The sequence below is a fragment of the Lissotriton helveticus genome, chromosome 7, assembly GCF_964261635.1.
Source record: "Lissotriton helveticus chromosome 7, aLisHel1.1, whole genome shotgun sequence".
Lineage (NCBI taxonomy): Eukaryota > Metazoa > Chordata > Amphibia > Caudata > Salamandridae > Lissotriton > Lissotriton helveticus.
The window spans coordinates 562,268,738-562,412,796 of record NC_136068.1 but is presented as its reverse complement, the minus strand read 5'-3'; the positions used below and the strand labels follow the sequence as shown (position 1 = coordinate 562,412,796).

The 144,059-nt window shown below is 44.5% G+C and overlaps 1 protein-coding gene across 1 annotated transcript; it reads right to left on the bottom strand.

The window, feature by feature from the left end:
• Nucleotides 1-26,397: 26,397 nt before the first annotated feature.
• LOC144768744 (butyrophilin subfamily 1 member A1-like) lies at nt 26,398-143,825 on the bottom strand. The gene is made up of 10 exons (XM_078652630.1): nt 143,600-143,825; nt 109,624-109,704; nt 109,029-109,388; nt 93,958-93,990; nt 93,271-93,291; nt 92,839-92,859; nt 92,152-92,172; nt 87,962-87,982; nt 75,309-75,335; nt 26,398-29,831 (listed from the first exon to the last, which is right to left on the bottom strand). Exons 2-10 carry the CDS (start codon nt 109,694-109,696, stop codon nt 29,341-29,343), a joined length of 1,068 nt encoding a protein of 355 aa, XP_078508756.1. The 5' UTR covers nt 109,697-109,704; nt 143,600-143,825; the 3' UTR covers nt 26,398-29,340.
• Nucleotides 143,826-144,059: the final 234 nt, after the last annotated feature.

Genomic DNA, 144,059 nt, shown 5'->3' with positions numbered 1-144,059 from the left:
TTTCCATACTTTTGTTACGAATTTTGTCAATGCAGAGTTAATGAGAACATCATCTGAACAAAGACATTGAATCAAAGCCTGCCTACATGTCCTTATCCCTCTTTCATTAAATAGTCTTTTTAGTATTGTTAGTCTTTCATTTTTAGGTCTCGCCTGCCGATGCTCTTGCGCATTCGAGCTGGCGAGAGATATAGGGGCTTATCCGGAGTTTAGCCAAAGTGGCGATTTGATGCTCCGGCGGCAGGTTAGCCCAGCACCATGTGACTCTGGGCAATAGCTCGCTTAATCTTCCCGACGGCCCCCCAGCGCCTAGAGACCCTTACGGGTGATTGTGCGCTTTACAAATGTGGACTTTACTTTACTTTACTTTATGCAGTGCACGTGCGCTTTTAGGTCAATGCGCAAGCGCAATGAGTTAAAATGCGCGTGCACAGCATCAAATCGCCAGCCATCTGTTCCCCAGCTTGGTGCCGCCAGCAGCTCTTCCCGCTCCGCCCCCTGCTGCGGCCGTGTCGCATTTCTCCTCCACCCTCCCAACAGCAATGCCCTCCGTCTCAAGCTTGTTTTAACTACATCAAAGGGTTCGGCTCCCCGCCCCCTGTTTCTGTGTGTAATCCGCCGTTTTAGTGGTTGACCACAACCAACACAACCTCTACGTAATCTCTACACATTGTGTTTATTTTCTGTAATTTTTCTCCATCTTAAAGGGAGCATCTCTTCCACTTAATAATTTTGCCCTGACAGGCGTGCGAAAGAATCCGTCAAAAAGAATCCTTCCTTCTCACCAAACCGTAGGCGCTACTTCCTGTTTTGCTTTAAATGCCTCGATCACATGGCTGCAGCTTGCGCCAGAACAAATGCCAACTAGTGCATCGCTTTCAGAGCTGCATCACTTCCTGTGAGCACATGGCTCTGGAGAAATAACCTGCAGCATTCAAGTTGCCAAAGCGGTTCAAGGTAGAGTGCGCAGGCTCAAATACACTCGCACAACAAGCAGTGGGAAATGTGCCGTATTTACACGAGTATGTCCAGCTCGCACCACTCCAGTCCCCGCCATTACTGTCCAACCCCCCCCCCCCTGCCATTTCTCCAAGCGCACGGGGGGGCGCCCCCTGGATTCGATTCAATCTTCTGCTATGTAGCCACAGCGTAGCTACCTGCGTGCAGAGACAAAACCGACCCCTGCTTGGGACATTTGACTGCTAATTGGACAGTCCCTGCTACGTGTAACACATAAACACTTTAATCATGCATGACTAGACCAGTAATAAATTAAAACGGGCAGTGGTCGTGATTTCGTTTCTACTGGGAGTTTAAAAGGGATTAAAACGAAGAAATATCATTAATTAAAATAGCACCTATGTACTTTAGTTTTTCTCTATCTATTCCAAAAGATGTTATCCTAATATAGGTTTCAAGTGTATCCAGAGCCTCAAAAATTACATTTTAAACGATTTCAGATTTGTAATAATAATAGACTACAGTGTTTGGGCAAGAGACATTTAAAATAATACTGTCACGGACAACAATTTAGTACAGAGACAGTCACGTTTGGATTGATTGGTGAACTGCTTGTTGAAAATTACACAGCGCGTCAATGGGCGCGCCGAGGCCTGAATCTCCGGGGACTGCAGTCTCCTTTGCTCTCAACAGGCAAACACAGCACGCTTCCTAAAACCGGAAGAGAAGAAAAGCATGCCCTGCTTTGAGCTGGTGGCAAGCTGCTTTTCGATCTCGTCTGCTTCACAAATATGAGGGCGATTTATTCCTATGTTTCGCTTGCTTGTTCAGTTACAGGCCAGCGATATGATTTCTGAAAAAGCCCCAGTTTGTAATTATGCGTCCATACGATATTTATTCAAAGATTCGGGTTTGGAGTTAGTTTGCGGGTTTTAAGGTCTCGTAATTTTCCTATTTAACTTACATTTCTCTTCTGAAAAAATGGTCGATCTGTGCTTGTAGATGTTGCTTGTGCTGTCGTGAATTGTCGGATTGTGGTCACACGTATGGTATTTGATACGCCCTGTTCCAAGCGTTCCAAGGAGCAGCGCACCGTCTTACTGGGCACATTTTTATTGTAGCTGGGACATCCCCAACACGAGTCGCTGTATGCGTAACGATGTGTGGTGTCCGGTTGAGACTAGGTTGCAGATACCAAGGGGTGTGCCGTGAACTGGCTCGCCAGAACGCGCAGGCACATTTTGTTGTCTATACTTGCATTAGACACCTTTGAAACACAAGGAATTACAGACATTTTATACTTTTTTTGCCTGCTGGGGATGGGACACTGGCGGATCAGGAGCTATACCCGTATGCTTGTCTGCTCCCCCGGCTGCCTGCCTCAGCCACGGCACTGTATAGACAGCTTCTCGCTGCTCCGGTACCTTAAAGGTGCACCAACAACACCGCCTAGAGCATCTCCGGAACTATTGTCAGCCACAGAGTACCTGAATTTCTAAGCAAGGTACAACATTTTTCTTCTGTGCACTGAAATGCAATGTTTGTGGGCACACGTTTATTGCAGTGTGCACAGCAGCACGCTGAAATAAGCGAGGGAGCAAGGTATAATTTCGAAGTGAATATTACAAGGAACAATAGTCTACAAACTTTTATTTTATGAATTGTAACATTCAGGCATATTTTCAAACTTTATTGCCTAAAAAGACACGCTTTTTAGTGTGCCCCATCATTCTACACCCTTCTGGACACGCACTCCAAAGCTGAACTTTTCACTTTCAAATCATTGATTTCATGGGTGTGTAATTAGTTCAGTGGAAGTAAAACAAGACTATAACAGGAAAACAAGCATTTGCAATGCCATAGGTTTACCACCCCCAGCGCCCCCTCCCTTCTTGGCGTTTTTAGGTCTCGCCTGCCGATGCGCTTGCGCATTCGAGCTGGCGAGAGATATAGGGGCTTATCCGGAGGTTAACCAAAGTGGCGATTTGATGCAGTGCACGTGCGCTTTTAGGTCAATGCGCTAGCGCAATGAGTTAAAATGCGCGTGCACAGCATCAAATCGCCAGCCATCTGTTCCCCAGCTTGGGGCCGCCAGCAGCTCTTCCCGCTCCGCCCCCTGCTGCATCAAAGCCTTTCATTCCCCCCAGCGTGCGCTCTGACTCAGCCATTTCTCCTCCCCTAATTATTCACGGCCGCCAGGCCGTGTCTCCTTTTGATTTGAACTTTTTTTTTTTTTTTTTAGTTACCGCTGGTTCTATCCATTCCACTTCTCTCCCTTTCCTTTCTTCGGCGCAACTGGAAGCTTGGCTGATGATAAATTAATAGTTTCACGGCCGCCAGGCCGTGTCTCCTTTTATTTTAACTTTAAAAAAAAAAAAAACATTTTTTAGTTACCGCTGGTTCTATCCATTCCACCTCTCTCCCTTTCCTTTCTTCGGCGCAACTGAAAGCTTGGCTGATGATAAATTAATCAGTACATTTACGTAATATACCCAATTTTCACTGCCCATTTCGGTATTGTAAGAAAAACCTGCTGACTTTGCCAATGCTTGTCCTACTTTTCTTTCTCTGGTGGAGAGTCTGTCGTCGAAAAGCACTAAACCCACTAGCAGTGGAACCCTCCAATGCAGCCGCTGGGTTCCGCGAGACCCCTCCGCCCGCAACGGACACTTCCTGATATAATAATCTTTTCTAAGGATGCCACGCGCAGAGGAGCGCGCGCATTTGATTAATGTATTCGTGCCATTTACACGTTAAATTCGACATCCCATGCACAGGCACAACCTGTCTACATGACCTTCTGCCTCCTTTAACTTCGTTAATTCCATCAGCAATGATGTGTCATCCGCTGTGTTCTTTGTATAATTAACGTATCCTTTCACCACGCGATGCACCGACCTGCAGCGGGCTGGACAGAGAGACGCACAACACGGACACCTCCAGAACGCCGCTCTCACTAATAGCCTCACTTTGCTGCCACCTGCAGCCCTCGTTTCCCGGAAGCACTCACGAGTTACATCAGCACAGGGGAATTATTCCTTTGTAATAGGGCCATTATCAAATGTTACACGCACGCCTCTTCCTTTAACAAGTTCAGAGTCACAGTTCATCTTTTTCTGCAAATCCAGTAAGAGTAGAGTAGTATAAACTTTGACTTAATTATTATAGTAGTGTTTCATGTTTTATAGCGCTGAGAGCCCCCCACAAGTGAGGTTCTGACCTAGGGTGGAGAAGAAACATGTAATAACAGCTAAACAGACAAATGCTTGAAGCAGTCTGAAACAGTGCCCCTTGGCATGTATATTTTTTAATTTATGAGTTGTTTTGATTGAATGAAGCTGTGGAAACCTCAACAAGGGGTTTCTGCACCAGACCTACAACAAGAAAATGTTCAGTAACCTTCGAGCATTCTGGGTGGAAAACTGCACACATACCCCATGACTCACTTCTTTCATGTATTACAATGATAGCCATGAATATAATTAATATAATGAATTAAAAAAGGAACAAAAGTGTTATTTTTGCCTCTCCTTGCTTAATTGAGCTCAGCTCCTCTACCCCTACGGGATGGATTGATCACGTCCTTGTTGACTAAAGAGATTCGTATTAATTTCTCTTGAATCAAAAACAATAGTTATGTGTACGTTGCGGCTAGTTTGTTTATGACCCCTCTTTTTTTAAAATTATTTAAGTATTATTTAAAAAAATTAAAATCCATTGTTATTTGGAATATCAATACATCTAAGTCACGTAAATACAAAACATGTTGCATTACAAATGCTACAGGTGTCACATTTGCGAAAAGTTATAACTATTGGCATTGTAAATGACAAAGCTATTAATTGAGCTATTTTCAAAAACAACACATAAATAAAAAAAAATCATTTATAAGACCAATAGCTCAAACTTTCCTAATGCGAGACCTATTGCATTTCCAATGCTTGTTTAGTTCTGGACAGAGACACAAGAGATGGATAATATTTTCTTCTCCAGAGTTATACAATATGTTGTTTTCAAGTTTTTTCTATGGTGGTGCATGGGATTCACCCGGCCATACTTCAAATCGTGCTTTAATGAAAATTTGTTTACTTTTCAATGACCATGCCGTGATCAAATATTGCTGTACCCTCTTTCTTGTGTAACCATTTATTACGGACCATGCATCTTTCCTTTTGACTAGAGTAGCCTTGTCGCTTATCAATGATAGATAGTCTGTTGTTTTATTAACAACTTTTTAAAAAGATTCTTGGGTTATGGAGGAGGCCCAGATCTCTCTGACCTCAAATTCGTCAAGAGCCCCGTCCAAATATCTCCAGGCTGAAGATTTATTATTTCCTTCAATTTCTTTCCACAGTAGTTGCGACATCAGATTCTCCTTATCATTTTTCACTCTATTCCATACTTTGATTACATGACCCTTTCGTGCATACTCAGCCTAATTTGGGCTTGTGACACATTTTTTGGAAGGTAGAATAAAGATCTAAAAGTTTTTAAGATAGCGTTATTAATGATACCTGCATCTATTCCATTTAAGGCCTCACTGCCATAAGTTAGAGAGGGTAGTACTTTGGCAGATATTGCCTTAAGTAATGGTTGATAAGTTAGGTTACTTGTTGATTTTTGTACAATCCTAAATGCTGCTGTTAAAGCATTTGCTTTCCTGTTGATATCAAGTTTCTGTGGGGTAAAATTACCATTGTCGTTGAATATGACTCCCAGATTATATGTTTCAACTTGTTCCAAGTTCTCCTTTCCCAGAAACCATTTGAAATTATGTTTCGGTCTTGAGTTTTTTGTGATGACCATAACTTTAGATTTGGTTTCATTTATAACCATCCTATTTTCTGTGGCATACTCCAATGTGCGTGATATTAGACGTTGCAAGCCCACCTTTGTATTGCTTAAAAGAATCACATCATCTGCATAGAGTAAATTTGATATGTGTTTATCGGGTAGCTTCGGTGGGTGAGCATTTATGTCGTTCAAGGCCTCTGTCAAATCAGCTAAAAACAGATTAAATAATAAAGGAGCCAATACACACCCTTGCTTTAATCTGCCTGGTGTTTGTATTTCGTTGGTAAGTGACCGACCATTCCCAATACGTACTCTGACCCAAGTGTGTATATGCAGAAGACAGATCAGGTGTAATAACCAAGGTGGAATTCCTTGTTTACGTAGTTTTTCCCCACAATCGTTCTCTATCGACACAATCAAATGCTGATTTGAAGTCAACAAAGCATAAATACAAAGGTTGTTTTTTTTAAATTGCCTTGTCGATTAGGACAGATAGAGCTAAGATGTTAGTAGCTGTTCCTAGGCCTTTAACAAAACCGGTTTGGTTAGGCGGGAGAATGTAAGTATCCTTTACCCAATCTGATAGGAATGTTAACAAAATTCATGCAAATAGTTTTGCATCAGTGTCCTATGGGGTTATTAAACGATAGTTCTCAGGCAGGGCCCAATCTCCTTTTTTGAAGATGGGAGATTTTATCGACCCTCTCCACGTTTCAGGTATCGCCCCTATCCGGACTACTTCTTTGAAAACCTTGGTGAGGTGTTCTGCCCATATACCTGGATACTCCTTATACAGGGCAAACGGAATACCGTTCGGGCCTGGTGCTCCATCTTTTTGTTTTTTTATTAACTTGGCAACATGTTCTTTAGTGATTTCAAGTTCAGTTTCTTGCTTCCATATATAGTTACCTTCATTTTCAATTTTCCTGCTTTCCGAGTTTAAATGGAGCGCCAGAAATTTCACCCATTCCGTCTCAGTCAATACTGAAGAAACTACAGCTTCCTTGTCATTGATTATCATTTCCATGTAAAGCCATCGTAATCCATGTTTCATTTTTCCCATTTACCTTCTCTGTCTTTTTGTCGCTAGTTGGATTTGCGACACCACTATCTAGTTTTTGTATCGGATTTTTTAGTACAGAGAAGGTTGGTGACCCCTTTTTTACTTTTTCAGTTGTTAACATATTTTCTGTTTTTATCAATGGTGTGGGATATTCTTTCGGTACAACTTTATTAATCAATATTCCCCAACTACGAAAAATTTCTTTTTCCTTCATAATTTGTTCTACTACAGATGGAGATGTTACCGTTATTACTGTTAACGGCAGTGATCCCTCTGGATTTTGTAAAAAGCAGACACATTTGATAACTTTTGTTGACACATTAGCTAGTGATGGAACTGCTTTAAATAGCCATAAGAGATTACCCCTATTTAGTGTATCTTGTTTCCCTCTTGACTCATATACTGGTTTGAAAATTAGTTGTTCTGTCCTTTGGGTTACTGGTTCCCTTTCACTGCTAACGTTTAGTTCTTCTTGAACTATATTGATACATCGTTTGTTATTACCATTTCTTACTATTACTAGATGATCCCGTACTAAAGGTATGGGAACTGTGATGCTGTACCTAAAAAAAATATATATATATTCTGTTGTTTTATTCTTTCACTTTCAGGGAGCGACATATAACATAACTTGCAGCTTTAAGTAAAATGTAATCAAATAAGTTAAGGCAGTCAGCGGGAATTGTACTATAGTACATTATGAAACTAACAGCTAGGGCTGTCGACCTCAAATCTGGGAAAACGGGTTTGAGTCTCTGCAACAACGCTCAACATCCTGTGATTCTGGGCAGATCACTAAAACCTCCCCATGCCTAACAAAAATGAATGAGTTTGTAACGGAACTGGTGCTACTGTAAAGCGCTCTGATACCCGGTACCTTCGGGTCAAGTTTGCGCTATATAAAACTCTGAAAAAGAAAAAAAACTGCAGAGGTCTGTGTGTAATTAGATAACCACAGAATTAAATCTGGGTTGGTGCACTGGAGAATAGCGGCTTGTGTAATGTTTTTGCTACAAGGTCCCAGCCTGTGATAGAAAACACTATAAATATGTAAGTCATTATTTTAAAGTTGTGTTATACACAGTATAAGATAGACTGCTACAAAATGGGAAAAAGGTTTAAGATAAAATGTTTCCAAGATTTTAGTAATGCCGAGACCATACGTAAATATATTTCTTTTATATAACTGTCCCTTAAAAGCAGGCACTTCACAGCTTAGCTGGTAACTCCCTTGACTAGGACTCGAAAAAAAGACATCTTTGTTATCACAAAACTCCGACTGATTCCATCAAATAAAACCAGTACTGGCTCCCAAGCACTCTTTACATTTGCCTATTAACCAGCTGCGCACATTTGCATTTCTTTCAGACAAGCAAACAGTCTGGCAGGAAGGCTAGTTTCTCTATGTGCCCGTCTTTGATATCACTGCAGAGGAGAATCCCTAAATAACACTTCAGCTGAATGTTGTACAGTGCTTTGCTCCTTCCTTGGGCTAACATTCTAGATCTCCCCTTGTATTCTGTATTCTGGAGCGCTCCTTCGCCTGGTTGGCAGTTGGAGCTCTGGTTGGACGAGGAGCTGACCTACTATCTCTGTGCTGCAATAAAGCTTATCTAAAGCTTACCTGTACCTGTGGTCTTCTATTCATTTACATCATTTGGCGACTTGAGTTGGCGAGAAGTCCGACCACTGTTTCCTGTGTATGCTGCAGCCTGAAGTTGTTTTCCAGAGAAGTAGCGTCTCAGCCCTCTCAAGAATCCTCGCGTGAGACACAGCGTGAATGCGGAGTATCGTCTCCGTCTTCTCAGTGACAGCGACTTGATCAATTTTCTGACAATTACGCCGATTTTCTGTTCGTGGTGCAGCGTTGACGTCATCTCAATCAACGTCTACTCCCCTGCAACGCGTCTCTTAGCAACTCGATCATCACAAGCAGCAACGTCACCTGAGTCAACTTTCTTTGTCGGTGAGTTACTTGGCAACGCTACGTCACTGAGCGCGTCTTTGAAAGCCGTACAAATTCACGTTGTGGATGAAGACTCGGAACGTCTGACGCCTGACGTTTACGCACGACGTCACGACGTTGTCGGCCATTTTGACGCCATTACTGTTACCCTGGCTACACGCCGGAGAACAGAAGACATTCGCGCTCACGCTTAGAAACACGAAATCTTCACACAAGTGTAAGTGTTACCGGAGTGCGTATAAACGCACACAACGTTTATAAAACTTGTTTTGGTACAGTTCCTCACTTTGGGCATTGTTAGGAACGTGTGTGATGAAGCATTATCGGAAACGAGTGTGATAGAGCAGTAAGCACTAGAAACGACTGTGATGAAGCAGTAAGCATCAGCCATTCTTCACAGATCATCAACTGCAATAACAGTAAGCGTTTACCTTCTACTCTTTTTACTCTACTGTTTGGTGTACTTAGTTCTCTTTACCTGCTAACAACCTTTAAAGGTCATGACTCAATCAATCAATGTTGCTCTCCCTCCTCAATTTTTGTCAGAGCCAGGCAATCCCCCTATAGCATGGGAAGACTGGATAGTTATGTTTCATAACTATATTGAGGCTCTGGATGGAGAAGATTATTCGCCTAAACGGAAAAAAGCACTGCTAATGACCACGTTAGGTAAAGAGGGGCAGCGTTTGTTCAGATACTTACCTCAAGTACTACCTGCAGGATCACAAGCCGATTTTGACGAGTTTAAAGAGGCTGTCACAAGATTAGAAACTCGCTTTAGTAAAGAAGAGAATCTCATCCTTCAGAGATTTAAGTTTTACAAAAATAAACAACTGGCTGAAGAGAGTATTGACGAGTTTGTAGCAAGACTACGCGAATTATCAATTAAATGTAACTTTGGCCAGATGGCGGATGAGTTAATCAGAGACCAATTAGTTGTTCAAGCCAACAATAGGAAAGTGCAAGAACGCTTGTGGGCGGCTAAGAACCCAACATTGAAGGATGCCATAGAGCTGGACAAAGTCGTAGAAGAAAGTGAAAAATGCATGAGAGAAATGCAAAAAAGTGGCTTAGAATCCAAAGTGGCTGAAATCTCTCATAAGAGTACCTTTAGTGAAAATAGTGACGAAGAATCTGCCGCCATTGCAATTGTCAGGAAGAAAGGCTACATTCTTCAGAAAAAGAATGTACAACCAACATCTCTTAACAGGAATAATCAGAAAATGTGTTTGAGATGTGGTAGCTTTTCTCATCCTTCAGATGGGAAATTTTGTTTTGCAAACAACAAAGAGTGTCTACGGTGTGGTAAAACGGGACACTTTGCTAAGATGTGTAGGAATAAGAATAACTCAAAAGTTACAGTTGTTGATGAATGCGATGTTTTGAGACGTGATGTTAACAAAATTCTAGTCCTGACTGACACAGTGTGTGCATGTGATAACCAGAGGGGTAATCCTTTCAAAGATGATTTTGTAATTGATGGGAAAACTGTTACACTCATGGTTGATACCGGTTCAAAGTGGACCATAATTCCCACTTCCTTGATGGAAAATGTTTGGGGGAAAAGAGCATTGAGAACGTGCGACATTTTCCCGTCTGGTTACCAGGGTGAGAGAATTGACATGCTGGGTTTCTTTGAAGCGGAAATTGCTTTCAAGGGCAGATCTGCCTATGGGAAAATATACATTTCAGCTGATGGACCAGCAATCCTAGGCCGTCACCACCAATACGACCTCCACATTATAGTTGATCCCAGGTCTGATAACCCGGTTTCCATAATTGAGACCTCGTCTGTGGAGAATATTTTGGCCAGATTTAAAAATGTGTTTAGGGACCAATTGGGTGAACTTATCGGATACTCTCATCGCATAATCCTTAAGGAAGGCAGTTCGCCTGTACAACACAAAGTAAGAAGGGTGCCCTTTGCTTTACGGGATGAAGTTAAGGCTACTCTTGAGGAAATGCTCCAAGGGGGTATCATCGAGCCCATTGAAGCGTCTCCTTGGATTTCGCCTGTCGTGATCTCGCAGAAACCGGACAACAAGATCAGGTTCTGTGTGGATCTTCGTTCTCTTAATAAGTGTGTGGTAGCTGACGTGTTTCCCCTCCCCAACATTGGCGAATTGGTATCAACCCTTAGAGGAGCAAGATTCTTTAGTAAGTTAGACCTCAAACACGCCTACCACCAAATTTGTCTTGATGATAACTCAAAGCACTTAACTGCATTTATCACCAGTGAAGGCACATTCCAATTCACTAGACTACCTTTTGGGCTAGTCTCAGCTGCTAGTGTATTCCAGAGACTTGTCTCTGAAGTTTTTAAGGGTCTTGATAAGGTGCTATTTTTTCAAGACGATATCTTAATTTATGGTAGTTCATTACAGGAACACAACAAAATTTTACATGATGTGTTACGTAGAGTAGATGAGTCTGGGTTAACCTTGCGAAAAGAGAAGTGTGCCTTCCTATTGAAAGAGATAGAATACTTAGGTTTTTGTTTGTCAGAGGATGGCATTAAACCCAAAAAGAATTTAATTGAAGCTATTGAGCTAGCACCCTCCCCAGTTGATAAGGATCAACTTCGGTCCTTTATGGGCTTAGTCGAGTTTTACTTGAAATTCGTAAGAGATTTTGCTTCCAAGACAGCTTCTCTTCGATCCTTACTTAAAAAGGGTGTCAAGTTTAGTTGGACTACTGAACACGAATCATGTTTTAATTTGATAAAAAGGGAGCTCAAATCTGCTAACGTCCTCACCCCTTTTGACACTACCCGGTCCTCCATCTTGATGGTGGACGCAAGTGCCATAGGTCTGGGCGCTGTCCTTTTACAGAAACATGGTGGCGTTGAAAAAACAATTGCATTCGCATCTAGACCTTTGTCCTCTTCTGAGTCTAACTATTCGGTAATAGAGCGCGAAGCTCTTGCCGCGGTCTGGGGTACAAGTTACTTTCGAACCTACTTGTGGGGTTACAAGTTTGTTTTACGTACCGACCACAAACCCCTTGTCAACGTCCTAGCTCCTGGTGGAGCTGGTAAGGGTTCTCCCAGGTTGGCGAGACTAGCTTCTCGTTTGCAAGACTTTCAGTGCGAGATTGAGTTTATTCATGGGTGGAAAAACATCCAAGCAGATTGTCTGTCTAGGCTGCCTATGCCTTCCACTGTTTGTAGTTCTGAAGTCAAGTCTGATGACCTTGCAGTTGCTGTTATGGAGGATGTCTTGTCAGTAGGTGGTGGCACATTTACCCGTGATGAGTGGTCAAGGGGAATGGAGGAGGATCTGACTTTGAAGGCCGTTATCAGTCTCATTTCTAATGGTGCTAGGAGAGAAAGCACTGTTAGTCCTTCCGTCAGACCCTTTCTAAAAATTTTGGATGAACTTTCTTTAGAAGGAAAAGATGTTCTAATGCGAGGCGATCGCTTCGTTCCCCCTGTTCTGTTAAGAAAGAGAATTCTGGACTTGGCCCATGAGGGACACTTGGGTCAAAGCCTCACGCAACGTCGTGTCAAACTGAACTTTTGGTGGCCCTCTATTGATAATGACGCAGTGGATTGCGTGTTGAGGTGAAGTTTTGTAAGGAGGGTGAGAAGCGCCTCAAAGTTTTAGGCTCCCACTCCACGCACAAGATTACCTTTGAGAATTCTCCCTGGCATAGTGTATGCATAGATTTTATAGGCCCCATGTGTGAGCTTCCTACTGATCACCGGTTTGCAATCGTTCTTATTGACTGTTTTTCAAAATGGCTGTGTGTTCAGTTTGTAAAGGAAATCACTACAGATGCTACCATTAAGTTTTTGAGGGGCATTTTTAACAATGAAGGATACCCTTCTGTTCTTATTTCAGATAATGGGACTCAACTCACGTCCTCAAAAATGACTTCTTTTGTTAATGGTTGTGGTATCAGGCATCAGAAGACGAGTCTTTACAACCCACAGGGTAACGGCCTTTGTGAAAGGGTGAATCGCCTCATTAAGGGTGTGATTCAGATGTTTGTGGAGTCTGGCTGTTTTTCTGATGAGCGTGTCCAAGAACTGGTCTGGGCGTATCGCTCCACACCCCATAGGTCTGGTGAAAAGTCTCCTTTTGAGCTAATGCGTGGTCGCACACCCGTGAGCAAATTAACCCCTTCTTGGCTGAGTTCTAGCAATGAAATTCCCTTAATCCATGACAGTGCCTCCTTGCCCATTTCCGTGGGTGATTTGGTCAAGGTTAAGCCGGGCAGACTTAGCAAGGGTCTTAGCAAGTTTAGAGGCCCCTACAAAGTCAGGAAAGTTTTTCCCAACTTCATTGTACTAGCCAATGGTGAGAGTTGGAATTACCGAAGGGTAGCTCTCTACCAGAAACGTAAAGATTCTTCTTCTGATGACCTGTTTCCTGCCAAAGTGGATGGCTGTAATGGTTACTTATTGTCCTCTGGTAGTCCTTCTTCCCCCATTCCCTTGTCTGCTGGTCGGGGGGAGGTGGGTGGTGGTGATGCCTCCACTTCCTTGTGTACTTATCACAATAGTTCTGTGCTTGATTTCGATTCTGCTTCTCTTGTTTCTCCTTCTTTACCTCGTACTCCTGCTCCTCCTTCCTCTTCCTTAGCTGATGTCTGCCTGAGGAGCCCTCGCTCCCGCCGTCCACCAATGTATTTGAATGACTATGTGCATTAGTGTTTCTTTTCCCTTTTTGTTCCTGTGTTTCTTTTCATTGCAAGGAGGGGAGATATGTTGTACAGTGCTTTGCTCCTTCCTTGGGCTAACATTCTAGATCTCCCCTTGTGTTCTGTATTCTGGAGCGCTCCTTCGCCTGGTTGGCAGTTGGAGCTCTGGTTGGACGAGGAGCTGACCTACTATCTCTGTGCTGCAATAAAGCTTATCTAAAGCTTACCTGTACCTGTGGTCTTCTATTCATTTACATCACTGAAACATTTAAAATATCGGAATGAACTGTCCTGTGACAGTTGCCTTTTCACAAAACGTAGGGGAACGGCGTCTCATAATTTAAAAAGTTATGGGCACGTCGTGAACTTCTGATCCTGCCCACTTCGACCTCTGGCTGCAGCAGTACTGAAAGGTGCAGGTACTCAACCCTACCAGACAGTACATGCCCATTTTAAGCACTGCTCGTGACCAGCGCAATGATAAGGAGGGATAGAGGTGTACTTCTGTGGGTGTTTCTCCTCCTGCAATCGCAGGTCGTAACTGAGACATTCTACTGTATAGATTACGCTGAAAAGCATGGCAGACACATCTGAGCAGGCTTCAAATACTGTAAGTAACCCACTCTGTAAAGTTGCGCATCAAACACCTTGCATTATCGAAATCTACCAAGCACAAAAGGTTTTAGATTGGTAGAACGTCTCTGCTACTAACAGGCCAAATCTGCAATGCACATTTTTCTCAGAAAATCTTACATTTCATTGTACCTTGGAGATTTTGAATATTTGAAATGGTTTTTGAATTTCCTATTGAATTATACCTTAATTTTGAGTCGGACTTGATGAAGCAGATAAACTGCTGATCCCTACTTGACCCTTCAAAATCAATACTTGACTCTTTTTAACAGAAAACGACAAATGTGCACAATTCGTGCTGATTTTACGTTGAAGAGTCTTGAGAAATAGATCACTTAGAACTTACTTACTACATCGTAAAAGCATGTAGAAAAGAGTAGACAAGATGGAAATTGCTCTTTTTTGAATAACATAGATTTGTGCTTAGTAAAATTTCATTACATTCTTTTAACCCTTTCGCTGCTCGGCCTTTTTTAGGTCCCGCCTACAAAGCGCGCATGCGCTGCATAGGAGACCTTTAGCCATCGTACAGCTCTTTTTCCAAGCACCTACTCGTGCTTGTGGCGGCATACAGCTTGCGGGAGTGCGCAGCGGTGCGCCACAAGCACGAGTATGTGCTTTGAAAAAGAGCTCTCCCCAGCGCGCGCGCACCACTTGTGGGTGCACTGCCTCTCTCTCCCGCTGCAGCCTGCACGCCTTTTTAAAAAAAAAAACTTTCAGCGCGAGGTGCGCGCGCTTGTTTCTTCTTGCTTGCATCCTCTCTTTCCTTCCTTCTTCCAATTCCTTTAATTGCTGCAGTATCACCTTGGTTCCTTCTCTTCTCTGGTGCTTCTTTCCTTTCCTCCTTTTTATTTTTCGGTCCCTTGTTCCTTCCACCCTTCCTCCTTTTCTTGGCCCTCCTACATTCCTCATTTCCTGGCCTTATTGCCTTTGGTTCTCCAATCCTTTCCCTCTCGTCACTGATTTCTGTTCCCCCCTCCTTTCGATCTCTCACTTTTCTCGGTTTCTTTCTTCCTTTTCTCATCTCCTTTCTTCTTTCTCTTCTTCCTTTCTTTACGAGCATTTAAGTTACTATTAGGCTGTAGCTCTGGATGGATTTCATTGGTTAGATGTAGCTCTTAGTGGATCTCCTATGCATCTTAAGATCCTTGTAGAGCACTGCGGAGGCCGAGGAATATTCTAGTGTGCTACACATTGCCAAATACATCAGCGATGAAGCAGATGACCCCGGCCTTTCCTCGCTCACAGCATCCAGACCGTCCTATAGTACCCTCCCTCCATTTGAGACCAGGGTGTGCTAATTCTCAGTTCAACAAGTAAGCCCCATCTGTGCACCACAGCACACCCGGAACACTGTCTGGAATGTTTTGTAATGACAGTTTGTCTCCTGGAGCTGTGCTTCAATGTGTATATTGTGTGGTGTCCCCTCTGTGAACAGGACAGGAATATGATACGAGTGCCATTTTAGTATTGTGTTGTTATAAAAATCTCAATAAAGAGCAATTTAAACAAAAGTCGCTCTCTGTGGTAGCTGCTCAAATGGTACAATCTTATGTTAGCATTATCTGATGCAACAGAGACGTCATTATATGTGATGAGTTGCGTGGACAGTTGCTGAAGGAAGGCTAGAGTGAGGAAGCGAGCAGTTGATGGCTGACGAAATATACTATGCTACCTGAATAAAGACACACTCATTATCTACAGATGGCTGATCCATGTTTACTGCACTGGTAGCGAGCTGAAGGACAAGGACCTGGTGTGTTCCTGGCTTACGGGTCCCTTATCATCTCATAATTCTCAACCTCTCTATCAACCTCTTTCTCTACCTCACCTACATCTTGCTCTATCATCCATTTCCCTGTCTTGCTAACCCTTCTTTACCTCTCTACTTTCTGTCTGCCTCCCATTAACTTACTCTTAGCTCCTGTTTGTTTTGCTTCTCTACCTCCCACCTCTACTCACATCTCCCTCCTTCATCTCTCCCTCTTCCTCTTGGTGTAAGTTAACTCTCTTTACCTGACCAGAGACTACATCCTTGCCCTTCTCTCTAACTTACTTCTCTACATACCACACTCTGTGACTAGCTGCCACTTCTCTATACCACCCAATACATTACTTTCTCTGTCGCACCTTTCTGTCCCATGTCTCATTCCTTTACCTAAACACTCCTTTTTTACCTGTCTATTTATTCATGGCTACGTACCTACTACACTATTGCTCTACCTTTAAACTCTCTCTGTACGTCACACCTCTCTTTCAGTAAACCTCAGTGCCCCACAGCACGTACCTCAACTTGCCACCTCTCTCCGATCCTACCTCTAGATCTTTAGCTCTCTGCCCCTCTTCTCCTCAAGTGCCTCTCTCCCTCTCTTCTTTCTCTTCTTTCTGCATCTTGCTGCTCTGTTTGCATCTCATCCCCCATCATTTCTCCTCCATTTATTCATCTCCCTCTTAATTTCATCTCTCTTTATCTTACCCTTTCTATCATTTATGCCATCTATACTCTACCTTTCTCTTCCACTCGCATGCCTCTTTCTACCCCACCATTCTCTTTCATTTCTCTCTCTGCCTCACAACTCACTGCCTCATCTCTCTCTTCCCCTACACTATCTAGCCTCTCAATTTACCTCACCTATTGGCCTTCTATGTCTCTCTTTTTATTGATGTCCTCTTTCCCTCACCTTTCCCATTATTTTATTCCTTTCTCTCTACAATGCTCTCTCTACCTCTTCCACTCTATTCATCACTCCCTTTGCTTTCATCTCTTTCTATCTCTTTCACTGTTTCCGTTCACTCTCTCTGCTTCCAGTGTCTCGCTCGTTTAATAAATGTCTGACCTCTGTCTCTCTCTCTCTCCTTATTTCACCATTCTCTACTCCTCCCTCGCCCTTCCTCTGCATTAGCCTCATCTCTCTACCTCATCTGCACCTCTTTTCTCTCTACTTCTTATATCTTTCTATTTTTCATCCCACCGGCTCTACCTGCCTCTCTGCCTCGCTACTTTGTTTACCTGACCTGTCATTCTGTGCTTCACCTTTCTATTTGTGCTATCTCATTATAACTCACCTCTCTTCCTATCTGATTTCTCTCTAGACCTTGCCCCTCGGGTTGGCACCTTTCTTACCAGCCTGTTATGTTATGTTATGTTACTTAGGTTTATATAGCGCCAACTCACCAACAGGTCTCGAGGCGCTCTAGACCAAAGAAAACACACAATATTCTTACTAACAGAAGAGGTAAGATGGTGTACAGGTTAGTTTGTGGGTCCGAAAGCCTCCCTAAACAGAATAGTCTTCAACTGCTTTCTGAAGCGAAGAAGATTGGGCTCCTTGCGCAAGGAAACTGGCAACTTATTCCATAATAATGGAGTAAGTATGGAGAAGGACCTTCCACCTTTTGTAGCCATTTTAAAACGAGGGCACGTCAACAACTGGGCATCAGACGATCTTAAGGCTCGTTTCGGATTGTAAGGCATTAAACGTTCCTTGATGTAAACAGGAGCTTGCCCATGAATTGCCTTGTGTGCAATGCACAGACTCTTAAATTCTACTCTCTGATTCACAGGGAGCCAATGAAGCTTAAACAGTAGAGGAGAAGCAATTAAATCAAAGCAATTAAAGCAATTAAAACTGCATGCCAGGCCTCTAAAAACAAGCATTGGCATAGCCAATAGGTCACGCCTTTGGGACCTTATAAGTTATTAGCCATGCAACAGTTGATGTTATTGCACCACGGATATTGTGCTGCATAACTAAATTCGTATAAGGTCCCAAAAGCGAGACCTATTGGCTATGCCAATGCTTGTTTGGCTATTTCGGGTAGTTCGCGCTTAGGCCCCTGTAGATTTTTGTCCACATAAGGTATCCATGCCAAATTTGTATCCTTTTCTTCCAACATCATGGGGATTTTAAAGGTACCCAGGGTTTCAGGTGGGGACCCAGAAATTAGCCAAAATACAGCTACATTTTGGAGTTTTTGGGGAAAATAGGGAGAAAGTGCTGCAGTAGAATGCGTCATTTTCTCCCTGCAAATGGCATCAACAAAGGTTTTGTGGTGCTGAAATTACCATATTACCATCTTCCCAGCTTTCAGGGAAAGGCATACTTTTGTCAGAAAACCAAACATTTCTACACAGTTTTGGCATTTTACTGGGACCTAGCTTAGTCTTCCTATTTTTTGTCCTTTCAAACTCCTTACAGTTAGTGGTAGAAATGGGTGTGAAAGCAATGATGAATCCTGGAAAGCTATACATTTCTGAAAAGTAGACACAATTCTGAATTCAGCAATGGGTCATTTGTGTAGATCCTTCAAGGTTATCTTTTATAGAAACAGTTGAAAATAAGAAAAATTGATAATGAGTTGAAGAAAAATACCCATTTGTGCCAACTGTTTCACCTGTAACTACTAAGTATGACAGATGCTTGAAAGCAATGTACTTTTACATCCGATGGACCCTTCTGGATATATACGAGTTGTAGGTTCACCAAGAACCCGGGTAACCCAGAGCGAATATCTGAGCTGTGTCTTGCAATGGTTTTTCATTGTGTACCAGGTATATAGCAATTCATTTGCCAAACTATAAAGAGTGAAAAATGGGTATCGAAGACACCTATGTATTTCCGAAATGGGAACAAAATATAGAGTTTAGAAGTAGTAGCTATTTGCACATCTCCAAAATTATGGGTACTCATACTAGCATGTGAATTATAGAACATTTTTCAAAGGTACTTTTTTAACACATTTTTTTACATTTGGAAGGCAGAAATGCATAGAAAATCAATGGGTAATAAAAGTTGCGCTACAATTCTGTGTTCCCCTAAGTCTTCCAATAAAATTGGTACCTCACTTGTGTGGGTAGGCCTAGCGCCAGCAACAGGAGACGACCGAAACGCAACGTGGACACACCACATTTTAACAGTGAAAACAGACTCTTTTTTTTTGTTGCAAAGAGCCTAGCTGTGGGTTTTAACCGGAAAACCTAGCAAACCTATACATTTTTGAAAACTAGACACCCAGGGGAATCCAAGATGGGGTGACTTGTGTGGCTTTTGCCAGGTTCTATTATCCAGAATTCCTTGCAAACCTCAAACTTTGTTAAAAAATAAAACCATTCTCACATTTTTGTGATGGAAAGTACTGGAATGTGCATGGCTCTTCTAAATTTCACCCACCCCGCATTCCCCAAAGTCTACCGATAAAAATGGTACCTCACTTGTGTGGGTAGGCCTAGTTCCCGCAACAGGAAATGGGCCAAAATGAAACCTGGAAACACCACATTTTTACAGTGAAAATGTACCCTTTTTTCCCAAAGTGCCTAGCTGTGGATTTTGTACCCTAACTCTGCCGGCACCTTGGGAAACCTAGTAAACCTATACATTTTTGAAAACTAGACACCCAAGGGAATCCAGGAGGGTGAGACTTATGTGGCTCTTACCAGGTTCTATTAACCAGAATCCCTTGCAAACCTCAAACTTGGTAAAAGAAAAACACATCCTCCTCACATTTCTGTGATGGAATGTTCTGGAATCTACGTGGATCCACAAACTTCCACCCACCCCGCATTCCCCAAAGTCTTCCAATAAAAATGATACCTCACTTGTGTTGGTAGGCCTAGTGCCCACAACAGGAAACGGGCCAAAACGCAACATGGACACACCACATTCTTACAGTGAAAACTGACCCTTTTTTTTGCAAACTGCCTAGCTGTGGATTTAGAACCCTAGCTCTGCCAGCACCTAGGGAAACCTAGCAAACCTATGCATTTTTTAAAACTAGACAACCAGCCAGGGGAATACAGGAGAGGGTGACTTGTGTGGGTCTCACCAGGTTCTGTTGCCCAGAATCCCTTGCAAACCTCAAACTTTGTAAAAGAAAATACACATTTTCCTCACATTTCTGTGATGGAAAGTTCTGAAATCTGTGTTGATCCACAAACTTCCATCCACCCCGCATTCCCCAAAGTCTCCTGATAAAAATGGTACCTCACTCGTGTGGTCAGGCCTAGTGCTGGTGATGGGAAAAGGGCCAAAACGCAACGTGGACACACCACATTTTTACAGTGGAAACTGACCCTTTATTGCAAAGTACCTAGATGTGGATTTTGAACCCTTGCTCTGGCACCACCTAGGGATATCTAGCAAACCTATATATTTTTGAAGAGTAGACACCAGGGGAAATCCAGGATGGGGTGACTTTTGTGGCTCTTACCAGGTGCTGTTACCCAGAATCCGCTGCAAATCTCAAACTTTGGAAAAAGACAAAAAAAAAATCCTCACATTTCTGTGATGGAAAGTTCTGGAATTTACGTGTATCCACAAACTTTTACCCATCATGCATTCTCCAAAGTCTCCCGATAAAAGTGGTACCTCACTCGTGTGGGTGGGCCAAGTACCCGCGACAGGCATGGGCCCAAAATGTATTGTGGAGACATCAACATTACCTATCACAAAATACCTCTTTTTGTAAGGGGGGCACCTGGGTTTTGGCCCCGGGCTCGGCAGCTATCTAGGGAAACGTACCAAACCAACACATTTCTGAAAACTAGACACACAGGGGAGTCCAGGGATGTGTTGCTTGCATGGACACCCTAACGTTTTCCTAGCCAGAATCCCTTGTAGATGTCAAATTTAGATGAAAAAAATAAACATTTTCTCAAATTTCTGTGTGGGAAAGTTGTGGATCATAAGGCTGAAACACATTTTCTACCACCTAGCGTTCCCTTTAGGTCTCCCGATAAAAATGATACGTCACTCGCGTGGGTAGGCATAGTGCCCATGACAGGCAAGGCCTAAAACGTATTGTGAAGACCTCAAAATTACCTATCACAAAACCACCTGGTTTTGTAAGGGGGGACCATCTGGGTTTTTGGCTCCGGGTTTGGCAGCCATCTAGGGAAACCTACCAAACTCACACATTTCTGAAAACTAGATACCCGGGAGTCCAGGGAGGTAAGGCTTGTTACTCTCAGGCAGACCCCACTCATAAATTCAATATTAAAAAGAACCCCTGGCATCTAGTGGGCTTTTTGCTCGGGGGGGGGGGCAGATCAGGGGAGCTTGTTGGTGCTGCAAGTAAATACTAATTCCAATTTCACTGAAACTTTCAGAGAATAATCTTTATAATTGTAGTATTGAGAATCACTAGAAATGATTTAGTTATCTTATATTTTGAAGTGCTTCTATATGTTGGTACCTTTGAAATGTAGTAATGTGCCATAGTTACATTTGCAAATTACAATGGACTTAAAATGCTTTATAAATTACAAAGACCTCAAAAAGAATATAGAGATTCAGAAACTTTAGAATGAAACATTTATTCCTATGAATTTATATTGTTTATTTCACGGAAGCCAAACTTCATATCGAAAATAGAGAAACACAAAAGGAAAGTGGTGATTTTATCAAGCGAAGAGAAGAACCTGTTCCGATAACACAAAAGCAGATCTTGCACACAATCAAACATTTGAGACCTTCTAGACGTAGAGGCAAAGATCTACGCAACAAAAGTACTGGCAGACCTGGAGACATGGGTAAGCAGTAAAAGTCTGATTCCGAAAACGTAGACTAGGTTCCAGGCCGGCAAGGGGACTTTAACAAATATTTCGGCACTCATCCTCCTAGCAAAGAAAGCAATTGTCAATTCAAACATCCTCGACACATGCTTTGTAGATCTCAAAGCAGCCTTTAAGTGCCAAGAGCCAAGCTATGGGTCAGAATGAAAGAATGGGGAATCCCCCCGCAAATCACTAGAAGCAATCATCAACCTATACACACAAACTTGGGGTCAGATAAAAAAGGGGATGGCCAGAGACTAAACAAGAAATTTCCTACAAAAAACAGGCTAAAGCAAGGATGCGTTCTGGCGCCCTGCCTTTTCAACATCTACACCGCTGATTTAGAAAGCAATCTTAGTCTCATCCAGGGAGACCCTCCCAAATTTGGAAAGACATCAGTTGCAAGTTTGCAATATACGGACGATATTGTGTTACTCTCCCAAACTCCACTTGGTTTACAGCGCCTGATCTCATAACTAGCATTATACATTGCGAAAGAACAATTGATAATTAATCTAAAAAAAATCTAACGTATGCTTTTCCAGCGCTCATAAAAAACACCCCAAATTCATCTGGAGGATAAATTCAAACATCTTATCGCAGGTGGAAGTATACAAATACCTGGGGGTTCTCTTAGATTGCCATTTACGTTTTAAACAACACCCAGAACATGCTCAAACAAAAACCAAACCATTATTATTTGCTTTTAAAACTTTACAGAAAAGTCTAAGTGGCAGCTCAACAAACCATCTCCGAAAGGTAGCGGCTGCAAAAAGTTTGCCAGAGATAACATACGGCTTCGGAAATGTTGAACTCCAAGGACTCCCAAATGCTAAATGTAGTCCAGTCCACATTATTTAAAACACTGTTTTTAATACCGCGGCACATCTCTCAGGCGCAGATACGCCTGGAATATGGACTAACGAACTAGATACAGGCCAGATAAGGAGCCCTGGCCAAATATTACTGGTGAATGAGGACAGCTGAAGACAAAACACTAGCTCACCACTGCTGGTTGGAGGTTGAAATACAATCAAGGCACAAAAACTCTATATGCCAAATTTTAAAACAAGCACCTCTATCACTAAACCTGGGGGAAGTCTGGCAAACGCCTATGTCATACACCGTTTTCAAAAAAATTACAAATCTACTAAAAATGTATAGTTACAAACCGATAAAGCCTCACTTGCCGGTAAAAGTCATGCATATGGTAGGTGATGCCAACTTACAAGCAAACGAAACCTCAACCCTACCTGCAAGAAAGCTTCAGAGACCACTACAAACAGAAACAGACTCTACTGAGACTGGGTTCTTTTTCGAATAAAGATCCTACTCCAAAATGGCTACAGACTTGGCCATCCCTGGACTGCCTCCTCTACAGTAACGGAGCAGAGTCACTATTACATCTATTATGCATCAGCCAGGTATTACACAATTTAAGGACGTCACTCTTAAGGCCAATCTTAAGAGAAACCGAATTCCGGACTTGCAGAGGGGCCGTCATAAAATGCCTCAGTGGTTCCTCAGTCCAATTGTCTTGCAAGACTGTTAAATTCTTGTCGCTTGCAGCACAAGAACTGGAAAATAAAGAAACGGCACAAAAACTTGGAAAGAAAGGAATAACAATATAGGAATTTGGAAGAAGGTTATAAAGCAGCGGGCCTAAGTCTTTTTAGATCTTTTTTGTACTCCCTTTCTTTCAAAGCTTCTTTCTATGACAAGTCTTACTCTTTAAAAAGGAGGCATAAACACGTTCATACCAGTAAATGTTCTGGGATAGAAAGCCACAGTGACCTAAGAAACTGGAAAGGTTATTTGTGGCAGTTTTGCACTTTTCTCCTTCCCCATTTTGTGTTGGCATTAGTACTTTGTTTACAATAGAAAGCACAGACATTTTTACATTGCTGCTACAATAACCTGTTGTACCTTGGTACCATATCACTTTAGGGTCACGACTACTAAAAATGTTTTACTGCAATTTTTATTCTGTATCTGAATTATGTTGTTTTCATCATGGTGGTAAGTTCCACTCTTTTTATGATTTTAACAAATCAAATCAAAGTATTATTATCATGAACTAAAATTCACTTAAGGCTTGCATTTACTTTCTTTTGCTCAATTCTCTTCACATGAGGAGGCCTCATACATTTGCAGTGTAGGATGAAACTACTATGTTTCCGGAGGCAAGTTCCCATGCACATACCAGGACTACTTGCGACTAAATTGATACAATGGGAACATCTGCCGTGAGAAATTGTCCTTTTCAACTTACTCGTGGTTCCTTACTGAAAGTTGATTGTTCGTAATTCTACATTTTGAATACTTCAACAGCTTACGTAATGATCTTCACCTTTTTGTCATAAAAATGTGTCTTGTTTATGCTACATGGCAGCCATCCCAAACGAACTAAATAATGGACTAAGTGGTCTGATCTGATGCAGTGACCCAAGAGGTGTCACTCCAGAACTGGGAAATTATATTATCTGTTGGATTGATGATCAGACATTCATTCATTCACATTCTTTTTGCCACCTTTCCAATGAGATTGATTCCTATCGGACTGACAGACAGCTTTTGGACTTGCAGACTCTCCTGGATGGTGCATACTGTGTGTGCACTATTTCCGAAATTCTTTTCCCGATGGGAGAGAATCTTTGAGCTAACATGATCCATGTCCTTTTCCGAACTCTCCTTCTAGAACTTTGGTAATTGATGTCCGAAAGAGATGCATTTGATTATTCTGTGCTCTTGACTTTTAAACCATACAGTGCTATAGATTAAAACAGTGTAAGAAGTGTTTTAGTCCAAGGTATCCTTTATACAGGGAGTGTTACAAGTGGATGGTGAACAACCACCTGATATTGAATTCTCCAAAACCGAGGAAGAATGGATGAACTACCAGCACACACCCATTTCGTTCAAGGAACTAGATCTCTCACCATCTGCTTCAAATGAAGTAAGACATTTCAGTTTTCATGGACTCTTTTTTTTCCTGGCCTCTCATGAAGATCAAGTTACAAGAAGCATCTTCTGCACAATGGAAACATTCTGATGGCTCTTTCCTGACCCAGGCTTTTCGTAGAAGCATCATCCTCGTTACGCCTTAAGTAGAGTTTGCAAATGGTCTTTATCTTGGGTCCTCTTTCTACTCTGAAAATTGCAAAGGATCCAAAATGGAGAAGCAAGAAAGCTCCTACATTTGTGTCAACAGGAATGTATCACATCAATGCTGGAAGTTATTCATTCGCTCCATATAGCCAGTTGCTCATCCTTTATGACTGTCTACATCATCCATATGATTATCCAACTAAAAGACTAATTGTTTATCCAATCAATGTTCCAGATATACAGAACACTTCATTGTAGGCTAGAGACTCACCTGATCACTTCTCCCCAGAGGACGAGATGTGTTAGTAAATTCTCCTTCTTTGGTACACAATTATGGGACTCCCAGCAAAGACAACAAGCTTTTTAGGATCACCTAAAATTCAGAAAGGTAGTAAACACCAGGCTCTTTGTCAACTAAGAATGCTGAATCACATTGACTAAAGACAAAATGGCAGCTTTAGAGTTTGGCAGATGGAGTTTACTGACAAGATGGCATAGGACATTACCTCCGGCATGCCAGGGGGACCGTTTTTGCCAGATTAAGAGATGTCTGCCAGCCTCACAAATATCGGTCTACATTGTAGGAAACGTTTGACAGATTTTACCAGCAACAATGACGACCAGCTGTCAATCTTTTAACCCCTTCCAGGCTGATGACGAGCTCAGCTCGTCATCAGCGTTACCTGCCTTGCGCTCCATGACGTGCTGAGCTTGTCATGAACCGCTGGTTAAAAAGTTTTGTTTTTCAAAAACGCTAATAACCACCTCATCCTTTGAGTTTTCTCTCAGGGTGTGGAGTTTTTTTCCCTGTCCCTCACTACTGGATTTTTCCTGGCTGTAATGGACAGCAGAAAAAAGGCATTACGCCTCACACCCTAAAATGGGCTGACGGTGTAAGTATTCTGTCAGGGGAGCTGTCAATGGAATACCTATGTTCTGCCTGCATCTAAGTGAGGCAGACAGACCGAAGGTTTGACAGGCAGGGTACTCTGTCGCATTTGCAATAGAGTACACAAAACTCTAAATCGGACCCAAAATAGCAATCTACCACAAGGAAAACACAACAATCGGATGACTTGGGGCAAATCTCACCGAAGGCACAGAAAGTTTCTTCAGGAAGGACGAGAGGCTGATATGAGGAAGAGGTGTGGCGCCGCGGCCAGGGCGACTGACGCTGGAATCTGGGGACCACGGTTCGATCCCCGGCTCCGGCGGCAGGTTAGCCCAGCACCATGTGACTCTGGGCAATAGCTCGCTTAATCTTCCCGACGGCCCCCAGCGCCTAGAGACCCTTACGGGTGATTGTGCGCTTTACAAATGTGGACTTTACTTTATATGCATTCTCCCATTCTAGTTCATTCCACCCCAGGTATAAGCGCAGCTACATGACTACAGAAGCATAACAAGTGCATTTACAAAACCCAAAATACTTCCCATATGGGATACACTTCAATTCAACCCTCTTCCAGTCAAGGTCTCCCCCCACAGTTTAAGTATACAACCCGTCTGCTTATGCGCTTCAACACCTCATCATCGCTATGAAGTGCCATATTAATGGGATAGTGATATCAGTACAATGAAGCAAAAGAAAAACAAAAGCATATAACTTTAAGAAAACATACTTCTGTTGTTAAAATAAATGTGTATCATTTGACAAATTAAAGTTTACACACTCCGTATCCTTACAGATGTTCTTTTATTGATATGTCGGATTTTTGCAATACATTTAGTTACTTTTGCTATTGTCCTCGTCTGCATTTGTATAGTTGAGGCAGTTGAAACGGTATTACATGTTGATCTATCCATATTTCCAATAAAACACATTTCTACCACTTTTCTCTCTCTTCTACGACAAGCCAATTACAGTTTACAGTTTCAGAGATGTATTGTGTCCTATACAATTGCTCACAGTGGCAGGCATATCTATTCGCACTTTGGTAATGTATTGCTATACCGAATATTTGAATTCAAACTACTTTTCAGCAATATTAGCATAAGCATTAGCAATATTCAGTGGTCACTGGTTACTTTAAAATATGGTCATCAGAGCACCAAACCATGTTCATACACTTTTTGTAATGTAACCAAAGTACCCAGCGATTCCCTCTGTAAGGACCAACATTAAGCAAAGCTCTTTCCATACATTGCTTGCCAAGTTAACATGGAGAAAAAAAAAAGGAAATGATTTGGCATATCGTTGATTGCAAATAGGTTAACATGCTTGTATTTAATCAGCTCGAAAGGTGTGAATAAGGAAGGAAAGGCAGTAATGAAATGCAGCAGGTAAATTTCACTGGGAACGGCTGTCACTGTTTACTTGTGAGCAGGCGTGGATATGTAAAAAGTTGGAAAATATCTTGTATGTTGAGTGTGTGGCTGGTGCTGTAGTTGCCCCTGTGGGGGCCACCGCTATCCTAGGGGTGGACCTAGAAGTTGTTTTCTAATTCTGTGCAAAATTTCACACTCAAGGATTACTACCCAGGTACCTGTCGCAACTTGGAAATTAGGTAAGGTGATAGTAGGGACACACTGTGTAATTGTGTGCTCTATTTTCTATTACGCACTGGGCACTTGGCATTTAATAAATTGTCTTGACAGGATTATGTTCAGCTCTTGCTGACCAACAGGCCAGTGCACTTGGCTGATTAGAATGACTAAAGGGTCCTTGGGTCTTTCTTTCTCTTCTTGCATGTCTTTGTTTTGGTGGTCCCAGTGATAGCAGCGCTGAGGAGGCACTTTTATTTGTTGATGGCACATATGGGAGGTTCTCACCCTAACCAACTCAATCACCAAACCTGCACTACACCACTGATGTAGGCCAGTGGGTTAGGTGGTGGTCACGGTGGTTCCCTTAGACTAACTCTACACTGAAAACATCAACAAATGAAGGATTTTGCTGGGTATCTCATTGTAGGAAGCGTTTGAAAATGTGCACACCAGCATGCATTCCCTGTACTTAAGCTGAGGGTTTCTTTGAAACCTCTGCAACACTGGGGAGGAAGCATCAGTCTATACAGGCCTTATCGTATCTCTGAGGAACTGGGAGGCCCACCGAACAAGGGCGGACTTGCCGGTCCTGGGATATGGATCTTAGGGCCTTGCAAGAACAGTGGAGGCAGCACTCTTGGGTCCTTGGGGGTGCTGCAGTACCCTCAACTTCACAACACATGATCTTTGTGATTGCTGGTTTATACTGTCTAAAATCGTGATCTCAGTGCGTCTTCTCTAGTAGCCTCGCACCACTGTGAAAGAGCAGAAAGGCCTAAGAATCCCATGGAAATCTTATTGTTCGCTGGGATGTGAGACCCCTACCAGATTCTTCCCAGCCAACAAGTACTGCTCTGGCCCCTGGTCCTACTGCTTCAACATAGAATCCTGCCCTTGCTTTCTTTTTGTGGCTTTTGACCCTAGTAGACGTTTTCAGTGTTTTGTACCCTTGACTATGGTTGGGTGAAAGCATTGTGTGACAGAGGCAAAATCAATTCCCACCTTTAAAAAAAATGCATGCGTTTTTAATTTTCATCCTCCTGTTCTTAGCAAGTAACAGTCAACACGCGCACGGCGGTGGAGTGATGTTAACGTGTGCCCTGTAACCTTGCCCTGTCTCAACCGAAGAAGGGAAGAGAGCTGGGAAGCTTCTCAGGTTTGTGGTCATGGAATATGGTTACTAAGTTAATGATCCACAAGAGAGAGGACCTGACAGGAGCAACTTGACATTGATGCTATATTCTTCTTTTTTAACGATTACTTTTTATTTATTTGAAATACTCAAAGAAAGTAACAATCCAAGTAGAAGTAAGAGATTCCATATAACCTGTTTTTGTAACATATGTGATTTACATATTAAACAACCAACACATATAAAGCATGTCCAGCTAAGGGGCTCTCATTCTTAATATACAGGCCCCAGGTTAAATGATTATTTGCTTTAAATAGTGCACTGTGTTCGCCCACACCTCACTGATTTCATTTCCAGCTACCAAGATTTCCAGTCTGTAGACACCTGTTTGTTATGATTCGACACCTCCGCTGCCAAGTTAAACAAATAAAAGCTTCCTAAGCAAATTGATTGTGTTTAATATTTTAAGACTGTCATTGGACTATGTTTGCGCACAAGTAAATAAAGAAATATGGCAACTGTGTGAAATGTGGGAAGGATCATGTTTGTGAACACTGAGAGAAAAATGCCTTTCGATTGTGTGCACAAAATCAGAGGTGTGTGTGTGTGTACTACCAAAAGGAGGTGATTGATTGTAAAATGTAGCCATTTTATTAACACTGTCACTGGTTTGATGTAAGAGCCTGCAATAGATATGGACATTGGGATCTAGGCAGAACTATAGGGTTTAAAGGCACAGCCCCTGGATATAGTAAAAGAGAACAGAAAGTGATAAGCGAAGTCTAAGAGCCTTGACCTGCTGAGGCGAGTGTGATATCACATGCAGCAACCAAAGCTGCTGTCCACCCAGGGCAAATCTATGGCACTTTTAAAAATAGAGCAAAATTAACCAAATACGCATTGACAACATTCTCAATTTCTACACAAACAGCAGAAAAAGCAAAGGGGTTAGGGGAAATGCAAAAGCATGTGTTCAATCTTTAGATTGCTGCATAACCCCCTCAATCATCGGTAGGGGTCCACAGTTTTATTTCTGCTCCAGAAAAAATACAAAATAAAGGGAATATTTTCTCATCAGTGACAAAGAAAGACCAGATACGGTCCATTGTCTCAGCATTGTAAATGTGTAGCTGTTTTGACAGGCTGTCGAGAAACAGGCCAATCCTTCTGGGCCGGGGGGTCATGGAGGGATCAGGGTTTTCCACCATGTAGATGGCCCAGAATTTCCTTTGTGGGTCCATCATGCGGTCCCACTTTGGATCCACTGACTCTGGAACGGCTCCCACCGACCACTCACCTACATCCCCCATATCAACCTCCCAAGCAAAATTGCGCCCCTCAAATCCTTCTGATCCCAGAACGCATGGGTGGTTGGAGAACCTCTTGGGATTGTCGGTCACGTTCTGTGGAGTTTCTGAAAATCTCACACTTTTCTGATCTTCGGAGACAATGAGCTGAGGATGGGCTGTATCAGGATCCAGCGTCACGCTTGCTGAAGAGTGGACAGAGGGAAACCCGAGCAAGAGAACATAGATTCATATTAATAAGCAATTTACAAATCAATAATCATAGACATGACCCTCCTTTAGGATATACATTACTTAAGAAATATTCAGCAAAAGTAACAGTGCGGTGTTTAAAAAATGTGTTTAGGACACAGTAGAAATAAACATTCCACATCTTGAGCCACCAAACTCCCTTCATATCTGCATACAGTATAAATAGGGATCACCAAAGAGATTCACAAATCAGGTATAGGTTTGCACAAAATATCTTTTTAAAGCTGTCCCTCCATAGATCAAGCAACACTGCACTGCTGAAGGAAGCTAACTCCTCTCATAGAAATGCACTCCCTCTACCGCAGCCCAATCCACTACTTCCATCACACATCCCAGCCAGGTAGGAAAGGCTGAATGCATATTTATATATTTGTGTATTTCTTGAGCATGACATTTTTCCTGAAACATCTTAGCACTTTATATTATTCAATAATCTGGTGGACGCTAGAGCATATAACCATAGTGTTTGTCGTATCAGGGGCCATTATGAAAAAAGATAAAAGGATGTGTTTTTTCAACTCAGATTTTAAACTGATGTGTTTAAGGGCCCATCTTATAGAAGTCACTGCATGGGATAGTCTTAAATTATCCGCTCGAGAGTTCAATAACCTGTGAGCATGTCAGGAGCAGTACTTAATTTGTGCTGGTGGCTGTAGGTGGTAGACCCCAGCGCTCACATTTTAGGAGCAGGGGCTTATTCGACTGGAGCAAAAGATTGAAAGTCAGTAAAGGGAGAAAGAAGAGAGAGCAAGATTCAGGGGAGAGGATGTAACCTTACGGCTAGTGCGGTTGACCTCGAAGCCGGGGAACCTGGTTCGACTCTCGGCAGGGATGCTCAACATCTTGTGATTCTGGGCAAACCACTTAATATCCCTGCGCCTAACAAATATTATTGTGTCCATCTGTAACAAAACTGGTGCTTATTTAAAGTGCTCTGATACCTGAGATCTTCGGGTTGAGTTTGCACTATATAAAACTTTCATTTAAAGAAAAAAAAATTAATTGGAAGACAGTGTCATGGGGAGAAAGCAGGGATGAAAATAACCTACAAGAGTGAGATAAAGAAAGAAGAAAGGAAGGGTGGTGAAAGGAAAATTCACAAAGTGCTACCAAGAACAGGCTGCCTTGATTTTTGGCAGCCTTGGCATTCAGCAGCATCAGCGAAAGGGTTCCTATGAATCTGTAAATTAAGGACTAAGGGACTGATATACAGATTAGCAGAGGATGTGAATCACCATAAATTCGTGTTTCACCCACCCAGCCAATCTCACATTCCTATGTTTTATTTAAAGTCTCCACTGGCCAAGTCTCAACTGGCGGCACTGGTGGAAACCCTTGACCTGGCGACCCCGTGCCACAGAGACATCAGGCCATAGTAACAGTCGGTCCACCCTGTAATGTAAGCATCCAGTTGAACTGATCCAGACATCTCCATTCCCTGACATGAATAGTGAATAAAATGCACCTTAAGCAGGAAGCCCACCAGGAGCTCAAGGTATCCACAACCTGACACATGAACACTTGGGTGACATACTGCCATTTCAAAATAGCGGGGATCCGCTTCCTGTGGAACCTGGTTTCCCACGGTGATTGGTAAACTTGTTTGGACCTGAAAATGCACTTTTTAGTTCTGTTCCAACTGGAGCGCCAAAGGTTCCTGTTGGAAAGTGATACCTGGAAGTTCACTGGCCTCCCTTTCAGCCTTCCTTTCATTTTATTATATTTATAAAGTGCTCATGACTAAAGCCCAATGCTTCCTTAAGATGCTAAAGCTGGCCATAGGGTTTCTGATCCATGCATCATACATGTAATTGCCTGTTTGTACTGTATTTTATTATGGCAGAGGATTAGGACTTTCTGTTACCTCACATTCAAGAGAGTTTACATGTTATCAATTAGTAGAAGTTGGTAGCAATCCAGAGTTCAGAATTTCCGGGTTTCTACATGCTAGATATACCTTTTCTTGAAACCTCTCTTGTGCGAAGAACATTTCTACTAGGAAGGAGGATGCTGGCATTCTCCTTGCATCCATATTTCTCCTCTGTTCTCTTGCTATGGTCATTAACCTTTCATCTGCCACTCACTAAAGCCATGTATTCTTGCCCACTCCACTACCGGGCCCTTAAGCACCTTAAGGCACATGAGCTTCTGTGTGACCGTAGCTATCTCAGTGAGAATGGCATTTCCTGGATGTCAAGATAGAGAGGCGCTGGTGGATCAACATATTTTAGGCTAGGAATAAAAAGTAGATATTGGGCCCAGCTCCAGACTTTGTAATAGATTGAGATATGAGAGCGCCCTGTTGGGCTGCCCGCCCCATCAAGTTCAATTCGCATAAACTATCTATGGTTAAATCAGTTTATTGCAAACCATACCGAACAGAGATGTGTGCTAAGCTCAGGCAACCCATCTGCCTGCAGGATCCCATAATCGTTATAAAATATACTGTCTGCATAGAAAATGAAGGGCTTGGACACATATCGTTTTAGCTGGGCAGTCCCTCGACAAAATATCACAATCTTCACACTGGCTCACTAAGGAGGCAAGTGTGAAAAGAGGGCAGAGGAGATACAAAAGAATAACAACATATATTATTGAATTATTTATTAGGACGTTTTATAAAGCACCACGTTCTACTACTTCAGATGGCTTGCAAAGTGATGAAAGATATGCAGCAGAGAGGAGAGCAAAGTGAGACATTGGAACAATCATGCCCAAAATTCTTCAATCAAAAACCATCTTCTTAGGGGGGACCAGATCAGACCTGCCCTCAAAGCACTCCACTGGCTCACATGAATTCCAGGATTAAATTCCAGGTCTTGTGCTCCAGCCATAAAGTAAGCAGGGACATAGGCCCCCCAAGCTGCAGAAACTAGCACCACTTCCTAAATTAAGTTTACTGACTCTAGTCCGTTTGGTTTTGAAAGAGTTCCTGAAATACACATAGTTGGGTTCAGAGCTTAGGATCAGCCCGAGGTCATGGCAGAGTCTAGGACGTTGGACACCCAGTACATTGCTAGCATGATGATCTGATATTGAGAGAACGTCTCTGGGGTTTATTAAGGTGCCAGTTTCTGCTACTTGGCAGGGCTTATGTCCCTGTATATTTTATGGATGTTAAAACACAACCGGGCTGTAACCGGGTTGTAACGTATTTAGAGCGTAGTAATATTTTTTTGATGAGGCCAGATTAGATAATAATATCTTATTCAAGGCATGCTAAAAGGATTGCTCTCTTCCTCTCAATTCTGTGGTCAGATTGGAGCAGAGGGATGATTTTTCAAATGAGGAAGAGCTGCATATTCATGCCACCAGCCACTGCACTGACCTGTGGTTCCTTAATTTTAGAGAGGCGCAGGGTGAGTTCTAAGGTTTAAGGGCTAGCCAAAGGGTAGGGAAGCGTGGGAGCTCTCATTCATCGAGAGCCAAAATCAGTCCTGAAATGAGATGATGTTTGTTGGCTTTTCTGGGATCCTTAGCTGATGGGAGTGGATTTGTGTCATCATTGTATATTCTGAAGATCGCCGGGTACTGGTGAGTGATTTAGGCATGAGCCATATATAGGTATTGCACAGAAGGAATGAGAGACACCCCCGCGCCTAGGGGAGGGGGGCCTTTAGTGAGAATTCCGGGCCTGGAGGAGAGGTTTCGTTTCCCCAGGTCTAGTCATGGGGAGGGTCGCAAGTAATGTGAGACACCAGGGAGGGCGTCTGCGATCCCTCCCTCGAAAGTGATAAAATGTGGCTCCCGAGGGAGTAGCCCTCTTTGTCTCTCGCCTCTGGGGGTTGCCGGAAAGGACCAGCCGGAGCAACAGATGGATAGGCCCGGCAGTGCCGGCGATTCGCAAGGTGAGAGGCCGCGTAGCGTTGCGGGGAGGGCAAGAGTGCGAACAGTTTACTAGGGGTTAATAGCGGGAAGTGAGCGGGGCAGCCCGCGGGACATGCTGGCTTTGTCAGAGCAATTTTGAAAGAGGGCACTGTGATAGGGGGTGCGTTGCCTTCGTGGTGGGCACCGGCAGTCATACGTGAGGGGAGAGGAGTACCGCTGGGGGAAGCGATGATGAGGGACGCGGGGTGGGGGGGGGGCGAGAAGATAATTTTCATGTGGCCGCACAACAAGGAGAGTGCTCCGGGAGGCAGGAGGGCGTTGCCTTCGTGGTGGGGAGCGTTAATGCCGAACACAAAGAAGGCATGGTTGGGGCATACAGCGGTGAGAGAGGATGAACGTGCGCAGAGAGGCCGCGCTATTTAGGCTGCTGTGCCTACGGAGGCACTTAAGAGAATAGAGGCAGTCTGGACGCGCTGCGTCGCATGGAAAGGCTGGGGCAGTTATGAATTCTCGGGAACACGCGAGGATGCTAGCGGCACGGGCACCGGCGGATATAGCATGGGGGCGTGTTACCGCGCGTTCCAGCAGGGGGTAAGGGCGGTTTTGATGATCGGGTGATAATGGGAGCAGATGAGGAGTAAATGCTCTAAGGAAGTGAGGAGCACTGGCGAGGGGGCGTGAATGGATAGGGTTATGTAAGAAAGTTGCGGCGATGGGGGCTAACACGCTGAAGTTGGAAGGAGGGGCACGGCATGTTTAGTCATTGGCGTGGGGGGGATACCCCCGGGGTACTCAGCCTGTAGGTATGCTGAGCATCCCGTGGAGAGGCACCAAAAAAAAAAGTTTTCAAGCGCAGGTGCATGCATGTGGCATGGTGACGTTATTAATGGCGGGTGCATGCAGGTGCCATGGTGTGGAGTAGTGTCGCATGAGACAATATGAGACCCTAGGGCACTGGGGCAGTAAGTATCTCTAGTGCCTGAGCCAAAGGTGCGGGGCCAGTGTATAGAAAAGGATGCACGCCGGTGCAAGACCTGTCAAAGGGGCATAAAGGTATGGGTCAGTCAGTAATTTGCCTTCTTTTTCTTAGTAGACAGGATGCCGCCCAAACGGACACGGGGGGGCAAGGAGGCCCCAGCGTGAGCAGAGGACTTTCGTTCGTTGGCGGCATTATGGGAGGTCGCAAAGAAAGGAGGTATTGATTGGGCGCTGAAGACGCTGTCTCAGGATGCAAGAACAAGCTTACAGCAGGAGCCTCCCTTGCCAAAACACACACGGCGGACGCCGATTCGATTTAAGGACACGCATCAGGAGAAGACCAAGCGGGTCCCAGAACCGCGGGCGAACCTACCAGGTGAGGCGATGGCAGTGGGCCAGCCCCTGGTGGTCACAGACAATATGCAGGTGGCTAGTGTTGGCGCGCACACAGGCCCAGCTAAAAGCGGGTCGTCCCTGAGGGGGGCCAACGCAGAGTGCGGTAACACCCACGGTGCCAGCAGGTGGGGCTGGTAGTCAGGCAAATACGGCTGTGCAGGGGGAGGGGGGGGCTGCGTCAGGTGCGGCAGCGCGGGTCCCGGTGGAAACCATACAGGCCCCGGTGGTGGCGACACAAGGTGGTGGGGTGGCTCGGGTGTGGGTCCAGTCCGGGGGAGTGCTGCAATCACCTATGGTGGTGGCTACCACGGCTCAGGGCCCGGTGAGTACCGCAGGGGCTGCTTACAGTCACACCATCGGCCCCCCAGCGACAGTGGCGTCGGCTCACGCCCCTCTTTTGCACAGCCCTGTGTTGTACGGTTCCGCATCATCGGCAGTGTCACCGTCAGCAAGTATAACTTGGCACGTGCCAGCAGATACAAGGGAGAAAATCTTTAAGGGGGAGTACGTGGACGTTTTTGATTTGATTAATGCGGGGGTGGTCCCGGGAAACACCAGAGCGGGTAAGGATGGGGAACTGAAAACAGAAGAAGGTTTGGGTGGAATGGTCGTTAAAGAACTGGGTGACTGGGTTTTCTATTTATGCAGCAATTATGGTTGAGCGGTTCCCTACATTGGCGGCTCAGTTGATAAGCTACATGTCATTGATTCATGGGGCAGCCTCGGAATTTCAGGGGATGGCCTTGTTGCAATATGACACAAAATTCAGGCAAATGAAAGCAGTGAGGCCGGAAGTAGCGTGGGACCAGCGGGAGATTAATATTTGGCATGGGAAGTTTTATTCGGCTGTGCCAGTTAGCAAACCCACGCAGTCCTTTCGGGGAGACAGGGGAGCAGGGGAAAAGAAGCAAGCATGTTGGCCATTCAACAAAAAATAATGTAATAGAGGAACAGCATGTAAGTTCAAGCACATTTGCTCCTTCTGTGGGGTGCTCGGGCACCCAGAGATTAAGTGTTTCAAGAAAGGAGGTAAGCCCAAGGAGCACCGCCCCTCTGATGTTGCGCAACCAAAAGTCCGCCCTACCCAATAATGCTATGAACTTACCTACCCCTATACGCCTGCATGTATTAGCCCACCTGCTCGCCAGATATGAGAGGGGGGCGGAAGCTCAATTTTTGTATTAAGGTTTTAAATCTGGTTTTCACATCCCGTCTACCGCAGGGCCAACTGCAGTTCCCCCGCGCAATCAGCTATCAGTACTAAAAAACCCAGAGGTGACTTGGGAAAAAATTGAAAAAGAGATAGCATTGGGGAGGTTGGCGGGGCCATTCCAACAATTGCCAAGGCAGGACCTGGTCTGTTCACCATTGGGTCTGGTACCAAAGAAGGAAGTGGGAAAATACCGTCTCATACACAACTTGTCGAGTCCGCCAGGCATGTCAGTCAATGAAGGTTTAGATCCAGATTTGTGTACAGTGCGCTACACCACTTTTGACTCGGCGATTAAAAAACTGCAGAAGCTAGGTGGTGGGGCGCTGATGGCTAAGGCAGATATTGAGTCAGCTTTTCGCCTGTTGCTAGTGCACCCGGATTACACTAGGTTGATCGGCTTTCACTTTTGAGGGCAATTTCTTTGTGGACCTATGTATGCCTATGGGTTGTTCCATTGCATGTGCAATATTCGAAACATTTAGTCGTTTTTTGGAATGGACAGTGCGGGATGTGGTGGGCATGCAAGAGGTCGTGCATTACTTGGATGATTTTCTCTTTATGGGGCCACCAGGCTCGGCAGATTGTCAAGAAGCATTGGTGGGTTTCCAGCGGATGGCGGAGGCATTGGGAGTGCCGGTGGCAGCGGAAAAGACAGAGGATCCAACAACCCAATTAACTTTCTTGGGTAATGAGATAGACACGGTGGAAGGCGTGTGCAGACTACCACAGGACAAAATTAAAGCTTTGCAGATGTCTCTGAAGGAGTGCTTAAGGGCACACAAGGTCACACTGCATCAGTTGCAAGTGTTGGTGGGGCAGCTTAATTTTTCACTACGGGTAATACCTATGGGCAGGGTCTTTTCAAAGAATATAGCCAGGGCAATGTCAGGTTTGAGTGCGAAACACCACCACACCAGGCTATCAGCGGAGGTGAAGGATGATTTGGTACATGGAGTGATTTCTTGGAGCAGTACAATGGATCGTTGATATGGCAACAACCGGCACTTGCCAATAGAGAGTTAGAGCTTTACACTGATGCAGCGGGCAGTGTCGGTTTCGGAGCGGTGCTAGGAGCAAGGTGGTGTATGCAGCATTGGCCGACGGATTGGTTCAGGAAGGGGTTGGTCCGCAATATCACTTTCCTGGAGTTATTTCCCATAATAGTGGCACTTCAGATATGGGGCGCATTGTTGGAAAACAAACGAATTGTGTTTTGGTCAGATAGTATGTCGGTGGTCCTGGCGGTGAACAACCAAAGGGCAAAATGTCCGTGGGTACTCCATCTGCTGAAAGTTCTGGTGCGGGAGTGCCTCAGGCGTAATGTGCATTTTACTGCCAAGCATGTGCCAGGTGTGGTAAACACATTAGCTGACTCCCTGTCTCGTTTTAAGTTGACAGAATTCAGAGCGCGATGGCCACAAGCAGACGGTCAGATGACGGCCTTCCCGGAAAGCCTGTGGAAGCTTGGTGCCCCATTGCTTCCGACCTCATAGCGGCTTTTGTGGCACCCAAGACTAAGAGTAGGTATGAAAAGGCATTGCAGGTATACACAGCAGTGCTGCAGAGCGAAGGGGTTGCAGGGGAATTTACACCGCAGGAGGTTCTGAGGTTCATAGTTAGCCAGAGAGAGGATGGAAGGTCTTTTTCTGGTTCGCAGGCAATTGTCCGCAATAGCCTTCTTTGCAGGAATAAAAGAGGTAGCAGATCCCACTAAAGACCTCAGAGTTAGAAGGGCCATGAAAGGTTGGGAACGACTGGCTCCGAGGCAAAAAGATAGCAGGAGACCGATAGACTCCAATAGGTTGGTAAATATCTTGGGGGTGTTACCACAGGTGTGTTGGTCGTCTTATGAGGAGCAATTGCTGAGATTAGCTTATTCTTTAGCATTTTTCGGGGCATTCTGGATATCAGAGCTAGTGCCAAGCTCCAAGGTGGACAGACAAGGGGGAATGACTGTGGGGGATGTAGTGGTGGCCGCTGGATTACTGCAGGTAAGAGTGAGGAGGTCCAAAACAGACCCGCTAGAGAAAGGTGTCTGGGTGCAATTAAGAGCGGTTCAAGGGACTTGTTACTGCCCAATCATGTTGATGGAGAAGTTCCTGCAGATCAGACCGGGGTATGGTGACAATAGGCTTCTGGTACACGCAGATGGTACACCTTTGACAAGATTTCAGTTCACACTATTATGTAAACGGGCGCTGGAACTGTTGGGTGAGGAAACAGCTCGGTTCACATCACATTCGTTCCGTATTGGGGCGGCCACTACAGCAGTGGAATTGGGTCTGTCATCGAGCGCAATTAAGAAGATGGGCAGGTGGAGTTCATAGAGTTTTGAGCGCTATGTTCGGCCGCAGCTGGTGTAGGTAGGGTTGGTATTTGCGGCAGATTGCTATTTATGCACCTCTTTCTCTCTCTATTTTCTTTTTGGTCTCGCATGCAGTGGTGGCAAGTCAGAGGACGCAAGTATGGTGGTGTGGAGATTCGGTCATACTCAGAGCAGGGCAATGGTTCGGAGAGTCCGGGGGGGACAAGACGCAAGGGGCTATGGGAGTCGTTCATAATTGGATAGGGATTGAGGGGCAAAGGACGGAGGATGTCTCGGCCCATTTGCGGAGTGCCCTCAACAAAGGTTTGCCTAGGCCAGATGTGCTGGTGATTCACTCGGGGGCGGAAAGCATGATCCCGGGGGGCAGAAGGGGAGTGAAGGAGGCTTTATTCTCTCTACTTACATGGATCAGGAGGGTATTACCTGACGCTACTTTAATTTGGTCGGAGGTGCTCACTCGGAGAGTCTGCGGTGGTGACATTCCATCAGCCGCAGTGAACACGTCAGTAAAAAAGATGAATAGGGAGGTAGAGAAATTGTTGAGGGGGTCGCAGATACGTGTTATCAGACATAGCCTGCTGCAGGCATTGAATTCGGATGAGTACCGGGCAGAGGGGATGCATCTGTCCAGGGTAGGGTTGGAAGTGTTTGTGCAAACCATTCTGGGGGCCATTGCTGTACACCTGGGAAGAGTAGCAGGGCCTTAGCGAGGAAGCAGTTATTGGAAGGGGGAGGGCAAGAGCGCGAGTGGGGCTTCATGCCCTGTGGCGGGGTCCCGGATAACAGAAAAGGCTGGGGGACTCCTTTTGGGTGAAAAATGGATGACTCTGCAGCAGGGAGGCAGTTATGGCGGCTCTGGGCTGGCGGGAGAGGGGGCCGTACTGCTGGTGGTCCTGGACTCTCTGGCCCTACCCTAGTAGCCGGTGCGTGGAAAAGGGGGTGGTGTTGTGAAAAGGGGGTGGTGCTGCTGGTACAACACGCCTCCAGAGATGCTGAATTGTAGATACATGTTAACCTGTGGCGCATATGTATGCAGCGCATCATTTATGTGTGAATTAAATAAAATGGTCAATGTTGGAAGTTTTAACAACAGTAAAAATGGTGTTTTGGTCAAATAATAAAGCTACGCAGTGGACACCATTCATTTGTAAGTGTCTCTCTGGAGGAGGGGTGATCAAAGGGTGAAAGGGAATGGCACGCGATATCCCCACTATGAAAGGGGCGATCCGTAATCATTTTGCTGTGATTGATGAGGGATGAGAAATGATTAGACCCATTGCAGCACAGGTTTGGAGCGTCCTGCCTAATGTTCAAGCCTTTCCAGCAGGATTGTGTGGTCTGCAGTATCATAGGCAACCTTGAGATCAAGGAGTATAAGGGTGGTTTCAATGTCCTTGTCTTGGGAGAGAAGCTGTTTCTTCATGGTTCCCATGGTATTTGTGTTGCCCATTGAAGGGTGGAATCCAGACTGTTGGTCATGGAAGAGTTTGTTGAGTCCAATGTACTCTTGAAGTTGTCCTGTCCCCTCCCTCGTCATGAATTTGTCAAGGATGGTGATTTTGGAGATATGTTGGTAAAAGACAACAACTTTTAGGTCTCAAAAACTTTTTCAGAAGGGGGTGAAGATGACATATTTTAGAGGTCCTGTAACTGTGCAAGAGAGAAGAAAGGCATTGATCGAATTACTTGTGCATACAGCAAGAGGAAAGACCATTGTTTAAAGCCCTTGTTCAAACCATGGACCATAGGGGATCTTGATACTTTTTATCTGTCGGTGTGAAAATAGAGTAAAATGATTTTACCTGGAGAGAATATAGAGGGTGGTAAAACTGCAAATCCCAAGGGTTGACAATGGCATTATGGATTCTAGTAATGGTCTCCCACCCAAGAATCCATGAAGGTTTTCATAAAATTATAGCAATATGTACTGGGGGCTGTTTTTGACATCATGGTCGGACAGTTCCTGATAGATTTGGAGCCTCCTGTATGTGTTTCTCTAAGTATGCCAATTTGACTGTCGTGATAGCTTTGTGGTTGCCTCTACTGTGTCTTATTTAACAGATTCTATTCCCTTCAGTCTGTACCTTGCATCATTGCATTTTCCGTGTTTAGGCTGGCATGTTTCAACTCAGCAAGTTCAAATTGTTTGTGAATTTGAGGCTCGCCTTGAGTTTGTGGGAAAGATGAGACTAGAACATCTAGGGCATACATTATGTTATGGCAGAGAATGTTGAGCAGTGCTTCTGGGTCAGATGATTCACAGGTGGTGATTTTGGCAGCACCGTATGTTGACTCAAATAGCTCTGTGCTTACGTCCCAGAAGTGTCTAATGTGGAAAGTGAGTGGTTTTGTTTAAAGGAGGTGATTTTGTAGACTAGATGTGACAAATTGCTGGAGACAAAGAAGTGATCTGATGTATTTTATTGTAAAACTCAATAAAAAATTTAAACACACGAAAACTAGGTCAGAGGTTTCAAGGTTGTATGTGGCCATATGGTCCGGCCTATAGCAATATGTGTATGTTGGACCATTCATTGCGTGACTGAATCCGAGTGCCTGCTTGCAATTGAGGGGGTAGATAGCAGGTTTGGCATTTGCCCTGTCTACCCACAAATTTAAGTCTCCCATAATCAAAATGTTGTCTACTTGGGCAACTGCCAAAGTACCTAGCAAACGTCTTGCTCTCCACCTTGAGGCAGCATCCCCTCAAACTGTATCATTGATAGCACAGTCCTTCTGCTAACTATGTAAGGATGTCCTGCGCCAGACTCCGAATCACCCTTCACACATAATCATCCTGTGTCTTGTCCCAAACTCTCCAAGAAGGCCTAAACTGGGTCAACCTGCTCAAACACAATTTTTCCCTTTATACTTAAACCGAAATGTTTCAGGGAAACCCACCACTTCATGTGTAATTCTTCTCAAAGCCCTCTTCTTGTCAAAAGTACATCTACTCATGGATAGAAAAACAGCAAATGAATCGCCATCTTCACACTTTTCTTCTGTGGAGCTGTATGGCAGGTTTAATTCCTCCAGTCTGCAGATTGGCCCACCAGCAGAACCTCCCCACTATTCTGCTCCATAGGCTTTCTAGCTTTTTGGGAAAATCTAGAGACGTTTCCTATCGGACCCAATCCTGCATCCTGCTGAAAACGAATGGCAACTGAGGCAGCTCATCTCAGGTTCTATCAGGAAGAGAGTGTGACTGAGTCCCTGCTCAAATTCCCAGCACCCTGATATGGGTGCCTCTCTTCAAGCTGCGAAGAGTCCTACAGCTGTCTTCCAGTTAAGCAATCTGGACCCTTCCTCGCCCAGAGCATGAGCCATAAGAGCCTAACCTCTGAGAGAGGCCACTTCTGCTTAATGGCCCTCCAGGAGGAATGCATCATGTGATATTGTAAACCGACATGAACGTCACCACTGCTGCATCTGCATCCCACTAGCTCTACTATCATGGAGATAGTGCATATGTTATGGTTCCATTGCTACCAAGGCCTAAACTCTTGGTCTGTTAATGTGTCCTGTTTGTCAATTACAGCTGGTCATCAACTTCTCACTGGCTTGCTTCTGGGGTAAAACCCTTGTGTTTGTAGGCTAATAGGACACATTCACCTCCTTTAGATCTATCAACCTACATACTCTTTTCTCTGGTATGTGAACCATGTTCCATATCTCTTCCACTCGTGCTCCACTAATCCAGATTTATCCTTTGAGATGCTTGCAGGCAAACTCACTATTTATTTATTTTACCATTTCTGTAGCGCAGACCAACCCCATAAGGTATCAGAGCACTTTGAAAGGAGAGAAAAATAGGTAAAAATAAAACCAAAAAGTGTTTGAGAAAGGAGCATAAAAATAGAACTGTCTATCTGGACTCACAGTGCTTATAAACTAGAGGCCCTATTTGCAAGCCCCTTGCACCGCCGATGCATCACTTTATATCACAAATATAAAGGCGCTTGTAAATAAGCCCCTTGGATTGACAACCAGGGAGGATAATTGAAGGTTAGGAATTGAATGTAATATGCAGGGATGGGCATGGGAGTCTCGAGAGATGAGGGCACACCAGAGAATATGGATTCTATCTTTCATCTGTTTAGTAAGGACAACGTAACATTGTGATTAACCAAGGATGAGATGTCCTTCAAACAGTGGGTTTTTAAATTTCAAGTTTAGTAGCAAGTAATTATCCTTTTCTCTGGTGTGCTTGCGTTCCAAATCATGGGGACATTTCTTGCAAAGACCTGTTTCATTGATTTGGATTTATTACATTTTGGAATTATGAGGAGTGGCGGAGCTTCATAGGCGTTTCTTACCACCTGAGATTTTGAGCTTACCTGGAAGATATATTGGAGTGCCATCATGGCCTGCCCTGTGTGTGATGAAAGCACGTTTGAAGAAGTTTCTCTCCTCAGACGAAAGGCAATTAGTGAAATTTGGATTGCAGAAATAAGGTCTGTTATTCTGGATCCAGAGACCAGACTATCCGCTGCATGAAACTTTGCTTTGATTGGAGCAAGATGTATTTTGTGAATGCTGGCGGTAGTCCATTTTAGGAAGTACTAATGCCTGGACCACCCCATAGAAGTTTTCCTCTGGAATGAATTGTTTATTCCTCTCAGAAGTCTGAGTTGTAAATGAGGTCCTTTTGCAATGTTATTGACATGTGGCTGTAGATTGAGGTGTTTATCCAGGATAGAGACAAGAGATTTTTTAAGAATAGGGGTTCCCTTCAGGCACGCTCCTCTTTAGATGGTGCTATTGGAGGGTGTCATGAGACAAAATTCAGTTTTATTGGGATGATCTTTAGAGGGAGAGCTGTGGTCCATGAAGATATTTGGTTAAGGATTTTGAAGAGATTCTCCTGATACTTGGAAGACAATATTTTTAAACAGTTACATGTAATTTGCTTAGAAATAGTGGTTGAACTTTGAGTGACTGAGGTTATTGGCTAAGATATTGAATAAGGTGGTTGATAAGATTGAGCAATGGGGGGCATCTTTATGCAGGTCTTTTGGAGAAGAGAAAAAGTCATGTAGCTTATTTAGTTGCCTTCAGTTTTCCAGGAATAATGTGAACCATTTAAGGATCATACCACCTAAGCCCATCTTTTATTCTAGGATCCTCAACAGGAGGTTGGGATTCACTGTGCCGAAGGCTGCTGACAGCTTTAAGACGACCAGCAGCCAGGAATCGCCTTAATCCAGGATTAGTAGGATATCACAGATATTTTGTAGGATGGCCATTTCTGTGATGTGGTGTGCTCTGAAACTTGAATGGAGGTTCTCTAAAAGATTACTTTATTTACTGAGGGGCTTGAAGTACGTTTTGACACAATTTTCCAGTATTTGTGCTAGGAAGGGGAGATTAGCTACTGGGCAGAAGTTGTTTGGATCCATTCTTTGTTTCTGCAGGACTGGGGTAACCTGACCTACTTTTAGGGAATCTGGAGTGATTTCTTGTGCCAGTGACACATTTATGATATTCATCTGTACGGGAGCCAGATATCCTTTCATTTCTCCTAGAACTGAAGTCAGAATTGGCTCCTAGTGGAGAAAAGATGATTCGTTTTTAAAATGAAGTCCATCAGGCTGGATAAATTGATTACAGTAAAGGTGTTCCAGTCATTCAATGGTTTTCTGGGAAGCTTCTTGTGGTTAAGATTGTTTCATGATTGTCCCAAGGAGAGTTCTATCTTTCTAATCTGCTGTGCAAAGAAGGTGGAGAACTCTCCGCAATTAACTTTCGAGGCGAGTGGGACCTGAGTGGCAGTTGGTCTTAAAGTATTCTATATCATGTCAAATATTTTTGGGTATGACTTTTAGCAAGCTCTAGTTCTTTACTGATAAATTGTGATTTTGCTTTAAAGATGTGGTGTTTGTAGTTTTTCCTGGGTAATCTAAGTAAGGATAGGGTTCTTGTTGATGGGTTTTGCCACCCATGTGTTTCAATGTTTCTGAGGCTTCTCCTTTCTTTATTCAGTTCCTTTAAGAACCAAGTGCCTGAATATTTTATTTTTTGTCTCTCCAATCTTTTAGAATCTCGGGTCTCAGCATTTCTAGTCATCAATTCAGTGTAGTGATTGATGAGATAAATGATCTCGGAGGAACTAGTAGCTGGAAAATTCTAGTTTCATCTTGTCCATGAGATGGTAATTGGCTAAGTATTGCATGTCTCTAACCCAGACTTTTGGTCTTTTCGTTTGCCCGTTTATTGCTGATTTAGTCAATATCATTGAGAATAGAATCAATAAGCAATTAGACAAATCAATTCGGATGATGGGGAAGTCTTAGCTTTTTCTTATTATGCTATTATGAGATCAAAGGTGGCTTCCTTTGAGTAAGTTGGTTCGTAGTAGAATTGTTTGAGAATATTGTTGTCTAGGTAAGAGGAAAGAAGGGATGGTAAAGTGTCATTCTGATTGCCCCATTGGAGATTGAAGTCTTCTAGAATTATTTAATTACTGAATTGATCTCGTTGGTGGTGAGGAATTCAAGCTACTGATCAACAAAGAATAGATTATTTCGTTTGGTGTCTTATATAAAGTGCAGTTTTACACAATTATGCTTTTCTGTCTTGTCTTCTTCTGTGTTTCATCTCTGTTTATAAACAATCCCATGTTGGTGTGTTGCAATGCCTTCAGATTTATGAAGTTAAAATTTAAAGGTTAAAAAAGAAAATAGGGGCTCATTAGGGCACTATGTTCAGCACATTAGTGCTCTCTTATGTGTTAGTTGCCTCCCTATCACCGAGCTATTTTTACAATGATATGTAAGTATGTCTAAGAGGCAGCCACAATCATACAATTGCTACTAATCACCATTGCTGTCATTATTAGTCAGAAGAAGTTAAGAATAGAATAACAAATTGAATAGATTTACCATAGCGTGAAGGACAGATCTTAACCTTGTTCATACTACAGGTCAGCATTGAAAAAGAAACATTTGATGATTGTGTTTACATCTAATATATATCTTGCATATGTACCAAATAGACTGATTTAATGTATTTAATACCAACTACTGTTGAAGTTGTTCAGATAATCCTTGAAGTGTTTTAACATTTGATATCTAAGTTACACATATATCAATATAGATTGTTTCAATGTATTCAATACAATTATGTGCATGTGAATTTGGTTACAATAAATTAAGATTGATTTGAAAGAAACTGCATTTTGAATAATAATGTTTTGGTGTCTCTTATACATTCTTACAGATCCTTGTCTCAGGGGCAACTATCGTCTCAACACGGCAGGAACCATTCATTACAATCAGGCCCCCCGTTTGCCTTTATATAAACAATGAGGCAGGCACCCCCCCCCCCGTTTGCCTCCTGTCCACAATATATTTATGGTTAATGTCCCTAAACTTGGCACTAGGCAAGGGTACGAGGGGGAAGATTCCTTGATCAACAAAGCGATCCACTGGATCTGCCACGTTCGGGGCTGTCGTTCAGTGATTTGAGATGACATCATTAGGGCGCACAGATGCACATTACTAGGCTAACCATTCAAGTGCATGAAGCTGAAAGTAAAAGGGCCAGATTTGGCCGAAAATCTTTTCGCCCTAGAATACCGAACCTGTTCCCCTGACTTTTCTTCTATCCAGTTCAAGCTTTTTATACCCCTCATGCCAACTCCTTCTTCACCTTCGGATGGAAGACTCAGTGGTTCCACTTTCGAACTTAATGACTGACTCCTGAAGGAAGATCACCAGCCCCCTAGATTATGCTCCACTCCTTTTTCCCATGAAGATACCCACCCTAGTGACAAGGCCCGACAGAAGGCGCCCCATTCAAAGGAGGATTGTCCCCTACTAGAAGCAGGTGCAAGTAGTGCCTCTAATAACGGGTCTGAGGGTGCGCTCTGCTGCACGGATTATAATATCCACATACACAAAGTACTGCCAAACGGACCAACACCCATAGCTATAGTCTCCTGGAATGTCGCAGGTCTAAGACAAAAACTTGAGGATCCGGATTGTCACAGCTACATAGATAAATTTGATCTCTGCTTCTTCCAGGAGACATGGCTATTGACCCCCAATTTAAATTGGGATATAAAACATACTACAATGTCCCATCGCAGAGAGGAATAACCCTGGGAATGCGAACAAATGCCTATACTTTAGACTCATCCAATCTATTGGCAGTATACCTAGACACAAACACTTATAACAATGAAACATTTTACCTTTTTAATGTCTACAACAGACCAACCAGGCAAAATCCCAACATTGAGATTATTGATTTATTAGATAGTTCCCTGGACCACGTAGACCCCAGTGATACTGTGATTGTATGTGGGGACTTTAACTGTGCCTACAAACCACTAAACGGACTAGAAAGTTTAACAGAGGAAGAGGACATGGCCCGGGGGTTGCCCAGCTAAAGGCTGGAGTGCCAAAACCGTGCACCAACGCTGCAATACAGACAATGCAGCTTACCATGGAACACCACTTAAGGGCATTTAAACATGGTAGCTCGCAATCAAGAATAGATTACATTATGCACAGTATGCATAGCTGGAGCAAGATTGCGAGCTTTAGAATAGATGCAAGAGAGGATAGTGACCATTGGCAACTTTGTTTAGAAGTAACAGGTTACATAGAAAGGGACGACCCACCAGGCACTTGCCTGCAAAACATACAGCCTCTAATAGGGAATAACCGTAAAGCTAGTAAATGGCCTCGGATCACGGGAAACGTAGAGCAAATGACAAGTATTTATAACATATTTGTAGAGGTAGTGGGTGCCTATGTAGAGACAAGTGGATTGTCAGTAATAACTATGCATAATTTCTTAGTCGCAAAGCTAGAGCCCCTTCTCACCAGAGATACTAGGAAGAAACTGAAGCCCAACTGTAAGATGGGCACAAAAACAAACCCCTGGTACACATCGGACTGCAGGAAAGCCAAGAAATGGTTTCTCGAGAATCAAAAACAGGGTAGTGCAGAGTCAATAAGGAGGGCTAGAGATATCCACAGGAAAACCTTGGCTACTGCAACAAAGAATTGGGAGGAGAACAGTTAGTTGGACCTCCTCCAGGCAGTAAAAACTAATAATGTGGCAGAGTTCTGGAAAATAATTGCAAGGGGGGGGCAAGGACCAAGTAACGAGAAAAGAGCATCACTTGGATTCTGTAGCTTGAACCGAGCACTTCACCAATTTATACTCGAGCTTCCGGCCCATTCCTATAGAATACTGTGAGCCTGCTAGCAATGAGGGATACAGAGAAGTGATCATTTTTACGCTAAAAGAAACTGAACACGCAATAGACACCATCAAGCATGGAAAAGCCCCCAGACTAGACAGACTCCCCAGAGATCTGATTAAGCATGACAAAAAGTTTTGGGTCCCGTATATCAACCTAATTATCAACACTATAGCAGCAGGTGCACCAGTACCAGCAACGTGGATAGGGGCTGAAATTGTCCCTATCCCCAAGAAAAGCAGCAAACAGAAATCTGATAACTATAGGCCAATTAGCCTGCTAGATATGCATCAAAGATTTATGCCAGACAACTATTGAATAGGCTTAATGAATGGATAGAGACTAACAATATAATGTCCCTGTACCAGGCAGGATCTAGACCGTGCACAAGTATGGTGGATCAAGTCATCAGACTTTTATGCATCATTTGGAAGTATGTCAATGTAAAGCGGGGGTCACATCTACGTAGCATTAGTCGATGTTGGTCTTGACCCTTTTTGCAGGGTCATCCCCAAACTTTTTGCCTTCCTCCTGTATTTTGTCTGACCTGTTTTTGTAGGTTTTAGGACTCTGAGCACTTTACCACTGCTGATTAGTGCTTAAGTGCATGTGCTCTCCCTATTGTAAACTGCTGTATGGATTAGTGACTCCATGATTGGCCTGTTTGATTTACTGTCAGACCCTAGTACAGTGCACTGCATGTGCCCAGGGCTTGTAAACCAAATGCTGCTGGTGGGCTTGCAGCTCTTTTTGTGCCACCCACAGAAGCAGCCTGCAAAAGTGTGTCTCAGGTCTGCCATTGCAGAGCCTGTGTGCAGTCTGGTACTGCCAAGTTGACTGGGCAAGTGCACCCACTTGCCAGTCCCTAAACCTTTCCTTTACTTCATATCAGACACCCCTCTGGGAGGCCCAAGGGCAGGGTGTATTGTGAGTATAAGGTAGGACAAGCCCTGATGTGTGTGGCATGTCCTAATAGTGAATTACAGCCATTTTCGTTTTCCACTATTGCAAGGCTACCTGTTCTCCATAGGACAGAAGGGGCAGTTAGATTTTTACATTTTATAATCCTAACTGACTCAGGGAACATGGTAGAAATTCGAGTTTAGTATGCTTGAACTCTGATAAAATACATCTTTTAGTGAAGGTGGTTTTAACATTGTGTTTGAAAATACCACTTTAAGAAAGTAGGTATTTTCTTGTCTAACTATCCAAGCCTGCCTCTGCTAGGTTGTGTGTTCCTTGTCTGGAGTTTAAGTGACAGGGCTGGGGGATTCCAAGAGAGAGAATGAGTCAGCCCATTGGTGAATAGAGAGATCTGCATCTAGATGGGAGGGAGGAGTTGCACCTGGGACCTGAATAGGGCTTTGCATTTCCTCCACAATGCTGGCTCCACCTCCTGTGGTGCGGCTGATGTCTCTGCCCTGCACTGTGCAAGAAGTGAGGGAATCATGTTAACAAAGTGCTGCAGGGCTGTGCTTTCCCTCCACAATGCTGGCTCCACCTCCTGTGGGGTGTCTGATGTTTCTGCCCTGCACTGTGAAAGGAAAGAAGGAGTCTTGTCAACAGATTGCTCCAGAACTGGTTTGGACTGGGCAAAGGCCCCTCTGCCCTCAGAGGACAAAGTATTTTGGGGTATAGATATTGGGACCCTGATCCCAAGAAATTAGATCACTTTTGAACAAACAAGAAGAAACCTTTGCTGAGGAGAGGAACCTGAAGAAACTGAGGGGAGACTATCCCAAAGCTGAAGTGCTGTTTGGGGGATTGCCTCACTGCCAAAGAAAGGAGAGAGGAACTTTGTGTGTACTTTAATCAACTTGTGTAAGGATCTCCAAGGGCTTGAGAACAGAGCTTGCCTCCTGCTGAAGTCTCAGGGACAACAGACTTCACCCACCAGCTCCTCAAGAGTTTTCCTGAAGTGCCTGCAGTTGTGGACTTTTTGGGGACTTGCGTGTCGCAAGGAGCTGGAAGCGCTACTCAAGATCACGAAGCGTGTCTCTGAACTGCTGCTGCCGCTTTACAGCACGAAGCGCCTCGCATCGCCGGAGGAGAGGATCGACATCACAGCAGATGCCGCCGCATCACCGGGAAGCATGTCGCCAGAGAAGAGGATCGACGTCGCAGCAGACGCCGCCGCATTACCAGGAAGAGTGTCGCAGGGCCTGTCGCGGCTCGCATCGTTGTGGAAGCAACTCGCATTGCCAGGAGAGAGGATCGACGTCGCAGCAGATGTCACCGCACCACTGGGATGCGTGTTGCAGGGCCTGTCGCGGCTCGCATCGTGTCAAGCATCTCGCATCGCCGGGGGAGAGGATCGACGTCGCAGCAGACGCCGCCGCATCGGGAAGCGTGTCGCATCAAGGAGAAAGCGCCATCTTTATTTTTTTGTACCGAGGATCTTTGCAGCATTTCCATTGTTGCAACACTTTCGTTGCCCTGCGTGTCGCATCTAAAGGTACATTAACTCAAAGTGTTGCATTTAAGACCTAGAGAACTAAGCAATTCTACCATTTTAAGAATGGTATTGTGGATTTTTGTCGTTTGTGGTCTTGTGATAAGTCTATATAAAGAATACTTATTTTTTATATAAAACCTGTGTGGTGTCCATCAGTAGTGTTGTCACTTGATTACTGTATGTGTTCACAAATGCTTTACACACTGCCTCTGAGATAAGCCTGTCTGCTTGTGCCAAGCTACCAAGGGGGTGAGCAGGGGGTATTTTAGGAGTGTATCCCCTTTAACCTGACTAGAGGCAAGGGTCCCTATTTGTCACAAGTACCTACCGGTGCCAATTAGAGACCCCCAAATCTAACAGTCGACCTGAGGGCGGCCTTCGACCTTGTATCCAGATGTTTATTGTGGGACTCACTAAAAAAACAGGAAGTTCCCACAAGCCTGTTAGCTCAGATAAAAAAGTCTACACTGCGATAACTATGCTGAATCTGGAGCCCACAGAACGGATCCCAATAGATAGATGAGTGAGACAGGTATGCGTACCTGCCCTCACCCTGTTCTGGCTCTACATTAATGACGTGGTTGATCACTTACAAAAAATTGAAAATGACCCCCCGAAGCTGAATGGGGAATTTGGTACCAGCATTACTATTCGCAGATGATACCATCCTGATCTCGCAGACACCCAGGGGCTAACAAAACTTGATGGACGATTTTAATAGATACTGCAATGCAAAAGGCCTAGAAATAAATACTGGTAAAACTAAGTACATGGCCATAAATCCCCATAAGGGTTTTAGAAATAATTTTAAGATGAACAACCAAAAATTAGAACACACCCCAAAAATTACTTACTTGGGCATATTACTAAATTCTAAGCTATCATGGAAACAGCAGGTAAACCACTCAGCACTATAGCTTGCCTAGGGGGCAGGGACTGTCCTAAAAAAGTACAGCTTATGCTCAAGCAAACCCTTGGCACTAGCCCTAGAGCTATATAAATGCAAGGCACATGCAGCAGCATCGTATGGATCAGAACTCTTGCGTATTGGTGACACTAAACAACTAACAAATGGGGAAAATAATTTTGTGAGGAGTCTAATGGGACAACCATCATCAACACCACTTATCCCAATGTTTCATGTTGTAAACATGAAGTGCATAGGGCAAATTGCAACACTGTGACCGCTGCTTTATTGGATATGCTTGTGGACAATACCATGATTATCTGAATATAGAGATGGTGTAAGAGAACTCCTAGCCATTGATATATGTCTCACTTTCCCTCCACGGTTAGATCCATGGCATTTTAGAAATAAACACTTTGCCCATAAGATACAGACACGTACCGCACAATATTTGGAACTCAATGAGGGCACAGTGAAGTCGGTTACTACACTTTGGGAGGCGTGCAAGACAGTGATTATAGGGTTTATCTAGGTGGAGATAGGAATGTATAAGAAAGAGCAAATTACAGAGGAGGTAAACCTGGAGCGCGAGATAACCCAGCTGGAGGTGAAACTAGGAGAGGAGGAAAGTACTGATAGTGGGGTGGCTAGTCGCCTTGTCCACAAGCGACAGGAATTGAAAGACCTAGCTGGCAATAAGGCAAGACTTCATTCACTAGCAGTTCAGAGGAGAATATATGACAGTGGGGATAAAGCTAACAAGATGATAGCATGGCTGGAGCTTAGAGATAGGGATAGAAGCTGGGTTACTGAAATACAAACTCCAGACGGGGAAAGTAAATGTACAGGGAAAGAAATAGCGGAGGAATTTGCTAATTATTATAAGAAGATATATACCTCCACTACGGAGCGTACAAGGGAGGATTGTGACGAACTGCTGAGCTAAATCAATTTGCCACGGTTGGAGAAGGATGACAGACAGACCCTGGAACAAGAGATAATGGTGGAAGAGATCACTAATGCTCTATCAGAGCGGCAATCCGGAAAGGCAGCTGGTCATAATGGATTACCGATTGAATTGTATAAAGGTGTGGCTAGTAAGGTGGCTCTGCACCGCTTAAATATGTACATGGACGCGAGGGAACAAGGGGAACTCCCAGTGGACCTGCGCACAGCCACAATTGTAGTGATTCCTAAAAAGGGTAAGCCGCCAGTTGAGTGTGGGTCATATAGACCAATATCGCTCCTAAATGTGGAGGCAAAGGTGCTGGCCAAAGTGCTGGCCAACAGGTTATGGCCAATGATCTCCAAACTGGTTCATCCAGACCAGTCCGAGTTCATGCCTCATAGTAGTACGCAACTAAACTTGAGACGACTATATGGGGTACTCCACAAGACTAAATTATTGCCGGAAAGAATAGCAGTTCTCTTATGCCCAAATGGGGTTTGATAGTATCGAATGGCAATTTATATTTGCTACCCTGGACAAGTTAGGTTTTGGACTGGAGTGCTGCTCCTGGGTAAAACTCCTTTATCAAAACCCGTAGGCTAGAGTGAAAGTTAATGGAGAGGTGTCCCGCTAATTTTCCCTCGGTAAGGGTACGCGGCAGGGATGCCCGCTGTCACCAATGATCTTAGCCTTGGCGTTAGAGCCTCTGGCGACATGGGTCCGTAACGACCTCGTGATGCAGGGGATACTCTGAGGAGGGGAATGAGACAGACAGGATATCACTTTACGCCAATGATATTCTCCTATATTTGACTAACCAATATAGGTCGGTCCACAGGGTCCTCCAGATTTCCCAGCTGTTTGGCACCTACTCAGGATACATAATAAACTGGACAAAATCCCCCATGTTTCCACTGGTGGGGGAAAACCCACAGAGATTGGAGGTTGCTACTCTCCTGCAGGTCAAAACTAAATGTACGTACCTGGGCACGCAGATCTCCACAAAGGATTATGATTTTCTGGCAGAGAACTTGTATACCCAGATACAGAGTCTGGGTAGGGACGTGGAACACTGGATGAAACTGCCGGTGTCACTGATGGGGAGAGCAGTCCTTTTTAAAATGATATCCTTGCCCAGATTACTATCTGTGATGCAAAATACCCCCTTCCTGATACCAAACAAAGTCTTCCAAGATATAAATAGTGAAGTACGTAAGCTTCTTTGGGATGGAGGGAGTGCTAAAATAGCCCTAGGTAAGCTTCAGAGGGGAATTTATGGAGGGGTATTGGCCATCCCAGATATCACTAAATACTATTGGGCCTCACAACTGATAGTAGTCTACGATTGGAGTTTTGCAGACTGCGGAGATCCTGCATTTAGGCGGATCACTGGGAGATGAGGGAAAGGGAATACGTAGCTGCACTATATGGTGGACAAATAAACACCTTCCCCCACATACACGGTCTGTAATATGGATTTGGAAAGAAGCGACAAACCACACAGGGTGGAAGGGCAAATTAACAGGTAGAATGGCACATTGGGATAGCGAACAGTTGAGAGAACTGGGTGCCTTGAGGGAGTCTTTAAAGAAATGGGAAGTGATCAGGATAGAGACACCAGAAGACATATGGAGAGGCCAGAAACCGCTCACTTTCAAGGAATTCAAAGCGAATAAGACTTAGCAGAAACGGAAAGGTACAAATACTTGCAGCTATGACATGCGCTTCACCAATACATGAGGGAGGGGGACACACTCCCAGACTATTCTCCTCTGGAAGATAGGCTGCCGCTGGATCCGATGGAAACAAACACAACCTTCCTGACATATAAAAGGTTGCTCTACAACTCTCCCAATCCAATAGACCACTCCAGGCAGCATGGGAAAATGATTTAGGGTTATTAGAGGACGACGACTGGGATGAAGCGGTACAAAGCCCCCGGGAAGTAGCAATTAGAGCCAGGTTCCGGCTAGTACAGCTGCGCATATTACACAGATCCTATGCCTCCAAACTGCTACTTCGCAGACTGGGGCATGGGTTGTCTGGTTTTTGCATAAGGGAATGTGGGGAAACAGGCAACTTTTTCCATATTCCATGGGACTGCAAATATGTTAATAATTACTGGAAGAAGTGGCAGGAGTTATGTCAGAAGTAATCCTACCAGAGGAGAAGTGCTACCCAAGGGAGGTATGGGAGCACTCAGGGTTTTGTAAAATACCCCTCACACACCAAAAGGCCCCTTGGTGTCATGCTTCATCATCGGGGTCTTCGCACCCCTCTAACGGGATGCAGCGTGCTGCGACCTACGACTACGCGGGAGCACTTGTGAAATGACTATGTGTGGTGCGTGTGGTGCAAGTGAGTGATAATGTGAGTGGTGGTGGGTAGTGAAGAGTTAAAAAGTACCTGGCTCGTAGGTGAATTTTTTTTTTTTATTCAGGACCTCGAGCTGGCACTATTAAAAGAAGTGATGTGCGAGGTAAGTCTGTCGTGATAATGAACAGTACCTCATGTGTGCGTCGACATGTTTCGGGGCTGGCGCCCCTTCTTCAGGACGGGAGCACAACTTCCCCACCTTACTCACGTTTTACTATTTGTAACTTTAAAAATTATGGTTAGTTAAATAAAAGTGACAAAAAAATTACAAGTGGTATATAGGCTATAATGTGCCTACAGCGGATTTTGGCTCAGGATACATGCAGTTGCATGACCTGAAAAATGAAAAAGAAAACAAAAGAAAGGTCACCCAAGGTCTGGGAGGTTCTACAGGTGCAGTCACCTGGAACAACCTTATAGTACAGTTGCCCTGTAAAGGAAAATAACTCACAAAACATACAACATAGAGAACACATAAGATGTTTATAAATATAACAAGATACCAAAGAAAATGTAGGTCATACTCAATAGAAAAGAGTTGATTGCTTCATGAGCTCATAGAAGCGTCTGGGGGTTGATTGCTACTTTGTGCAATCTGAGTGGAGAAATAAAAGTAACAGAACCGAGATTTAGTGATTAGTTCTTACTTGGTTAGGAGGTGAAGTCTTGTTAGCCCTTTTGAAATACTCACAAGGTAGGGAAGAAATTGCCACCGTCTTACCCCTCGCGCTGCTCCGCTCGTATGGTTGTTAGAGACTTTTACTCGAGGTATATATACCAGATGAAATTGATTAATTAGCCCAAAATTTAATTGCCGGATTAGGTGTGGTGCCCAAATATGGGCTTTCCGCCGGCCTGGTTACCGTTTGAGGGCTGGTTGTATTGCCTGGAAATAGTTGGTTCATACGGAGGGCGAAAAAACGCCCCTGCCTGTGCGAGCGCTGCCGCCTCAAGTGTCCCAGTCTCGCACATGCGCATACGCTCATGTGGAGCATGCGCATGCGCGTAAAGGAGACACTACATGACCGCGCATGCGCGGTTCCATTAAATGCTCCCTCGGTTGTTGTGGGGAGTTTGGTACGCTAAGAAAGGTGTGGCAAACGTTATGGGCCGCACTCTCCATTGTTCAACATTGTTAAATGGGAGTGGGTGGTCTTTACAAGTACTTCTGAAATTGGTATGTTAAGAATAGGTGTGGCAAACGCTATTGTACATCATTCTTAAATGAGAGTGGAAGGGTATTGTAAATAGGTATTTACAAATACTTCTGAAACTGGTACATTTTATTCTGTACATATCCATCGAGTGGGTAGTACATTCATTAGGTGGACAGTTGTGACCAAGGGACATCATCATTGAGTCCTTGTATATGCGTGCCCAGACGGAACACCCATCTTTGTTCCTTCTGAAAAAGGCCTTTTTCCGATGGCAATGATTGTCCAGTTTAGATCATTGACACAGTGTTGTTTTTCGAGGTAGTGTGTTGCCATCTTGGTCGTGCTCTTTTTGCACCTTACATTGCTTTTATGTTCATTTAGTCTTGTTTTCACAGCTCTGGTGGTCATCCCCACGTATTCCAAACCACAAGGGCAAGTTATTATATAGACCACATTCTTGGTGTTGCAGTTCGTGATGCGTCGTTGTTCCCAGTTGGTGCCATTCCTGAATGTAAGGGTCTTGCTCTTTTTCATCAGGTGGCAGCTACTACAGTTTCCGCATGGAAAATGGCCCTGAATACCATCAGGTTGTGTCCTGGTATCCAAAATTGTCTTTGGTCTGGTATGTACCAAGATGTCTTTCAGGTTGCGTCCACGACGGTGGGCATACATAGGTTTCTCCAGATTGAGTTTACCACAGTTGAGAATAGACCAATGTTTATTTATAATTTTGGACACTTCATTGGACACAGTAGTGTAGGTAGTGACACAAATTGGTCTTTTGTTGTCACCCGGCTCACCCGGCTCACGTACTCGATCTTCAAGAAGAGCCTCTCTGTGATTATTCGTGGCCCTTTTCATGGCTCTATTGATAGTCTTCTCTGGGTACTGTCTTTGTAACAATTTTTCTTTGAGGTCACAAGCCTGTGCCTTGTACTCAGTCAGTTCGGTGCAGTTACGTCTCAATCGTAAAAATTGTCCATACGGCAAATTCTCTCTTAAGTGTCTGGGGTGAAAACTGTTGTATCTTAACAGACAGTTCCTCGCCGTGGGTTTGAAATGGGTGGTACTTTTTAATTTACCACCTTGAGAGTAGATATTGAGGTCCAGATAGACCATGGGAATGATGTGAGACAGTGCTGGTAAATTTTAAGAAAGCATTCTGGTTGTTCAACCATGCTAGGAAATCCACCGCTGATTGGGGGTTCCCATTCCAGATGACGAAAACGTCATCAATATACCTTTTCCAGGTATTGATGTTGCTCCTGTATGGATTGTCTGGATGTAGGATCTTGTTGGTCTCTAGATGGTGGACATATAGTCCAGCCAGACTCGGAGCAAAAGTGCTGCCCATGCTGGTACCATGGCTCTGTAAATAGATGGTTTGTTTGTACTGGAAAAAGTTGTGTTGTAGTGCTAACGAGATACACTCAAGGAACAGACCTCTTGGTGTTTGGTACTTCCAAGGAGTAGTAAAAAGTACTTCTTCGATGATTTGGAGTGTTTCATCATGAGGCAGGCTAGTATATAAACTCTCCACGTCCAGACTCATCAGAAGTTGTTTTGATGGGTCGAAGTCTCTGTTGTCAAGCAGTTGTAGAACCGACTTGGTATCTTTTAGGTAGGTGGTTGTTGACTGGACCAATGGGCGTAGGAAGGCATCTGCAAATTTGGAAAGGGGCTCAAGAATAGAGCCAATTCCTGATACAATAGGTCTTCCCGGTGGGTTGGACATGTCTTTGTGGATTTTAGGGATGCAGTAGAAGTACGGGATGCGTGGTGCTGACTGTTGTAGGAATTCTGCCTCGTTTTTACTCAACCAATCATGCGCAAGCCCTTCTTCGATCATGCTCCCTATCCTTGTCCTGAGTCTATCCGTAGGGTCGTCCTGTAATGCTGTGTAGTTTCGTCTATCAGATAGTAATCTCAGGCATTCTGCATCATACAACTCTGTTGTTTGCACCACTATTGCACCACCCTTGTCTGCCGGTTTTATTTTTATTTTGTTGTTATCAGCTAGTGCCCTTATGGCTTATTGCTCTTGTCTGTTGGTATTATGAAAGACTTTAGCCGTTGACAGATCGATTTTATTGACTTCGGTCATAATTGCCTTTTCAAATGTTAGTATTTCGATGGGCAGAGCGGAGTCAGGGGGGGTGAATGTGGACTTTGTTCGTAGTCCTGTATCTGTTGTTTCTTGGGTGGACGGTTTGTCCTGAAAAAAGGCCTGTAATTTCAGCTTCCTCACAAAGTCTTTCATTTCCATATTTAATCTGAAAATGTCTGGTTTGTGCGTAGGTACAAACCCTAGTCCCTTGTTAAGTACATTTTCCTGGATCTCAGTTAGAGGCCAGGGAGTCAGATTTACCACTAAGTTCCCCTTTTGCTCGTTGAGGGCTGGTTCGGGAGGGATCCCGTCATGCTCCTCGTTGTCCTGGAGTTGTTCTGTTCCTGTTGGTCTTCCCAGGCCACATTGTTGCCTTTTCTGTTTCTTCCCCGTGTCCCGGGGCGTGAGCCTAAAAAAGGCTGTTGGTCATAGAAACCCTCATTGTATTCTGGGTTCCACTGTTGGTAGTTTGGTCCTGCCATAGGTGGACCAAATGGGAAAGGGGTGAATTGTGGTGGGCCCAGGTATGTTGGATATTGGGGTTGGGGTTGGGGTTGGTAGCCTCGCCACCCCCTTTGTCTGGGGAATTGTTGTCTTCTTTGTCTCCAGCCACCTCTCCATGGTTTATACCCCTTATTCCCGCTAGAATTTGATCCAGAGGAACCATTATCTGAACCATCGCTGTCATAATCGCTGTTAGAGTTTTTTGGAACGTAGTCAGCTTTAGTGTAAGGGTAGGCTCCTTCTGGTGTGAATTTTGCTTTATCCTTACTTAATTTGTTGGTCTTGCTTTGTTTGAGTGTGAACTCAAAATCAGTCATCTGCTGATTTAGTTCGTCCAATCTCGCTTTTAGGTCAGCTGGTGATATATATGTGTTCAGTTGGACTTCGATTTTGTTGATCTCAATTTTTAGTTCTTGGGTGATCCTAGCTGCTGTTTTTATTATCAAGACCAGCCAGTCTCTTGAACAATGCCATGAGATCAATGACCATTCTTTTTTAAAAATGAGATCATTCTGAAAAATCAGTGGTTCGTTTTTAACAATTAGCCCTGGTGGTGCCATTTTACTCCTAAGATATTCTTTCATGAAAAGGCCGTGTAGCGCTGCTTTTATTTGGTTGCGTCTCAAATTGATTAATTCATTCCACTCATTGATGTTAGGACCGGTTTCTGGATTGCTCAGGCCTTCGAAAGGGCTGATGTCTCTCAGTATCCGGTCAATTTCGTCCTCCCCAAACGTGAGGCCATGTTCGTCCTCCATTATGTAAATGACCGCTGGCTTCCTTAGTATATGGTGTGTGTTCCTATGTGTGTGAGTTGGTGTTGAACTCCCGCAGCTGCACGCTGCCTACTGAACAAAATCAACAAGGGAGGGAGGTAGAGTAGTAGAAGTAGGATTCTTACTCCACAAGATAGTATGTATAAACAAAAGGAATCCTACCAGAGGAGAAGTGCTACCCAAGGGAGGTATGGGAGCACTCAGGGTTTTGTAAAATACCCCTCACACACCAAAAGGCCCCTTGGTGTCATGCTTCATCATCGGGGTCTTCGCACCCCTCTAACGGGATGCGGCGTGCTGCGACCTACGACTACGCGGGAGCACTTGTGAAATGACTATGTGTGGTGCGTGTGGTGCAAGTGAGTGGTAATGTGAGTGGTGGTGGGTAGTGAAGAGTTAAAAAGTACCTGGCTCGTAGGTGAAATTTTTTTTTTATTCAGGACCTCGAGCTGGCACTATTAAAAGAAGTGATGTGCGAGGTAAGTCTGTCGTGATAATGAACAGTACCTCATGTGTGCGTCGACATGTTTCGGGGCTGGCGCCCCTTCTTCAGGACGGGAGCACAACTTCCCCACCTTACTCACGTTTTACTATTTGTAACTTTAAAAATTATGGTTAGTTAAATAAAAGTGACAAAAAAATTACAAGTGGTATATAGGCTATAATGTGCCTACAGCGGATTTTGGCTCAGGAGCACGACCAAGATGGCAACACACTACCTCCCAAAACAACACTGTGTCAATGATCTAAACTGGACAATCATTGAATCGTTGCCATCGGAAAAAGGCCTTAGCGTACCAAACTCCCCACAACAACCGAGGGAGCATTTAATGGAACCGCGCATGCGCGGTCATGTAGTGTCTCCTTTACGCGCATGCGCATGCTCCACATGAGCGTATGCGCATGTGCGAGACTGGGACACTTGAGGCTGCAGCGCTCGCACAGGCAGGGGCGTTTTTTCGCCCTCCGTATGAACCAACTATTTCCAGGCAATACAACCAACCCTCAAACGGTAACCAGGCGGGCGGAAAGCCCATATTTGGCCACCACACCTAATCCGGCAATTAAATTTTGGGCTAATTAATCAATTTCATCTGGTATATATACCTCGAGTAAAAGGCTCTAACAACCATACGAGCGGAGCAGCGCAAGGGGTAAGACGGTGGCAATTTCGTCCCTACCTTGTGAGTATTTCAAAAGGGCTAACAAGACTTCACCTCCTAACCAAGTAAGAACTAATCACTAAATCTCGGTTCTGTTACTTTTATTTCTCCACTCAGATTGCACAAAGTAGCAATCAACCCCCAGACGCTTCTATGAGCTCATGAAGCAATCAACTCTTTTCTATTGAGTATGACCTACATTTTCTTTGGTATCTTGTTATATTCATAAACATCTTATGTGTTCTCTATGTTGTATGTTTTGTGAGTTATTTTCCTTTACAGGGCAACTGTACTATAAGGTTGTTCCAGGTGACTGCACCTGTAGAACCTCCCAGATCTTGGGTGACCTTTCTTTTGTTTTCTTTTTCATTTTTCAGGTCATGCAACTGCATGTATCCTGAGCCAAAATCCGCTGTAGGCACATTATAGCCTATATACCACTTGTAATTTTTTGGTCACTTTTATTTAACTAACCATAATTTTTAAAGTTACAAATAGTAAAACGTGAGTAAGGTGGGGAAGTTGTGCTCCCGTCCTGAAGAAGGGGCGCCAGCCCCGAAACATGTCGATGCACACATGAGGTACTGTTCATTATCACGACAGACTTACCTCGCACATCACTTCTTTTAATAGTGCCAGCTCGAGGTCCTGAATAAAAAAAAAATTTCACCTACGAGCCAGGTACTTTTTAACTCTTCACTACCCACCACCACTCACATTATCACTCACTTGCACCACACGCACCACACATAGTCATTTCACAAGTGCTCCCGCGTAGTCGTAGGTCGCAGCATGCCGCATCCCGTTAGAGGGGTGCGAAGACCCCGATGATGAAGCATGACACCAAGGGGCCTTTTGGTGTGTGAGGGGTATTTTACAAAACCCTGAGTGCTCCCATACCTCCCTTGGGTAGCACTTCTCCTCTGGTAGGATTCCTTTTGTTTATACATACTATCTTGTGGAGTAAGAATCCTACTTCTACTACTCTACCTCCCTCCCTTGTTGATTTTGTTCAGTAGGCAGCGTGCAGCTGCGGGAGTTCAACACCAACTCACACACATAGGAACACACACCATATACTAAGGAAGCCAGCGGTCATTTACATAATGGAGGACGAACATGGCCTCACGTTTGGGGAGGACGAAATTGACCGGATACTGAGAGACATCAGCCCTTTCGAAGGCCTGAGCAATCCAGAAACCGGTCCTAACATCAATGAGTGGAATGAATTAATCAATTTGAGACGCAACCAAATAAAAGCAGCGCTACACGGCCTTTTCATGAAAGAATATCTTAGGAGTAAAATGGCACCACCAGGGCTAATTGTTAAAAACGAACCACTGATTTTTCAGAATGATCTCATTTTTAAAAAAGAATGGTCATTGATCTCATGGCATTGTTCAAGAGACTGGCTGGTCTTGATAATAAAAACAGCAGCTAGGATCACCCAAGAACTAAAAATTGAGATCAACAAAATCGAAGTCCAACTGAACACATATATATCACCAGCTGACCTAAAAGCGAGATTGGACGAACTAAATCAGCAGATGACTGATTTTGAGTTCACACTCAAACAAAGCAAGACCAACAAATTAAGTAAGGATAAAGCAAAATTCACACCAGAAGGAGCCTACCCTTACACTAAAGCTGACTACGTTCCAAAAAACTCTAACAGCGATTATGACAGCGATGGTTCAGATAATGGTTCCTCTGGATCAAATTCTAGCGGGAATAAGGGGTATAAACCATGGAGAGGTGGCTGGAGACAAAGAAGACAACAATTCCCCAGACAAAGGGGGTGGCGAGGCTACCAACCCCAACCCCAACCCCAATATCCAACATACCTGGGCCCACCACAATTCACCCCTTTCCCATTTGGTCCACCTATGGCAGGACCAAACTACCAACAGTGGAACCCAGAATACAATGAGGGTTTCTATGACCAACAGCCTTTTTTAGGCTCACGCCCCGGGACACTGGGAAGAAACAGAAAAGGCAACAATGTGGCCTGGGAAGACCAACAGGAACAGAACAACTCCAGGACAACGAGGAGCATGACGGGATCCCTCCCGAACCAGCCCTCAACGAGCAAAAGGGGAACTTAGTGGTAAATCTGACTCCCTGGCCTCTAACTGAGATCCAGGAAAATGTACTTAACAAGGGACTAGGGTTTGTACCTACGCACAAACCAGACATTTTCAGATTAAATATGGAAATGAAAGACTTTGTGAGGAAGCTGAAATTACAGGCCTTTTTTCAGGACAAACCGTCCACCCAAGAAACAACAGATACAGGACTACGAACAAAGTCCACATTCACCCCCCCCCTGACTCCGCTCTGCCCATCGAAATACTAACATTTGAAAAGGCAATTATGACCGAAGTCAATAAAATCGATCTGTCAACGGCTAAAGTCTTTCATAATACCAACAGACAAGAGCAACAAGCCATAAGGGAACTAGCTGATAACAACAAAATAAAAATAAAACCGGCAGACAAGGGTGGTGCAATAGTGGTGCAAACAACAGAGTTGTATGATGCAGAATGCCTGAGATTACTATCTGATAGACGAAACTACACAGTATTACAGGACGACCCTACGGATAGACTTAGGACAAGGATAGGGAGCATGATCGAAGAAGGGCCTGCTCATGATTGGTTGAGTAAAAACGAGGCAGAATTCCTACAACAGTCAGCACCATGCATCCCTTACTTCTACTGCATCCCTAAAATCCACAAAGACATGTCCAACCCACCGGGAAGACCTATTGTATCAGGAATTGGCTCTATTCTTGAGCCCCTTTCCAAATTTGCAGATGCCTTCCTACGCCCATTGGTCCAGTCAACAACCACCTACCTAAAAGATACCAAGTCGGTTCTACAACTGCTTGACAACAGAGACTTCGACCCATCAAAACAACTTCTGATGAGTCTGGACGTGGAGAGTTTATATACTAGCCTGCCTCATGATGAAACACTCCAAATCATCGAAGAAGTACTTTTTACTACTCCTTGGAAGTACCAAACACCAAGAGGTCTGGTCCTTGAGTGTATCTCGTTAGCACTACAACACAACTTTTTCCAGTACAAACAAACCATCTATTTACAGAGCCATGGTACCAGCATGGGCAGCACTTTTGCTCCGAGTCTGGCTGGACTATATGTCCACCATCTAGAGACCAACAAGATCCTACATCCAGACAATCCATACAGGAGCAACATCAATACCTGGAAAAGGTATATTGATGACGTTTTCGTCATCTGGAATGGGAACCCCCAATCAGCGGTGGATTTCCTAGCATGGTTGAACAACCAGAATGCTTTCTTAAAATTTACCAGCACTGTCTCACATCATTCCCATGGTCTATCTGGACCTCAATATCTACTCTCAAGGTGGTAAATTAAAAAGTACCACCCATTTCAAACCCACGGCGAGGAACTGTCTGTTAAGATACAACAGTTTTCACCCCAGACACTTAAGAGAGAATTTGCTGTATGGACAATTTTTACGATTGAGACGTAACTGCACCGAACTGACTGAGTACAAGGCACAGGCTTGTGACCTCAAAGAAAAATTGTTACAAAGACAGTACCCAGAGAAGACTATCAATAGAGCCATGAAAAGGGCCACGAATAATCACAGAGAGGCTCTTCTTGAAGATCGAGTATGTGAGCCGGTTGACAACAAAAGACCAATTTGTGTCACTACCTACACTACTGTGTCCAATGAAGTGTCCAAAATTATAAATAAACATTGGTCTATTCTCAACTGTGGTAAACTCAATCTGGAGAAACCTATGTATGCCCACCGTCGTGGACGCAACCTGAAAGACATCTTGGTACATACCAGACCAAAGACAATTTTGGATACCAGGACACAACCTGATGGTATTCAGGGCCATTTTCCATGCGGAAACTGTAGTAGCTGCCACCTGACGAAAAAGAGCAAGACCCTTACATTCAGGAATGGCACCACCTGGGAACAACGACGCCTCACGAATTGCAACACCAAGAATGTGGTCTATATAATAACTTGCCCTTGTGGTTTGGAATACGTGGGGATGACCACCAGAGCTGTGAAAACAAGACTAAATTAACATAAAAGCAATGTAAGGTGCAAAAAGAGCACGACCAAGATGGCAACGCACTACCTCGAAAAACAACACTGTGTCAATGATCTAAACTGGACAATCATTGAATCATTGCCATCGGAAAAAGGCCTTTTTCAGAAGGAACAAAGATGGGTGTTCCGTCTGGGCACGCATATACAAGGACTCAATGATGATGTCCCTTGGTCACAACTGTCCACCTAATGAATGTACTACCCACTCGATGGATATGTACAGAATAAAATGTACCAGTTTCAGAAGTATTTGTAAATACCTATTTACAATACCCTTCCACTCTCATTTAAGAATGATGTACAATAGCGTTTGCCACACCTATTCTTAACATACCAATTTCAGAAGTACTTGTAAAGACCACCCACTCCCATTTAACAATGTTGAACAATGGAGAGTGCGGCCCATAACGTTTGCCACACCTTTCTTAGCGTACCAAACTCCCCACAACAACTGAGGGAGCATTTAATGGAACCGCGCATGCGCGGTCATGTAGTGTCTCCTTTACGCGCATGCGCATGCTCCACATGAGCGTATGCGCATGTGCGAGACTGGGACACTTGAGGCGGCAGCGCTCGCACAGGCAGGGGCGTTTTTTCGCCCTCCGTATGAACCAACTATTTCCAGGCAATACAACCAGCCCTCAAACGGTAACCAGGCCGGCGGAAAGCCCATATTTGGGCACCACACCTAATCCGGCAATTAAATTTTGGGCTAATTAATCAATTTCATCTGGTATATATACCTCGAGTAAAAGGCTCTAACAACCATACGAGCGGAGCAGCGCGAAGGGTAAGACGGTGGCAATTTCGTCCCTACCTTGTGAGTATTTCAAAAGGGTTAACAAGACTTCACCTCCTAACCAAGTAAGAACTAATCACTAAATCTCGGTTCTGTTACTTTTATTTCTCCACTCAGATTGCACAAAGTAGCAATCAACCCCCAGACGCTTCTATGAGCTCATGAAGCAATTAACTCTTTTCTATTGAGTATGACCTACATTTTCTTTGGTATCTTGTTATATTTATAAACATCTTATGTGTTCTCTATGTTGTATGTTTTGTGAGTTATTTTCCTTTACAGGGCAACTGTACTATAAGGTTGTTCCAGGTGACTGCACCTGTAGAACCTCCCAGACCTTGGGTGACCTTTCTTTTGTTTTCTTTTTCATTTTTCAGGTCATGCAACTGCATGTATCCTGAGCCAAAATCCGCTGTAGGCACATTATAGCCTATATACCACTTGTAATTTTTTTGTCACTTTTATTTAACTAACCATAATTTTTAAAGTTACAAATAGTAAAACGTGAGTAAGGTGGGGAAGTTGTGCTCCCGTCCTGAAGAAGGGGCGCCAGCCCCGAAACATGTCGACGCACACATGAGGTACTGTTCATTATCACGACAGACTTACCTCGCACATCACTTCTTTTAATAGTGCCAGCTCGAGGTCCTGAATAAAAAAAAATGTTCACTTACGAGCCAGGTACTTTTTAACTCTTCACTACCCACCACCACTCACATTACCACTCACTTGCACCACACATAGTCATTTCACAAGTGCTCCCGCGTAGTCGTAGGTCGCAGCACGCCGCATCCCGTTAGAGGGGTGCGAAGACCCCGATGATGAAGCATGACACCAAGGGGCCTTTTGGTGTGTGAGGGGTATTTTACAAAACCCTGAGTGCTCCCATACCTCCCTTGGGTAGCACTTCTCCTCTGGTAGGATTCCTTTTGTTTATACATACTATCTTGTGGAGTAAGAATCCTACTTCTACTACTCTACCTCCCTCCCTTGTTGATTTTGTTATGTCAGAAGTAACAGGGATAAATATTCCAGTTGAACCATGATGACTGCTTCGGTGTGTAACGGGGGAAGAAAAATGGCCGAAATATACCATTATTTGGTTGGGAGTTGCAGGGATGGGGGTAAAACGAAACATGGCCCAAAAATGGGGTGCACGGTATACACCATGATTGAGAGAATGGGAGAGTGACATGGATTGGTGCTCCAATGCAGAGAAAGTGATATATAAAGCCAGAGGCTGCCCACACAAATGGGAGAAAATTTGGTGGGACTGGCAGAAATATCGTTGGTATTTAGACTGAGCGGGGGGGGGGGGGCGAGCTGTAGATTAGATTAGAGAGCTTCTATCGTTACTATGGGTGAGAAGATTTGACTTGTAATTGTGGCTATGTTATTGACTAAGAAGATCTAATGTGAATGTGGAATTGTGACTTTGTGATCCTGTGATTAACATTAAGCTTGTTTAATAAAAATAATTTTAAAAAAATTAAAAAAAGATTTGTCAAGAAGGGGGCGTGGCTAGCAGGCCACCATGGCGGACGGAGTCTGTTAGAGCTCCGGTGCCGCCGGGAGATTAAGTATCCTGTTGGCCGCGACGAGGGGTCGTTTTTACACACAACCGACCGCATCCTGCTACTAAGGTTCCCCGCCCACCTCGCTGGAAGTTTTAGGGGCTTGGGGATAGGAGATCCTTGGATTGCGGCGTGTGGGACCCTTAGGCCTAGCGCCATGCCACAAGCCGGGACCTCGAGTGCGGACTGAGCCTGGGGCGCTGGACGGAGTAGACGACGGCGCGGAAGAGCGTCCTGCGCCGGAGCCTGGCCCTGTGGTCGGAACCCTGCCTGCCTGGGCGTGAGGGGGCAAAGCCGGGAACTGGAGCTCCCAGTGCCCGGGAGGGAGGAGAAACCCGGAGCCTGATCCCAGGCTGCAGGCCGAATCTCGGGTGCAGACGCGGCGGGTCGACTGGACACACCAATGACCGCGCCTTGCTGAGGAGGTACCCCGCCCGACTCACTGCAAATTTTGGGGATTGGAGGAGGAGGGCCCAGAAACACACAGCGTGTGAGACCCTGAAGCCTGACGCCACGCCATAAGCCGGGGCCTCGAGTGCGGATGTGCCCGGGACACAGGACGAGTCTGAATGCGGTGAGCGGGGCCTTCTATGCCGGTGGCTGATCCCTATTGCTGTACCCTGACCGCATAGGCGGAGGAGAGTGACATTGAGGAGTTGCGGGTCCCGGTGCCCTGGGTGGAGGAGAGGCCCGGGGCCTGATATCACGTTGTAAGCCGGGGCCTTGGGTGCGGACTGGACCCGAGGCGCTGAGGGAGGATCGCTGCAGTAAACTAAAGACCAGAGGGGCAAACACTTGTGGGACTGGCACACAGCGGACGACAGAGGCTCGCCCCACGACGTGATCCCGACAACGCGCGGGCCTTCCGGCGCTCATCATGGTACGGAAGGGCGCGGAGGGCAAGGACGGGACACTCACGGGCCCCCTATGGATGCGGACCCGAGCGGCTCTACACCATTGACATTGACCTCCACTCTCTCTGCTGCCCAGCAAGATGACAAATTGGATTTAATACTTAAAGAGATCAGAGACTCCAGGGCTGCGATGGAGACACAGATGGGCACCCTCACCACTAACCTCTCCTTACTTAACCCCTTGCATGCTGGTGACGAACCCCAGCCGTCACGCTCCGCGGTGCTCGTGTGCTGATGACGGCTGGGGTTCGTCACGGCCCCGCCCTGTTCGTTTGTTTACCGCACAGCGGCGGAAACGGGCCAGCATCGAAGGGGTTAAAGCTGACCACGGGAAGCTGGCGGATAAAGTCAAAGACCAGGGACTGACGCTGGCGGACCTTGCCCCGGCAGTGGCTGAACACACAGACTCCATCCAACAAATCCAACACCAGGTAAAATCCCTGATGGAACGCGTGGAGGATGCTGAAGGACGCAATAGACGCAACAACATCCGCGTCATTGGTCTTCCAGAACGCAGTGAGGGGCACCACGCGACGGAATTCATGAAACAGTGGTTCAGAGATAATGTCGCCCCCGAGGGACTGTCGCCGTTCTTCTGCGTAGAAAGAGCTCACAGGATCCCTACTGGCCAACCGAAACCGGGAAAACTACCGCGCCCACTGATTGTTAAGATCCTGAATTACCGAGATAGGGACGTGTTACTAAGTCGAGCCCGAATAAAATCAATCATAGAGTACGAGAACAAACGTATATCGCTGTATCCGGACTACACCAACCAGGTGCAGAAACAACGGTCCTCCTACTACGAGGTTAAAAAGAGGCTCCAGAAGGCCAAACTGCGCTATGCCTTGTTATTCCCTGCGCGCCTGAAGGTGATCCACGATAATAAAACTCACTTTTTTGAAAGTCCCACGGACGTGGAAGAGTGGATGGAGGTGATGGATATCGACGAGCGCCTGGGCTCGGCGCAGGGATCGCTGGCGGTGGATCTGGAGCCCGTTCAGGCCGTGAGGAGGACAGGTCTGGCGCCCGAAGTAAGGACTCGAGACGGCATAGACCTACCGCCCACCAACAGAAGCAGGTACAAGAAGATGCTGTTGCTAAGGTGGGTTCTTTCAGAGAGGAGCGAGAGACAATCAACACGGACACTGAAGACAGCACTATACACTCGGACTCGGAAAATAGTATGGTGCTATTCCCGACTGTGACGCCCGGAACGGCAGAAGAACTTCTGGACAATGCCCATGAATAATTCCTAAATATGGACAGGAACTGTGAACTCAGACCGAACTGGTATCCTTTCATGTATAACCTGTTGGTACAGCAAGGTAGTGGGATGGGAGGGAACCTGAGAACAAGGTACACTTCTGCGTTTCTCTATTGCTGGTGCGTAACTTTTGATTCCAGGGTGGGGAGGGAGGAGAAGCTCTTTCTATATATTGTTCATAGATGGGGAACCGCATGCTTCTCACACTCCTACGATACACGGATATAGGCTATTATATGTATGGAGAGGTGACCCCCCTTCCTCCCCCCCTTTCTCTTCCTTCCCCCTCCGCACACCGCGGCTGCCAGTACTGGACAGCTCCATTATGACTCTCCCGGCAGCGCCGTTGAGCCGGCGGCAAGGACAGGTATGGCCCTTTGGACATGGCTCATGCTACGCCGACCCCCCCACAAGCGTATGCACCGCAGTTTGTTTAGCTTTGTTTCAAAGTTCATTGTTTGGCACAGCAGGGTTCAGAGGCTGCGCCTCAAGAGTTGGGGTTTGGGATAGGGAGGGTACCGTCTTCTGGTCGACACTGAAGGAATACATAGTGCGACATATAAGGACACTCATTTCGACACCTACATTGGGATATGGCTGATACGAGAGGGAAATATAGGCTGGTTACCTGGAATGTGCGAGGGCTAGGGGCAGTCCAGAAAAGACATAGAGTGCACGCTTTCTTGCTTCGCCAAAGGGCACACATAGTATTCCTACAGGAATCGCACTTAACACAGCCCGAGGCACTCCTACTACGGAAGAAATGGAGCGGGGGTATATTCTCCACAACGTACTCTGCCTTTTCCAGGGGAGCCACGATATGGGTACGACACAGTCCTCCGTTCGTGGAAATAGAAAGACGAACGGAGGAACAAGGACGCTACGTACTGGTGAGGGGCACTCTGGATGGGGCGGTGGTAGTATTAGGAAGCATCTACGCCCCGAATTTTGATCAGGATAGATTCATTATTACAGTAGGCCGGGCGTTGGCGGACTGGGTGGATGTCCCCTGGTTGCTGGGTGGTGATTGGAACATGATATTAGATGTGGACCTGGACAGATCGCACCCCCCCCTTCATGCTACAGGGATATACAAGCTGTCTGAGTCGTTTGGGACGTGGCTTCAGGGATGGGGAATGGCTGATATATGGCGTACACTACATCCAACACACAAAGAATACTCATACTACTCTCCTGTGCACAACCTGCATACCCGGCTAGACAGATTTGTCTCCTCTACCTCCCTCACGACCAAGTGTGTCTCCTCGGACTATCTTGCCAAAACATTTTCGGACCATAGGCCACTCACACTGGACCTACACTGGGGAAAGATACCCTCACCAGTTCCTACCTGGAGACTTAACCCCCCACTACTTGAGGATGGCCCGTTTCGCACGCACCTCTCCGACACCCTGACTGACTACTTCAATGAAAACTGGGACTCTACATCCTCGAACCTGATAGTGTGGGATGCGATGAAGGCTGTAGTGAGGGGGGCCGCTATCGGCCGACTAGTGGGAGCCAGACAGGACATTAATGATAAACTCTGTGAGGTGGAGGGTTGCATGAAGGAACTTGAAACCGCGGCGGGACTGGACCCTGATCGTAAAGTTGGCCTACAGTTATGTAACATTGAGCACGCAGAACTCCTAGACACCCTGAGAGTGATGGATTATAGGACCTATCTGAAACGCCAACAGGCGGAAGCGGATAGATCCGGTGCCTTACTTGCTCGCCTGATTAGAGACGCCCCTGAGAGCCCTGCAATAACGAGCATTCGTGATATAACAGGTGCACAGGTACACACACAACTAGAAATTAACACTGTGTTTAGGAACCACCTAGAAAAACTCTATGCTCCTCCCAATGTAGATGCCAGGGACGACATGATGGACATCCTGGGAGAACTAACAATCCCAGCCTTAAACCGGGAAGTCCAGGCAGCCCTAGCTGGACCCATAACGCAGCAGGAAATAAAAGTAGCAATCCACACACTTAACCGGGGTAAGACTCCAGGTATGGATGGGCTGCCTGGAGAGTTTTATCAAACGTACTCTGACATACTGGTGCCCGTCCTGGAGAAGGTTTACAAAACCGCTTACGAAGCGGCCACCTACCTGCCACGACCATGCAGGCTCTGGTGATCTCTATTCCGAAACCTGGCAGGGATATCCTTGACGTGAGTAATTATAGACCCCTCTCTATGCTCTCCACGGAGTATAAAATCCTTAGTAAGGCTATCGCCCTGCGGATACAAAACCATCTCCGTGGCCTGATCCACACTGACCAATGCGGCTTCCTCCCGGAGAGGAGCACCTCACAAAACTCTAGGCGACTCTACGCCCTTATGACAACTACCCCCCAGGACTTACCACATGCTAGCTGCATAGCCCTGGACCTCCGACAGGCATTTGATTCCCTGACGTGGGACTTTATGTTCGAAGTCCTACGCCGCTTCGGCTTTCCAGATGCCCTCATAAAATGGATTCGCTTGCTCTATGCGAGCCTGACAGCTAGGGCGCGCACGGGAAGGTACACCTCGGACAGTTATGGCATTCACAGGGGCACCCGTCAGGGCTGCCCGCTGTCGCCGCTGCTGTTCGTGCTAACGCTGGAACCCCTGGCAATTGCGCTTCGAACTAGAGCTGCGGAGGAGGGCATACCAGTTGGAGACACTAATAACCTGGTCTCTATATATGCAGACGACATATTGGTGTTTCTCCGGAATCTACGTGGGGACCACTCACACCTGGTGACTATTTTCGAACGGTTCGAGATTATCTCTGGATTAGCCATAAACCCGGGAAAATCTCTAGGCTTCTTTTTCCGGGAGGGACAAAAGCCCTCCCACATACGGCTCGGTGCCTGTGAGATCCAGGTGGCACCGACCACGTTTAAATATCTCGGGATAAATGTGTACCGGAACTCGGAAGACCAGATTGAAGGTAACGTCCGAAGGGCAATTAATGGCCTCCGAGGTAGTGTGAGCTTTTGGACATCCCTGCCCCTATCTGTAATGGGACGAGTGGCGGTCTCAAAGATGGTCCTACTTCCCCGGATACTGTACTATTTTGTCAATCTGCCGGTGCTACTCCCGCAGCAAATCTTTACCACGCTAAATACATTATTGATCAACCTCGTTTGGGGTTCGGGGAGGAGAAGAATTAGTCTTAAAAAATTGTAATTGAGCACCAGACAGGGAGGCCTGGGCGTACCGGACCTACGGAGTTACTACTATGCAAGCCAACTCCAATGGTTGACACGATGGGTGGCGGGCAGGGACCTACATGAGATCGCTTACACAACGGACAAGCTGGCACGCGGGGATCTCCACTCCCTCCTCCTACCCACTGCCAGGATCCCCAGAGACTGTCACCCCCTCCTACATGTGGCCCTGACCTGCTGGAGGAAGGCATTGAAATACACAGCTGGGACTCCTCCCTATGCGGATAACATCCCCCTCCTGGGGCTCCCAACGCCGCAAGGACACCTGACACGACGCAGACTGCGTCCCTGGACAGAGGCTGGGGTGGATAGAGTAGGAGACCTGTTCGGAGAAGACACTTTACTGGATCATGCCTCATTTGTACAGCTCACAGGAGCCACACCGCGATTATACCTTTTACATGCCTCAGTGACACACTACATACGGCGCGCTTGGGCTCCACTACGCGCAAAACCGGCCCATCATGAATTAGTACACCTTCTACATTATATGGGAACGGGAGGACACCTGGTGAGATGGCTATATGTAGGTATCAGGGAACATGTAGCGTCGCCCCTTACCACGCTCAAGGAGATCTGGGCTGCGGACACAGGGGAACCCATAACGGACGGGGAATGGAAAATCATCCTTGGTCATCACAGGAGGGTGTCTAGAAACGTTAAGTTCAAGTTCATACAGGCCATGGTTCTCCATAGAGCATATCTCACACCCCAGAGGCTCCACCGGATGTTCCCTGCCACTGCACACTGCTGCCCAAAATGCCAAGAGGATGACGCACATATCCTCCACATGCTGTGGACATGCTCGAAAGTACGCACTTACTGGGAGACGATCAAAACCATATTGCACACTGTCACAGCACTGCAGATCCCTGAGGGGGCACTACCCTGTCTGGTAGGGCACAGGAAAAGACCCAAAACACGTAAGGCACAACTGCAATTTATGGACGTAGCGCTCTTATTGGCACTCAGGGTACTTACTATGAGGTAGAAATCGCCCAGATCCCCAAATGCAGAAATATGGCGATCTGACTTGTTGAAATGGGGCAAAGCTGAAACCGCAGCGCTGCATGGGGAGGAGGAAAGGGGTCTTCGCAAATACCCCGTGGCGCTAGAATGGGACCAAATGCTACTAGAACTGGAAGAGGTAGACCTAGAAATATCACAAGATCCAGCGATATGACTACACACACACCACAATAGACTGCCGAAGTACATAGGCACAGATAACAGATGCATCGGATAGCCTAGCCTACGAGCTGTAACACTCCCTGAAAAGGCGGAAACTCTCGGACCCGACATGTAGAGTGTACGTAAGAGACTGACCAGAAGACGAGGGGAGGGAGGGCGGGGAGGGTGGGGAAGTTGGGGGTTAGCAGTCTATGTAAGTTACATGTGAGACACTTGAACGTTGTAACTGAGATATACCCGGAGAAATGTGAGACATGATGACAGAGAATTCGGACGATATGCTACAAAAGTTAATGTTAAAGAAAAAGGAAAAGACTGATTTAATGTGTAATGATTGAATGTACTGTAAATTACCTGTTACAGTCATGAATAAAGAGATTTAAAAAAAAAAAAGATTTGTCAAGAAATGGCTTATAGAATTTGGCCTCAGTTCATACTGGAATGAGCTGCATAGCCTAACATCAAGTTGCAAAAATGTATTGAAGAGAACTTATTGGTCATACATCCAGAATGCACTACACCGTGACCCAAGATTGGGAAGGCTAACAACCCAATTTCCCACTATAAAACCGAACCCAAGCTTCGAAGAATTCCTTAATAATGTACAACCGCATCTAGCTAGAACTCTGTATTTGAAATTAAGGTGTGACACTTTGCAGCTCAAGAGTTACACAGCAAATTGGGGAACAAAGGAAGACCGAACCTGCATTTTATGCACTACATGAACTTTAAGGTCTACCGAAAATACAGCACATATCCTATTCTTCTGCCAACCAAAAGCCTGGGCAAGGAGGAAATGGATAGGTCCGTTGTGCAACACACTGGGATTCAGGAAGCAACAAGATGCATTGAGGGTCCTGAAAGAACTGTGCTGCATGTAATATTTGCCTTATCCCGGTATTTGGTTATGGTAGGGATATAAGAAGTAAAATGGGGCTAAAGCTGTGATGCCGCAATGAATAACACACCATTTTAATTGGAAAATCATTCTGAATTGCACAAAACTATCTGTTATTTTAATTGTTTCATAAAAGGTTTTAGCTGATTTTAAATATGTATACATCAGGGGGATTTACTGGAATACATAGTGTCCAGCTTATACTGTTTTATCCTGAGATTGATGACCATTTTACTCAGAATATTATATATACTGCTCAATTAATTTTAGATCATATCATGCTGCGGGTGATTAACACATGTATACAGTACAGTCGAGTATAGACAATTGAACATTTTGTGAATATTTTTTATTGCTATGAAATGTTTTATGGCCTTTGCCCGAAATAAAGTATTCAGACTACAGATCATTGTTAAAATGTAAGGTATCAGGCCACCTAAAGTCAAAAAGGTGCCTATTTCTTTCAGAAGACTACTTTTGGGTTGTCTCTAATCTGGACCTAGCTTTCTGGGCAAGTGGGCACACTTTAGCATCTGTGAAGCTCATTCAGCTGGAGGAGCAATGGTATTTACAGCTTTCTGCTCTGGCTCTGGGTCTAAAGCGTCCATCTTTAATTTCAAGTTGGTAATCCATGCTGCTAAGTAGCTTTTAAAACATGCAAGCAAATAACATGAGCCACTAGTCTTGACACAAAATGGGTCCATTACTTACCGGTAATGGCATTAGTCCTAGTCCTACTCCCTCGCCTCCCTTCTTAATCATTGCTTAAGAAGGAAGGTGAGAGACAACGGGAGGTAATATTACTTTTTCTACAAGATTTAACTAATAATTATGACTTTAAGATAGCCAATGAGGCTTCATCGTCTTTTTCTCTTCCGAGCCATGTTATCTGTTATTCATTTTGTGATTTAAAATACCGTAATGCAGTCACCGTTTTTTGTGTTTTGGGATCAGGAAAGTGCTAACTCTAGAACAAATTAGGACAACAGGTAGGAGTGAAACCAAGACCGAAGCAGTGTCAATGCAATAAAACACAGCTAGAGTTTGAGATGAAAATTTTGTGTTTGTTACCATTGGTATAGCGTCCTTTTCTCCATTCTGAAATAAAAAAGACAAACATATGAGCACTCCCAAGATAGAACAATTGCAGTTGCAGATCTATACAGTAGGAAGGGTACACAGGGAAACATAAATTTGCAAGTAACATCCCTCAGCAGGCAGATAAAGGGCCATGCTTATTGGTCATTTACTGCAACAGCACCACAGGAGTGCTATCGATCTGCATCTAACAATGACCCTGAACTAGGAAGCAAATTGAGTGTAAGTGACAATGATGTTTTGTTTCACTGGAGCAAATTGTTATCTGGGATTTTTTAAAATTAAAACAAAGCATGACGCCTGCCGAGTGCTCAAGCAAAACATGTTGCTTATCCAGCATTCTTCTGTGCCTGCACCAGCGGATGTACAGTAGGCACAGAAAATACCCCCCAAGCAACCAAGATTCTTTCAAATATTTTGTCTTGTCCTCCACCATGTGAGCGAAGGCCAGGAGCTTTACTGGCCTGGCTTGGACTGGCAGGTGTGTGGAACCCAAACCACAATTAAAATGAGGCATAATGTCTTCTAGGTAGGCAAGTTTTTCCACAGATAAGACAGTTCAGTGTTTTAAAAGGCATACTCTGTAGAGATCTGTGTGTATCCATCTGGCCTCTGAATCCAAAGGGCCATATGGATCATGCATTTTACCGGTCGCAAATGGCCCCATTTGCAGATCAGGCCATTTGCAACCTGTAAAATTCATTTTGTTATGTTTGAATTCCAATTTGCGATTTGGTAACATGTTGGAATTGCGAATACATACTAATTTTGTATTAGGAAGGGTCGTGCTCAGGGCATCCCTTCCTAATACCGAATTGCAGCAGTATGTAAAATTGTTTTGCGACTGAAATGCAGTCGCAAAACATTCACATTTTACCACCTACTTCAAGTACTCATTGGTGTGTATTTGTTGCAACTTGATTGTAGTAAAATAAAGGTAAATATTTTAAAAAATTGCAGCTCTGCCTGAAGGAAACAAACCTTCAGTAATTTAAGGTTTATCGGGGAGCCCTACCTGAGTTAAATCTCATCAATGTCTCTATTGCACCATTGAGGAGAAAATATATTAGAAAATTAATATTAGTGCTACAAAAGGACACCTTGAAAATGAAAACATTTTTCACCATGGTACACCTACTTTTAGGTGGGGACCTTATTACAAAATTAATTGAAGATAGTCCGAATGAAGATGTTGCTTAATATGAAGAGGTATTTTGGATACATTTGGCATCATTTTTATTCGATAAAGCCTGTTTTATAGGACAAATAATAAATAAGCTGCTTCAAGAATTGCAAGTAGGTGCTTTGATGGGCCCTTGTTCAACAATGTACAGTAAAATGCATGTTTATACAGGAAACAAAGAGGCCATGTTGAATATATCATAGTCAATGTTGAAGCTACTTTAAATGTGTTAACTTTCAGGATCTTCCCTAAACAGTAGCAAGCTGCTACTTGTAACCTTATGGTGGAAAGGATGTTTGTGTGGCAAACAATATAAGCCAGAAAAATTGTTCACAATAAAAAGAAACCCAAATACGAAGGATTATGTTAATTAAGATCTAGCATGATCAGATTAATAAAAAGCTGTTTTACCACGATAACAGGGAATTAGTTCTAAGTCATATTTTAAAGGTCATAACTGTGAGCTCTCAGTCGACATTGCGATAACATAGCTAAGCATGGTATGGCAAAGGCTAATCTCTGGGTAGGTGTGCCTTCTGAAAGTATCTATGAAATTTTTTATACACCAGATCACTCCAAGAACTGAAATACAGTGATTTAGAAACAAAGGTATATAAAGTCACTCAGGATATCACTCCTAGAACCGAAATACAGTGATTTGAAACAAAGGTCTATAAAGTCACTCAGGATAAAGAAGAGATGAGGGAGAGACAAAGGTTGGATCCAGTGAACTAAAAATGTGGTTACTTGATTCCCAGATATGTTGGCTGTTTGTAGCAAACAGAACATCCAGTATCCAAATGTCTGTAGATTTGTGTGTCTAAGTATTTTATTGAATCGTTTTAACAATTAATCGACCAAACAATTTGAGTTTATTTCAGAGGAATAATGATCCATAAAACACAGCCTAGAACAACTAAAGACTATTAAAAATATACAAATTGATACTTGCTAGAAAGCAAGCCAAAGTGCTCCACCGATAGTACATTGACTGCTCAAGGTACACACATAAATTAAGTGACAAAAATATTTTAAGAACATATCACATTTTCATTAGAGAGGTTTATAGATGTGCAGGACTGTATTATTCTAAAATTATGCACACAAGTAATGGGACAAGTTATGCTTTGTAAATGCTAATCTTGGATAATAATCTTAAAAACACATCATAGAAAAATATTCTATTGTACTAATAGCATAACTGTCTTGGCAACCCCACACCATAAATTTGCAGCAGCAGATATTTTGAGACCGCTAACATGAAAGGCTTAAAAGTATTTGTTTTGCATATACTTAAGAAGGCTGCTGATATTACTTCTGCTAGAGACCATTCAGGACTTAAAAACCAGACGCTTTGCCCTTTGAGACTCTACATAGACCAGATAGCATTTAAGGCTGTAAATGTTTTCAACACGAGCTACTGTTAGCTTTCCCAGACTGGTGTGACTCACAATTATTTGTTTCCTCCTTTCATGTAATCTGTCTTTGAGTTCTGAAGCATGCCCATGTAAAAAGACTCAGGAGTTAAGTAAATATTCTCCTAACCAAGCAGCTGCAGTTGGTTATGCACACTTTTGAACATACTTAAGGTTAACACTACCCTCTACTAGTAGAAGATCCATAAGGGCTTCTCTAAAAAGCAAAGACCTTTGGTGCTCCACAGATGCACCCTATACAGTAGAGGTTTGAGACGTGTTAAGGACTAAATAGTTGTATGACCTCATTTATAATACAGTAGAACATAGAACGTTATTTGTGGTAAGCCCAAGAGGTGTTATAAAAAAAACTATTTTCTGTTGGTGATAAAAAATAGAGATTACAATTTCCCATATCTTTCGGCCGTACACAGATGTGGCTTAGGCTTGAAGTTTATGTATTTTCAGAGAAGTTCACATAGCTGTATCTCACAATTTTCTGGCGAGATATATTACTGTCCAGGCCTTTTGGGCTAAAGCAATATTGACCTTAAGAACTTGTTTTTTTTAATGTTCTATCGCAACTTAATCTGACACTGAAATAATCAGTGTCATTTACTGCTCTTTAAAATAAATCCCCATTTCTAAATTATTCTGAAAGCTTTTTAAGGATTAAACACAATGAATGTTATTGCAGTGTGGCTGACAATTAGCCCACTCAGTTTTCCGAAATCTTCAAAGGTAGTGAGCATGTTCTGAATCCCGAGTAGGGTGCTTGAACCTAATGATGCATTATCAGCAGATTAAAAGGTTGAGTTTTTTTATCCCGTTTCACCTAATTTGGTGCAACATTAATACAACTTCTTAGCCAACTCATCACATGGTTTACATATAGGGTGAACAAAGTTGGAGCTTGTACGCATTCCTTATTTAGGGCTTAGTTGTTTCTTAAATCACTCATCACCGTAGTTTGGCATAGTTGCTTTCATGTAAGCAATTTAGTAATTCAGGTTGTATCCCCATTGACACCTGCACCTTCTGTAGACATTCTTGTGGACTTCAAGTGTACAAACACCAGGTTCAGGATTTTTTACCATAACTGCAGAAACATTTCTGTGTACAAATTGAATCTAAATACTTGATCTATAGTGCTGATCACTTTGTGTAAACCTGCCTGGAAATTAGAGAGTACGTTATTTGACGTTGTCAGTTCTTCTATATGATTTACTAGCATTTTTCTAAATGTTTTTCTGACTATAGTCTATCAGACTGAAGGGACTGTAATTGGCAGGACCATTACGACAGCTTTTTAAAAATGAGGATGATCTAAGATTCAAGTCATGTTGGAGGAGCTGGATCTCCTTCCATAAAAGCATTAGATAAAACTAAGAAACAGCACCTTCAGATTGGAGGTTCTAATTTAAATAAATCCATGGGGATTTTGTCTAATCTAGGGGCTTGACCGCCCTTATGACTTTGGACAGCCTGAATGACCTTTTTCGTTGTGAATGATGGTAAGGGAGTGTCAATTTATTATAGGCGTCAGAATTGGACCAAGGCCACTCAATGCCATATTACTAATGTATGTTAGCTGAGTGAGGACAAGAAGGGCAGTTAGCCCCTTTGTACATTATTGACCCTGAGACATTAGTGCACCTGACATTAGGAAACATAACAGCAATTATATGTTCCTTGACACTGAGCCACATTAGGGATCTCATGGCATTACGAATGGTCTTATCATTAAATGGGTCAAAAGTTGAGCCGTCTTTACTCTCTTAGTATTTGCTATAATCAGGGAATATGGCTGTTTACAACGTATGTGAGTACATCGCAAGCCATTACATCGCAAGTCATTACAACGACTTGCTACAGGGGTCGCGCTAGACTTAGGAATAGTATTACTTACAATTCCTACTCCAGTTTGTGCAACAGCAGGGAAGGTGTTGGATTTTAAATCCAATACTAATGCGCCGCCTACAGCAAGTAATTAAAGCAACTTGTGATGTAACGGTATGCGTGGTAAAAACCGCGGTCGTTGTAACAACCGCGTTGAAAAAGCTGTTTCCATGATCAGGTAACTTTTCTGACTGCTGAAAAGAGTTCATATTTAGGTTGGTACTTGTCAGCGCCTGGAGGAATGGGTCGAGCTTGCTGGCCTATAACCCAAGGAGCAGGCCGGTTTTAATGTGGCATGAGCCTGGAACGAACATTAAATACTCCTTGTGAAATACTGAATGAAAGTCTGTAAGTCATAAAGATAGTCAACTCTTTTTTAGCTTTGAGACATTCTGTTGGACTTGAAATAGTGATGATTATTGTTCCTTATGGAAGAAACTTTTATTGCTTTGTGTGCCTATGTGTGGCATTCATTATTAGTGATTTTGGAACAAGAAGGAAGACATGTTTTGGCTATGTGGACTTTAGTGTGGCCTTCAACACTAGTTATGTGGAACCCTAAGAAAGAAGCTTTTATTGGTGTGTTTTCTTAAATGCCTTCTGTTTCTAGTAAGAACATTTTTTTCCTAATATGTTCTCTTAGGTTAACTTGGCACTGATTACGTATCGACAAATACAATCCACTATCCACTATAAATCCGCCTGAAGCAAGGGTGTGTTCTGCTGTCTGTTTTAGTTAGCTTAGCTACTATAGTTATTAATATAACTGATCCACATCACTTTCTGAATCGAGATGCTTTCCACAAAGCTCCTGTGTTATTTGTCGTTGCATTGCTTTAAGTTGACTGCTTGGTCTTTCCTAATTGGCCTACAACAACAGTTAGATGCAACATTGACCTCCTGTATTGAAAATATGTTTACCATTAATGACACCAAGATCAAGGTTTTGGTAATATCAGTGGATAACTTTTGAAACTGATACTTAGTCCTAGAAAGACCATAATAGCATGGTTTGTAATCATGCCGTCTTTGGTGGAGTGTCTAATCATGCCGTCTTTGGTGATGTGCCGGTGTGCACCTTTACTAATCCTGTTAATGCAAAGTTGCCCTGACACCACTTTATTAATACACAGTTTTGCTTTGGAGCACTCCTTTGACTTTACATCAGGGGTAGTGAAATATTAGAAGCATATCCTTTTCTTATCAGAATACACAGTAGTCATAGAGGCCATCTCCTTGGATTTGGGACTGAAGCCCCTGAGTTTGCAAGCAGAGATCACTCCTCTGAATTTTTACGCTAAGCTTTGCAAGGACCGGTTTTTGGCAATAGCTGGAGATTGCCTCAGGACTCTCATCAAAAGGGTTTGCTGTCATGCAGGATTCTATGGCAGGACTGGAGGCTCAGATTATGCTTCTCAAATTCTTTACTTGCTCCAACACCAGCCAATAAAAAAACATATAATAAAACTACATAACCCTTGAGGCTTTGAACCACGCCTCTATTAACAACCAGTCAAACGTGTCCTGCATACACAAAATAGCGAGGCACCATTTTGACTGCCTCTTTCTTTGCTGCTCGGCAGTCAAGATAAGTGCCTTGCTATTTTGCTTGTAGTTACTTGAGAAACTGTTTTATTGTGCTTATTTGGCGTTATTATATTTGGTATTATTCTGTTTATTAATGCCTTAGGTTTGTACTTTGTAACGTACAATAACACCTTTGCGCCTCTCTTTGCGCGCTATATTATTTTAAATCTTCCTTTTTGCCCAGAGTGCGTGTTGCGCTTTTCCTTAAATCTTTTTTATTGTTTGGCGCCCTTAAAAACCTCTGTTTACTCGCAGATGCGAGCGGTGCACTCTGTGTGCCGGTCCGCACCTCACGCTACCGGCTGTCTCTAGCTCCAACTGCTGGGAGGGTGGTCGCGCTTTGGAGCCCGATCGGGCTGCATGCGTTGGTCCTTGGGAGCCTGCATGCGTCTAAGTACGAGCTCGCAGGCTTCCCTTTCACATGCTGGCCAGACGCCTCACTCCGGGCTCAAAGAATAGGAGAGCAGCTCAGCAGTTGCAGGCTGGTACCGGGGCATATTATTAGTCGTTTTGAGCTTAACCCTTTCTTATATTCCACTGCTCTTATTGGAATACAATAATTTTTGGAAACCCTTGTTTGGACGTAGGGAGGGGGAGTTAATCACCCCCATTAGTCCTAGTCTTCAAGGGGTTGGTACCGTTTGGCCTCGCTGCCCCAGCCACTACCTCCCATTTGATGCCCTTTCCTACAGCTGGGTCTGGGTTGTGAAATGTATCTTCCCACTGGGGATTTGTATTGGAATATACCCATATTTGCAAGAGATGTCAGACTGCGAGGTCTACGAGGAAAAATTGGCTGCCTATGGTCCTGCGGAGGACCAGGATTGTTATTATGATGATGACATGGACACCCTTATTGAAAAGAAGTTAGATCAAATGCTAGACAAGGCACTATCCTCCGCCTTACTGCCTATATCCCATTCGTCTTGACCAGTTAGTAGGGGCAGCTCCCTCTCACCCCCGGCAGGTACTCCTAACCCCTCCCCTAGCCCCCGCCTGAGCCACCTGGTCTCCCATGGCCCCACGTGCAGGTATACTGCAAACTCCAGAAAGGTGGAGAGAATGATTATATTCCGGACTCCTTAGCACCTGCCTCTGTCCCGGGCCCTGCCATTCCTTTTCCCACGACTGACACTGATGCCAATACTGAGTCTTCCCATGAATCGCACCAACGTAAGCATGCCCAGAAGCGCAAGCATTCCATTTCCCCGATCCAACCATCTCTTTCACCTTTGATCCCTCCAGTATTGTACACCCCTGCTCTTTGGAGTGGCTCCTGCCCTGGCAGGGCGGAATCCAGACAGGCTAACCTGCAAAAGAGCTTTGGTAAGAAAGTTTGAGCCCGCCTACGATCCGATTGTCCCTGCCCTGACCTTGCAAATAAGATTGCTTTGAACCCTGAGATAGATACAACCATGCTGACATTTCTCAAGAAATATAAAAAAGATCCCAAGAAGGGCATAGACCGGGCCCTTAGGGCATGCCAAGATAAGTTGTTGGATGTATCTGGTCCATTGGCCAAGATTCTGGAGCTAGCGCTTCAAGCGCAGGAGACGGGGGCTGCAATCCACCCTGAGGTCCTGGCAGGATGGACCCAAAGGGATATATGCTTCAGTGGTAATGCCAATTGCTCCCTTTTTTCGGAGAGTCGCTAGTCTATCCTCCTGCAAATCGCCCCACAACTTGTTGAACTCGCTTCGGCAGAAAAAGGCACCCTAGCGGAAGGGCAAATGTTCGGTGAACGTTTTGTGACATTTCCAAATTTGTCAACACGTTCACGTCACTGGATAAGTCAGTCATCTTTCAAGAGAGTGTTCCTCCCCCTCTCTGGCAGGGCCAGTCATGGCAGGGGATGCTCGACCGTCCGCTTCAGTCATCAAAGTCCCCAGTGTGGCTTCACCCCTAGACGTCGAGGATACACACAGGAACCTGACTAGGCTGGATTTTACTCCTCAAGATCCACGGCTTTTCGTGGCAGGTACAATAGGGGCATCAACAGGGGATACAGAAACAACAATGCCCAATCCTCGGGTAATTTCACCTCTGTTTCCTTTGCTTCCTCTGGGGGCAGACTGATGCATTTTCTGTGCAATTGGACAAAGCTCACTTCAGATGAATGGATAATTCACACTGTTCAGGGGTACCAAATAGAACTACTCAATGTCCCTTGTCAGGTGTCTCCACCTGCTCCTCTCCATTTTTCGCTACAAGAACACTCTTTTATAGATTCAAAGCTTCGAGAACTTTTGGAAAAGCAGGCTATTGCTGTGGGACCCTTCGTCCCAGAGGTTTTTCAGGCAACGTCTTCTTGGTTCAAAAGTGGGGAGGAGGACAGCGATTGGTGCTAAATCTCAGGGAGTTCAACCCTTTTGTAGTGTACAAACATTTCAAGATGGAAGAGATCCATCTTTTAAGTGCCTTATTTCTCAAAGGGGACTGAGTGGTCTGCCTGGATCTGAAGGACGCTTACCTTACGGTACCCATTGGTCCCTCCCATCAGAAATCTCTCCAGTTTCAGTGGAAGGGACAATGGTTCCGGTGCCTATCCCTTCCTTTTGGCCTCTCCTCTGCACCATTGGTGTTTACCAAACTGTTGAGGCTGGTGGCCTCACGTCTTCGAGAGATGGGGGTGCGCATGATCGTGTATCTCGACGGCATGCTTCTTCTAGCCCAAGACCCCACACTACTGAGCACTCATTACGATGGACAATATTACTACTGCAAGAGCAGGGTTTTGTGATCAATACCAAGAAATCCATGATTATCCCGTCCCAATTAGTAGACTTCCTAGGCTTTCAAATAGACTCAGTGAATGCTCAGTTGCTCCTCCCCACCTCCAAGATCAAGTCCATAAAGAGGGGGGTTTGAGCAACTCTGTCAAAGCGGTTGATCACGCTGAGGTCCCTGGCACGGATTGTGGGTCTCCTTGCTTCCTTGATTCAGGCGATCTTCCCAGGACCTCTTCACTACAGAGCGCTGCAACGCATCAAGATTCACTACCTACAGAAAAGATTCTCATACAATCATTTGATCGCTCTATCTCTAGATGCGCAAGAGGAGCTACAATGGTGGCGAGCGCACATGGAGGCATGGAACGGCAAAGCCATTTTCAGAGCCTCTCCCGACATTCTTATCGAGTCGGATGCCAGTCGTTGGGGCTGGGGGCAAGATGTAGAGATTTTGCCACCGGCGGGCGGTGGTCCGCTGAAGAGTTACAATTACACATCAACGGTCGATTTCCCCTCTGAAGAATAATTGTTGCATTCTCCTGCGGATGGACAATGTGTCAGCGGTGCGATACATCAATCGCCTAGGAGGGACCAAATCTTGGCTTCTGGCCAACATTGCGAGAGAATGTAGGCACTTCTGCCTGTCTCAGAAGATCAGGGTTGTAGCAGAATACATTCCCGGCAAGACCAATCAGGTGGCGGTCTGGAACTCCAGGTTTCTGAGGGATTTCAGCGACTGGAGACTCCATCCTTCCTTGTTTCTCTAGATCATGAGTATTCGAGGCCCATGCCTGATAGATCTTATTGCATCTCGCCTCAATGCTCAGCTTCCCAGGTTCTACAGTTGGAGACCAGATTGAATGATGTTGGGAACAGATGCCTTTCTCCATCAGTGGGGCTTTCACAGGAATTATGCCTTTCCACCTTTCGCGTTGATTCCGAGAGTAGTGGCTCAGGTCCGGAGACAAGCAACGTCATTAGTGTTAGTCACACCATTATGGAAGACACAATCATGGTTTCCGACGTTGTTGGAACTGTCAGTGGATCTTCCATTCCAATTAGCTGTGTTTCCGATGCTGCTCCAGGACCCAGTGAGCTCCCTGCATACTCTGGTACTTCAGAATCAGTTAAAACCCAGTTAAAACTTGGGGAACTAAATTGTGAACACTGTTCACCATTTAGTTGCATTCCCTGAAATGAAAATACGATCTGTCACTTTATGCCCATGTGATGAGTTTTCTAAACAGAGCACTATGCACTTTTTACTTCTGTGTGCTTTTTACCTGAATCATAGACTTGTTTATCTCAAACTCTTGTTCAAGAAGTACAATGTAAATACCACTAATGCAGCTATGTGCCTATTGTTGGCACTAAGAGATCCCGAGATTTGTTTTTCTGTTGCAATGTTTATCTTAAAATCAATTAATGTGAGAAAAATTATTGTCTTTTTTTAACTGTTTTTAACTGATTTTAATGTGCTAACTAATTAAGATTATATTTGTGTAATTGGATTTAATTGTTTGTATATGTATATTTGCTGCTTTTTGGTTGCTACACAAACCGATAAAGCTTGCTGAACCGAACCAGTTAACACTCATGGTCTGGACGCTCTCCTGAGACAGAATGTCAGAATGTGCTGAATCAGGTCTATCTTATATGTTTGTTAACAATTTCAGGTCAGTTTTATCTGCAGGACATAATCACATTGATGGGAAACCCGTGGGAATGCATCCACTGGTGTGTAAGTTGTTGAAAGGCATCAGGGTTGCTCGTCCACCTCGTCCCAGATACACTACGTTATGGGATGTTTCTAAAGTTCTCTCTATGTTAGAATCCTGGCCGGACAATGAAGACTTGTCTTTAAAGCAATTATCTTCTAAACTTACTATGTTGTTGTGTCTTATTTCCTGTAGAAGAGTGTCTGATGTTCATGTTTTAGACTTGGCAGGAAGGAATTTCTCTCCCCAATGTGTTTATTTCATCATCTCAAAGAGGAATAAGACGATGTCTTGTTCGGTTGAGTATCCCGCTTTCCCTCATAATGAGAAATGATGTGTTTTGAAATGTTTGAAAATGTATGAGGATCACAGATTGGACCCTCTGGGTCAGTTGCTCTTGGCAATTCAGAAACCTTTTCGTCCAGTGTCAGCAGCCACTCTGGCACGTTGGGTCAGGTGGGTGATGGCTGAAGCTGGTATTGATATCCACTAGAGGTGCTCTGGCCTCGAAGGCCTTTATTATGGGTTCTTGTTTGGAAGATATTTGAAAAGCTGCAGATTGGTCCTCGTACTACATGTATAAAATATTTTATTATAAGCCTATTATTCGTGTTTCTTCTGTTGTGGTTGGTCCGCTCTGAACCAGAATATTCTGAGCTTCCGGTCCTGCCATAGAATACAACATTTTCCAGCTATCGCAACAAAATTTTTAGATTCTATTAAGGACACGGAGGCGAGGATTATCCCATCCGTTGGGACAGGTAAGATTAACTGTCATGTTGTGATACAAGAAATGTATAATGTTTTGCCCTACCCTGATACCAGTTTGGTGGGTACACTTTTTCAAACTTATTTCTATTTTCAGGAACGAATTCCAAACAGAGTTGAATCAGCTTGTCTCTTTGACAAGGATGTGGGCGTCCCTGGTGGATAGTTGTCCCGTCGGAGACTCGTGTGATGTTGCTCTCCTTTGAGAGTCCTAACTGTTTCTGATTTGTTCATTGGACTTCTTATGGCAAAGAGAGAGGCAGTCAAGATAGTGCCTCATTATTTTTTGTATGCAGGACACGTTTGATTGGTTGTTAATAGAGGCGTGGTTCAAAGCCTCATGGGTTATGTAGTTTTTTAGATGTTTACTGTGTTTTTTATTGGCTGCTGTTGGAGCAAGTAAAGAAATTGAGAAGCATAATCCTTACCTCCGTGTCCTTAATAGAATGAAAAATTCTTGTCACGATAGCTGTAAAGTTTTGTATTTCCCACTGTTCTTTGACTTCATTATTCATGAAATTAAACAGGATATCTTGACATATCACTTTTTAAAGCTGCTTATTAAAATGTGTTGTATAGGAAGAGAAAACACTCCTTAATATTTGGGATTTTAAGATGACCTAGGACGCGTCTAAAATATTGTACCCGACTCTCATCTTCAACCCCTGCTCCTGGAAATGAGGTTGTAGCTTCCGTTAGAGGAAAGACCTGCAAAAGTGATGAGCAGGTATAGGGCTGATAGGAAATGCGAGTGTGCTATGCAATAGTAGTGAAACGTGTTTAAAATAAGTTTTAAATAATGTATTAGTTTGAACAATTGTAGCGACTAGAAACTTGCTATTTAAGATCATTATAGAGGTGGCAATCCCTGGTGGGGATTTTATGAAGTCAGCAATGAAATAAGAAAAGTTTTAAGTTGAAACCATTGTGATTATTGTTCTTGGCAGGTAAACTTTATTCATTTTGTCTTTTACGAGAAAGTCACTTTCCCTATGAGGTATGTTTATACGGACTAGGTAGTTTAATAAGTGAAACTAAATTGATTACTTAAAAGTAAAATTGGTATTTCTTCCCAATGTGCCCAACTGAATTTCAAAGTTCCTCACTCATTTCATACAGTTGTCAAATGTTGGGGTTGTTATGGAGATATAGTTGGGAAACAAATATTTCATGAACATAACAGAGCTGCCCCCGTAACCTGTGCGGATCTAAGCAGCAAATAAAACCCTGATGGCGGACACTGGACTTCCACGGATTTTTTCTTTGCATCAGGAAGCAAAAATATTACCAGGAGCAAAGTTAAAAGACTTCCCATTATTTTTCTTACCTAGTTCTTTCCAATTTCTTTCTGTAAAGGATGAAAAACAGTATACGTTTAGTTTCCATTTTTGTATGCAGTATTATTAAGAACAAGGAATACTGTGTGATTCAAACATCCTACAAGTATCTATCTATCTATCTATCTATCTATCTATCTATCTATCTATATATCTATCAAATGGCATTCATCAAATTTGATAGTTTGATCGTCGTTACTGTTGACTGTCCGTGTGCTACATTTTGTGAAATTAAGGGCACAAAATAGTAATTGTCTCGATTTTTATTCTGCAGGACTTCTTTACACAGACTCCCAGGAAAACAGTAAACCCATCTTTTGTCAACTCTCCAGTCACATACCCTCAGCTTAAGGCAGCTTTTTTTGTTTGTCCCCATGCATGCGTAGAGGGATTTTTTAAATAAAAAAAAGGTTTTGATCATTTGTACTAGCAATATATCGATCTGTTTAAATGTAAAAGGAACCCACGCGTACTGACACAACACAGTAGTTTCTCATAGGCCCTATTATGAGTTCCCCATTAAGCATCAGCAGTTCCAGACAGCATCTACCCATGATTTAACGGTATCACAAATTAAACTCTCACCAATGGGGAATAACCTGCCACATAGGAAGTATCTGGTACTTTTAGGATTGCTTTGCTCAAAACTCAGATGTTTCAGTTTATTGCTATGTGGCAGGTGGCTACAGGTGACTGGTGTGGGTCAGGTGGTGGTGAGTAGGGGTCAGGAAGGCTATGTGTAGCTATGCAGTCTCCTGGCTGGGGGGGGGTCGCTGTTTGCTCCCCCTCTGGTGCTGTAGGAGGATAACGGGGTCCATCCTGTGCAGCTGTCCCCAGCTGAAGCTCCAATGGTTTTACTGGGTGCAGAGTTTAAACTAGTAAAACTGAGTCCAGTATTTTTGGATCCAGTAATTGTGGGACCTGAAACACCAGCCACTCATAGCTTGCCAATGTCGTATCTCCCCAGGGGATACCACTCAGTAATGGGGGCCTCAATTAACCCCAACATTTCTAATCTTGCTGGTTTTAGGAAGGCGTCTGGAACATATCTCCATGGCTACCACAGTAAGAATTTCTCTACAAAAGCATGAAGAATTTTTAAAATCCCAAATAGCTCAAATTTGAAATTCCAACTGGCAATCCACACAATTAAAAAAAAATTGCTTTCCATCTTTTAATTTACATTCCACTGGGATTTTAAATGTCACTTTTTGTCAACTATACTTGCTCTTGGATTTTCTGCAGCAGATAGAACTATCTTCAGAGACGAAGTCCATTGCTGTGTACAGTAAAATCAACTAAGAGTCAACGTGTCAAATTGTTTAATCTGCAGTGAAATTCAAGAGCATGCCCAGAAAAACGAATTCTCATTTGGTCTCTGAAGCACACCAGTTACTGGAGGGGCTCAGTTCACATATTCACAAAAGTTTTCGATGTCTAAGTCTAAAATATGACCCATAACAAAGTCAGTTCCACATTCAAAAGCCTCATTCTAAAAATGTGAACCTGGAGTCTTTTGACTGTGGAGGTATCAATAGGTTTAACCACTTGTGTGAAATTCTCCTCAGTAGTAAGTGCCACTGAGGGAAAGGGAAGTAGATGTTCTAAAGGGAGTTCTCTTTGATTATCTGGTCATTTCTTTTGGGGTATTCTTTTGGGGTATTCACCAATGTATATACAATGCTTTCCCCACATGTAAAGCACTTCTAAATTTACACCCAGGTGAAGAAAGCACATGTGGCATGCAAGTGGGGAAACAGCACACAACACCCCATTTTAAAGTGTCTATGGTCTAAATATGGGAAATTATTTTCTACGTGCAAAAAGGAAAAAATACACGTGAACTTTCACATTTACTCTCAACTAGGCATGAGGATTTTCAAATAATAATAATCCACATTTGTAAAGCACCACAAAGGCTGGTGGGCCTCAAAGGCTGGCGGGCGGTCTGCGCTAGAAACCTATTCTAAAGAGAAACAGATGAAGAGGACACACCTGATGACCAAAAGAGCACTGCTTAACAGAACCAAATAATTATAAAGTTTGGTTAGGATAGACTAGGCATGTATGATAACACTGCATGGGGGCATCACGGTGGATGTATGAAATATTATTAATAATGGAACTAAGTGAAAGTTTGAATACATTTGCAAACTTCAAAAACAAGTTGTTGAATCTCCTTTGGATGAAGTAAGCAAACACAACGGGACAGTTGTAAATAACATTAAAAGTTAAAGATTAACAGCAACAGAGCTAAATAAAGATTGCTGTCCAGTCACTAAAGGCTCAGCTTGGGTTTGCACTCCTTAACAAAAGTAAAACCAATCACATTTAACATGCAAATTGTCAACTAGAAGAAAATTGTAGAAAAGTTCATAAGTGGAATAGTAACTGCAAAAATTACAGAGCAGAATCCCGAAAACATTTTCTTCTCAGTTAGCCTGAAATAGACACCCAAAGGTTTTAAACTTTGCAAGCAAAGCTGGGACCTTGTTCACAGAGCTAGGATTGTCATAGTGTTGCAGTTCCATTTTGTACCAGAATGGCGCGATTTCAGTATCGACCTGAAAAGTTGTGGCCAAATTATCAACTGCCACAATATCATTTTATGAACAACAACAGTGGTAGTAGTGTATAAACAGGTCGCACATCGTAGAATTGTAAATATATACAGGGCGTGTAAATGGAGTTTCTGATTTATATGTCGTAACAAGCAATACCATGGGTGCAAAAAGACACTGAGACTTCAAGGGTCCAAGTGTACCAATATGTGACAAAATGAATCCCGGCACTCTAGAGTATTTCAAAGTTACAAATATTTGACCTTGATACGTTTTTGTAACCATACGGCAAGGATCTATTCACTCACAAGTAAGCACCCAGAGATAGAATTCAACAGAATTTCTTAGAAAAAAATTTCGTCAACTTATTTCATAAAAAAGAGGTTATACATGTAAGCTAAAAGCATCTCTTATAGCAATTTTAGATAGGGTCCAATATATTCAAAATAAATCCCAACATCCATATAGATGGTATAACATTTCTTTGGGAATGACGTACATCAATCCAGGTGAGCATATACAAAAAAAGCAGACACATGTTTCGTCACATCTAGTGACTTCCTCAAGGCTTTTTCCCCAAAATTTTGCAGGTCCTGGAATGACCAATTTGGTGATGGACTAGTCTGGTGGATCGCTCACTCGTTCAAGTTAATACTCAAGAATAAATAAAGCCTGTAGTCATTTGTATGAGGGCTGGTAATGGCTAAAGAAAATTCTTTGGGCAGCTCTCTTTAAGAATATTTAACATCCATTTCCTAAGTAGTAGTTCAGATTCCAAGATATAGTGTTGCTGACGTAAATAGTAAATCTTGCAGGCTATGATAAGCCCTTATCGGTATTCTGTCGTTTATGTACACCGTCCTCTGATTCCTAAGCACGTGGGAGTCTGCACTCAGTTCTGAGTTTTGTTGTAAAGACTGCAATATCACAATTTTCCTCTGACAGAATTTTGCAAGTTCAGACCTGGTAAAATTACCAGGTTAAATTGTGTGGGGAAAAATCAGAAACAAGTGGAAACTAGTACGGTAGACATCGAGTCCCCCTTTAATTCCACATTATTACAACACAAAACCAAAATAGGAGGGGGCTTATTTACAAGCCCCTTGCGCCGCCAGTGCACCACTTTAACATGGTGTAAAGTGGCGCACCGATGGCGCAAGGGGCTTGTAAATAAGCCCCAAGGTGTTTACCGCACTTTTCAAACACCTCAACTCACTGCCAGAATTGACTGGATGTGGTAAATACCTCACTCTTTCCCGATGCACTTGTAAGCAAGGCCTAAAGGGAGTCCTGCTGGTGTGGAGTCCACTAGCTGACCCTCCATTCGCTTTTAACCGAACCCTTTCCTGTTCTACCTCAAGGTACCAATCGGAAAGGTGGGCGAAACTGTCATTGCGCCTTTTTGAAATGCACCACCTGTAAGCTTTGGTAAAATGAGTGGGAGCCTTCCTAGTCTGTCATATAACCTACTGCTGGGATGGGACTTGTCAAATGCACAGCCTGGGCTAATCTGTTCTGTAGGATCCCTGGCCATATGAATTCGTTCCTATGGATTGCCTCCCATCCGAAAAGTGTTTTTATCGGGCATCGTTTTCTACATCAAAAATAATAAACCTTACCTAATTGTTTTTCCATCGTTTCTGTGGGGAAAACATAAAGATATTTAAAAAAGTTAATTCCTGTGTACACAAAGACCGTTTTTGCGAGCACCAAATGTGACACAGTATCAAGCAGAAAGAGACTTTAAGAGCAAATCCATTAAAAAAATCACGACAGGCATATTTTAATCAACCTTTTTTTTCCTGCCATTAAATTCATAGACCGCTTTTCTACACAACTTGGCGCTTCTCCAGAGGGAGCATACAGGTTTTCATCTAGCTCACAAAATATATGGTTTAACAGAGAGAGTAAAGCCCCAAAAGTTATTTCATATAGAGACGGTGCTTAATTTGATCCGTAGTTTGACGGAGTAGCCACCATACTTATTTTTGGGGACCGACACTTATTTTTTCCAATCAGGGTTTTCCTGACAGTAAAAGAGAAAAACGCGCAAACAGGAAAGAATGAGGAAGAGTGAGGAAAAAACCGGGGCCAAGGCAGAAAGCAGGAGCCTGCAAGAGTGAGATAAAGGGGCAGAGCATGTCTGGTGGTGGATTAAAGAGGCCCGAGGTGGAGTCAGGGCTACGCAGCCTTGGTGTTCGGCGGGCCGACATTTAATAGCGCCCGCCGCAGACTTTTGAGCAGCACTTAGACCTGCGCTCATTGTTTTACAAACTAAGCAATTTAAAGAGAATAGGTAGACTCACCAACTCTGGAGGAAAGATCACCTGAAACAATAAATAGACAATAAAAATGAATGTCACTGGGAGAGCTGAGCAGAGTATTATCATTTCATATATATTCCTTATTAATTTTATATACAGTGTCGTGCAAGAGATGGGCTCAGCAGAAGAAGGGACTTCCGGTCCTCCTTCCAAAGTTTCTATCCACACTTCGCTAAAAAATATTAGGTATTTATTTATCCTGCAACCATAACAGTGAATTGTATCTAGAGGCAACAAAGTGGATTACCCTTCCCATGGAAAGAATAAATGGATCAAAAGTGGTATCATAATAAATTAAATTTAAAAAAGAATCAAAGGGAAAAAACATCCTAACTAATGTGACTGTAAAAAGGGCGTTTGACCCACGCAATTGCACATTCTTAATTTCACATTTTATGTAATGCACAAACTTACGGTTAACTGCCTTCAATTTCTCTGTGGATAAAAAGGAGAAATAAATAAATTATGATCTTAATTCACCCCAAAAATCTTAGATAAAGTACTTGTAAGGGGGGCATGTTTGTATGTCTGGATGTGGATTCTATAGGGTAAACGTATCTGGCCACCTGGGCTCTGGGAGGTAAAGGGATGTACTTAACTAAGAGTAGCCTGATTGGGAGTTAGCTGTGGGTCACCAGTTGTTTGAACATCAAGGTCCTGAGAGCTTTTCTACAGTCAAGAATGGGAATTTGTAGGGTAGAGTACGTAGCATGGGTGATGGACTAATGTACAGTGTCCACATTAGCAATATTTAACGAGTTTGTGACCAGTGGAAATCAAAGATATGCACCCCAGACTGTTTTTTAGGAGCTCAACTTTTGGCAGACATGTCAGTTGGTAATTAATGAAGGTCTCTTGTTGGGCATCCCTCTTTCATTTTTTTCAAGAATGCAAATAAATGTGGAGGGCTGGAAATAGCCACTTACATTAAAAATTGTATGCAGACGTATAAAATGTTGCCGTATTCACTGGTTAGGGCCCTATGCACGGGAAAATTTAAGTTTGCAGGAGCAGACATAGTGATATTTACACCTCTGGATTTAGTTTTGCGTCACGCACATGCGAAAACAGCACAACATCTTTGAACCACACGCTTTTTACCTAATTCTCTCTGCAGCTCACAGGGTGACTTTTCTGAGGAAAAAAGAGAAAGCAGTATTTAGACATTACTTGTGGAAGCTGATCAAAGAAGTGGATGACTCACACTTGTTTATAGCATTATCCCAAAGTATACATACAGACAAAGAGGGGCAAGTACATTTTGTAAGACTAAGTGCCAACGAAATTACACTTAGGCTGGCGGATATAGAACTCCTCCCTGTACTCTGGTCAGACCATAGACTGGCCAGATTTTCCATCCAAGGGAGTGCTCTGCCAGCCGGCAGCGCTTCGATTCATTCCGGAGTCGCTTCGAGGGGGCTACACAGAGTTACGCCTGACATGCTTGAGCAGGTATTTGCCGACCATCCCTGTCCTATCGTGGGTGACCTGGACCGGGATACGGAGACTCTTCAAGCCTGGCTGTTAGAGAGGCTGGATGACCTGGCCCCAGTAAGAGCTTGTCGATCAGGGGGTGAGCGACAGTCGGCGCCGTGGTATACCCGGGTGCTGCGCACAGAACGCAGCCTTTGCAAGGCTGCGGAGAGGGCGTGGCGCTCTCGGTATGACGCGGAGGCTAGACTCACCTTTCGGTTGGCAGTGAAAGCGTACCACCGCAACATTCGGTGCGCAAAAAAAGAGTATTTCGCCAGGAGGATTGAGGCAGCCGCCAATTCCTGTAAGGAGATCTTCGCCGTGGTCAGGGAGTTCACAGCCTCCAGGTCGAATCTTCAGCAAGCAGTTCCATCTGAGACCTGGGTCAGCGACCTGGCTAGGTTTTTCACTGATAAAATCAGAATGATCCAGTCCTCCTTTTCTGTGGAGTCGGCGGTGGGGGCTGGCGGCATCGGGGGGGGACGTACTCCATCGGCTACGCCAGATGTATTTCTGGCAGAGTTTCCGTCTGTGTCCCCAGATGCTTCCCTCGCACTTCTGGCCGCACTCAAGTCTGGGTCGCCACTTGATCCCTGCCCGGCCAAATTTTTGGCCAGGATGGCGCCACTGATGAACCCCTTGGTGAATCCTCTCCTGAATTCATCTCTGAGAGAGGGGCGGCTCCCTCCGTCCTGGAAAAGGGCGATGGTGCTCCCTCTCCTCAAAAAACCAGGATTGGATCCCGGGGTTCCGGCCAACTATCGGCCTATCTCCCTCCTGCCGGCTCTTGCGAAGCTCACGGAGAAGCACGTGCATGGCGTGCTCTCGGGTTTCCTCGAGTCTAATGATCTCCTGCATCCCTCGCAATCCGGCTTTCGGCCTAACCTGAGCACGGAGACGGCACTCCTTGAGGTGTCAGAGGTCATCCGCGAGACTTTGGATGCAGGGGGGAAGGCTGTGCTTGTCATGCTGGACTTGTCGGCGGCCTTCGACACCGTCCCCCACGAGGCTTTACTCTCCAGACTATACGACATCGGTCTGAGGGGGACGGTGCTCAAATGGTTCACCTCATTCTTGGAGGACCGTCGACAAACGGTCTGGGCCACTTCGAGCTCTGCTGAGATGCCGCCACTGGGAGTCGGGGTCCCACAGGGCTCTGTGTTGAGCCCGACCCTGTTTAACATCTTTATGACCCCTCTGGCGGAACTCGTGGAGGCCTCGGGGGCCCAGATCGTGTCCTACGCGGATGACACGCAGCTTCTCTTCACTTGCAGGAAAGATCAATTGTTTGATGGGGAGAGTATTCAGGGCTGTCTGAAGAGGGTCTTTGGCTGGTTTCAGCAGAATGGTCTCAAGGCCAACTCAAGTAAATCTGAGGTTCTACTTTTCGGGTGCGCGTCAGAACCGGAATGGCGTGACTGGTGGCCGGCTGATATGAGCCCCCCCGCCCAGCCATCTGTGGCTGCCAAAAATCTCGATGTCAAGGTCGATAATGACCTCACGTTCAGATCTCACATTCTGGGTCTGACGGGCACCTGCTTTGGCATCCTTAAGATGCTCCGGAAGTTCCTACCCCTGCTCACAGAGGAGCACAGGAAGATCATAGTCCAAGCTCTTATAGGATCTAGACTGGACTACGCGAATGCTCTCTATCTAGGACTTCCGGAGTATCTGATCCAAAGGCTGCAGGTGGTGCAGAATTCTGCGGCTCACGCCATCTACGGTCTTCCCAGGCGGGCAAGAACATCTGGGGTGCTCCAGTCACTCCATTGGCTCCCCATCCGAAAGCGGATAATGTTTAAAACACTGACTTTGGTCCACAAGGCACTTTCTGGCTCCGGTGCTAAGTATCTGCAGCGCAGACTGTCTTTCTACTGTCCAGCCCGCTCCCTGCGGTCGGAATCCTTGTTCCTGGCCGTGGTGCCCCGTGTGAGGAAGGCTCGCCTGGGGGGTCGCTCTTTCAGCTTCAAGGCCCCCCAGCTGTGGAACTCTCTGCCCCTTGCTTTACGCAGCATCCCTAGCTTGCTTCTGTTTAGGAAAAACCTGAAGACCTGGCTTTTTAATCTTTAGGTTGTTTTTCTTTTTTACTTCACTTTCTGATTTTCCTTGTTTGTCCTCTGTTATGTTTTTTAAAACGCTGAGCTGCTCTCTGAAAGCACCGGGACACTCTTGTTGAGTAGCCGTGCGTTATATAAAAACAATCATAACATAACATAACATAACATAACATTTTGAGCTTGGCGTTTGCCCACTAGTCTGCCAGGCTAGTGGATGCTGCCTGTCATATTTAGAGATTCCATCTTGAGGAAGCCGAGGTCTCTCTGCCTTGAGTGGCTGTAGGTCTAGGGGTCTGAACCCCATACCTTACCTTAAACACATTTCTATGTTTAGGACTCTCTTGGCTGAGTGGAAGTACATGAATCTAGAGTATGAGCTTTCTGTTCAGACTGAAAGTGGATTTCTGAGTAGGGGGCCCTCTGACCTGAAGAGAAAAGGACTACAGACCTTGAGGTCTTCTGGCCTAAAGTGATGGTGATACCAGAATCAGACTGTGGTAAATAAATAATTAATTACCGGTTCTATTTTTGACTGGATACAATATAAACAGATAGCTCAATAAATAAGAGTCAAGATACGAGGTAGCTGGAGTATACAGGCTTTAATTAAGCATAAAAGGACAGGAACAGGACAGCCTGCATGGGAATGGGATGGCAGGGCCCGGCAGCTGCCGGGGCAGGATCTGGGAATGGCTAGCAAACTTTTAATAACAGTGCACAATATTTATAGTTAAACAAATACATTGTATTCAATACAGTAGGCGTAGCAGTAGGCGGAGTTTGTAGCAGTCGCGAAAGATAAGGCATAAAGTGGGTGTAACAAGAGGTGTGTACAGGGCGTATACATAGACATGTGATGCAAACGTAACAGAATATGTCATAAACGGGGTGGAAACATGGAGGGGGCTACCTGAGCAGCTGGGACCTCTAACCTAGTGGTGCGCGCAAACTGGCAATGACGTGTTACTAGGGAGAACTGGGGGGCTATGACTTCTGTGCTAGAAGAGGAGACGAAAGTCTGGAGTGTCAGAGCGACATGTACCTAAAGCCTATCTAGTATCTCGTGTTTAGAGAACATGTTGATAGAATCCAAAAGTTATCAGGGCAAAGGCTAACAGACACTAAGACTGGTGCATGCATAATTCTACATGTAGTGTGTGTGCGAGGAATATTCTATGAATATTAATACAGTATTTCTCTTACATGGAGACATAAAGGCTAGACCATGACGGAAACTATTGATGCAATTCAGTAGCTTAGGAATGCAGAGAAGGAGGGCTGGACTGATAACTAGAATCATAACATACTCTTGGCAGACTAGGAGGCAGAGCCAGGCCGAGCCGGGCACTGCGAGGCATGAAAGTAAGCTAAGGGTCAGGGATACAGGTGGGGGCTGTATCGCTCCTCGGAGAGGGTTCAGGAGACAGGAGCTGAATCTGAGTCCGGGCCCTTTTGAGGCCTAGAAACGGAGACTTTTCAATGAATTAACGTGCACACTGTAAAATGTGGCAACGTAGCTTTACATAGGCCTGATATTCGTTGTATTCACGATAACTGGAAACTGGCATACTAGAGATGGACACAACTGTAATTGCGTCTTTAATCGATCAGAGGGGAATACATACATATTGATCATGCACATATGACATAACATGGGGAACACGTAGGCACATATAACATGGCAAAATTTACTTTTCCACATTCCCTCCTTGTGCCCTACGTTTCCATCAGGAAACATCTATATTCATGATACCATCTATCATTTCATATAGCATCATTTGCTCGTCTCGAATTGTCTTGGAACGGGACTTAGGACTAGGAATACAAGAGGTAGCACAAATGCCGCAAATCGCAGGGCCACATTGTATACAGAGGCAGCAACTGAAAATGATCATTACTGCAATACCTAGGAATGACAATACTTTCCATCCCCAGGCAGATATGATACTCCAGAGCCAACCGGACCATGTCCAGGTGCCTGGATTCTGGTGTAACTGATGGGCAATTTTATGAAGTCTGGTTATAGCTGAATAAACAGACGGCGCGTTATTAGGAATGAAAATGCAGCAACTAGATCCGATGACTCTACATGCTCCTCCTCTATCGGCCAGTATGACGTCAAGAACGAGACGATTTTGGAGCACGACAAATCTCATAGCAGATTGCTCTTCGGTTAAGTTACCTAGAGCAGAAGTAGTCTCATTCACTACTGCTTCAAGGGTTCTGGTTAGTCTACGTATTAACTTACTATTCTGGATAGGTCCTATAAAGAAAAAGAAACCTTTATTGAAATCTTGATATTGTTCTAGAGTAGTTTCAGTTTGATCGACAATTGGGGACTCGATCTCCCTTCTATGTCTGACGTGTACTAGATGTGTGTTTCTGTGATAATCAGATGGGGCTAGAAAAACTGGTGGCAGTAGGAAGGCAATGTAACATGTTCCATCCCAATCGAGGGGCAGACGAACATATGCGGTCTGACCACAAACAAAATAAGAATGACGTGAGGCTTTGAAAATAGATTTCCCACTGTCACTATACTCGACAGTAGTAGTACAATCACTATGTCCTACATGTGCAGAACCATTCTTTCTGACACATAATTCGCCTTTGACTGGTAGTACTGAAATAGCAGGCAAGTCTGGAGTAGTATCAGACTGAACATTCAGGACCATAAAATTCGAAGAATAATTACCTAAATTATAAACTTCATTTTCTAGATCTAACCCTGTTCTATGGGAGAGACCTTGCTTGTCTGGAAAACATGTTCTATTCAGAAGGGTCATATCATTTGAAGATGACGTTAACGTGGACCATGCTCCACACGAACCATTATGTGAAAATGGATAAGGAAAGAGTGGCAGAACTCCCTTCGGTGTCTGGAAAGGGGGGAGTCGACCACACACCCAACAATTAGTAGCATTGCTGGTCTGGTGTGAATAGTGTAACATTCGGATGAATGTATTATTTCTCATAGCAAGACGATAGGATAACTCGTGAGGAGGCAGATCACTAAATGTGTGCTCTACTGTGGCATTAGAAAACTTATTTACATGAGAAATTGGAAAACATAAATGCAATGCATAACTTGTGCAGGTAACCATCAAACTTAAGAATAATAGAAAACTTAGAAAAACGATACATCTAATAGAGTTTTGACTAACTCTCTCACTATGGGGGTCTATCTCATACATGTCAGATACCTGTCTAACCGTTTCACCCGAGAGGGACTTAGACAATTAAACTGGCTGACTTATTTTACTAGACCGGAGTTTTAATTTATACTCCTGCTGCGGAGTTTTCTCTAACAGAGGAACTTTCAGTTCTGGATTTGTGTTAATGTCTGATTTAGAGTCTGGATTCAGGCAGTCTTTGAAAATGGAACAGTCTTTGGAAATGTTCTTGGTAAAAGTTTTATCACGGAGTCCATGGAATTTCTTGACATGCGACAGATGGACCCAACCCTTGCGGCCTTCCAACTTCACGGCCGTACGGGTGGTCAGAAGGACTAGTCTCGGCTCCTTCCAGCGAGGCTCCAGCGGACTTGAACGATCAAAATTCCGGACCAACACGAGGTCGCCTGGAATGACCTCATGCGGTTTCACTTCAGTATTGTCTGGAAATGCGGCGGCAACCTGTGAACGACAAGAGTGTAGGGCAGACATCAAGGAAGCTAGGTAATCTGTCAACATATTACTGGAAACATCTGTAATACTGCGGGGTCTAGGTGTACCCCACATATTTGGGGGGCGGCCGAATACGACCTCATAAGGGGACAGACCTGATCTGGAATGTGCGACCATGCGCATGAAGAATAAAGCAACTGGCAGGGCAACTAGCCAGTCTACACCTTTCTCTTTACATGTCTTAGCAATACGGATTTTCAGGGTTTGATTATGTCTCTCTACGAGACCGGCTGCTTCAGGATGACGCACACAATGGAACTTCCACTGGTACCCTAACAAAAGGCAAACATGCTTCATTAACTCAGATGAGAATGGCTGGCCGTTATCAGAATACACGACCCTAGGGAGTCCATAACGGGGGAAGAATTCACGAACCAGCTGCTTAGCAGTGGTCGCGGCTGTGTAATCTGGAACTGGATATGCTTCTGTCCACCTGGACAAAGCGCATACAACTACAAGAACATACTTGAAACCTCGACATCGCTCCATCTGAATATAATCCATCTGGAGGACTTCAAAAGGGTGGTCAGGTGGCTGGAATCCACCTTGTTCCACCGGGACACTTTTACCTGGATTGAACTGGCAACATATCATACAAGTACGGACTTTCTGCTTGGCTGCAGCTCGTAAGTGCTTGTTGAACCAAAGGTTCTGTATACTGTCTAACATAGCTTTTTCTCCTAGATGTGCTGGACTATGTGCGGTATTAATAATGACTTGAACCATAGAGTCGGGGAGAAACCATGTGGCTTTTCCCTTCGTCACCCATCCTTGATCTGTCTGGACCCCCCCTTGTTCGGACCATTTCTTGATTTCTTCAGGAGTAGCATGTAACTGTATGTCTATGACATCTTGTGTAGGGTCCTTAACTGTCATACAAGTAGTCTGTTCTGGAGTGGATGTCTGTGTCTTGTTAACTGGAATGTCTGGTGTCTGAGCTGTAAGCTTGGCTGTTCGATCTGCTAGATCATTACCTTGGGAAATGATGTCAGTAACTTTCGTATGTGCCTTGCACTTCATAATAGCGATAGATGTAGGTAAATGTATTGCATCTAACAGAGCTTGAATGAGGAGACCATGCTGAATCTTGGTTCCATGAGAAGTCATGAAACCTCTTTCCTGCCAGAGCACTCCGAAGTCGTGTACAACTCCGAATGCGTAACGTGAATCTGTATATATGTTTACTTTCAGGTTCTTGGCACGTATGCATGCTTGGGTCAGAGCAACTAGCTCTGCTGCTTGAGCAGACAGGGTGTCAATACGGTGTGTTTCTATAACTTCGGTTTCAGTAGTCACTGCATACGCGGCTACTAGTTCTCCTGTACTAGTTCTCATACATGAACCGTCCACATAAAGTGTCAGGTCGGGATCAGGTAATGCAATGTCTGTCAGGTCTTGTCTTGGCTTGATCATAGTGTTAACTACTTCTACGCAGTCATGTGTGGCAGGATTTGAAGTAACTGACGGTAACAGTGTAGCAGGATTCAAAACGTTGCAGCGTCTGATTTCTATGTGCGGCTGGAACAATGTCAGTTCATAACCTGTTAAACGTGCAATGGTCAAGTGCTGAGTCTGTGTTCGGTTTAAAAGAACTTCCACGGAGTGTGGAACTTGTACTGTCAGGGAGTGTCCTAATACTATGGAATCACTTTGTCTGATAGCTAGAGCTGTGGCTGCAACTGACTTGAGGCACGCAGGCAGAGCCTGGGCTACTGGATCTAATGTGCTCGAAAAATAAGCACAAGGCTTGTACTGTCCTGCTTGATCTTGTGTGAGAACAGATAATGCAGTACCATCACGTTCTGTGACAAAAAGTGTAAAAGGCTTACTGTAGTTCGGTGTAGCTAGAACAGGTGCTTGGCATAAGGCTTTCTTTAACTCATTAAAACTAAGTGTATGTTCAGATGTCCAAGGGAGGACAGTCGATACGGCTGCCTCCTGTGTCGTTAACTGTATCAGTGGCTTGGCTAGAAATGCGTACTGAGGAATCCATTGTCTGCAGTAAGAAGTGAGGCCGATAAAAGCACGTACCTCCTTTTGTGTCTTGGGCTGTGGAAGACTCGCTATTAACTGGATACGGTCTGGTGTCAACTGCCTACCCCACTTGGACAGTAAGTGGCCTAAGTAGATCACTTGCTGGACACAGAACTGGAGCTTCGAAGGGGACACCTTGTGTCCCATCTCGGCTAGAAAATACAGAACTGTAAGTGACGCTCGCTCGCAGTCACGTTCAGAACGGGCTGTGATCAGTAGATCATCGACATACTGGAGCAGGGCAGTGTCAGCTGGCATGTGAATATTGTCTAGTTGTCTTTTAAGTGCTTGACTGTAAATACTAGGACTTTCTGTGAAACCTTGAGGAGCTCGTGTGAATTTATAGCTCCTTCCATTTAAACAAAAACCGAAAAGGTACTGGCTGTCTGGATGAATGGGAACACTGAAAAATGCATTCTTGAGGTCTATTACAGTAAAAAATGTAGCTTCGGGATCAATAGCTGTCAATAAGGATGAAATATCTGGGACTACTGGATACTGGGGTATGATACATTTATTAAGTTCTCGAAGGTCAATCACTAATCGATATACTGGAGGTGCATTTGGATCAGTACGTTTCATGACTGGAATGATAGGAGAATTACATACATTGGAGTCAGTTTCTACAACCACTCCTTGAGCAATGAGCTCATCAATAATTTTGGATAAGGCTGCTACAGCCTCAGGTGGCAATCTGTACTGTCTGATCCGTGGCAGGACTATACCTTGCTTGAGAGTCACACGATGGGGTGTGATTTGCATAAAACCTACATCAGTTGGACCTTGCGCCCATAAATGCTGAGGTACATTGGACAATCTTGGATCAAAATCGCGTAATACATAGTGACCTTTAAAATCCCTTAAAAACAAACGTATTCCTTCTGGGGAGCAGCAAATTACTGCACCTAATTCTTTCAATGTTTTAATGCCTAACAAATTTTCTGGACATGATTTCGTAAGTAATAAATCAGTAGTTCGGGACAATGGACCAACTTCTAGAGTAACTGGCTTTGATATCTCGTTTACAATAGGCTTTCCTGAAAATCCAAGGGAAACATTTCTAGAGCCTGAGAGCGGAGCCCCTGGAACCTCGTCATGACTGATAGTAGTCCTACTTGCCCCTGTATCAATCAGAAACTTTCTGTCTTTCCCTAATACTTGACTGTGTACATAGGGACCCTCTTGATCTACAGGTATCTCGATGAGAGGCAAGCCTACCTCCCTCTCTAGGCTGTTTCATGAATACTGTTGATACTCTGGATACTCTGTCTGGGCATACTGGTACATCTGCTGTGTAACATGCTGTGTTGCAGCGATAGGCTGCGGTGCTGGAGCTGTCTGTTGTGCATTCTGTGGTGACTGAGAAGTCTGCGAAACTTGTTCTTGTCTAGGCGGACGTGGCCTTTCTTTAGTCTTACCAGTGGCTATGTTGTGTTTCAGAACTGCACACTTGTTTATAAAATGACCTGGCTGTTTACAATAATTGCATGTCCCTTTAACGGGAGCTGCAGGATGACTGGCTTGATTCGGACCCCTCTTCTGACTGTCTTGTGGAACAGATTGTGCAACTAGTACTTTCATTTTCGTGTCTTTCATACGTCTCCTTTCGTGTTCTTGCTCTTCCCTGATTCTGTTCTGGTGATACTGGAGCATCTGAAGCATTTGTGACGGGGTACTAGCTTGCCAGGTACTTTCGACTTTCAAAACTCGATTTTTAACTTGTGGGCTTGAATTCTCGACTAGTTTAGTAACAAAAAGATGAGGGTATGACTCACTACCTGTCTTCAAACCACTGTTAATTATAAAACATTTTTCAAATCTAGAATAAAAATCACTAGTGTCTTCATCCTGTTTCTGTTTACATGCTGAAATTGCATCCCAATCTTCCTTTTTCGTGGCTAATAATCTTGGCAAAACCTGAATCAATAACTCGGGCAATTCTTTACATTTGTCCCCAAGACCGGTACCTGGTACTCGTATTTTATCTTCAGCTTCTAGAGCTGTCCAATCGATCTTTTTCTCTCCCACCTCCCATTCTTTTTCCTTGAGTTTCTCATATACCCCTGAGGGCAACAGGACTTTTAACATTTTAATAATATCTGGATACGTGTATTCTCCCATACGGAGCATGTCTTTTAATTCTCGATGGAACCCTGCTGGATCTTTGTCGTGACAGGGAATTAATTTCTTCATCTCTAAGAGTTCCATCTTTGTGATAGGGGTGTAAACAAATACTCGTTGCATTTCACCATCCGGTGTCCTAACTGGATGTACTTATCGTAACGGATTCTGTCTATCTATGTAGAATGGTTTACTTTCTGGGGGTGAGACGTGAACAAAATGTGGATTCAGAAACGTTCTATATTTGTGGCGCTGTTCTAGAATGACGCTAATTAAATCAGTACCTAAACCTTTCCATTTATACTGGAGTAACTCGTTCAGGACATCATGTAACGGACCTGGATCAGAATGTTGACCCTCATACAGTGTAATGAGGTGCTGGATCATATACATACCCACCAGTCGCTGCTCGGCTGGGGGCAGTTTCAGAAACATTTGTGCCACTATTTCATCTGGAAAAGTGGTAGAATCAGTAACCCATCGGACTGCTGATCGGGCTAGTTCTTGTTCATGCATGGTACTAAGTTCACTATAACCGATTCGTGATTTCAGAATGTGATCGGTAGCTTGAAATACTTGTTCCAGAGAACCTTGTTCTGGTGCTGGAAGATGAAAGACTTTCTTGTGTTCTAGGCGTAAATGTCGGTCTGGAAATCTAGATTTTCCTACATACGCTATTCTGGCGGAATTCTCGTCGTCTACCTCTTCAGTAGAAGAGTCGTTTTCTTTCTCGCTTACTTGTGCTTCTTTGCGTTTCTCGTGTAACCTTATTATTTCCTTACGTATTTTCTTGTACATACTCTCTATACTACTGAGTGTCTTGTGTCTACCCTCGGCTATATTATCACTCCACCTTGTCAGAACTTTCATTTCGGTCGGATCTTTAGTCGGACAATCTTGTTCCCTTACTAAACAATTGATTAAAAACTTCAATAGCATGAGCTGGGTCTCAGCTTTCCTTAGAGACATGATTTCACCAATACTTTCTGAATCTTCTCCTGTACGGATGAAACGATATATTCTGTCTAGATCTTCTTTCATATTCGGTAGGGTGTCCAAATACTCGGTCACCCGTCTTACACGCAATGAATATATAACCATATTATCATCGCCTGGGACTGGATCATAACGGCATTCGGTAAGAGCTCGTCTGATTTCTGCAGCGGACTGGTATTTGGGCGTACGCTGTAACGCACGTTCATGTAACTCGACTAACGTTACACGTTTGTGTGGCGGCGGGGTACCAGGAGGACCTCCTCCCGCGGCCCCTAAACTGGAATCGTCAACTGATACTCTTCGTGCTGGCAGAGTGACTGAAGTAGCGGGAACTTGTACTATGGGCTGGACCGGGGGTACCGTAACAGGTGCTGTAACAGGTGCCCCGGTGGCTGGAAGAACAGGAATTACATTATTTACAGGAGCTGGCGGAGCAGGATTTGCATATTCTGGGACTGTGTCGTCCAAATAGGACGAGAGAAAAATATCAGCTGCGGTCGGTTTGTGACGTAGCTTAATCGGAACTAATGGCGGCGGAAAATTACATGGTGCTTCTGGGGTTGCTTTCGGCAAGCCCTCGGTAAGAAGAGGATACATACCCTTAATAAGGGCATTTCTCTGTCTGTCTGACTGTTCGGCTTTAACTCGTTCACCTATTTCGATTAATTCCCTTTCTTGGGCTCTTTAAGAGGATTCTCTACTTAATTCTGACTTTCTGATTTCTTTCTCTGTTCTTCTATGAGATTCTTTGCGCCATAACTCGATGGCATCTTTCTGGGACTGTCTGGCTTTCTTTTTCCATAATGCTTCTTCTACTCGCATGATGCACTCGGCATCCCATGTGCCTGATACGGGCCATCTATACTTTTCTTCTAATTCCTTGGTGTACTCTACCCATAAATCTAGATATAATATGGCACTTATGCCATGTTTATGATACATAAAATGACCTGGACTGTCCCTAGGCGGGACAGGAACTGCTTCTTCGAGCAGACCTTTTCTAGTTTTTAACTGACGTAACTTAGAGAACAGAGGCATGACTAGACTGGAGTCTAGAAACAATACAATACACAATAAACACAATAATAACTTTAAGAAAACAAATCACTCATACCACGACATTGAAAACACATGAAATAACATTTAAAAATAACGGTTCGGACAGAATACTATCTGGAATACTGAAAACAGAACACATGAATTTCTCGAGAACAGAACTTACTAGAACAGACTAGATGCACTGCTAAAACAGTACGAAACTTACCGGTCCCATAAAGAGACACGTCAGGACCCGCATCCACCTAAGTGGATACTTCGTGTTGGATCTGTGTACCCAAACCCACGGACCAGAGACAAATTAATTGACCCCTGTCTAGATACTACCCCAGCAACGGTACTCACCGGGCAGCAAGAACGGAAGGCCTCGGACTGGACTGGACTGCTACGACGACGGACGGACGAACTTCGGACTTCAGTTACAGGTGGGCCTCCGGATACCTCGGACCTTGGACTCTCGGCTTGGGCTCTGGTCGGGACTCGCCGCGTTCCTCCTCCGCCTCGTCTGGATGCTGGACCGCAACCTCCGTCTCCTCCGTGGGCCTGAGGGATACTTGAAGCAGAAATATCTGCACGTGCACGGTATGGTTCCGTCACGGCTGCAGAGGATCAGGGGGCCTGCGTGGCTTCTCCGGCGCGTGGGGAAAGGGCAAGTCCCTATTCGGGCGCCATTATGTGGTAAATAAATAATTAATTACCGGTTCTATTTTTGACTGGATACAATATAAACAGATAGCTCAATAAATAAGAGTCAAGATACGAGGTAGCTGGAGTATACAGGCTTTAATTAAGCATAAAAGGACAGGAACAGGACAGCCTGCATGGGAATGGGATGGCAGGGCCCGGCAGCTGCCGGGGCAGGATCTGGGAATGGCTAGCAAACTTTTAATAACAGTGCACAATATTTATAGTTAAACAAATACATTGTATTCAATACAGTAGGCGTAGCAGTAGGCGGAGTTTGTAGCAGGCGCGAAAGATAAGGCATAAAGTGGGTGTAACAAGAGGTGTGTACAGGGCGTATACATAGACATGTGATGCAAACGTAACAGAATATGTCATAAACGGGGTGGAACATGGAGGGGGCTACCTGAGCAGCTGGGACCTCTAACCTAGTGGTGCGCGCAAACTGGCAATGACGTGTTACTAGGGAGAACTGGGGGGCTATGACTTCTGTGCTAGAAGAGGAGACGAAAGTCTGGAGTGTCAGAGCGACATGTACCTAAAGCCTATCTAGTATCTCGTGTTTAGAGAACATGTTGATAGAATCCAAAAGTTATCAGGGCAAAGGCTAACAGACACTAAGACTGGTGCATGCATAATTCTACATGTAGTGTGTGTGCGAGGAATATTCTATGAATATTAATACAGTATTTCTCTTACATGGAGACATAAAGGCTAGACCATGACGGAAACTATTGATGCAATTCAGTAGCTTAGGAATGCAGAGAAGGAGGGCTGGACTGATAACTAGAATCATAACATACTCTTGGCAGACTAGGAGGCAGAGCCAGGCCGAGCCGGGCACTGCGAGGCATGAAAGTAAGCTAAGGGTCAGGGATACAGGTGGGGGCTGTATCGCTCCTCGGAGAGGGTTCAGGAGACAGGAGCTGAATCTGAGTCCGGGCCCTTTTGAGGCCTAGAAACGGAGACTTTTCAATGAATTAACGTGCACACTGTAAAATGTGGCAACGTAGCTTTACATAGGCCTGATATTCGTTGTATTCACGATAACTGGAAACTGGCATACTAGAGATGGACACAACTGTAATTGCGTCTTTAATCGATCAGAGGGGAATACATACATATTGATCATGCACATATGACATAACATGGGGAACACGTAGGCACATATAACATGGCAAAATTTACTTTTCCACAAGACCCTATCACCTTACTTAAAGCAGGTTTCAGAGTTTGGGCTCTTTGACCTGCACGGAAGAAAATAGAACCCTTGGCAGTGCAATATATGTGCCCGCATCTTTCTATAGCCTTAGTCCTGCGAACACAGGCAGATATATCTCAATAGGCCAGTGCTGCAGGTTCATTCACATGTTAGCTCTGATAGTAGTCACCCTTCCTGTAGTTCTAGAGGTTTCTGGCCAATTGACTCTCTGGGGTGCATCATGTCTGATTGGTGGGTGTTTTACTGGGTAATTTCCGTGCTTAGGCTGGACAGGAGCAGCTGCCGCGGAACCAAGGGTGTTAGATAATCATGTTTGAAAGATGTAGGGTCAAGAACACTTCTTTGCGGTGCTTTCTACTGTCCTTCTGGTCCAAGAGAAGTCGACTACCCAAGATGCTTGAGAGAAATTAATAATTTTGTTCTTCTAGACCAAAATGCATAATGTTGCAAATAACTTGTTGCAATTCATAATTTACACATGCAAAATGTATGCTTGCCATCCTGAGGGAATGTTGAGCAGTATCTAAAGACTTTTAATCCCTTCTGTAAATAAAGTTTTCACAAAGTTCAGGAGAATTCTGCACATCGCCATTAACTAAACTCTCAGAAAATTTTAAATCTATTAATCTGTCATTAGAAAATTTAGGCATCTTAGTGATATTGTGAAAACACACTGGATTTCGCAATGTGTATACACTCTAAGGTAAAGCACACAAGTTCTGCTTTCTGGAGTGGCGCAGATATCAGCCAGTACCAATTCAATAAATGTCTGTAGTTGTCAGAGATTTGTTAATACAGATCAGTACAGCCCCACTATCATTGGAATAACGTTGTGCAACTGACCTTTCACTTCCAATGCAAGATCTCTTCCAATGGTGACATTGTCAAAGTGGAATTGGCAGTGGTAACTTCCTCCATCAGACGCGGTGATGTTACGGATCATTAAGGCCTCTACCCTGCCAGTCAGGTAGTCCTTTATCAGCTGTGTCCGTCCTCGGTAATCTGGACTCTGATCTTTATCATCATCCGTCCCATTGCGACACAGGTGCACCAGCGTGCCGGAAGGCAGCCTGGTCCATCTGACCTCCATGTCTTTCATGGTGACGTCAGGTGACAGCTGGCATGGCAGTATCACATCTTCACAGAATGTGGCCACGATGGGGTTGGTGGGTCCAATAACTGAGAAGTTTGCCACTGATTGATCTAAAAAAGAGTGTGAAAGAAACAAAAAAACTGGATCTTACCGCAATTTAATGGCTGTAATTCTTGCCTAAACATTTATAAATCATTGAATGGACTTGACTATGATGATCCTTGCTGCAGGTCTTTATGATTTAAGGCCATGGAAGTATATTGTCAGTGCATTTAGGAAGTCATTATTCTTTTAAAAAAGCAAAATCTCGATCAAAGCCAGCGAACAGCAGGATCTTGATCTTACCTGAAACTGAGCTTTGAACACATGCAACCAGAAGGTGAACGATAACAATGGTCGGGAACACAGTCGCTGACATCTTGCAGACTACAGAAAAACAAACAATGAATGAAGCTTTATTCTTGTGCACAGCTGTCAATGTACAAAGAGTCAATAAACCATTTTCTTTAAAGAGGATCGTTCTCTTTCCATGATCCACCTTGACCATACATATTTGATCATGGTGTTTCTTCTCTATACATACACGCCCATGACCGTATATTTGTGGTGTTAGTCACTCTTTGTTTACCCTATCCTAGGAAATGGCTGTGAATTGATTGTGCTGCAACTCTTGCTTTTCAGTATACAACTACTTCTTCCTGAATAAGAATCCCCACACTGGCAAACCATGGACTACAGCCTGGAGGGTTCCCTAGTCCCCGCCGTTGAAGCGGACTAGCCTCTGAAAATTGAATACCATGCATACTGTACTTGACCCATCCCTTCTAGTCAGACAGCATCAGTGGTTGCCTGACAACTGCTTTGCTCAAAACTACTCGTTCTGTTTGCTCCTTGTGGTCGAGGGCAGACGCATGCACTCCGGTCAAGGCTTACATCGGTGGGTTTCGGGCTCCATCACAAAGTGCTCACAGATAAGGAATCTCTTGAGCTGGATCGGCTCTTGCAATCGTCATTCCTTATAATGACCTGCACTCTCCTAGACCTGCCTACATCTTGACTTACAATGCCTCCTGTCAGAGTTAGTCTAGAAACACATTAGTTTAGTACTAAACTTTGCTCTATTTTAGTATTTGAAAAAAACTTAAATTATATTCTTCCTGGTTCCTATGGTGGAAATGTTGCTCTTATTTTTTCTCCAAGGGTTTAGCTATAAAAGTGATCTTCCATAATCCTTATGAGAGGATTCTGCCAATAGTTCTACACCAACCCACATCTGCACGGTCCCTGCTGATTAGTGACTCCCTACAGGTAGCATTTTTTAATATTTTTGGCAGCCCCCTATTCCACTTGGTCATGTAGAGGTCAAGCATCTTGTTTGGCCTAACAGCTAACCTGATCAAGTACCCATGAAGAGAATGTGAGAACCATTTTGGACGTTTGTACTTGTGGACTCACACAACAAAACTCCTGTTAGATGAGTAGTCAGAGGTTAGTCCTGACCCTGTCTCTCTGAAGACTCTTCGCCCATGAGTGTTGGGTGGCAGATCCAGAGTTTTTGGCACCACAAGGTCAAAGACATCCACATTTGAAGGTGCTAGCTAAATAGGGTGACCAGAGGTCCTGGATTTCCTCTGACAGTCCTGGTTTTCACAGGACTGTGAAAAACCAAAGGTGGTGATGGACGGAGCGTTGACAATACAAACACTCACCCCCAGTCAACTGATCTGGGTTTAATCCATCACCGTTCTTTAGCTCACTCCGCCACCCCAGTTCAGACATGGCCATATGCAAATCAGTCTGACCCTGTGCCTCATGGGAATAGTCCAGCCCGAACTGCCAAGCCATGTCTTCCCTGGACCGGAATCAAGCTTCCCAGGACCGGTTTCTGGCATTACAGCCGTCTTCAGCCGGGCTTGCTTGACTCCAGTGGCAACGTGAGCAAAGGACTCACGTCTGAGCATACCCTGCCAACTTAGGGCGAACAAAGAAAAACCAAAGGTGGTGATGGACGGAGCGTTGACAATACAAACACTCTCCCCCAGTCAACTGATCTGCGTTTAATCCATCACCGTTCTTTGTTCGCCATAAGTTGGCAGGGTATGCTCAGACGTGAGTCCCTTGCTCACTTTGCCACTGGATTCAAGCAAGCCAGGCTGAAGACGGCTGAAATGCCAGAAACCGGTCTTCGGTAGCTTGTTTCCCCTGAAATTTACATGTGTGTGCATATGGCACACATACATGCCCTATGGGCATGTATGGGGCATGTATGTGCGTCACATGCCACCTTCACAAATGCCAAATAGGGCATTTTTAAATGAAATCGCAAATTACCACCAACTACAAGTTGGTGGTAATTTGCGATTTCTTAACCCAAATTTGCAATTTCAAAAACCCACATACATCGCGTTTAAGGAATCACAAAATTTGCGATTCCTTAAATGCTTAGGCAAAATAAGGAATCGCACATTTTTGCGATTCCTTATTTTGCGATTTTTTGATACATTTCAAAATATACAAAAAAGCCTTTTGCGATTCGCAAAGGCCGAATCGCAAAAGGCTTGATACATCTACCCCTTAGTGTATTTTTTGTTGTTTGAACTTTATCTATCTTGGTATATCTATAATTATATTTTGAGGTATTATTAAAGGAGTGCTCTTTTTTTATATCAAATATTAACTCTGGTTGGATCCTGCCATCTTTGTTTGATAATTGTGATGTACTGTACCTTGACTCAATTTTCACACCACCTCCTTTGATAACTGCTTTTACTGCTTGAGAATGGCTGCCTGGGGCAAGTCAAGGAGCCTTGGAAGGCCAACAGCAGACCTTGCTTCCAGTGAAAGGTTAGCAGGGATCATCTGCAATCTCACCTTTTATGTGGATAGATTGTTACTGTGATTGCAAGATTTGAAGAATCAAAAATGACCAATATGAGGCACTTGCCTTCAAATATAAGTACTAATGTGGTTAGAATGCTAAAGTAACCCTGTCCTTCATCAGTGCAGTGGGTTTTGGTAAATTTAGCAATATTCCAATAACCAAATCTTTACCCTAATTTGGTTCTGCCTGAACATATCACAAGCCTCTACTCTGCTGAAAAGCTGACAGCTGGCCACCAAAAAGGGTGAAAGTGAGAGTCTTTGTGCAGAGTCTGTGTACCTCAATGGTAACTTTTAGGGCGAGCCTGTATTCTGTGGGAGAGTTTTACGGCAATCCTCTATCTCAAGGGGAACCGAGTGGGCAATCCTGTATGTCCTGGGCTATGACTAGAGAAATCTGCTATGTTGTATCTCAGGGGGAACCTGTAGAGCAATCCTGAGCCCATGTGGGGCATATATGGCAATATGTTCTATATTTCCTGGGGGATGGTTGGGCAATCCTGTATCTTGTACCCGAGGGAGAACCTCTTTAGCAATCCTGTACCCCATAGGGAGCCTATGGAGCAATCTTGTACCCCATGGGGAGCAAATATATCTCACAGGGAATTTATAAGGCAGTCCTGCACCCCATTGGAGTAGGTGGGCCACGTGTAAAGACGAGGTAACGCAAAGAAAGTCAAAGGACCAATAAAGACCACTGACTTAATGAAGTTCCAAGTGAAAACTGCGGGGATGAGTAGATACGCTGTACTTAGCACAAAATACAGTGTCTATTTGCCCTTGTGGTATTACCTCCTAGATTCAAGCCACTTTTACAGAAGCTTATTACAACACTGAAGGGAGGCTCTGGCGCCACCTCTGCCACTGAGGTGGTTTCTCAACACCTACATTGTGCAAATTTGAATATTTTGAAATGTCCAGTACTTTTTGTAAACAAATATGCTGTTTACTTCCAGCTCATCTATGAAAACAAACACCTTTATTCGACCTCTATACAGTAATATTGTTCATAAACGCTGTAAAATCATTCCTTTTAATATCTGTTCCCCACCTGTTAGGAAATCAAATTTTCTGAGTTGATGTGTTTGTCAGCAGTTCCAGTGGTCGTGAGGTAATGGTCCATGTGTCAGGAGCACATGAGTGAGACCCCTGCACTGGCTGCACACCACCCTCAAGCAGCATGAGGGGGCTGCACCCACAGTACAGTAGCAGTTGTCTGCTGTTTAGCTGACTCAGATGACCATTAAGGATCTCTACCATTTTATGTTATTTGTATTTATCATGTGAATATAGCACAAATATTTGCATTGTTATGGTAATATGCCATGTTCTCTTTCTGGGTACCCTTTCGTTTAGATTTAGGAATACTCTCATTTAGATTGGAGGAACCATCACTTGATAGTGTCTGTTCTTTTATTGATCTGTGGCTGTGTCATGGTAGGTGGGTCTCTGCAATGCTGGCATGTCTACTAGCATCCAGAGCTGTACGGGTCATCTCAGCTGCTGTATGCAGTGTTGACATTTCATCTAAATCATAAGAACATTGACATCAAACATCACTACGTGCCCTGGTGACAATAAAAAACAGTCATACCACATGACCCCTGATTCTAAAGTCAGTCACATATTTAATTTAATTTAATTGCGGGTTTATATAGCGCTAGGAATCGACTCCCGGAGGAGTATCTCCACGCTTCGACCGCTGGGGAACCCGTCCTGGCTCACCCTGAGAGATGGTCCCTGATGGGTATCTCTAAGGTGCGACCAAGCATCCCCGGCGGTCTGGGGGGGCCGTTGTGAAGATGAGGCAAGCTGATGCCCAGACTTGCCGAGTGTGGTTTCTGACTAGAGTAGGCACCAAGGTGAGAATTATCAAGTCCGCTGACCCTGGTCCACGACCCTGCCGCGTCGGGAATCGAACCCTGGTCCCGGGCCGTTCTCTGCTTACGGGTCTGCCGCCTCTAACCAGTGAGCCACACTTCTCCACAAATGTAATTGAAAAGTAAGAGTTAGCTGGTGGATACACAAATGTAATTGAAAAGTAAGAGTTAGCTGGTGGATACACACAACCAGCTATCAAAAGAGCAACAATTAAATGCTGCATACATTCAAACTATCAGTGGTTAATTCACTGATTAGCTGAGAGGCTGGAAGCGTAATGTAAATGCTGGACATACATAGGGAAATAAAGACAGTTTTAGGCCATGCTCGAAGGAAATGAAGCCTCATGATCATAGCAATGTGAGGTACGGGGCAAATAATGTAAACCTCAAAAAGAGGTTCTGCAAATGCTGGAGCGCATATCTTCTGATTTTCACCCTTAGAGTTTGGGTCAAAGTATTAACTACACAAGCAAAGTGGGATCCATTTGGAAGCTCCTGGTTTGCACGGCACAAGAGGGAGTTGAGATATTTCCCCAGACAGTGGAAGTGTATCACCTGCATTCATGTGCCTGGAAGGTAGACAAACAAAACTGAAGTGAGGAGGATGGAGATAGGGCTACTTTTAGTGAGTCTATGGAGATATATACCATAGAAGGTAAACAGAATTACAGTTTCAATAGACATTTAGACACACAAGTGCGGAAGATGGTGCCAGGGCTACTTTTAGTGAGTCTATGGAGATATATACCATAGAAGGTAAACAGAGTTACAGTTTCAATAGACATTTGACTGCTGGGTCTTCAGTTTCAGCCCGATAACAAGCCGAACTGCCTGTAGCAGAAGCTCTGTGACAAGCTGGTAATGCAGGATGGTGTTCACATGTGAAACGTCCCGCCAAGTCCAATAATTTCTCTCAGCACAACCCCGGAGGTAGTGTTTGAGGTACCTTACCTTGGAGCTGCAGCCTCCTCTACTTCTTCCAGCCGCGGCTCGATATTGTCCTCCATGCTGTAGAGCAAATTTAAAGCCCTTAACTGTTCCTGTTCCTCTAAGCTTGACTACCTTCAAACAAAAGTCTAGCTCTGGTTACCTGCAGTCCTTTATGGAACCCACTCTCTCTCTACATGTGCACCAAGTGTTTTTAATGTTGACTTGTAAACAAGGCCTGATGAGTGACAGTCGGAGAGTATGGAAGATGTACAGAAAGAGCATCCCGCCAACTGTAAAAACCCTGTTTATATTCTGGGCTTACAATATACAGGACAGAAAGGCAGTAGTTTACTGCAAACAACCCACTCCCTTATTGGCTTTATTCACCCTGTTGATCATTAACTTTCGAATGAGTTTTTACCAGTACATTATATGTATGTATAAATTATTAACATCTAGCTATTAAAAAACCCTTCCATTCTTCCAATCCCTACCCCCGTCTGTTTCATCCCAAACCGTTTTGACTACTATGAACTCTCAGACATTCTTCTCAAACTTTCATCTGTCCTTTAGCCATCCCACCGGCTATCCCGCCCAACTAACAAGTACACACAACCACTGCTTAAAAAAAATACTACACCCCCTTTTCAAATCCTTTCCTATCATTCTATCCCTGCTCCAAACGCTACTAAACCTGCATGAAATCAAGAGCACAAACCTAACAGAACTAATGCACCAGAAAACCCCATAAAACAATTTTACTATCCTGTTAACTACTGATCTTGGGTTCAGGAGTGGCGTGCTACCCCCCAAAAAAGTGCTTGAATTCCTCATCAGGTGTCAAAAGCGCTATATATATACATTTACAATTACAAATACATTACATACTGTGTAGAGTACAGCATTCGCTCTGAGTTGTTCATGATTCACAGTCTTTAAGCATGCATTTCTAAGCTGCATCTTGAAGAGGAAAACAGCTTTGAACAACAAATATTATAGGTCAGGCTTGACAGCCGAGCTGTCGCCAGACAATATGTGATCAATAAAGAGATTTCAGGAGTAGTTCAGAGCGGGACAGTGAGCACGCCTTTTGATTTGTTGAAAGCTGTGCGCTTCCACAGAAAGAGTTTTTGACCTCCAAAAAGATGTTGTTATATTCCTTATAGGTACTCTATGTAGGCGCAGGTAACACTGCAACCTTTCACCTATATCCTTCCCTACATTACATATGTAACGGTTCATAGGGACTGATCTTTTATCCAGATACGACACTGCATTCAGAACTCGGGTTTTTCCCAAGTTCGAATCTCATACATTATGCATGAGACTTCTTGGAAGCACAGCAGGACTAACAGCAGGACTGACATCTCCTGTATAATATCTCTGTATAAAGTTCAGGCCTGACGTCATTCTTTAGGCCGACACAGTAACACAGCTAGGTAGGACCCCTGGGGAGACCTATGGGTATATGTTAGACCTGGCACCTTGGCGTGAGTCTCCCTTCCTCTTTTTGCTGATGTGCCTCCGATGTTTTGCTGGTGTTCGACGCTCAGGGCACTGCGCCACGGCCAATCCGTGCCGCAGTGCAGGTGCTCCCAATGTAAAGTGTATGTACAATTGATTTCCACGATTGGCTTATTTGGTTTACTGTCAGTCCCCAGTATCGTGCACGAGGAGTGCCGGGGCTTGTAGATACAGATGCTGCTAGTGGGCCTGCAGCGCTGGTTGCGCCACCCACAGAAGCGGCCTCGTAAGACATAACTCGGGTCCGCCATTGCAGACCCCGCGTACAGTCCCGTACTGTCACGCTGACTGCGCAAGTGCCCACACTTGCCAGTCCCTGAACCTTCCCTAACCTCCATATCAGTCGCCCCTATGGTAGGCCTACGGGCAGGGTGCATTGAAGCGTAAGGTAGGACAAGCCTAGAGTGTGGCATGTCCTCATAGTGAATTACCGCCCTTTTCGTTCTTCACTATGGAAGGGCTACCGGTTCTCTTAGGCCAAGATGAGCTGTCGGAACTATTACACGCTATAGTCCCGGCAGACTCAAGGAACACGGTAGCAGATCGAGTTTAGTATGCCTGAACTCAGAATAATAAAATACTTCCTTTAGTAAGGTTTATTTTAATATCCTGTGATTGCAAATGCTACTTTTAGAAAGATAGCCTTTGCGCGCCTAACTTTTTAGCCCGCCTCTGCCAGGATGTGTATCGGTTGTCTGGGTTTGTGTGAGTGACAGGGCTGGGAGATTCCCGGGGACAGTTGGAACCCCCAGGTGGTGAATAGGGTGCTTGCACCAGGATGGGTGGGCGGAGTAGTCCTTGACTCTGAGTAGGGTTGTGCTCCACCACCACAATGCTGGCTCCACCCCCCTGCGGAGCGTCTGATGTCCCTGCCCGCACTCTGAAAGAAGACGGCAGCTTCCTGTAAACACAGTACTCCAGAACCGGGTTGAACTAGGCTCAGGCCCCCTGGCCTGCAAAGACAAAAGAATCGCAGTATAAATATAGGAGCTCCGCTCCTTACAAATCAGATCCAGTTTTGACCACGACGAACCTCTGCCTGACTAGAAGGACCAAGAGAAGCTGAAGGACGGAAACCGGTCTGAATCCTGTAAGACTGGCCTGCAGTGGTGCCTTGCTGAGAACCGAGAGGAAAGGACCAGAAAGGACTTTGTAGACTTGTGCCTGAAACGATCTCCAAGGGCTTGATCGAGAGCTTGCCCCCTGAACGGAACCCCAGGACCATTGGGTTCTATCTGCTTGTGCCGTCTGCTGTTGGGCCTTAGTTCTTATTCCCTCGCCGGAGTTGTGACTCGGGTGCCTTCGCCCCCTCCCAGGTCGTGACAGCTCGGAGCCTGGTCGCCCCGCCGTAGAGAACCCGCTCATCCCTGAGTTGCTCTCCGCTTCAGTGCCGGGCCGCCTGCTCTCCTGTCACCTCGCCGCTAACGGAGCGCGTTGTGCACCTCCCATCTCCTCCCGCCGGAATCTGCACGGAGCGCATTACAAGCCTCGGACGGTCCGTACGTCGTAACGTACCCGACTGTCTTGCTTTGCCCTCCTGCATACCAAGACCCGTGCCGCACCTCAAGAAAGGCCTCTCCGTACAGTGGTACCGGAAGCCTGGTGTTGCACCCGTCTGCCCGAGAATGCGACGCCCCTCACAGATCCACGAGTACGACCCGGCGTGCTAAGAAGTAGTACGTCCCGCAGGCCTGAACGGCGCCTCGCCCCGTGAGCTGCACCGACCCCGGATCGCCGCAACCCTCCACAGTCTAGCTCCTCCACCTCGCTCCTCGAGGGGGACCTGAGCCGGAGAGATCCTATGGAGAACCGTTGGCCTCGTTCGGAGTCCGCCCTCACCAGCCGCACCTGAAACGCCTCGGACTTCCACAAGCAAGGTACACGTGAACTCCGTCCCGAGTTCACCTCGAATCCAGGGTCCGCAACGTTCTTATTTCCCTGTCATCGTACCTTGCTGAACAACGAACATTGAAAGACTAACTCTTGCCTATTATAATCTGGTGGCCTCGAATTGCTAAACGTTATACGGTGTTGTGATAATCCTGCTTGAATCTATCTTTTATATAAAGTATACGTATTTTTGATACAACCATTTGACTGGTGTCCATTTGTGGTGGGTCAGTGGGTTTACTGTGTGTGATCATAAATGCTTAACTTACTATCGCCCTGAGGATTAGCCTTGTCTGCTCGCGCCACACTACCTAGAGGGTGAGCAGGGGTTATTCGAAGGAGTAGTTCCCTTGCCCTGACTTGGAGCTCAGGTTCCCTGCTTGTCACAAGTACCTACCTGTGCCAACCAGAGACCTTCGGGTTCCAACAGTATACATACATCATGTCTTGCTTAGAAAGAGAGAGGAAACTGTGACTTCCCAGCTGACACACTGACCAGAGACGCTGAGGTTCCTGCATGCAGACGCTCCAGCTAGCAGTGGTCTAACATCCCTCGCTGGGTGTCCAACTTGAGACCAGGACCGGGTCTTTGTTTATCCAGCTGCTTTAACTAGGCTCTTTATCAAGCAAAGCCATTGTCGTTGACCTTTCAGTCACACATATGCTACTGTGATGTATGAAGCTTACCCTTTATTGTTCCAAAGATGCCACTACAGTTCTATTAACAACTGCTTGCAGATAATTAGATAATGATGCCATTTCTCCTTCTTTGGTTGCCAGGCGTGAACATTTATGCTCAAAACAGCAGAGAGGTATTTTGTTACATGGAATCTCAGGGTTTACCATAGCAGGAAAGGGTTTTAGTGTTGGTATCCTCCTTTAACAAACCGTGGGGATGGAAGGATTGTAGTGTGTTAGTATTCGTTATGCACTCTTAAGAGACCTAGTATTTTGCCTTGCCAACTTTAATGTTATTTACATTTCTAATTTTGGGATAGTATGCCTCATGGTTATCTTGTTAGGAAGCTTACACTCAATACAATACGCCTGAATTAGTTATGGGGACAAGGCAATGATAAAGGCTCAATTCAGATTGATTCCCTGGTAAACGCTATATCCAAACTCAGGTCTGATCTCATTATTATAAAATGCTATGACACAGACAGGAGTCTAGGCTTATTATTGTGAAAGGCATTTGTTTACGCCAATGGCCCTTCAATGGTGGATTGTTATCACACTGTCTTACTGTACGCGGACAGGTATTTTTCTACAAGAATTCTCACATATTACAAGAGTATACAAGGGGTTTGGTGTTCGTCATCCCCTGTGACTAACCCTGGGAGTAGTGGATTTTTATTTTGATAATCCTTGCTAGGCCATTTTGAGAGAGGCTGTATAATGCTTTGCCAACTTTAATTTTGTTCATGTGTAATTTAATATCTGTATGCATATTAGTTGTTAACACATACGCACTACAGTAGGCCTTTATTTGTTATGGTTTCAAGCCAATGGTAAAATAAAAGAACAAGGTTAACGCATATCCGTCTTTATCGTGATCAGGGTTACAATCAAGGCGTGCACCAAAATGTGTTAACCTTGTTGTTTTGCTGCCACATACAAGTAATGTATATTGGTCTATTAGTATTTGAAAATGCCGCCTCTTTGGAGGAATCCTGACTGTAGTTGTGTTTACTTACCAAAAGAGGTGATGCGGTTTGCACTTCTTGACGTCACAAGGTACTCACTATGATTCATTATTTCTAGAGCATACTAGGGCTCCCCTGGCAGTGGCAACAGGCTGCTTGCTTTCCATTAGATGTATCTACAGTGCACTACATCCCAAGAAGCCACAACCTCCAGACCAGGCCCACATCATGGAATGCTTTTGTTCATAGTTTCACTGTTTTACCATTCCAGAATGGCCAACAAATCAGTTCTAAATGTATCAGCCATGCTACAACTTCAAAACAAGGATACTCCATTACAATCAGTTGCAAGACAGCTACCAGTTGCAATATTTCATTTTATTTGTTGTTGCCAGCTGTACCAAGTTTTCCAGGTCCATGCATGACAAGCTGATCCAGTTCAGGATTTTCCTTTGTATTCTTGGAATTGTAGTCTTGTTTACTTCATTAGAAAACCATGACTACACGCCCCAGATTTCAAAGAAAAAAAACTTGACAGTAGCTTCTCATCACAGGTGGACTTGAGAATGTAATGTAATGTAATGTGTCTTGTAAAGCGCACTGCTGCCATGAGGCGTCCTGGCGCTGTAGACCGCTGGGGAACCCGTCCTGGCTATCCCTGTGAGATGGTCCCTACTAGGTATCTCCAAGGTGAAACCAGGCATCCCCGGCGAATGTGGGGGGCCGTTGTAGAGATGAGGCAAGCTAATGCCCAGAGTTGCCGAGTGTGATCCCTGGTTAGTGTAGGCACCGAGGCGAGAATTATCGAGTCCGCTGACTCTGGTCCACAACCCTGCCGCGTCGGGAATTGAACCCTGGTCCCAGTCCGTTCTCTGCTTCCGGGTCTGCCGCCTCTAACCAGTGAGCCACACCACTCCACTGTTGATAGCTGATAGCTTTGTATTGCTAACATATGCCTGTCATGTTTAAGCCGCAGCATGTTCTCTTTTTCTACTGTTATTCTTTTAATTTATTTTGTATATGTTGTTGAGTTTGTGTGTTAGTTTATTATCGGTGTGTAAGTGGATGGATGTAAGAATGTGGTTGGGTGGACGAATGGACACATGAGTGCTAAGATGAGTGACAGAGTGTACGTATGATGACTTCGTGAATGCCTAAACCCATTACTGGCCGAGGAGGCACTTTTATTTAAAAGCCACAGCAGTATAGGCAATCCGTTGGAAAACTTGTAAGGAAGGAGTTAAATCTGTGCAGTGAAATAAAATAACAAACTTATCGAAGCCACATCTCCAGTCACCTGAGAGACAGTCACTGGCTCCCTATCAACAAAATAATCACCTTCAAGCTCCTCACACACGCCTACAAAGCCCTCCACATCACCGGACCTGCATACCTCAACTACCGCCTCTCCTTCTACACACCCACCAGACATCTCTGCTCCGGCCAACTGGCCCTGGCCACCATCCCACAGATCCGCAAGACCTCTGCCGAAGGAAAATCCTTCTCCTACCCGCTGTGAACACCTGGAACTCTCTACCTCTACATCTCAGGCAATCACCTTCATAGCCTCAATTCAGGAAGGACTTCAAGACCTTGAGATACTAACGGGTGATTAGCCAACCTCTATAAGAATCCTGGTTGATCGATTGATTGTGTACAACTCACATATGTAAATTTGGGGAATAGCGCATGTTCCTAAGCAAAGCATGCTCTAAAGCTTATCACTTATTGTAATCTACAGGACAATCCTTCATCCCATTGGAAACCTATAAGAAATTCTGTATCTCGCGGGGAATCTACTTACCAAACCTGTGGCCAGTGGGGAATCAAAAGAGCAACCAAACATCCTGTATCCCATGAGGAATTTAAGAGCAGTCCTATATCCAATGGGAAACCTTTTGCAGCACTCCTGTATCCCATGAGGAGCCTGTATGGCAATCCTGTATCCTTCATACACAACATGAAACCTTTATAGCAATCCTAATCTATCTTGCATTCCTTGGGGAACCTTTTGGGCAAGCCTATATCCCATGTGGAAACTGTGGAGAAAACTTGTGTCTCAATCAGAGCCTGTGGGGCAATTATTATACCCTGTATCTCATGGAGTTCTCTAGGATCTTCTATAGAAATCCTGAATCCAGTGGTAATTAGACCAGTGCATGAGGCCACAATGGTAAATTATTTGATATAATTTAAAGTATTTGATGTGCTCAAAAAAATGCGATAGGTGCAAAAGCATTATGCCCGTAATAAATAAAAGAACACAGGCTGTAGAGAATCACCCAAAATGTTGTGTCTATGAATTACAAGAAATATAGAGCCTTTTTTTTTATAGTTTGGCGTCACAAACATGGTGAATGCCCATTCCGCCATATTATAAGTGCATTATAGCCTGTGGCACATGCAATACAGCAAATTAAATGTCTATCTAATTTTGTCTGATCATCCCGTCCACTAAACTCTAAAGAAGGCCCATACATTGATTTTCTACAGTACAATTGTTTCAAATCTACAGCTTTTCCTTTCAAAACACAGAGAGAGCAGGGCAACGTAAATGTATTGAAATAGCTTTTAAAAACTGCTGGATGTAGTGAGAACTGCTGGGCCGAGTACTTAGGTTGTGCTAAGCACAAAATATAACATCTCAAAATCCTTGTGGGATACCTGCCAAGATTCAAGTCACTTTTACATACGCCTATATTGCGCTAATGAAAGGAAGCTCTGATGCCATCTCTACCACTAAGGTGGTTTCTCGACACCTAAATTGTGCAAATCAGAATGTTTCGAAATATACCAGTGGTTTTTGTGATCATAGCTGCTGTTTACTTCCAGCACATCCTATGCACACAAACTGTGGCCAAGACTTTGAAGTCCTTCGAAGTGCACTAGTATGATCAGGGACAGGATCTGGTCTCGTCTTTACATCCCAAACACCAGGGGCCTTATTTATGAAGGCCTTGCGCCGCCGGTGCGTCACTTTTAACATGGGAAAAAGTGACGCACCCTTGGCGCAAGGCCTTCATAAATAAGGCCCCAGGCTTTCTGGAAAAGTTTGCACAATTCCTTAATTTCATCCACGACGTTCCGCTGAGCAGTAGATTGAAAGACCTTGCCTAATTAAACTGCAAGTTGATCTTTGTTCAATACTGTTCAGGTATAAGGAGCTTTGCTTTGGGCTTGATGCGAGGCAGAATGCTTGCAATGCCGTTATTTGCATTGCGCTGTGGGCAGGGCTTTAAGTGGGATGAAAAAACTGGAGGGTCTCTCAAAGGGGCGTGGCCAATGTGATTAAGGGCGTGGCTTAAAACACCCAAGCTAAAAATGTGCTTAGAATAGTGTGCCGACAACTGGTATTTTGCTGTTTCTGTCATTGCATCCATATATGCTACAATAATTAACATCATACCTACAAGAAGTCAGGACTATTGGCTTTGTCAATAGTTGTTAGTTGCATAAGATAAATAAGCAGCAACCATAGCTTGTATATAATATTGAAAAGGCTTCCACCTAAAGTCCTGGTGACACCACGACAATGTTGCTGCTACTGAGTTTCGAAAAGAGAAGGGAAATCCGGAGAGAAAATTACTCTCTCTAAAGGATTTCTCTTCCTCTATCACGCTCGAAAAAAATGGACCGCCTGTGCCAGGGCCCAAAACAGAGCCCGATAGAAACCCGTTTCGAGGCCCCCTTTGAAAAAACTGCCGGTGCTCAGACCCAGAGAGACCCGGCCCACTTAAAGCCCTGGCTGTGGGCACACTCACTCACCCTTTGCGCAAATCCTTTGTTTCAGCCAAAGGGTCGTGTTGGTGAGGTCCACACGCCTGCCTCATTAATGGGACAGGAATCAGCAGTGCTTCTTATTTGAGGGCTTACACCTTGCCTGTCCTTAGCCGTCAGTAATCAATCCACTCTTTTCAGCCGCTGGAGCATACTTAAAGCATCTGTGCAGAGAGTTGCAAAGAGGTGGTAAATCCTCTGAGTACCTTGATTTTGTGGCTAGCAAAGTTTCACTCACATTGTATACAGGGACGTAGTTTAGTCAGTGAGATTCTTGGGGGTGTGAATCTCAAATTTCCCACCTCAAGAAGCAATGTGGTGCAGGGTGGAGGGGTGAGATGAACAAGGTTCGGGATGGACTGTTTCCATGAGAAACAGGATCAGTACGGATTTGCATTAGACCTCTGTCTAGCGTGGCACAACAAGAAAAAACCATTGTGTCGGAATACTACCCTGAATGATGCCAATGGATAGACATTTGGCAACAGGGCCGGAGTGTGAACCACAACCGGCCCTGGCAAAGTGCTCGGCCGCACCCCCCCCTTCCCACTCGGGGGGGGTTGTGGGTGCCGCCGAGCTCTTTGCAGGGCCCTGTAACAAAAACGGCACCCAGGGGCCCAAAACCGGCCTCCACTGGGCGGCGCACTGGGGATTGCCCGGTACCCGCTATGGCAGTCCGGCACTGTTTGGCAAGCATTCATCCCGTTACCTTTGAGTGTTTGATTGCAGTAGCATTTATGGAAATTTGAGACTGGTACAGCTTTCCAACCCCACTATTGCCAATGTTTATGAATTCCAAAAAGTAGCAGATTTGCACCCACTCAAGGAGAACCTCTATGGGTGTAGATTCACTACTTTTTTAATAAATCGATCCAACAAATGAACAAGTTAAAACCTATTAATGAAATGAGAATGTCAAATAAACCCGACACAGGCTTAATAGACCTAACTCAAGGCCCCAGACCGAACTATCAAACCAAGGGGTATATTTAGAAAAAAGCAGAGTGCAGAGCTGCGTCAGATTTAGCAGCACCCCACTCGGACATTTTGAAAAGGCAGGGATGTGCCGTATTCACAAAAATACGACGCACCCCTGTGTTTCACCTAGCACTGGCGCAAAAAAACCTGCCTAGCGCCAGCGCAGGCACACTGCTGCCATGTTGCAAGGGCGCTGCAGCGAAAATTGTTTATGTGCAGGTAGGACCACCTTCCTGCACATAAACAATCAATAATTGCGATTTGCACCTTCTACGTGTGCTGCAGAATGCAGAACAGATGAAAAGAGAAAAAACAAGGAAGAATTAGTAATACCTCCTCCTATCGCCATTCTAACGCCTTGCATACCATGGCGTTAGTTCTTGGCACTATCTCAGCCTTGTAAGTCTAGGGCAGTGTCAAAAAGCAATGGGTGGAACTTCGGTGGTGCTGAGGGCTTGTACATATGCCACCAAGAATGCATTTAAGAGGTGTCACATTCCAAACACCCTGCTGAAACTATGCCCCTGCCTGTCCCACATGGGACTGGTAGTTCTCCCTGGGAACTCATGACTGCAGTCATGTTCAATAAAATTGCCTGGAGTCCATGTCTTGTGAACGCTTATTTTGAATGCATTTTCACTGCATGCAGTCTTCTTTGTCTCTGCTACCAGAATCCCTGATGGTAAAATTGTCAAATCGGTGCATATGGGCAGGACTCCATGTTTTTATTCCTCTCCTTTTACAAACAATTTTATCAAGTTACTGGTGGCCCCATGCACTAAGCCTGGGTTACAAATAGAGGAGGGTGTGTAGCCAAATTAATAGAGTGAGCCAAAGCTGAGCCATGGGTCTAGCATAGCCCAAAGTGTCTGTGCACAGGCTGCACCATGAACATGATTGCCATGTATATCATGCAACAAACATAATGTAAAAATATGATCCAATCTCTGCAACATTCAAAAAAGTTTATTTCTTCAAAGTGCGGAAGAGCTTCACCTTAGTACATCAGATTATATCACTGCATAGACCGACATTTATTAAAAGTGATAATTTTATTTTTAATTCGTCGCTTGCCCCCAACAACATTGCTATTAGTGATCTAAGAGGTAAGTCAATAGTCATGTCAACCCTAAACATGGTCTACATTCCCCAATGTAATTTAATATAGATGGAGCAACATTAGAATCTATTAATTAAAATATAAAAGGTGCTTGTACAGTGCACATGCTGAACTCAATTATTTGAAAGTACCCTCATATGTGATAATAAAAAAGGAGGCTCTGTAAAAAAAAAATGTGTCTAGGATCACGCAATATGGACAAATAGGGTAGCGGTTTTGACTCCAGGTTATCTGGTTTCACATTTTGAAAATAAGCCACAAGATGGTTTTGCTGTCTTCAGTGGTTAATTTGTAAAAAACAAGTTCTCGGGGCTCTCGTCAGGAGGCAGCTTGGATCAGCTGATTTCTCCTGTTAGTGCTGCCTAACAGAGAACCAACTACTAACCATGAAACCCTACAGGTGGGGAGAGGATGTGGTGTAATGGCCAGAGATGTTGACTTCAGAGCTGGGTAACCAGGTTTAAGTCACGCATTGGCTCAACATTCTGTGATTCTGGGAAAATCACGTAATCTCCCCATGCCTACCAAAAATGAATGTGTCCTTAAATGGCGCTGAAGCATCTGTGTTGATGATTAAGTACTGGTGCTGAGCACCGGTAGCCACCAGCTCAAATTAAGTACTGACTGTCTCTCTCTCTGATTTACATCAGCGTTCACTCTTTTGTCTTTCAGTCTTGGCTCACGGTGAGAAAAACCGACAGAGATAGCAGACCTGTCTCAGGGACCCCAGTCCAAACTATCAAGCCAAGAATGCATTTATATGGGAGGCGTCACACCCTAAACACCCCCCTGAATCTATGCCCATGATTGTATATTCTGCGATTTGCATTGGTAGTCATGCGTTTCAAGGTATATTTGTGCATTATGAGTTGGGACTTTGCGTTTGGGATGCCCGCTGTGCTATCTTTGAGGCTGCTAAGAAGTTTTGTCAGTCTGGCTCCTGGTGTTGCACAGAAGCTATGATTGGGGGTATCATGTTCTTATTACTGCATTTATTGAACCAGTACATTTAGGATTGAGATAAAAAATGTCGCCTCACCTTTAATTCTCTTGAGCACTGTAATAACTCCTCCAGGTGCTGGCACAGGATGGAAGTTTGAGATATTTATTCCCCAGTGGCTGAGTTGAAAATCATAGCTTCTGATCAGGGTTGAGACTGGAACAGAAAATATAGCGGGGCACCAAAATAGCTAAAAACTGACCCACATTTGCAAATCAGGACAGTTTTGAACTTGTAAAGACATGCTGTATAGGTGTTTTGCAAGGCATGGGAGTCTGCATGCATTTGTGCTTGCTGCAGGCAAAGTTTGTGTAATATGAAAATCAACAGTAAAAACCCGGACACCAGACCATAAAACAGGCCCACAAACAGCCAGAAAATGGCTCACACACTTATGTGCCAGACCAGCACTCCAGGCACTGCGAGACTGCCCCATACGCAGACGTGAGTCCCTTGCTCACTTTGCCACTGGATTCAAGCAAGCCGGGCTGAAGACGGCTGAAATGCCAGAAACCGGTCCTCGGTAGCTTGTTTCCGGTCCAGGAAAGGCATGGCTTGGCAGTTCGGGCTGGACTGTTCCCATGAGGCACAGGGTCAGACTGATTTGCATATGGCCATGTCTGAACTGGGGTGCCAGAGTGGGCTAAAGAACGGTGATGGATTAAACCCAGATCAGTTGACTGGGGGTGAGTGCTTGTATTGTCAACGCTCCGTCCATCATTTCCTTTGGTTTTTCCATACGCAGACCAACCTGCGACGACTTGCTCCCCACCAAGGAATCAATGGTAGGACATCAATTGTCCAAGTTGGTGCAATGGTCAGTGGTCTCAGTGGTCGTGAGATACAGACTGGTGCCATGAGAAGTGTGGCTCTCTGGTTAGAGGAGGCAGACCTGGAAGCAGAGGTCAGCCCAGGACCAGGGTTCAATTCCCGGCTCGGCGGGGTCTTGAGTCCTAAAATGTCCATGGACTCGACAATTCTCGCTCCGGTGCCTACTCGATTCACGGGTTCACACTCTGCGACTCTGGGCAATAGCTTGCTTAATCTCCACAACGGCCCCTCGCGGCGGGATGCCTGGCTTTCACCTTGCGGATACCCTGCCGGGGTTATCTCACAGGGGAATACCAGGAGGGGTTCCCTAAGCAAGCGCTTAGAAACCGCTTGGTGATTTGCGCTATATAAATTCCTGTACATTTACATGAGTATAGGACTGACAAGCGCAGTCCTTACATTCATTGCTTTGACTAGGACCTAACTAACTTCTTAGGTTCTGTCCTAAGTATGTAAACTACCTCAGGCTGTTGCTGGGAGAACAGTACACAGCTTAGGTGAAAGATTTGGACAGAATGTCTTGGTGCCAACAGTTGCTGAGGGACCTAATGGAAACTGTCCTTGATCCTGTATACAATCATTTAATGGTAGTAAATAGATGAACTTGCTACCCCTAAGCCTCTGCTTTAATTTGTATTTATTTAATTATTTAACATTCTTACATAGTGCCCCTGAATTGCAAAGTATTAGGGTACTTTGCATTACAATCAACAGATGCAATGTACATCTGAACCAGAATGATGAAAACTGTTGGTTAAATTGCAAGGAACTAAATAAAACCGCAACTTTAGCAGAAACCTACACTACCCAGGCAGGCAGTAGTTCATTGACATGCAGAAAAGCTGATTGTTTTTGTGTTTTCTGAAGGTAAGGGCCAGAGATTCCGACTTTGGAGCTGGGGAACCAGGTTCGAGTCTCGGGCCGGGCTCAACATCCTGTGATTCTAGGTGAATCACTTAATCTCCCTGAGCCTTTCAAAAATGAATGTGTCCTTTACTGGTGCTCAAGTGCTGTTGTTGATGATTAAGTGCAGGTGCTGAGCACCGGAAACCACCAGCTGAAATTAAGCACTGGTTGTAGGGAATATTACTTCAAGCAATGCATTATCTAAAGCTCATCACTTCTTATAATAACTCACAGGGCAATCCTGTACCCCACAGAGAACCCGTTAGGAAACCCTGAAGGCCATTCGGATCATTTTGGACAATCCTATATCTCACAATGAAGTGATATGGCAATCTTTTATCCTGTGGGGAGCATATATGGCATTCCTATATTCCATGAGGAGCCTACAAAGCATTCTTGTATCGTATGGGGAACCTACAGAGCATCCTTATGTTGTATGAGGAACATACAAAGCATTCTTGTAGTGCATGGGGGACCTATACAGCATTCTTGTATCGCATGAGCAACCTACAGAGCATTCTTCTATTGAATGGGGGACCTACAGAGCATTCTCACAAGACACCTACAGAGCATTCTTCCATGGAAGACCTACAGAGCATTCTTATATTGCCTTGGGAATCTGTAGAACATTTTTGTGTCTCGCAAGAAACCTACAGATCATATTTGTATTGCATGGGAGACCAACAGACCAATCTTGTATTGCACGGGAAACCTACAGATCTTTCTTGTGTCGCATGAGTAACCAATAGAGCATTCTTTGATTGCATGAGGGACCTCCAGAGCATTCTTGTATTGCATGGGAGACCTACAGAGCATTCTTGCATTGCATGAGGGACCTCCAGAGCATTCTTGTATTGCACGGGGGGGCCTACAGAGCATTCTTGTATTGCCTTGGGAATCTGTAGAGCATTTTTGTGTCTCGCAAGAAACCTACAGATCATATTTGTATTGCATGGGAGACCAACAGACCATTCTTGTATTGCGCGGGGAACCTACAGATCTTTCTTGTGTCGCATGAGTAACCAATAGAGCATTCTTTGATTGCACGAGGGACCTCCAGAGCCTTCTTGTATTGCATGGGGATCCGACAGAGCATTCTTGCATTGCATGAGGGACCTCCAGAGCATTCTTGTATTGCACGGGGGGGCCTACAGAGCATTCTTATATTGCATGGGGTTCCTACAGAGCATTCTTGTATTGCATGAGGGAACCTACAGAGCATTCTTCTATTGCATGAGGGACCTCCCGAGCATTCTTGTATTGCCGGGGGGCCTACAGAGCATTCTTATATTGCTTGGGGTTCCAACAGAGCATTCTTGTATTGCATGAGGGACCTCCAGAGCATTCTTGTATTGCATGGGGAACCTACAGAGCATTCTTGTATTGCATAAGGGACCTCCAGAGCATTCTTGTATTGCACGGGGGTCCTACAGAGCATTCTTATATTGCATGGGGTTCCTACAGAGCATTCTTTGATTGCATAAGGGACCTCCAGAGCATTCTTGTATTGTATGGGGTTCCTACAGAGCATTCTTGTATTGCATAAGGGACCTTCAGAGCATTCTTATATTGCATAAGGGACCTCCAGAGCATTCTTGTATTGCACGGGGGCCTACAGAGCATTCTTATATTGCATGGGGTTCCTACAGAACATTCTTGTATTGCATGGGGGACCTACAGATTATTCTTGTATTGCATAAGGGACCTTCAGAGCATTCTTGTATTGCGTAGGAAATCTACAAAGCATTCTTGTATTGCACGGGGGCCTACAGAGCATTCTTATATTGCATAGGGTTCCTACAGAGCATTCTTGTATTGCATAGGGTTCCTACAGAGCATTCTTGTATTGCATGGGGGACCTACAGATTATTCTTGTATTGCATAAGGGACCTTCAGAGCATTCTTGTATTGCGTAGGAAATCTACAAAGCATTCTTGTATTGCACTGGGGACCTACAGAGCATTCTTGTACTGCATAGGGAACCTATAGCAAATCCTGTATCTTTTGAGGAACCCGACAAATTAAATAATTGCAAGATGAGAGACACTGGTAAATTATTTGGATTTACGCAAAACTTCTTATTCCTAAATAAATAACAGAATCATTATCTACAGGCAAAATACCATTCGTTTGTATCGATTATACACAAGAACTTTATTGCGTTATCCAAGTACAGAAGTCTTTCTCACACATTATAATTGTTGCTGGCAAAAAATGGGGCAAAACATTACCACCTAATGTGAGCGAAACAAATGAAGACAATTGGCTCAGTATAGTTAGGGCAGGTTAAAGCTGCTAGGACACATACTTAGGTTGCATACAGCAAGCACAAAATATAGCTCCTAGTAAACCTGTGTGGACAGGATTTCAGTTAGGTTCACGCTAGACCTTTGCGGCACTGACAGGAAGCAATGTCTAAATCTTTGCCATCGAGGTGGCTTCTCAACACCTAAATTATGCAACTTGGATTGTTTCAAAATGTCCCAGAGCTTGTTGGTTCATGGCTGCTTTCTACTTCCAGCACTTCCTACTACGACAAGGTGTGGCCTCAGTGCAGCATGATTCAATGTAGGGGTGGTGCAATCAAGGACAGGCTGCTGTGCTGGGCACTGTGCCACCATCTAATCCGATCTGCTGTTGGCAAAAACGTTATACTTTGCCAATCAGAGAAACTCGGCCCGGGCTAGTTCACCCAGATACTGCCAGAGCTAAAAAGACACTTATGCATATGCGTGGCTAAGGCACTGCGCGGTCCAGATGCTGGAATGGGTGGGCAGGGAGGATTGGGTGAGGACGCGGTCAGTTAAGTGGGTCTGAGGTCAGGTTTTGGGGGGGGGGGGAGGTAGTTTTTTTGGAGGTAGTTTTTAGGAGTCGGGCTTGTTTATAGGGCAGAGGGATGGGTGTTAGGGCTCAGGGCAGGGTGTTAGGGTAGTTTTCCCGGGGTAGGGGTACGTTTTTTGGGGCTCACAGTTGCAGGAGTTTTGGAAGGAGGTAAGGGTTCTGAGTTGATTTTTGTTCAAATTTACTAAGGGTTACATAGCCATGCACAATGCAACGCAGTGGAAAGCTGTGCTTGCAGGTCTTTAAAGTGGCAAGTAAACTTAGTGGCGGCTCCTCCGCTAAGGCGTTAGGAGTGTCGCCTCACTGCATTATGCTGTGTAAAAAAAGGAGAAATAAAATGATAACCCGAGGTTAATATAATTTTATTTTTTCCCGTTGGGGCATCTTTGTGGGACCGGGCTGCTCTCAGAGCAAGGGAAGGAGTGGTTTGCACTCCCTATATGAGCATGAGTGGTTGGCCTGCGCTCTCGGGCTGGCCAAACAGTCATGCGCACATAGCATGTTCTCTATGCAGCCTGCGTGGAGAACATGCCCACCCCTCTAGCCACTGGCTGAGCGCCGTGTCATGGCACTAAGACCAATCACTCTTTTGATGTTGGCATTGAAGCCTTCCCTTGCCATAGTTTCTATGAACCCCCTGTATGCCATCCTGAGGTCCGTAAGGGTAGGTTTTCTTATCATGTGCTGATGATACACAGCTACACCTAAGGCTCCAGGGAACATTAGGAGAAAAATTAAATAATTATTTAATATTCGCTCAAATCTTGGAGTGGATTCGCCGAATATGCTCTGTCTTGAAGGAGCAGACACAGAGAATATTTTTCTTAGGATCTCCCTGGGCACCATTCAGTCTGAGAGAAAGCGCATGGATGTCATTTAGGGGCGCCAGGGGTCGCAGTTGCGACCCCTAGCTTTCCCTGTGCCACCTATGGCAATGCCTTTGCGACCCCTGGCCTCAGAGGTGGCAAAATCAGTGCCAAGAACACGAGGCCATCTGGTATTATCAGAGTCAGGCTCTAACCTTGTTTTCTGCTCATTTTTATTACTTTAATAGTGAATAATAGTTTATTATTCACTATTAGTGTAATAAAAAGTGGAGCAACAAGATCTGGACCTTTACTGGCATCCGAGGTAAGAAACATAGAATGGCTTTAAATGTATGTTGTGTGCATGCATGTGGGTGAGAGTGAGGTTGTCTGAGAGAGCGTGTATATGTGTGAGCATGGATATTTGCATGTGAGATCGTGGGTGTGGGTGTCAAAATAAGTGAGTAAGTATCTCAGTCAAAGAGAGTGCAAATTAGTGATTCAGGGTGAGAGTCCATGCAAGACGGTATACGACCATGAATGAGTGCAACTGAGTGCTAATGGGAGAATGAGTGTGAGTAAGTGAATGTAAGCGAACCTGTGTTGTTATGATTGCAAACCCGCTGTTGGATCTCAATGCTTCTTGGTGTATAGAAGCACCCTTAGCAAAATGTTGGCACTGGCATACCGGAGGCAATACTTGCATATGGGATACCCTCATCAAAATGCTAGTGCTGGCACATTGTAGGTAAGTTTTGGCACGGGGCACCCAAGGAAAAAAGCTAGCGCTGGACTACTGTAGGAAATCCTTGACATATGTAGCACCTGTGATTAACCCCTTCCCTGCACCGCGAATTCTGCCGCGGGGCGGGGGTGCTAGGGGGTGAGCGTGGCCTTTCAATGCTCATGACGGCTCCACGCCATCATGAGTCACGGTCGGCTTGTGCTCATGACGATGTGGTTCCGTCATGACCACGCCCGCTCATTAATTCGCCCGCACAGGCGGGGGGAATTAGTGCCACGTGGGAGGAGCGGCGGCGGCATGACCGCTCCACGTCGTCATGAACACATGCCGCCCGCGGCTCATGATGGCGTGGAACCATAATGAGCACGCAAGGGGTTAATTGCTGGCTTTGGCATATTGAAGGAAATTCTTGACATATGGGATGACAACTGTGGCAATGTCATGGGCCCATCAATGAAAATATGTGGTTCACGACATACTAGACATAACCTTTGACATAAGGAAACTCCATAGTGCAAGAGAAGCAGTATTAGGAACATTCTGGCACTGGCATATTTTTATGTAATGTTTGGGCAAAAGGGTCCACCATAACAAAATGCTGGTCCTAGCGATTGAGGTTATTTGTGGAATAAGGGGGCACCCTTGCGACATTTTAAAAACACAATTGGGGAACTTATGGGGACAGTCAGGTTTCATTATCTAGACACGCTATTTAAGGGCTTGAATATTTAGTGAATGTTTTCTCAGAACCTATGGCTGTTCTCCCCAAGATGAATATAGAATATTAATTGTGCAATATTATGTAACTTCAACAATGTTGTTTATTGTGATGCCATCAGGATACGGATCGTGTGACATCACTTCTTGGGCCGATTCAGGGTCAAAGGTCATATGATGTCACTTCCTGTGACATCATTAAGGTCAAAGGGCATATGATGTCACGTCAGCTACCCCTGGGATTTTGGTGAATCGACGTCCATGAGAATGCTACGTAGATACTGTTCTGTATTGTCATGCTCAGCTGTACCTCAAGAAACTTGTGTCTCTTACAGGTTTTATGGACTCCATCCTAAATCTGGATTCTCGGGCCATCACAGTGATCTCCGTAGGTGTCTCCGGTGGGTGTAAAAAGAATAAAACAATGCTTACTGCAGTGATCAGCCACACTTATTATTGCAGGGGCCTGTTAGAGAGCATTTCTAACTCACTCTTTTGTATCCGGAAACTGATGCTGCTTCCGCATCCAGCTGCTGACCAACAAAGAAGTCCCAACATGTGACACTGGTGCGTACTTGGTTTCATTGGCTACTTGCATGAAAAAATATTCATTTTAAGATTTGGGATACCGGTGTGACTTGCTGAACGTGATACGGGGTCCCTCTCATCCTAAATCTAGACTGGCCTCATCCAGAAACACTAGGCAGCAACATTGAAGAGATGAACTGCTGTCCATGGCCTCTCTGTGAGACAGAATTCAGTAGAGGGGTGTTCTTGGAGGGCAAGGTCCTACACTGTGAAAGACTAGCGCCATGGATATCTGGCAGGTGGTAGATTGTGTTTACTATGGCCTTACAAGGTAGCTCTTAAGAAAGCCTTTGCTTAAGGAGGCCTGTGTGTTGATGCATGATATGTGGTTGTCACGCCTTGATAACATCACGTTTTAAAAAGAGTCCTATTTAAGTATGGATGTAATGCTCATGGAAGGCGCTGACTTGTAGTCGTTGATTGTCGCAGCCTTTTACAGCAGTCTGAGCATCGCAGAGTGAAAAGATGTGGCCTGGTGTCAACTTTACAAACAGACAACGCGCGTTCTTTCAAACCAGGGCCACTCACTCGAGCAAAATGTTGTGATCCTTGACAAAGCACTTCATCAACTGATCTTTTGGTTTTAAAAAAGGGAGGGATTAGAAATGGTATGCTTACACGTTGAAAACCAATTCATGAAGTCATAATTTCTGGCAGACGCCTTATGTTCTGCTCATGAGATGCGCGGGGTTGGTCCCGTTAGAGATGATCCATATTTATTGAATGTTCCTTCCTAGCAGAGTTCTTGTCCATGCTGGGGTTGGGCATTCACACCATAAAGATCTCCTTTAAGAGCCAGGGTAGCCTTTAGGACTGTGGCAAATCCTGCTGTTTCTGTGACCAGAGGAGAATGAGGTACATGACTAATTGTGCTTAGAACCTGCCTGGACCTGGACCACTGTTGGCTCTGCCCAAGTCACCTCGCATCAAAATGGAGGTTACTTCTCCAACCCTCTTCTTACATTCACCCTCTGAGAGGAGCTTGTTTTATACCTTCCCTAGTTTTGCTTCGGCTGTGGCGGGATGGAAGAACTCAGGGCCCTCTGGGAAGGAACCTAAACCTTTTGTTGTGTTGCCTGAGGTGTTCTCCTATTGCCTAACTCCTTCATCTCAGTGATCCTAGGGCTTGTGGGCGTTCTTGCCCCTGCAGTCATCTGTCATCTCTCAAGGCTGAACAGCCAAGGTTGCATCACCTCATAACAGCTCTGATAGACCATCGCTACTTGCTGGGCCTAGTGGAATGCTCTCGGCCTTAGACTGTGAACACGGATGGCCCCTTGAGGCTTGGAATACCTCCTGATGACCAAGAACAAGGCCATCTGACAATTTCTCCCATCTGGCTTTCTGACTGACCATAACCATCCAAATCTTTGACAGCCAGGCTGACTAACACCCAAACTGTGTCAGCCTACGCAGTGCCTATACTCCGCCCAGAAATGATCTCAAAATACCTTAGTAGATGATCCTGTTTGCCTGTACTATCCAGAGACAGAGGGCCTGATTTATCAAGGTTTTGCAACACACTTGTGCCACGCAAGGGGGCGTGAGGGCGACGCAAACATTAAGTGAGATATATCAAGTGACGCAAGGCCATTTTGCCTCCATGGCTTGATAAATCTGGAGTAACGCTAGGAAGTGCAAATCGCTGCCTTATGTTACTTTGCCACAAGGAGGCTTTGCATGGGTGGAGCGTGGTTGTTTCCACGCATCCACCCATGTGTTTTGGTGGATTCCCAGATTTACCATTGCTGGTAGACCTGGAAGTGCGTCAAAATGCTATGCCGCCCCAGTTGAGGCATAAAGAGGAGAAATATTTTGCTTTGTTTCCTCTTTCTAGTTGTGCTGCATTCTACAGCACACAAGAAAGAGGAAAATGCCTCTAAAGATTGTATTTGTGAAGGAAGGTGTCCCTTTCTACATAAAAACAATCCTGCATACAACACAGGCACCCTAGCGCCATGACGAAAGGGAACCTGCATTGCGGCCAAGCATCCAAAAATGCAGCAGTGCTACAAAAGGACAGGAGTACACCATATAATGTTAAATATGGAACATTCTTGCCCTTTCCCTTTCACACATTGCAGCAAGGTGACTTTCTGTGTTGCCCTGCATGAACAAAAATGATAAATATGGGCCAGAGAGCTTAAGCCACACCAATCCATTGAACCTACAGGTTTTCCCACACGAAGCAAGAGCGGGCATATTCAAGAACAGCGCACGTTGCACTCAAATTATAGGCACCATTATCTTAAATCTATTTTTGTTGGCCAGAATATCAGAAATTACAAAGTGGCTTTGAATTGTTTACTTGTTTTAAATGATCATTTAGTGTGTTTTAATGTTGCTCTTTTTATCTTAATTTGAGGAAAAGTATTATGTATTAGATTTAACTGGCTTTGGAAATCAGTAAATTATGTGCCGATATTGGACTATTGAACATATGCGTTATCTAGAACTATGAACCTTAGCCCTACCCTGTTATATGGAAATGTTTTGTTTATTAATGCCTTATGTACTTTTATGGCTGTTTTTAACTTGCCAAATAAAGTTTAAACTGAACTGAATTATTGGCAAAAAGTCAGTTTGTGTCTGCTGAAGCTGGAAATCAACATATTTTCCATCAACTACTCAACTTTTAAGAACATTCTTATTTCACACATGAAGAATTAGTACTAGTGGGTCATTCTTCGGTGGTCAGTTTGTTTTACTAGTATCTGATTGCCTAGGCGTCACCACCCTCAGTAAGTCAGTTTTGCTTTTCGACCTTGCTGCCACCCTGAAAGACAAAGTCCAATTGGTAGGTTCTTGGCATTTGAGTGAGCTTACAGTAGCACCCAGTCCCTGCTGTTCTAATACAACACGGAATACTTGGTACAGGGATTTCCCCGGTTTTCCTGAGTATCATTGGCCTAATGGAGAAGCACCTGCAGGCGATTACATTTGTTGGATTACAGTACACAAGCATCATCATTCACTCACACTACTAGTGGGCCAGCAGGAAACCGTGTTGGGCTTACTCCGCCAGTCGGTACGCCTATAAAGTGTGCATGTCGTAAGACAGAGTTCAGATTCCAGGCCCATTTCGTGCTTGATCGCTATGCTCCAAATGCACCAAGGGTGCTGGACTGTGCCATTTGTGAGAGTGGGTTAGGTGTATTAATAAGGCACTCATAATGAGGCTTGTGTATGTGTGCCTAAAAGACCATTGGCCATCTAGGGCGAGACCAGAAGCTCTCGCGAGGATATATTCAGCCCAACTACAATTCCCCTTTTGAGGACTTGGGTTTAGAATGCTCTTACGTACTTTCAAATCGTGTACCATACCTGCGCGATTTAGTCCTGTGCCAGCCATGCAAGCGCCATGTTGATTTGGGGGGGTTCGCCAGTGCATGGCTTCACACCATGTAGCCCAATTATTTTGCCCTGAAACATCCATGGGATATCCCTTGCCCACACCCAAAGATCAGGAATAGTACCTCCCAGGAGGGCTCCACCCGTACTTTCCAGCATGTTTGATAATGTAACATGCAACCAGTAGCGGTCGGCAGTAGGTGTTTCTGTAGGGCGGTGACGTGGGCAGTGGGAGGGGCAGGGTGGGGGTAGTAATGTATGGATTACTGAGTTTTACAGGTAAGTAAACATTTAAATAAATAAAACTAATTTCGTTGCGTGCACTGCATCACATTTGGTGATGCAGTGTTTTCTGTCACTATAGCAGTTCTGGCCTTCTTGACAGGCTTGTTCTACAATTACCGTCACACACAAGCAGCAGCATAGCGGGGCTGCCAGTGCTCGGGGCAAGGCAAGTGCACTTCCACTTTTCTTTTAAAATTTTGCACCCCTAAGAATGCCCCTGCACCCCTAAGAAAGCCCCCTAAGAATTTTGCGCCCGGGGAACCGCCCCTGTGGCCCCGCCCACGATACACCACTGCACGCAAGAAGGAGCTGAAGACTCACATAACACATCACCAGGGCTTTAAGTGGGATGAAACAACTGGATAGTCTCTCAAAAGGGCGTGGCCAATATAATTAAGTGCGTGGCTTAAAACATGTAAGCTAAAAATCTGTGCTTAGCATAGTGTGCCGCCCGACTTGCATTTTTCTGTTTCTGTCATTGCGTCCAGATATATTCTACAACAAGTAACATCATACCTACAACAAGTCGGGACTATTGGCTTTGTCACTGGTTGTTAGTTGCATAAGATAAATAAGCAGCAACTATGGCTTGTAGATAATATTGAAAAAGCTTCCACTTAAAGCCCTTGTGATACCACGACTATGTTGCTGCTCCTGAGTTTCAAAAAGAGAAGGGAAATCCAGAGAGAAAATGAATCTCTTTAAAGGATTTCCCTTCCCTACAATGCTCACCTGGCATGACGTCATGCCGTAACTTCTCCCCAAGTGAGAAGTGATGTGCCTGCTGTCACTGCAGCCCCCTTTGCCAGGGCACAAAACAGAGCCTGATAGAGATCCGTTTCGAGGCCTCTTTAAAAAAAACTACCGGTGCTCAGCACCGGTGTGACCCGGCCTACTTAAAGCCCTGAACATCACTATGCATGAACCACCCTCAACCTAACTCCATCTGCTCATACTCTTTGACTTTATACTTCTATTTTCCCATGCACCGCGCTCTGACGCCTTTATGCAGGGACTTTTCACAGACACTGATTAACATCCCCGCTCTGCGGAACAGGGCCATGGTGGGATTTCGCCTGTTCACTGAGCATCCCGCCACCACACAAATGCACAACTCCCCCAACCCTTTTTACCTCACAAAGGCCGAAAGAACACAAGCCAACAGCAGGAGGATATATTTTCTTGATATCAGATTTTAGTTTAGCTTGGTGGGGAAGGTAAACATATAAAAAATGTCCTCTTCATGTTGATTGAACCAATTTGTCAGCTGATCACTGGTAAACTGAGAAGGATTATGTCGAAAACCTACATCAATACTGGGGAATATTTCCTGCACTCAAGTTGGGGCTGGCAACACAGCGCATTGGCCCTCAAAACAGGTCAGAGGATGCAGAGCCAAGCACCCCTTGACCCTGTCACGCAAACAGTGCTCCCCAGTACTTAATTTGTAAAAGAATAAGAGCTGAGGTCAAGGGTTTGCTCATGTAGCCTGCACAATCGATGGTCGGGTACCGATTACCAAAGCTGCTTAGTCTTGATTGTACCTCTTGGCACTTAACCACCACCAAAGTCTCCCTGCCCCTTAATCTCACTCTTGCTGGTTCCTTTCATCCTTAATTTCTACCTTTGCCACAGGTTTTCTGTCTTTCTTTTCACCTTTTGTCGTTTTCTCTCCCTTGCTCTGGATCAAAATCTGTTCAGGACAAATAAGTGCCAGCCTCCAGAAAGGAGTGCCGGTCTGCCTTACCTGCAACCACCAGCACAAGTAAACCCCTAGTGCTCTCACTCTTCAGGTTAAACACTGGGCAACATCGGGTCCAGACGAGCTTGTGCTACCTAGTGGCAAAGCTCCTCCGTCCCTCTCGCCAGTTGCATCACAGTATCTTGCACCTGCTACTCCAGAGGCTTACAGAAATACTACGAGATGGGGAATGCTTTTGTTCACGTTGGTGCCTGCCACTCAAAGGCCATATTTGTGGCTAAGGACACTTGAAACGGGCGCCCAATGGGAGCAGAGGTGACAGAGAATGACAGCCCCCCCTTCCCGGTTTTTGCCAGTGAGTGATGCTCGACACACACTTGCGAGGGGAAAGTCATAAGTTACGGGGCCATGGCTTAGCTAGGATTTAGGTTTAGGTCAGGGCAAAAGTTGGCCTTTTCCTGCCAGATTCTTTGCTCATGAAGAGTGTGGGGCACTGCAGCCTTACCTGTTATCCCCCTCCTCACCCTGTAGATGTAGTTGTTGGCTTGGGGGAGCACTGGGGTTGATTAGGCTTGCAGTTGTATTGGGGGAGGAGATTCTTGTTTTGTGGTTGGTCATTTAACACACTGCTGGTTGTCTTTGATGGGTTAGGTCTGTGGGCTGTCATTGTGTTTGCTGCTGTAGGACAGGATGTGAACAGGAAGAGGAGATCATGATTCGGTATTGGATGGGTTATATTTTTACTGAGCAAGCGTATCGAGCTCAGGGGGGAGTGATAATTTGTTATTCAGGTATCTGCATGCATTGGATGAAACAAAGGTGGGAAGGGGGCAGAAGGAAGTGGTTGGAAGGGCGAGGGTTGCTGTGGTGATTTACACTGGTTGTTGATGTGATTGGTTGTTTGTGGTTGCTTGGGCAATTAAGAGGCTTAAGAGTAGGGGTGTTAGGAGTTTGTTATATATCAGTGAGATAGAATTTCATGTTGTTTGCCTAATATTCATCTGGTAGCCTACGGACCTCTCCTATTAAAGCGGCCTTTTGCACCATAAGTCACCTGGATTGTAGGTATTGCAATGCCCGATGCAGGTGGCAGTATGCCTGCAGTTTCTCTGCATCATCATGTTTGAATATACGTCCCCCAACCCATACACCCAGCTTCTCCAATCGTACAAAATACCCACGACTTGATGCCTTATTACGTGGTGCAGATCTGCTTCTGTTGTGTAGAAGTGATAGAGTAGTCTTGCTGTTGCCAGTTTCTATTATAGCCTTAGAGTCCGCCTTTAACAAGGGAGTGGGCCTTTAATGGCTGCGGAGGGCTCTAAGGCTATTAGAACATTCTGCCTCTAGAGGGCAGAATGTTCTAATAAACAAAGCCCTCACATAGCCCATGGGGGTTAAAATCCCCTCTGGCTCTGTGAGACCTTTGTTCACAGCAACGGCTGTGAACAAACATTGGAATGTTGATACTCCAGGCTTCTACCAGCCATTAGAAGCCGGAGCACTCAGTTGTTTTCAATGGAACTCTCAACATTCCAATGTTCTAATACACATTCTTCTGTAACAGGGTGACTGAGAAGTGATATAAAATAAAGGAGGTCCCCTTATCTTCTGGGTCTGGGACCAGGGGAATAATGGGAGGAAACACAAAGGTTCCCTTGGGGTGACCACAAAGGTGGTCTTGCCTATATGGGGGTACCCCAAGCCTATTTCAGCAATACCAATCTCACAGTAGGTCAAAAACCTCCAAAGGTAGAAAAACATTAAGCTAGCTATAAGTCAACACATTAATGTAGCTAGTGGTCATGCACATAACATATAATTCTACTTTTGGTAAGGTTAAGCAAAAAGAGCGAAAAGATTTCAAATATGTATTTGTGCGTTTATTCAAAGAATTGTTATATGGTCATCATCACAGAAAAATATTTTACAATCATATATATAATTTTTTTTAGCACAATTGTCCGTGTCCGTGAGGATCCCTTTTACGGACGCCTTTTGTCCGTAATTTGGGCCTTTGGGGAACAGCCCTGTTCCCCCGTGAGAATCCTCTACTCCCTGATGGGGCCACTTCGCACTCCTCTGAGCGCAAGAGCAGCTCCATCCCTTTGCTTTGTGAACCACAGCGAGGGGTGAGTTTCTGTTCTGCAGACGAAGGCTCGGCTCACAATTAATGTGAAAAGGTGGGTGAGAGAGTAAGTGAAGGGATGGGTGGATGTCTGGATGGATTAGTGAAAGGGTGAATGGATGAATGAAATAGTGAATAGACGGATGATGAGAAAAAGAATGGGTGGATGGATGAGTGAAACAATGGATGGATGGTTGGATTGATGAATTAATAAGTGAAAGGGTGAATGGATGGACAGATGTGTGAAAGGGTGGATGTAGGGATGGATGAGTGAGTGAAGGGGAAGGTTGGTTAAATGAGTGAAAGAGTGAAAGGGTGGATGGATCAGAGAAAAGATGGATGGATGATTTAAAGGATGGATGAGTGATAGGGTCAATGGATGGTTTCATGATTGGATGAGTAGATGGATGGTTGGATGAAAGGAAGGATGGATGGCTAAGTGAAACGGTCGATGGAGAGAGAAAGGGAGGATGGATGTGTGGATGACCGAAAGGGTGAATGTGTGGAAGGGTGAGTTACTGTGTGGATGGATGAGTATGTGAAAGGGTGGCTGGATGGGTGAAAGGGTAAATGACTGGATGGGTGAGTGAATGGATAGATGGGTAGAAGAGTGGATGGATGAGTGTGCGGATAGATAGGGTGAAAGGGTGGATGGATGAGTAGAAGGGTGGATGGAGGAATGATTGAGTAAAATGATGGATGGAAGGATACATGCTGGATAGGTTTGCAAATGGATGAATGTGTTTGGATCTGGATTAGCTGCATCTTGTGTTTGCCACTTTACAACTCACAATGTCTATCCGAGCAGATCTTCCCGACCATTTCTCACACCAAACATGCCTGCTCAACAACATGAATTGTATACAAAATATCAGACTGGACAACCCAGTGCTGTAACTATATATATAGATTATTATTATATGAAATACCACAAAAAGACCTGCTATTGATCAAAGCTGCGTGCATAGTGAAAAACCGTGAAGTACACGATTGTTTCAACCTAATATAAACCTGTTTTGACTAGTGCTTAAATGGTTGTCTATTTACTTACTTACATACTATTGCGCAACCTCCTCTGATGTGTCTGTAAAATCTACCTTTTGTCCAGAAGTTTTGTCCTGAATTTTGACCTCCTGTCCTGAATTTTTGTCCTGAACTTTGACTCTTTGTCCTGAATTTTTACACTCAGCGTCCTGAATTTGCACCCATGCCAGTTGGTCACCCTAGCCTTCATCCCGCACCTCCATCCTGGAGAGCCAGGAAGCAAATGGGCAAACACAGGAGCACTGAGAGTCCGATGCTGTTTTGAATTTATTCCCAAAGAAGCTGCTATGAGAATGGCGCAGGGTTATTCAATTCAAAATCTGACTGACTCCTGTCGGGTAATATAGGAACATGAAAGTTCCTTCTTCACCTCGGGCACCCCTACTTAAAACAAGGGCTTTAAACCCTACACTAGTAACGCAGGGCCGCACTGAGTGCTGCGCTACTTTTTTCCCCTTTACAACGTTTAGTAAAATCGACGTGTGTCGCTTAGTAAATCCCAAAAAGGAATTTGCGTTGGGCTGTGACTATAAAAACATCTTTGTACATCTGGGCCCCCATCCTTAAGGTCACAGAGGCGTAGCTATCAATGGCGCAGCAGGTGCAGTGGCACTGGGGCTCAAGGATGTGGGGGTCCCCTTACCTCCCAATTATGGATAATATTAACAACTCACCCCAGGACAATGGGGCCCATTTCCATGCTTTCCTTGGGCCTATGCCCCCAACCCCACGAAACCACTGGCACTTACCTGTCGAGTGATGAGCTGAGAGACGAAGATGTAGTGATATAGCGCACTGACTCCTCTCAGACCTCTGCTGGAGTGACGCCTCTGACGTGCACTGCACTCCTCCTCAAGCCTCTGCTGGAGTGACGCCTCGCTCCCCTCCTCAGCGGTGATTCGTCCCCCTGCCTCCCACTTCTGCTCGGAATCAGGTTCAGAATAGGCGTTGTTCTTATTAGGCAAAGATATGTGCAACGCAGTATCACCGTTGCTCTATTTATTTGTTATTTCATTTCACAATATTTCCCCATTTAGCAAGGACAGTAACAAGAACATTGCCACAGGTGTTGAGTGGGGAGGGGCGGGGCCATTAGAGCCCTCGCTTCCAAGAGAGACCAGGCTTCTCTGTTCGAAAGTAATTCTGAAGCTGCAATGTAGAGCACAACTGTCTACGACAGATACAATACAACTGTGGATAATTATGATC

Excerpts from the sequence above, each read along its gene's own strand:
- LOC144768744 (XM_078652630.1), bottom strand. The coding sequence starts at position 109,696 with ATGTCAGCGACTGTGTTCCCGACCATTGTTATCGTTCACCTTCTGGTT. Across the intron at positions 109,389-109,623 it reads TGTTCAAAGCTCAGTTTCAG|ATCAATCAGTGGCAAACTTC; the intron begins GTAAGATCAAGA and ends ACTCTTTTTTAG. Across the intron at positions 92,860-93,270 it reads GAAATTGAAGGCAGTTAACC|GTGATCTTTCCTCCAGAGTT; the intron begins GTAAGTTTGTGC and ends TTATTGTTTCAG.